Raw genomic sequence first — 121,572 nt, 5'->3', positions numbered from 1 at the left:
CTCAGTTGAATAAATTTCGACCATTTATTCACAAAGATACTTTGAATTATTGATATATGTGAGATCTACCTATATCTGAGGGATGCAAGCCCATAACAAAAAGTTTCTCAGAGGACTTCACAGATTAACTATCGAGACAGTGCATGGATGATGCCTATGTAATTTCACTCAGCAGCTTACCACAGACTGTAATCATTACAAAACTGAAGTTTCTTGTCTTGATCAGATAAATTTTGCTGCTCCTATACTAGAAACATAGTAATGATGATGAAGGCATGGTGATGATAATCCTAAGCGCACAATGTGAGGCAACTTTTTTTGGCTCTTGAAAGACACCATAACGAGCTCGACGCATAAGTTCTCTAAGATAAATGAGTCCGAGATTACTGAGTCTAAGATAAATGAGTCCGAGATTACTGAGTCTTAGATTACTGAGTCTGAGTTTATTGAGTGTGGGGTTACTGAGTCCGAGATTACTGAGTCCGAGATTACTGAGACTGAAATTACTCAGTCCGAGATTACTAAGACTGACATTACAGAGTGTGGGATTGCCGAGTCTGCGATAACTGAGACTGAGATTACTGAAAATGGGATTGCTGAGTCTGAGATTACTGAGTCTGAGATTACTGCGTCTAAGATTACCGAGTGTGAGATCGGTGAATCTGATGCCTTACTCAAGTTCAGATTAATGAGTGTGGGATTGCTGAGTCTGAGATTAATGAGTCTGGGGTGTCATAATTTCTGTTGCTAAAATGTAAGTTTTATGCTTGAGACATATTTTAACATGATAAACTTCCTTCTTGAAATTTAATTCAATATTAAATGTAGATTTATTCTGTTGCTAGATGTAGTAATTTTTACAGATTTTTTTTTTTTTTGGGGGGGGGGGTGGGGAGATGTCTGACAAGCACCCTCACTAACCGTGTTAGGCTCTGCAGGACGACCTAACATCATCCTTAAATAACAATGATGCTTTGTTTTCACTTTAGAATTTATTGAGTAGAGAATGCGGTATCAACGTGAATGGGAAATGAATGGCGTCAACTCGTCCACGTACCAACGCGGGCCGCTCTCCTCTCCCTCCGCGCAACTCACCCGTGCAGATCGAGACACGGGATATATGCCGAGAGTCTGTAGGTCCTAAATCTAGAAAAGTCTCTAAGACAAAGTGACCATATCATCGTCTGTATTATTATTGAACTCATGCATGTATCTTATGGCACTTTGCTCACGAATATTGATCTCAATATAAAGTAGTTGTGAAGGTTGTATTTTATTCATGAACACGATAAATAAATCAATTAATGACATCTCATTTTCACCAAAGAAGGTCCTTTCGGTATTGTCGTAAATTTCGTCTGGATGATTACATTCTTTTTACATTAGTAAATGAAAAAAAAAATAATATCATTGTTTTCCTTTTAGTAAAATGTTCAGGAGTCTAAAGGATGAAAAGAGGAATGTCGACAAAATCAACCCTTTTTAGTGTTCATGTTAAGTCGAAGGCAAATGCAGGCAGATGATTAGTAACCAACCAAAAGCCCTCCAGGTCCGTCACAACTGATTGACAAGCACCCCTCTTTAACTGTCTCCAAGAGAACTTTCAATCAAGGTTCTTGCGACCACCACCTCTGCCCACCTCCCTATAATCCCCGAAGTTTGAAGATGTTTTCTATCAACGCACCAAGGATTACAGTTAGAAAGTCGCAACAATTACCGTCACAGGGTGCTCACAACAAACAGGAACATTTCTCTTTCTCTCCTATAACTTCTGTTTCAACAGATTTCTTTCTGTCTCTTACCAGAAGGCCATTATTTTTGGCGTCTCCAAATCGTAAACACTTTAAAAACACCTACCCAAGTCTTCAAAAAACTAAGGATGACTGCATGCCAAATGGTGGCCTCCCCGGAGCGTCCCGCTAGACTGACCCCTCAACAGCTCCCGGACAAAGACGAGGCTACTAAGTCCGCCAGTCGTTTAATTTGAGGCCATTTAATGATAGATAATGACAGGCTTTATAATCTCACTGACAATATCAGCAAATCACAACAAGAAAGTGAAATGTTACGTCAGTTTAAGGAATAGGCACTATTAAAGGTAAAACCAAACCCAAATTGAATCCGAAAAACGTCTTCAAGTAAAACCGTGAACCTACTCGTGTTCCTCGTCACTAAGGAACTATGTTACTGCTGTAGGATTTCTTCGGCACATGCTTCTCTTTTATCTAGTGTGTTGTTTGTTTCCCTTGATTCGTTGTTTTAGTGGGATTTCTTTTCGGGTAAGTTTGTATTTGTTTAGTCTTGTTCTGTGGTTTGTGTAAAGATTCGTATATTACATTCGTTCGATCATTGTTCCATTAAGAAATATAGACAACAAAGTTTGTTTGTTTGTTTCTTTGTTAATTTGTTTGTTTGTTTAAAAAAGTCTCAATCTTATTGCAACAATCTTAGTGAGATAACACTGTGGAAAAATAAAAAGCCTCTGTATTCTGATATTCCTGAATCCGATATTTGATTTGATTTGATTTGATTTGATTTGATTTGATTTGATTTGATTTGATTTGATTTGATTTGACTTGATTTGATTTGATTTCTACATTCCTTTTTCACACAAGAATATAACGCAGAGTCAAATGAACTTGAAGTATATATTGAGTTGTATCTGAACAGAGGAAATTACAAGGAAACAGGTCTAGCTTTCTTCATAATACAAAACCAGTGTTCCGCTTTACTTCGGTTTACTAACAGTGTGTTTGAGTTATAGTAATGACATGTCTTTCTGAGAGCACAGTGCTTATGAATATCATTTCATGATAAATAAATGTTTTAAATGGGAAGAGAATATAGGATTTGAAAAATCAAAAGTGATATGCCCTGTTTCATAGTTTACACAAGTAACTACTCGCCAATGTTCTTTCCACTTTTGCCGATTGTTACATGACTTTTTGATACAGTTCCTGCGAAAACTTAATGTTATATCAAAAACAATTAGAGTCAATTTCTTCAGTCAATTTCTTCAGACAGTTTCGTAAGTTTGTGAGAGCTCTTTGAAACATGCCGTCAAGTTAAAAACTCGTCGAGAGGCATAGAGGAGACATGGCATGACAACACCTTATAGCATCAGAAGTCGATAGAGCCTTTAAACCCTCGCATTGGATGGTACTTGACGGAACATCACTGCCATTGGGCCGATACAAGGGCGTGCTCCTCCCCATAGATTACGGTAGCATCGGTGGCTATACGTCTTGGTTCTCAGTAGACCGCTTTGTCACCTTATACTATTACGGGGCGCCATACAATGATCGACTATTTAGCGTGACGGAGACTCGAAACGAGCTGGACCACCGGCGTAAAATGTGTCAAATTGAGGCTCTTTGTGGTGAATAAAGCGACCATTGCCTGTTTGACAAATGAGGGTACGTTGGAGTGTTATACTGCTGTAACCAAAAAATAAATAGATTTCTGCTTCCCCTCCCACTCCCCTTTTTGCAAGGTGGAGGGGCTGTCATCTGATGAGAGTACTTGGGGAGGTAAAAGTGTATCGAATATTTTCCCCGTTTTAAAGGTGTGATTCATGCGCGTCTTGGAAAATTAGATGGGCGGGGAAAAAAAGATAGCCTACTATTCTTTCTCATCTTAGGTTGCTTAAGTTTAGGGTTTTGTTATCTCATAAAGAATCAATTCAAATCAAATCAGTCAAAGGGCAATAATTCAACAATGTGTACTTCTATATCTTATTGTGTTTGCAGGATATATTGTATTAATCTCATGATTCCACCTTACATGGCAATATCGCAGTCTATTCACTCTGTCAACATAGACCGCCCTGTGAGTTATGGTCAGATTGCGTCTCCACAGGTAATATTTATGAAAATCTATAGTTTGATTGCCCGATATCAAGATTGTTCCAGTGTAAAGAGTGTCTTCTTCACAACTCTCGAATCTATGACGCAAGTCCAACTTTATTGACCAGAGCGCTGAACTTGAAGCCGATTCAACTAGATAACTCATAATAGACAGGGTCCAGAAGGCGTGATAACTAATTCTAGCAGGAAAAAAAGTGGACATAAAACTAAAAGTTACTATCATCGACTGATGACAATTATGACAGTGAAGATGATAATGATGACAGGAAATGACAAACGGGTCCACTTCCGTTATACCTACGCTCGATGTCGGAAATTTATCATTCTATTCTTTTTTATTTACTATCTTGAAAATATCAACAACACAGGATACATTGTCATGTGTCAGCAATCCGTTGTATTTGGCGATTATTCATGAACTAAAAATATGTTGCTGTGTCTTTAGTTGCAAGTTAAACAAAACTGACGATCATAGTCATTTTATCTTTATCTTCAATGCTCTTTAGACGTCATTCTTTTTTTTTGTCTGTGAATGACGTCTACGAGGTCGATTTGCTTCCACAATGTGGCCATGCATACCACACATCCATCTTACGCACACACAAAGTTCTTGCCATCCTTACTGAATGGTATATACACAAATCGCTGCCATTGCTGTGTTTTATAACTTACTTCATCCAGGTTTTGGATCTTTCGATCGAGATTTGGATGGCTCAGATCATTGCGTTCCACTGGCAGCCAGGTATTTTCTTAGAGCCTGATTCTGTTAACTAGACAGATTCTCTGTCTACTCCAATACTTTCAAACTTGACGGATACACCAGTGCCCCATTTCATAAAAGATGATAGGATGGCAACTCTTGGTGGAATGACAACTTCCAATAGTAACAGCCAATCAGGAAGCTGGATTCTTGTCGTTACTATGACAATTGTCATTCCAGCAAGAGTTGCTATCATATCAACTTTTTATGAAATGGGGCCCAGATCATACCAAAAGCTGTTCTGTAGCACGAAGTCGGACTTTACTTCAATATTTTAACAAGTTACAGTCGCTGAGCTGACAGTCATCCATGTGTCTGCAACATGACAAGGCATTCGACTGGGAAATTCCCATCACGTAGCTATTAGTAACATTTGGTACAAATTTTCGGCCGACGTAGCCACAAGCATGTATCGCTCCCACGTAGACTGCAGCTTGAGGTAACGATCATCCTCACGGGATTTGAACCCGTGATACTCTGAAGGGAATCAAAATCGTTCATGTTTCAGATTTAAGGCAAATCAACAGAAAAATTACACTTTGAAGATACATGTAATTTCATCCATTCCATTCAAAATGTACATTGAAAGAGGTGAACTGTCTTTTGCAAAGATTTGCTGGTACAGTATAGATCAGACGTGTACAACAACAACAGCAACAACGAAATATGAGTTTTATTATTGATTCTAGGTCGTTAATCGACATTAAAGAGCTTGACATATGAAGAGTTTTATTGCAAAATGAACTAAGCGCCATTTTTAAACATTTCAAAGTAAGTCCATTATCAGATAGAGCAAAATTAAACCTTTCCAGTAACCCCTCACTTGTGACATAACAAAGAATATTCTAGAAGTTACTCTTAAAAAATACCCTATATTAATTTTTTCTATTATTTTCTTTGTTTTTGATCAGTTTTAATCACAAATATCTCAACTTAACAAGTATGGAGTCTGCTCGTTCTGCGATAAAACTCTTCATATGTCTTCGTACTCAATAAAACAGCGCACATGAGTGTTCATACTAATATTTGCATGAGTAATTAACAGTCGAAGAAAACTGAGTATTATGTCTATTCGTATACCAAGAGTGAAAGGGAGTGAAAAAAAAAGATTTAAACAATCAGGAAATGAAACCATAGTGTACCTTTAACATTTCCCAGCCCAATCATTAAGGGTCAGTTGAGCCATCGACCTTGCAAGGGATTTGCTCACCTTTACAGATCACAGGTAGGAAGGGCCGTTAATGAGCCCGCCGTGTCGGCCCCATACAACAGGTGTTGTCTCGGATATTACCGAGTTAGCGCGCCCTCACATCTCTATGTGTTGAAGTCTGACATTGTTCGGTCTTCGCTATATATGTAAAGATACTTGGATACAGTTCTCTCTTAGCCTTCTTGTTGGAAAGAAAAAAAAAATCACGACAATACATTCCTGTTCTATGCAGAGATCAACTTTAAACTTTATCCCTCCTAGAGCATCGCACATTGGGTGATTAATGTCGGATTAGGCATCCCATTGATGTATACTACGATACATGATAACTTTACAATGTTATCGACAGAGCCAGTTGATAACTCATGTCAGATTATTGGTTTCGGTTAGAATTCAAACTGCAATTTGCTGTCTTCTGTAGATCAGATGAGACAGGGGTAGCCAGGTTTTGGTTGTTTGGTAAAGCTGAGAAAAAATGCAAACAATAAACTTGGCGGGAATCAACTTTAAACGCCTGTCAATGGAAGCTACACAACTATCTCTCTCCCTCTTTCTCAGACATACACGCACACACGCATACACACGCTCTCCCTCTCTCCCTCCCCTCCCCTCTCTCTCTATCTTTCTCTCTTTATCTATCTAGGCCCTATATGTCTGTCTGTCCGTCTGTGGTATGTCTGTCTGTTTGACTATCTATCTATCTATCTATCTATCTATCTATCTAACTACCCATATATCTAGCTATCTATCTATCTAACTAACTACCCATATATCTATCTATCTATCTATCTATCTATCTATCTATCTATCTATCTATCTAACTACCCATCTCCTTGTCTTTCTGTCTTCGGTTGTCATCTGACACTTAGGCGTTTGAATACTTTTATGACGTGAAATCAAGCCTTTGCTATCCTTTGTGTATTCATATTGTGCAATACGAATGATTATTTAGGGGCAATTTTATCATTTTCTACAGAATATAAGGTTAGAATAAACCTTGATACCCTCCAAGTGTACCTGCACTGATAAATCAACGATGACATTTATACCTCATGAGCAAGAGAGAGGTTTGCGGTATATGCAAATCCAAACAGTAGAGGGCGTTTGCTTTTCATATTCCTCCACCAAAAAAATATTGCCGGAGGATCGTTTCAGACAAGTTGAATCAGTCTGTGAGTCGTGGATGGTCGCTGTTACACTGTGTTGACGTAACTCTTTCAACCACGGGCTTATGGCAAGGAGCGGCAATCTTATATCCATCGACTTGGATTGAACAAAAAGGTATAATACAAGGTTGTAACAAAAGATTACTCTACTCATACTAAGGCAATGAGTAATAAATTACAAGCTATCATACGTTTTGTCTCGAACGTGTTCCAAATGAGTGTTAACTCAGCAAATTTAATGGGGAACATTTATCCAGAAATCACTCTTTTGGTGATAAAACTGTAATTACTGAAATGTAACTATAGCTAATAAAATGAGGCCAATATATAGGCAATAAATGGTTTGAGAAGGTTATAGGACAATACGCGACCGTCTTATGATTAATGGTACCACTGACACGTCAAATTCCTTTTATTGACTTCCCTATAAAACGAACCTTCTCGGAAGTGTCTCAACAACGCTCGAAATTGGCAACATTAAAAACAGATGACATCCTAATGCACCAATAAAATTTGATGCTGTTTGTGACAATTTCAACAATGTTCATATAGAAAAGGTGGGAAGGACTGCCTCCTGTTGTAAATTCGCCGCCGTTGGGTGCAAACCCGTCAAACCTCTAGAGAAGTTCGTCCAAGGAAAAATTCTTGATGTATTTTTTTTTTGCGATTTTTCTCATTACTCATGGCAAATCTAGACAAAACAAGATCGTTGGCGTAGTTTTACGACAACTTCTCAGAAAGTTAAACCAAAAGACGGATATATTAGGACAGAATCCATCGCTCTCAAATCCCCATTGTCACGAATCTGCTGTGTTGTTGGATATCAGGGTGCAGGGATATTCCATGGCATTAGAACCTGACTGAGTCGTTCTTCGTTATATGCAGTAAATCTATCTATCTATCTTTATCTATCTATATATCTATCAATCTATTTATCTATCTATCTATCTATCTATCTATCTATCTATTTATCTATCTATATGTTTACCTATTTTGTAATATGTTATACAACGCTTAAAATGCCACCCATACACAATGACAAAATGTTCAGGTTTGTACCCAGTATAATCGATTAGGGATGATTTTCGTCAAGCACACAAAAAGGGGAAAGTATGTATAATGCGTTGGATCGCAATCATGCATATATTGTGAACAAAGTCAATAAGCTGACTTGTACTAAACGTGTCAGGGCAACTTTTATTACAAAAGGGATATAAGAATCCATTTCTTCACTCCCATCGATGTGTGAGGGAAGAGGAAAAAACAGATGGGAAACAAAAGATACTCGGGACAAAGTTGCCGAGGTGCACGGAACGATCTGAAAAAGATTCAAACACATTTTCAGCCATCACGCAGTCATCTGGACTTCTTCTCTCCTTGTTCTTGGTCTTTCCCTTTTCTTGTTTCTGTCCTTTAATATTCTTGTCTTCTTTCTTGTTCTTATTTTCTGCCCTTGTTGATGTCCTTCATCCAGTCTTTGTTCTTGTTCTTGTGCTTGTCTTTGACCTTGTGCTTGTTTCGTGCCCTTGTTCTTGTCCATTGTCTTTGACCTTGTGCATGTTTCGTGTCCTTGTTCTTGTCCATTGTCTTTGACCTTGTGCATGTTTCGTGTCCTTGTTCTTGTCCATTGTCTTTGACCTTGTGCATGTTTCGTGTCCTTGTTCTTGTCCATTGTCTTTGACCTTGTGCATGTTTCGTGTCCTTGTTCTTGTCCATTGTCTTTGATCTTGTGCATGTTTCGTGTCCTTGTTCTTGTCCATTGTCTTTGACCTTGTGCATGTTTCGTGTCCTTGTTCTTGTCCATTGTCTTTGACCTTGTGCATGTTTCGTGTCCTTGTTCTTGTCCTTTTCCATGTTCCTGACCTTGTCCTTGAAGTAGCTTTTCAACATGGCGATTATACTGCAGGAAAACCATGTTTGCCTCAACGAATGTGTGATCTCCTTACTCAACGCGGGGGCCTAGCAAAATTTGTGCTTCACTCTACTCAAAAATATGCTTAAATGTATATTTTCTAAAATCAAATTTGTTTTTAGGCATTCATGTGGAGCATAGTTTATTATAATCATGATATATAATGCTGAATTTTTCTCTTTGAATTTGTTTTTCAGATGTTGCAGATCTCGAAATGGAGTTGGCCCCTTATGCTGTTTGCCCCCTATTTGACAGAAAGTTTGAAAACAAGAACGATAAAAATTCACAGTATTCAAGTGATTTGTACAAATCATGGAACCTTTGTCTAATAACTAAATCATGTAAGATAATTAAGTGCTATTGCAATTTTACCTTTTGAATATCAAAATAATTTGCATGTGTATGTGTGTATGCGTGTAAAACACACATAAATGCACGTAATACGAATGCATCCATGAATGCAGAGCTCGACATTAGGGATGGGGCCGGTGGGCAAAAAATAGATGCCGGGCCACCACTTTTTAAAGAAAAGATATGTGATGGTGGCCCGCTCGGGCCACCAAATTTCATGGTCAGGCCACCAAAAAGTAAAAAAGTTAAGGGTCAAGCCTTGTGCATATGTATTTTTTTTTTTTTCATTTGGATACAGAAAATAAATGGAATGAAAATCAAAAAGAAATGATCAGCGTTTTTTCATGGGTGACCCTTTCGTGGTGTTGTTTGCGCGTTAGAATTGCACATTAAAATACACAAACAGGGCACCAGTTTGTTCTGGATTTGGCAAAAACTTTCCCTATTACTCTTAAATTAATTCGGTGTATTTCTTTGTAATACGTGGTGATGAAGCACAGACTTGAGCAGGACTGTGCGATTACCTTTAACTGACAGGAAAGTAACAATAAGAATGTCAGACTTCATACGAAATGTTCAAGGTTGTTTTGTCTTTTTACGAAATATTATCTACCAAGGTTGAGAGAACACGGTGTTTCCATTCACCTCATCGTGCTGTGTAGCGTAAAAGGCGCTCAGGCTTTCAAATTGGGCTGGTATCGGTGAATGAATACACAAATATGTCGGCGATTCGTCAGGGACAATGACATCTTTCGTGTACCCGCCATCTCTCTGAGGCTTTCCAGAATTTGATGGACACATTTATTATTAATGGTTTGCAGAAAAGATGAGCTACCCAGCCAGGCGGAAGACGCCACTGTATCTCAATTCATCAGTGTAACCGAATTTTGAAGGAATTCACTGTGCGGAAAATTAAATCGAGTACTACAATTGTATGGATGAGACACAATAAGAGGGACCCTGATAGTCCAGAAAGTGCAAACCTGGGACCCGACTGAGGAACTAGACTCGTGACAAACGGCTTCGGAAAGAATGGCGCAGAGGATTACGAAGATGACACAAGGCAGTTACAACATGATACATTTTCAGCGCAACATGAATATTTGGGAGTAACAAATGAGACTCTCTAGCACAAGAGAAATAAACCCATGACAAAATTAGGGACACCATGATGACATACCGGAGTGCAAAATACAACTGCAAACTCCGACAACACACGAACAAGCTGACTTTGATGACTCAGGAAATTCAACTTGATAACAGAAAGAGAGTACAAGACGATACTGGGGGACTATAAAATGACCCCTGGGAAGAACAAGTTTGACACTGTGGATTGCAAGATGACACAAGGGACTACACGATGACACTGGGGTTGCAAGATGATACTTTCGTGTGACTTAAGATGACACTGAGGAATAAAATATGGCACTCGGTACTACAAGATGACCCTGGAGACTACAAGAACACACTGGGGGACTACAAGGTGACACAGGGGGACTCCAAGATGGACACTGAGGACTAGAAAATGACACTGGAGACTACAAGATGGACACTGAGGACTACAAGGTGGACACTGGGGGAATACAAAATGACACTGGGGGACTACAAGATGACACTTGAGACTACAAGATGACACTAAGGACTACAGGATGACACTGGGGACCTACAAAATGACACTGAAGACTACTATATGTCACAGGGGACTACAAGATGACACTGGGAACGGCAAGATGGACACTGAGGATTATAAGATGACACTGGGGAATACAAGATGACCCTGAGACTACAAGATGACACTGGAGACGACAAGATGAGACTGGAGGACTACTATATGTCACAGGGGGGACTACAAGATGACACTGAGGACTACAAGACGACACTGGCGACTATGAGATGACACTGGAGACTACAAGATGACACTGGGGAATACAAGATGACACTGGGGACTACAAGATGACACTGGGGACTACAAGATGACACTGGAGACTACATGATGACACTGGAGACTACAAAAACGACACTGGAGACTATAAGATGACACTGGAGACTACAAGATGACACTGGGGACTAGAAGATGAGACTTGAGATTACAAGATGACACTGAGGGACTACAAGGGTGACACTGCGGATTACAAGATAAACCCTGGGGACCACAAAAACGTCATTGGAGACTGTAAGATGACACTGGGGACTACAAGATGACGCTGAGGATTACAAGATGACACTGGGGAACAAAAGATGACTCTGAGGACAAGATGACACTGGGGACTACAAGACGACACTGGAGACTATAAGATTACACTCGGTACTAACAAGCTACAAGATGACACTGGGGGACTACAAGATGACACTGAGGACTACAAGATGACACTGGGAACTACAAGCAGACACTGGGAACTACAAGCAGACACTGGAGACTTCAAGATGACACTGGAGACTACATGATGACACTGGGGGACTACAAAATTACACTGGGGACTACAAGATGACACTGGAGACTACTACATGTCACAGGGTACTACAAGATTACACTGGGGACTGCAAGATGACACTAGGGGGACTATAAGATGACAGTGGAGACTACAAGATGACACTGGGGACTACATGATGACACTTGGGGGACTACAAGATTACACTGGGGACTACAATATGACACTGGAGACTACTATCTGTCACAGGGTACTACAAGATGACACTGAGGGACTACAGGATGACACTGGGGACTACAAGATGACACTGGAGACTACTATATGTCACAGGGGACTACAAGATGACACTGGGAACGGCAAGATGACACTGAGGATTATAAGATGACACTGGGGAAATACAAGATGACCCTGGGGACAAGATGACACTGGGGACTTCTAGACGACACTGGAGACTATAAGATGACACTGGAGACCACAAGATGACACTGGGGACTAGAAGATGAGACTTGAGATTACAAGATGACGCTGAGGACTACAAGATGACACTGGGGATTACAAGATGACCCCTGAGGACAAGATAACACTGGGGAATACAAGACGACACTGGAGACTATAAGATGACACTGGGGACTAGAAGATGACAGTTGAGACTACAAGATGACACTGAGGTCTACAAAATGACACTGGGAATTACAAGATGACACTGGTGACCACAAGATGACACTGGCGACTACAAGGTGACTCTGCGGACTACAAAATGACATCGGGGTTCTCTTGACTACTCAAGATGACACTAGAGACTACAAGATGACACTGGAGACTGCAAGTTGACACTTGGGACTTCAAGCTTATGATATAATTCCTGATTTACTGTGTGTTATGTTTTGTTGTAAGAAAAATAAGAATGAAAATGAATGAAGTGAAAAAGAAAAAGGAAAAAAAAAAGAATGGCACCGGGGGATACAAGATGATACCAGAGAATACAAGATGACATCGGGGACTACAAGATGACAATGGGGACTAAAGGATGACAAAGGAGAGTACAACATAGCATGTATTGATAGAAATACATTTGATGGCTTTTAAACGAGCAACTTTCGAGCTGTTTTCATTGTATTTACACTAATGACAGCAGAACAAGGCAGAATGATAATTGTAAAAACATTGATAAACCGTATTAAGTACTCTGTGTTGTTCTTTTTTATCAAGGTTTGTGATCAAAGCGTTTATAATAAACTGAAAAAATCATAAGGACATATTATGACATATGATGTTACAATGATTGTAATTGTTCATATTGTGAAGAGATAAAAGAAAGTGACTAGAAAAGAAGAAGAACAAAAATGAAGACTTAATATACGTAGAATAGGACTGGGGAAATGGATTAATTCAGGCTGAGAATAAATGTTAGATATTTGATTCTAGGGAACTTTCTATAAATTCTAATCTTGTCGGCTGTAAGCCTATATTGATACAGGAAATCTAACTTAACCCCTACTTATTGTTGCTGGAGTAGATGGTATTATTTTCTGATTTCACTGGGACAAGGTAAGAAGGTACAGCGGGGATACTTCCATCATGATGATCAATGATAGAGGCAATATAGCACCCATGAGTCTTTGAGCGTGAACCCAATATTATGTTCAAATGGAAAGAGGGAGCTACTAATAATGATTGACAGATCAGGCCAGGAAGCACTGCTGCTCAGACTGACAGGAAATATGAGCTTGGACAAGAACAAAAACTTTTCTCCCACTAGTTAATACGAATAGCTTCTACGGTATGAATAGGGGGAATTACAATTGTATCAGGGCATGTTGATCAAAATTATTTCGTTGATTGCAGTAGAATTGAAAAAAAAACCCACTACTAACAACGAAGCTTTCTCATCAAGTATACCAGAATAATTATGTTATCTCCTAACCATTAAAACCAAAACTTAATCATGCATGTTATACAGATTCGTCTTCCTTTCTTGAAATTTGGTTTTGTGGAAACGTATAAGTAGGAACAATATGTAGAACAAAACTATATCTGAGCCTATCAAAAAAAAGTGAGTCAATGAACGGTTTTGCTGTTTTGTTTTGTTTTGTTTTTGTAATCCCAAGGGTAACAAACACAGGAGGAGTGGTATTCATACGTGAGGTTAATCAGCTTGATGAGTTGGTGAGCTACAAGCTGCACAAAGCTCCGTGTTAGCTATCAATGTCATGTGATTATGACACGTACTTTGAGCCATGTCTGCCTCTCTGGTTCTACCGAACCTCTGGCTGTACTTTTCTTGCTCCTAATGACCCCATCTAGCATTCCATCGCAGGTTCAACGACTCCAGTTGCGTCACATCATGTCACGTGACACAAACCTTCTCACAAACAAAAGGGTCACGTGAGTGGAACGTATTCAGCCCCTTTTCACCACCTTTCACAACCTACTTTTTCTTCATTCATTCCCCGGCTAACCCTTATATTTCATGCATTTCTTGTAGCAGAAGTTCGAGATTCTGTTATTGAGGGGTTGCTAACATGACAGCCGGTGTTTTGACTTGTGTCTGGACTTTTTCCCCGTTCCTTTTCTCTCTGCTCATTCTTAATTCGCTCTCTTTTTCGCCCCTCCCTATTCAAGCCGAAACACCTGCATTAGAAGATCGCTGTCGCCACCAGAGCCTTTCTCAGTCCGCCCGCTTATCACTCAGGCGCACGGATCACGGAGCACGGCTATTGAGTGTGTTTCATTATCACGCTTGTTCACGCCATAAAAGAACCGCCCTCACCTCTTCTATCGTTTTAAATCGGGCTTCCAAGCCAGAAGAAAAAGGGACAAATGCTCTTTTATTTATGGCATCCACATCCACTGAAAAGGGAGCCAAATAATGAATAACTTGCCTTAAAATGTCCTTTATCATCGAGCCAAGCTCAACATCAGGTGAGCATATTTCGTCCCAACACTTCTCGAAGTTTTGTGAGGGAATAATTGAGCTTAGACAACGGTGCGGAGGATGAAGCTTTGTCAAAGATACAAAGAGGAGAGAAAGAAAGAGCGCAAAAGGAGAAAAAAGTTTTCAAAAAGTGTTATACTTAACAAACTGTAGGGGGTAATTTCACGCCAAATGAAAAACGATAAAAGATGCAAATGAGATCTACTAATGTGACCGCTAGCGTTACTTCTGTCGTGTTTTTCGTTATTTTTTTCTTAATTCACAAGATTATAATCTTATCTCAAAACACAGCTCAAAGGAATCGCTGCTAGAAAAAAAAAATCTACCTAATTCTAGTTCGCGTGTATTGGACCAGAAGTTTATTTTCCTTTTTTAATACTCCATATTTTTCATAATTCACTTCACCCTTTCTTTCCCTCTCAGCTGACAAACTAATTCAGTTTGACTTAAATTCACACTGTTGCATTTGGTATCAAGCATGAAAAAACAAGTTTTCCTTACCGCATTATTTATCCCCCATCCCTCCTAGTTCGCTGTACTTTTTGGCCGAAAAGAGACGAGTCGTAATTCATCAGCCATACGCACGGTGCTTTGGTGGATCGCATAGCCGAGACCCCGCCGGCGGTTCTCCCTTGCACTCGCACTCGGCAATAGGACAATAACTTGGTATACATGGACAGATGTAAGGGCCCACAAGTGTGCACACTCCGCGCAGAGTGAGAAAGTCAAGCGATCTTAGCTGGATACTTTTGCGACAAACAATAATTTCGACAAGAGAAGATTGCAGGGATAGGCGCTGAAGCTTGCTTGATAATTAACGCTGTAAACAGTTGGGGAGGATTCATTAGTCGTAAGTAGATTGACTTAGCTTCGTGCAACAAGAGAATTGGATATAGATAAAAGGGTTCCATGCATGTATGACAGTTGGAATAGACTTAATTTTCTTTCGACGTCGCGCAATCGAAGAAAAACACGTAGTGATAATGATAACACTAATCGCGTTAGTGGATCTGTAAGGTTGCTCTCCATTCATTTTGCAGTACACGGCATAAAATCAATTCACGCAGTTAAATTAGAATTGAGACTTCAAAAAATTGCTAAAAGTTTAAGGGGAGAAAGTCCATTTTGATGAACAAATTTAGATGACTTACACTGCTTCAAAAAAAAAACGATTATGATTTTGACTATCTACGGTAGATTTAAACCTCGTGTAAGCAATCGGCTGATGACAGACTTTTGCTGCATCCTCAAGGGAGTAGAAAAAGAAAAAGATTTTGATAGAGTTTCTTATAGCCTATAGTTTATATAGGTTTACATTATATACATTATATAGAGGGTAAAAGATTTATTATATGTGGAAAGCGCCAGACAGCAATCGCGATAAGCTTGAATGAGTTCAGAAAATGAACAAAAAAATACAAATCTACGAAATAATATGTATGTTCTTTTATAAGTGGTTGCAGTGTCTGTGATTACGAAAAGTTGTTGTTGTTGTTTTAAAGAAAAAAGAAAAAAATTGGGGCCCTATACAATAATTTGCCCCAGACAATACTAACAAAATATGTTTTTTTCTCTATTTGATGATGACTATAATACTTAAAAAATGAAAATAGCGTTTATCTGTTTTTGCATAATAAAGTCTTCGCATACAACAATACACGCTGAGGGACATCTATTTATCTTGATGGAGAGGGCTCTTTGTCTCATCTTCTATTAGTTTGAGCGCCTTTGGCCTTTCAAAATTTGTCTACACACACGAGAATTGTCCTTTAACAATGCAATAGCGGTCTTTTCATACAATCGGTCAAAATGTATTGTTCCAACTATAATGTGACACTGGAACGTTTATGGTTTGTTGCGTATAATGAGCTGATGATCAATGACAAAGTTTATAGGCTCATCTTGGTAATTATACTTCGTGCTGTCCTTTGGACTCAAGCATTTGCTTAAATATAATTCACCTCAAGTTTTGTGTATGATATCTTCATTTAACTTGAGTGAATTGACAGGTTTGTGGTTGCTTTTTTTAAGATAACCGATGTTTTCTTGGATATAAACTAGAATTTGATTTAAAATGATAAGCATGGCTCCATTTTTTAAACTCCGTTTTCTTTCCTCTTTTGCTGACGCACTCATGGATTTGTTCGCTGTCTCCTTCTTTCTTTCTTTTTTTGTCATCAGAAAGAAGACAAAGAAGGCATTCCTGTCGCACCTGCGGAGGAGAATAAAAGTGAATTCTAACGAGTCTATAAAATAGAAGCACTTAGTAAGAGAAAGTGATGTTGGGAGTCTATAATGTTGTTTGCTCGTCGGTGGCATTCACTAACCAGTCAAAATTCAATCAAAATCCCTAATTTAATGTTGACAAGTAATTAGAGAGTAAAAAGTGTACCTGCCAAACTCCAACATTTCCTGCAACATCATACACATAGCTTTAAGCTGGCATGTACTTTTCTAGCCTTCTATAACCCTAGGCGTGCTAAGGGCAAAACATTGATTCAGGAATTCATGAGACTAAAGAACAAGGGAAATTGTAAGGTATGAATTCTCCAGAAGAACATGGTGTGAGGGGATAGAAGAGAGAGGGGAAAGCGGTGTTGGCCATTAAAAAAAAATGAATACTGCCGACAGCATTTTGCTAAGAGTTGATGTTGAGACATGTGAGGTTGCCGCCACGGGTTGACTTTCTGCGCGATGAGCTCATTTTCCGCACCGCTAGTTGCGGTCTCCGAGCTACTCACTCGTGCCTTAAAACCTCGCCGACATGTTGCGCGCTTGTACTCCAACACAGCAGTTCGCGTTTTCACCGACTTCGGGCGATAGAGGACGAAAATTGTTCAAAAAAGGGAGAGAATATTACTTGTCATAGAGACAAGTCAGATCAAAATATCAATGTAATTATTCGTCTCCAGGGCGATTCTCGGAGAAACTGAATGCCTTGTTCGAGCTGTGGCTGTTAGCAATGATCTGTTGCGCAGGCCGTAAAATATTCCCGCCTTCTGGCCACCTCTTTCTTTATCTTCCGTGGGTTCCACGATCCTTAGATGCTTTCTAGCTCCAGGTGAGGCGAGGCGAATTAATAGGAGGGGATGCATGAAATCAAATTTGTGTGTTCGCCGTGCTTAATCGTACGGGCGCGAATGAGGCAGTTACGGCGGGGACTTTGATTTTTCTCTTTCCCCATCGTTGCGAAGGAGTATAGGCGTCGGAGGCGGGCCCCGTCCGTTTGACGCAACCCGCCGCCTCCTCCATCAAGCCACACTGACTTGTTCATCATATCTCGCACTCGTTGAGGCGGGGGATGTTGCCCGTGGAAAGGGGAGAGCTCTCGGGCGGCATGCCGAGAGAACGCTGGAGCTACGTGTAAGCTTGAAGGAAATTTAGGTTAAATGGGTCCGGAAAATGAAGTGGGTAAACAGTCCAGAAGAGATAGAGAGAGAGAGAGAGAGAGAGAGAAAGAGAAAAAAACGAGGAGAAGATTTGGAGAGAAGGGGAAAGAGGAAGGTGAGAAACAAAATTACATTTATTATTAATGGTTGAGAAACACTAACAGCATCAGCGGCAAACTTAAAGTTTGTCAATGCCCGACGGTGCTTTGATGAGAATCATTTAACGAGGAAAAAAACCAAGGCGCATCACTCTGGCACACATTGGTAGACAGAGATATGGAAAAAGAGATAGAGACAGACAGAGAGAGAGATAAGCAGAGAAGTGGTCTACTGCAATATGTGATCAGAGAGATATATCGCAAATCTTGAAACGTTCCTTTTGGAATTCTATGTGTTTAATACTCTGGCAGTTTCCTCAGTTAAGTTAAACAGTGACACCTTGTCTTTGTTTCCTGCTGTCACTGACAAACGAGAAATGGGTGGAGAAAAACGAGACAAATCTAATAAAGAATTGACGCACAAGTAAAAGATCTAATATGCATGTGACAATGGCGGTTGCCTGGGATGAAATAACAAAATGCGGTATAATCACTTTCTGCACCGTGTGTTCCATGAAATAAGAAAAAGAAACGAAAAGAAACGATGTCGCCTGACACTTGTCGCATAATTGATGCGCATGTCAAACATACACCTAGTGGTTGACAGCAATTAAGTCGCGCCGAAACAAAAACAAAAAAGAAAAAATTCACCTCTCTACAATAAATGTAGCAAAACTGTGTGCTGTCACAATATTCACGGAAAATTTTCGACGCAGTGATCATGGCGGGGAAGAAATACTGTCAAATAAACCGATGGTTGTATTTCAGGCAATCGATGACAGCCACTTCATCATGTATTGGATCTAACAGAGAGGGGAAAATACATCCAAAGTGAGCAATATTTATGAAACAAATATGCAGTATTATAACAAAGAGCTTGTGAAACAAAAGAGAGAGCAAGATGAATGCATGGATGTTGGTGAAGAGGTCGCTCGACCTGAGAAGAGGCAGTCTACTATGGTTACTGTGATATTTACAAGTATCAATTATCTCAGTGACATTACTTGAATGCCTTGTCAATGGAGTTGTGATTGTCATTGCAACAATACGTTTATATAGTGAATAGCTCTGAAGCCCAGCATCAGACATTACTTAGTATATGCTTCTGTCTACATTAGACTTTAAAGGCATAATTTACCATTTACAGACGAAACAAAAACCCAGCATTAGTGCTTTAGAATAGTTCCAAAACATGAGTTAGGGATAGAAACAACCACAGTAAAAAAAAAAAAAATGAATCGGTAAAATCGATGTTAAGTATACATAGGGCCTATTGTTAATATACAAAATATGAACAATAGCTATAATAAAAATGTTTCCAGATTAAACCGTCTACAGTTACGGTTTAATGAGAAAAATACTGATATCTCCATATATTTTAGGTTTTATCGCTTAAATTATATATGATAGGATGTTTTGTGGTACAACAGACCTACACATATTTAAGTTGATATTTTATGTGGTATGGCTTTAAAAATCATATGCTCGGAGTTCACACACACAACCTAAATGGGTCAATTCCTGGCCTGACTAGCATTAAACTAGTCGAGCACGGTTAGTAAAACTTGCTGTACGAACATGATGATAGTAAAATGCGGCAATGCAGCTAGTAATGCTCTGCTGGATTAAATCAGGCCATGGTTTACTAACCCAAAGCTAGTCAATCAAGTCTGACTAGCATAAAATTGTATGCTGTACTAGTTTGCAGTGTATACGCCAAGAATTAGTCAAAGTGGAGGAACTAGTGTAAAGCTAGTCGAAGTGGAGAAACTATCATAAACTCGTTGATCTTACGAAAACAGCGCATGTTAGTAAAACTGAAGGAACTACCGTGAACTAGTAAGTCAAGTTGGTAGAACTAGGGTGAATTCCAGTGAATACATATTTGAATGCATTTGGTTAGGCCAATAGAAATTGAGAATTTCCCTGTCATGTGTTTACTTTAAGCCAATCACCAGCCGCAATTTCCCCTGGTTTGGGCGCGGGAAGGTTTACCTGAGCGACGCGTCGCCTGTACGTGGACGTACTGTGTGCATGTGTATACGATGTGCTGTGCGTGTATTTATGTATGCATAGGATTTACGTGCGTGTGCAATCGTGAGAATCAGCGCCTGGATGTAATGGACGTGAGAAAATGTCTGTCTTCAAATGGAGTGGGGCGGAGATATTATTCACATTTTTGAAGGTAAGCAAACCATAGATCGATCTAATTATAACCCACTTGTTGAGTTTTTCCAGTATTATGGGCTAGTCTACCTCTCCATAAACGACCATCTAAGTTACGTTTCGAATAACCCCGGGCCCGGGACGCTCCTTGTAACGTTAGTGTACACAGTTAGCTATGGGGCTGGTCGCAGTTACCTTACGATCTAACACCTAACAGCTAGAATCCGAGGCCGAAACTCAACTGTTAGGTGTTAGGATCTAATACTACAGTAATAATACTTTGAGTCTTTGTGCATGTTGGGATGGGGCTCGTCCTATTCGCGGACTATAAAGTCTTTAACTTTTTAACGTTAGAAACGCATTTTTCAAACAAAATAGAGTCTAGACCAGGTTATGATTTCCAAAATTAACAAAAATGAGTGACGAATGTAACCGTCATTGACATTGTACATCTGACATTGTAACTGTGTTAGGGGGCTACTTGTACTTTTGTAGGCACCTATAGAGCGATACATCGATCATCAATAGATCAATAGAGTTCTAAAAGTTCTAACGTTAACATTATATGCGTTTCAGAAAATATTGGGACACACTAAACTCTGAGTCTAAATTCTCCAGAACGTTAGTCGTAGGCCTAACGTTAACTACTAACACTAACAGTGTAATGTTAGATCTTAGAGAAACTAATAGAACTAGACACGGTCTAGTCTACATAGTACTTGTACATGTACTTAAGTTGGGGTTCTACCGAGGTAGGGCTTACTCTAGTTCTATATAACTGTAAAAGTCTAACCGTTAGTCTAAACAAGTCTCACAACCGTTGGCGTTAATTGTAGGCTCTACTCATTTATTCTATTCCAACTAGAACAGCATTAACGCGAAATAGGCCTACTATTACTAACGGGTTAGGCCCAACTAGTATTAGTAGGTAGTCTAGAACTCCGGTTAGGTCCCCACTGACCCTTCACCGCTATAGCTGGGGACTTCTTTCAACCTCCATAGACTTTGCGCATTAGTGGAGACACACACGCAGAATGAGAGGGGACCGTTATCACGATTTAGCCCTAGAACGTAGTAGAAGCAGAACCTAGACCACTGTTAAACATCTAGGGCCTACATTGAACGGTTTTCCAGGATAAGCTATATCCTAGGGCCTAGGTCCGGTTCTCATTGCGGTATTATAGACCTAACGTTAGGCCTACAGTGCAGTGGTATGAACTCTACATGGACTACAAGCATAGCATCATGCACACAGAGATGATCACTGTAAAGTATGTAGAGGGAGACGTCTAGTCGAGTTTAGACCACGGTTAGAGATCGACGTATATAAAGCTGTGCTATAATTAACCCTATTTTAACTGGGGGGGGGGGTTCAAATTGACCCCCTTCTCGACATTTCACGCCGCGATTCCGCAATGCGCAAAGATTTTGCCGCATCATTTCATGACTTTTTTCATTGAAGTCTCCCGCATATTTTGAGACCAAATTTGCGACGTCCGGGTACACCGTTTTGAAGTTACGCAATGTTTTGCTTATGCATGTCAACCTGAAAACAGCTCAAATTCATGATTTCTGTGCAAATCCTATGCAAATTGTGGTTTTTTGTTTTTTTTTTGTTTAATTGATATAAATTAGATTATTTCAACTTTTAACCATTGAAATTAATCAATTCTAATGTAGATAAGCTTGAAAAAGTGCCTGCAACAAATTTTGGAAAAAAAACCAAACAAACAATGGAAAACAAAAGATCGAAAAAACAGTAAAATACATGAAAAATTAACAAAACAATAAAAAACAAAAGAAACTGATTTCGACTGCGCTATTTTTTAAAAGAAAATTGTTTGATGTGTCTTGAGGAACTCTGACACAAAAATTTAGCAATCCTTCAGTCTTTTTGTTGGAGTTATATGTAAAAATATAATTTCATGCATAAATTTGCATAATTAATTTATTCGAAAATATAAAATCAACATTTTTTCTATTGTATGACCATGTAATCTTGTAGTTGACATCCGGCTCTATTTTCAGGCAACATTTTGCGGCGATCACGTGATCGGCGGCCGAGATCTGAAGGGGGGGGGTCAAATTGACCCCCCCCCCCCCGTAAAACTTGGTCTCCAATAGCCCAGTTGAAATAGGGTTAATGCAATAGACTAGAAGCGTCTAGAAACTCTACATTGCTGTTGAGTCGACAGCCGAATCACTGACACTGTGTTGCCAGAAGGTGATTTCGATTGATACGGTAATAAAAAAAAAATGGTGAAATTTGGTGATTTATATAATTGTGATGACCTATGTAGTAAAAAGGACTTTTATTTGCCACCACATTCGAGCATCCACACAGCTGGGAGAATACCATAGTGCTATTGCACTCCCACGTCATGTGTGGCAATCATCTAAGTAAGAAATACGATGCATGCACTGTTAAGTGTTAGTCCACTGTGACATCACACTTCTAGCTGAAGATCAACGTGCTCACACATCATGGAGATCGATCCCCCTTTTAGCAGACGACAACGGGTACTATATTTGAACATTGGTTTTTATGAAAGTTACAGGTGACCTTAGGCATTGAAATTTGGCAGAGATCATCTTTGGGTCTTTCTAAATATGCTGATCGATGTAGCTAAAAAGTAATTACTAGCTTTTCTATTGATGCACACTTAGTATTTGTGTGGACAAAACGGAACTGCATATTGTCTTGTGGAGATGAGTTCTAAATCTATTTCTGAACATTGTGTTTTCATGCTTTCCTCCAGATAAAAAGACGTAACATGACAGTTCTTCGGGAGTGATGGTGATTTAAAGGAACTCGGTATAGGGGTCATCATTTGGAGAACGAAGACAGATTGATAGCTGTACAGTCTCTGTCACACCACGAGGGTGCAGATCACCAGATTGAAGAAGTACATGTAACAGATGTGGCCAACGACTAGCCATTGAATGCAGGGTTGACGAATGCTGGAAACACCGGGCCAACATCAGCGAAGGAGCCTCTGAGATATGGACTTCCATTGCACTAACCCTGCTGTAAGCTATTCTGTTGTTTTCCACGATGATTTATTTTACATTCTAGAGTCTCAGTAATTACATAAGAGGCTACATTAAGACACTGAAAGCTTTGTTGGTTTTGTTTTGTTTGAAGAAATGATTTTCAAGTATTAATTATTCTTCATGGAGCAGTTTTGGAGCTGTCCTTCTCTCTGAAAATGAAAGCCTTGAGAGGTTAATACTCGTATTTAAGAAAAATGTGTACTTGCTGTATCGACAGAAGTGAAAACCATGTTATGGTCAGTCTTGAGTTGTGTAAGTAGAGCTGAACGTTGCTTATGGCAAATATGTATATTAAATGATTTTGCACTTCAAGTTTATAATGTAAACTGGAGGGACCTATTATCCTCATGCCATAATTTGTATGATTTGTAAAACCTTTAAATTTTACTTATTTGCCCAGGAATTCAACACACACATCACTCCAAGGGGGAGGAGATACTTCAATAGCTGATGGAAGGAGTTCTGACTGCTCCAAGGAGACACCTGCTTATCCAGATCATCGTAGCATATTTCTTGTTGATAATGGAAGCAGAAAACTGTACAGCGTAAGTTCAATTGTTTGAATACTGGTCTGGAAAACCAGTTTCCCATTGTCATGTCTTGTACTATACATTTCCATGCAATATAGCACCATTTAATTTGCCTGTTCACTTTTGTTTTTGTCTTCTCAAATATAGAGAATAACAGACTAAAATGTGCCCCCCCCCCAAAAAAAAAAAAAATTAAAAAAAAAAATAAAAAATGAAGGGACCGGTAAGTATAGCGTGGTATAAAATGAAGTGATGGTTATAGATTTAAAAATAAAGACTGATATACTTGTATGAAACATGTAAACAGAGTGTACCTACAAGACTCCGCGCTGACTTATTTTCTTGGTAGCCCCATTGGGCCACATGTAAATGATAATAGTCCTAATACTTATGATATAATTATAATAATGATGAATAAAAAAGTGGAAATTGATTTGCCATAAAGTTCGATGGATAATCACATCTTGTATTTTTCTACTAACTGTGCACATCCACACTTAACCGATCTGCATGAAATTTTCATTTGTATTAACTGATATTTGGTGTAAGAAGCACATGAATAAATGTACTTGAAACAGCGGTACTGAATAGCAATAGAAATTAATGCCAAGAAAAAAAACATGAAAATAGTTCAGCCCCTTAAAAGATTGAAATGAGGGTCAATTTTATGATGTTATGCTTCGTAGAATATGATTAACATTCTTCTTGCTTCCTTTTTAAATTCAGATACCCAAGTAGTGAGCAAAAGACGCGTTGAAGCCAAGGCAGTTACGATGCAGTACCCCACTTTGTGAGACACCACACAAGGTGCACAAGGATATGTAAGTTTATACTCATAAGTTTATGTGATCTACAACTTTTTAGCCCTCTTTAGCAGAAAGCTTAAGTGACATACATGGTATATTGTATCTTATTCATCTAGCTTGCAAAAACTTGAACATTTTCAACTTTTCTCCAGAGATAGTGGACAGAATTCAACCATACTAGGAGTTGATCATCCTTGTTTAGTTAGGGGGCAAGGACCCAAAGTGGTTCAGGATATGGTCATGAGCCCCCCCCCCCCCCCCCCCAAAAAAAAAAAAGGGCCTTTACAGGGAAATTAATTGCATCTATGTCTTAATTAAATCATTGGGCAAATATACAGGCAATGTGGGGGCTTTTGATAATCTTTGATGTACATGTTCATAGATGTCTAATAAATTTTGTGTGCAGATTGGTCTGATTCCATGACTTAGGTTGGATGTACGTAAACTCCAACGTAACGTAATGTAACATAAGCTCCAACATGCCAGTTGCGCCGTTCATTTATTATAAACCTATTCTCGTTTTCTTCCATAAGAATGCCACTACATGTATTTCTACTGCTATCAGATCTTCATCAGTTATAGTCAACTCTGTGCCAAAGTGAAATTTGTTGAGACTCGAGAAAAAGCTTTGACCTACAATGCATTCTTATATTTCAGGAGTACCTGTATGACGAGGATCTCGGGATTCATTGAGTATCGTTTGGAGACCTTGAGGAGCTATGACACCACTCATCAACTCAGGCAGAGAGAGAGTAGTTGCAGCTCCCACCAAGCCCCTGACTGAACACAATTCCAACGTTAGATTAGAAGCCCAACGAGAAGAGACAGCTACCATCGGTGTATAGGCCTACGTACATATCCTTGCTTTTTCCTCTTTTGAGATACATTAAATGCTCCTCTGAAGTTGGAACTTACATTCTTGTTGAAGAGTCAGCCTCATCAGGCTCATCTGTAGTTGAACATGAAGCTGTTACCAGGACGTACTGCAGCACTTCAACACTAAAAGTAGAACAGGGTTCGTCGATGAAAAGAGTTTGTTTTGAAACTTCAAGCTGCCCTGAAAACAACCTTATTATAGGGAAGATTTTATTTTCCCAAACAACTGGCAGTATTCACCAAATATTGTGATGACACATAACGATCCAAATTCTGTATGTTCATCCATGCTTCCTTCCATGTGTCCATCTGTTACAGTTTCAGTAACTTTTTTGAACTTCAATCATAACCAAACTTGGATAATAGGTGCACTATGGTAACTTTCCCCTTATGACACACTTTGAAGTCACATGACAGGGTCAAAGCCTCAAAAGTCAAAAAACAAGGTCATTTGAGGTATAATTGTTAGTTTATTTTGGTTAACTGTTTCAAATTGCTCCCATTTGAAGAAGTTTTTTGTCAATTAGTGCTAGTTGATATTTAATTTGAATATTAGATGATCAAATATCAGTAACACAATAAACTGCCTTTAGTCAGAAACTGGCTTTCTGGTGAAAAAAAAAAAATTGATCTATTTTTAGGACAGAGACTGGTCGATCCCTGTACTGTTTTCAAAATGTGGTCTTAACAACTGCTAGTGAAGTGGGTAATGTTCATTGTGTCTATTTTAAACTCAACTGAGCCAAAGGCTTGAGTGAGCTATTGCGATCGATCGCTTTTTGTTCGTCATGCGTCGTGCATAGACTTTTACATTTTCATCTTCTTCTCAAGAACTGGTGGGCGGATATCAACCAAACTTGGTGGGGATCATTCTTAGGGGGTAGGGACCAAAAGTTGTTCATGTGGAGCATGTGGCCCAGGGGGACGGCCCCAAAGGGAAAAAGGGGGTAATCTTTTAAAATCTTCTTCTCCAGACCCAAAACAATGCAGTTAATATGTTATTTGTAGATCTATACATTTACCTATAAAGAATATAGTTTGTTCATGGAAAGACCCAAGTTTCGGTGGTGGGGGCCAAGGGGAAAAAACACATGTCCATCTTCTTCAAACCGGAGTCCAGATTTCAGTCAAACTTGGTTGGGATCATCCTTAGTGGGTAGGGTCCCAAGGTTGTTCATGTTGAGCATGTGGTCGAGGGGGGGGGGGGGGGGGGGGGGGCAAGGGAAGATGGGAGAAACTTTTGTGCTCCAGATCCACAAGCATTATAGGCAAGATATGGTGTATGTGGATATCTTTATAGGTGAAGAATATACGTTCATGACAATGCCTCAATACCTATGATAACCTCCTTAGAGCTCGGGGGGGGGGGGGGGGGGGGGGGGCAGAGGATAGGGCCCCCAAGAGAGGAAAAAAATCTTGCTCTCCAGACCCGAAAGCATTACAGTCAAGATACGTTTTAAGTAGATACCTTAAAGATAAAGAATATTCATGAAATGTTGTTCATGACAATACCTCGGAAAACCCCTTTGGACAGACTGTTTTGTGTAGTAACATCGGTCTTGTACTAGTCTGATTTCATACCTTGATACCACCTTCAGAAATGCATCCTTTCTGTACAAAATGGCATGATATAAAAAGAAAGTCAAAATCTGAAATCTTTAGAAAATTTGTTCCGTTTGTTGTATTTTTAGATCAGATTAATACATCACATGTACCTACATTTGTATTGGATGTTACATCACTGCAAGCCTCATTACATCTTATTCTTATGGACAGTAATGTGTTTGTGTGTGAAAGTTTATGAAATATACTCTGTGATAACGAAATTGTATAGGAACCACACACATTATCTCAATGAGTTATTACTATATGCCTATGTTATAATCATTTGTAAGAAAGCAACCAGAGTCAGATTTCTCTACTTAAATTCCAAAATACATGTACTGTACATTTAGTACACAATCCTTGGGAATGAATTTCTGCTTTAGTTTCAGACTTTGCCTTGCGGCTACTCCTTGACACAGATTTCGAGTTGTATAGCCACATATAATTTATAGTTCTTAATACACTGTACAATAAAACATGCGTTATGAAGCTGAAATAATGAGAAGGATGAGAAAGACTCAAATCAAGTTTGTAGCCCATATTATACCAAAATTATGAATTATAATAAATTTGCTCTCATAGTGTTAAGTTGACTTGGTCATATGATTAAAGCTTTTGTGACTTGATTTGAGATAATTATCATTGAGAAATTTATAATGCATTTGGAGTTGGATTATTATACCTGTCCTAGCTGTAAGATAAAACCAAAATCAACTGCCTAGTTCCTAGTATAGCAAAGTTATTCACATAATTAAAAAACAATCGCTCCCATAGACTTTATGTGTACTGTTTCTCTCCCCTCTCCCCCTCACCTCCCCCACACCTTCATGGTTTTTTTGTTCTATCACTTGCCGTGTCACAATTTCATGTGCTTAATGAGCTCATATAACAATGAATCATAACATAATTTTGTTCTTTTTGGTCCACCCTTTTGGGTTGCAAGTTCACAACACATGGCCATTTACGGGTTCAATTTTATATAAATGTTGTATATAAGGAGATATGCAGTTGTAGAGCTTGACTCTTGATTTATTTCATGCTTCCCATTGTGCATTGAGTGTTTTTATGTAACCCTGTATATTCATTTGTTTATTCAATGCTGCAATTCAATTTCTTTTCAATTATGTAAGATTCATTTGTGATATTCATGATGTCTACATTAATTTGCTGCATTCGTTGGATGAATAAAATTTGAGATTTTTAACCTGATATTATTGCTTTTGTTTTAATGTATTTTCGTCACAGTTACATTATCTGCATACATGTAATTTCATTTCAGATTCATCTCCGAGACCTTGACTAGCTTTCGCTTGTCACGCATGCTGCACTAGGTTTGGTGAAAGCTAGTCAAAAGGGCCAGACCAGCAATAAGCTAGTCTAGCTGTTTGTACTAGCTCTATGTTAGTGTAACTTGACACCATCTACACTAGTTTAAAGCTAGTCGTTTTCTAGTCAAGCAGCAATGACTAGCCTTACTCAGCATAGTCCAGCATCCATTACAAGTCTCATGCTAGTCCAGCAGTCATGACTAGCACGGAAATCCAAAGCTAGTAACTTAGTTCAGCAGACATGACTAGCTTTGTGCTAGTCCAGCACTCTTTGACTATCTTTTGCCTAACTAGTCCAGCAATCACTACTAACATGATGAGTAGTTTTATGCTCATTACTAGCTTGATTTCCCTAGTCCAGCAGTGTTAACTAACATCATGACTAGCATTATGCAAGTCCAGAAGTCATTACTTGCCTTGGCTTACCAAGTCCAGTAGTCATTACTAACTTCACGGTAGTCCAATAAGCAAGTCAAGCTAGCATTACAAGAATAACACTAGTCCAGGGTGACACCATCTGGACTAGCTTCTTATTAGTCCTGCCTACCAATTTAGGTTGTGTGTGCATTAAGATGGCTTGTTCAAGTTGTTCTCTCTAAGTTTGGTCACAGTGAATGTTAGAATACTATAAATTTTTTTTTTACTAATCTTGTTTGTACTAATAAACATCGCAACATAATGTTTTACCAACGTTTCTTTGCTTGAGGCCACCTCACATTTTGCCACAAAATTACGCAAGCGCGTTGTCATTTTAATCAGCCTTATCAAGACATCTAACAACTTTTTTCAACTAAAACAGGGTTATATCATTGAAAATAAAATGTACCGTTGAGCACTGCGAATATCAATGGCAATTTGATGCGATGTTTCAATGAGATGTCAGGTATATTGTCAATTGTTCCGCACACTGAATCAATGAATTGACAGTTTGTCAAGTGAACGTGGTCACAGTTTATTCCTACACATATTATGGACCATTTCTGCACACATTGTTCAGACTGTTCTGCTTCTTTTGCTTCTTACTCTTGTTTTCTCTCTCCCCTCCTCTCTGTCTCTCTCCCTCTCTCCACGCACACATACAAATAAACACACACACACACACACACACACTCATATATAGGCCTATTATATACATATAATGTATATAGTAATAATAATGTCACAATAGAGGAATGCATTAAATGCCAATTGCCTTAAAGATTTTTATTCAAAATCAAGGCAATTGGCATTTAATGCATTCATATATTGTGACATCATTATTATTATTTCTAGTACTGCCAATACGCGGAGCAAATACAATGTTTATAATATATATAGCGATATATAAGATACATACATACATTATCACCCTTCGCTTGTCTTTGTGTATACACTGCAAAAAGTCCGGTGTTAAATAGTGAACACCGAGCTGGTGTTAAATTTTTGGTGCTCATTTATGGTGTTAAATTAACACCTCCGGGTGTCATTTCCAAATTTTAAACTGTTTTTTGAAGAGTTTCTTAGTAACTGCACTTCTTGTTGATTTTTAATTTAAACAAGACGATCAAGAATTTTACATTAAAATACTAGATTTTTGAAAAAATGTGAAAATAAATTTACACCAAAGTAACACCAGCTGGTGTGGTCTCTTATTGAAGCTGGACGGGTGTTAAGCCATTGATATTAACACCAACAAATATCAAATCAACACCATGTGGTGTCATTTTTGAATTAACACCAGTACAGTGTCAAAATAACACCAGGTACAGTGTCAAATTAACACCACGAAGTGTCAGGTGAACACTTTTCAACACCATCACAGTGCATTTTTAACACCTGTGGGTGTGGTCCTTTATTGAAGTTTGATCGGTGTTAGATTTTACCCGTGGTGTTAAATCTAACACCGATGTTTTTACAGTGTAGAAACAGTGTCACACAAAGGAAAGACGAGAAATAAGACAGTGAAGAGAAAGAAAGAAAGAGAGAGAGAGAGGGGGGAGGGAGAGGGAAAGACGGAGGCAGAGAGACTGATGGGGGCGGTGCTAGAGGTATTCAACCATGTCGGTCTGGAGCAGTAATATTCACCGTCCAGGAATATCACTCAAGATTTGTCTATTTTCAACTTCAGAAGGGTTGACTGTCCAGATCTATAGTGCTACTCGGACTCTTTCTTAACATCCTGTCTACATCTTTGATGAAAACTCTACAACCTATAAATGATGCAGAGAACTGATGTATTGGGTTTGATATATTCCCCTCATCATGTCAACTCTACATCAAGGCAGTCATTAGTGGCACAGAGTGAGTTGCACCTTCTAGCTATTTTCAATTATTACATCATTTTCCAGTCTTCAATCATAATTAAATTCATTTCCTATAGATTCTCATCCCCGTCGCCTGATAACGTCTTCTTCTTCTTCTTCTTCTTCTTCTTCTTCTTCTTCTTCTTCTTTTTCTTCTTCTTCTTCTTCTTCTTCTTCTTCTCTTCTTCTTCTTCTTCTTCTTCCTTTTCTCCTTGTCCTTCTTTTCATTTCCGGTGGCGCCCTAATTCTTCGTCTCGAAAGTCTGCATCCAAGCTTGACTATCGCTTCACCTCTACTTCGGTATTATAGAACGCCACACGCGGCAAACTGTTTCTCAGAACAATTTCTTTTCATCATTAACACCGATTGATTTCTGCCCCTTTTTTTCCAGGCATTCATTCAATTTGATAAACACATGAGTCTGAGATTTGCAAGGCCCAATTCACACCCTCCCCTTCCATTCTATCATTCGCTTTCGTCTCTTTCATTTACATTCTCGGTCAGATGCCAAGGGGGGAAATGTAGTATATATAGGCGGCAATCCCAAACAAACATTTCTTGGCCAAGCCGCCACAGCCAACTAATCACGCCATTGCGACACAGCCGGGCCCCCTGCCTCGCCGCATACACAGCGTTCGCCTAATTGGAAGGCCTATTTGTATGTGCAGTCAAGGAGACACAAAAGTTCCATTTCACAATCATGTCAAGGCATGACACTTCCCTAGTTTATTCCAGCTAGCAGTTTTTTCCCCCAATTTCATTCAGGCGCATGTCCAGTGTATCTATAAAAGACAAAGTGCTTTGGGCCTCCGACTCAGACAGATTATGATGTACACTTCAAGAATATTATGATTTTTCATATTATCAAAACGTTGACAAATGGGTACCATTTGTGATTGTCTTTTTTTTTCCGTAATGATTATCCCATCGTACGGAGATACATGAAGGCTAACGATTATGATGACGATCAAAGTATCGATTATACTTCTGTCACAATTCATAATGGACAACAACTTTAATGTAGTCTGCATAAATCTTAACGTGACTACTTCAGTCCGTACCACTTGGTTTTTTTTAAAGATCCAATGCCTTTATTTTCTTCAAGAAAAAAAAAACCAAGCATAGCAAGTTAACGAGGTGTTAACTTCAAGAACTTAAAGAAGAGAAACTTAGTGTTGAGACTATAGCTCTGTATTCGAAGTTCAGGGATACATGGAAGGCTCCTTCATCATTTCGCTTCTATATAGGCAAGTGTCCTGCGACGTGGCCCTATGTGAGGTGTATTGTAAGAAGAATCGTGATTACCATATACCGGGCTGGAAATGAAGTTTATCTTCTTCATACAAAGACAAGTTTTGTGGGTCATACAGTCATGTGGATGTGACGTCATTCTGCCCTCATTTCTCCGTCTTTTCGTCCCCTCCTTGAGATGTGAGAGGAAAAAGAAAAAATGTGTTTCCATCGCCTTGACTCTGTGGTCTTTTCCAGTTGATTAGAAACGCGCGTCAAGGTTACCGCCTAGGCTTTCGTCTTATGAGTTTGTCTTCCGACTGCGCAGCGATAAAAAATAAGCTATCATAACGCTATTTCGCACTAATTTCATCTAAGGAATTGACTTTCTTCGAGAACAACCCCCCCCCCCCCGCACTCTTAACATTTCCATCACTACTTCGTTAGTTTCTGTTGGTAAACCAATTATCTGATTTGCTTCACTTGCTACGGCAGGTGCCTTCGTGGAGCGTCCTGCTTTTCGATCAGGAAAAAAAAAATGACGAACTTGATCAAATCAGTAATTGGTATTCAAGAAATAATAAGAAAATCAGAACGCAAAGCTGTGAAATCTACGTCATAACATCATATAGAATAACATAGGAAGAAAACTTTATCGCTTTTGTTGAGAAAGTAATGTACATTATTGTACATGTGTGTGTCCTCTCAGTCCTTGCATATTGTGGAAAGTGATAGAAAACAAACAGGGACAGATCTAATCACGTATATAGAATTAAATGAGACCTCCCAATGATTTTCAGATTTTTACATTTGAACAACTATAAGTTAGTTATACTGGGGACAGAGTTTCAAAATCTATGAAAATTAGGACGAAGAATAAGAATATTTTTGAAATTTATAACAAATTGCAATGAACAAGGATGATGACATGGCAGTGTCACCATAAGAATGCATGAGTTGGGGCTCAAGGAAGCAGTACAAAAGAAGACGGCGTGCATAGATTATACAAAGGTGAACTCGCAAGCAAGTGGTATTGTAATGGAATCACACTGCTACATTTCTGAAATATGTGAGCCTCCTATGTCATCATCCTTGTTCAGTGTAATTTGTTTATGGTTTTTCAAAGTATTGTTTCTTTGCTCAAGAACCACAATAAATTCCACAAATCTATACATGAAGCTGTTAGTTTATGTACTACATGGTGTGAAATTATGAAAATCATCTGGAATGCCCCTTTAATGAATCGAATCCTCAGGCTTCGCTATGAAGGCAGAGATTTTTACCGCTGCCTCACAGAGTAGCCGCCCATCTCAACCTGCCGTTAAAATACTATTTCCGTCACTTGGTTTATTGTTCAAATGCTCAAATGCCAATTGAATATATTACCTACATCATGTCGAGAAATCTGACAGTTTGCGAAGATTTTCTCTCGACTGTGTTGTGATGTCATACAGTGAATCGAACAACAAGGATGAGAATTAACCGAACCACACCCGCGCCCATACACGAATACCCGCATCTATATAAACACGAGCACCTATTTGAAATACATGTAGCTATTTGCAAACAGTGCTACCCCCATCAGTTTCACATATTGCATTAATCACGATAACTCAAACTCATCACGTATATCACAAGCACTCGAGTTCTACTTTTTCCTGTCACTGAGGACCGAATTGCATATTATTCTGAGACAACTATTGTTGTCAATAAAGAATTTGGATCTGGCAAAATATACTGGGTTTAGACTTGAGCGTGGTGTAAACAGGAAAAATGCGGTCTACGTGTGCACACAGCTGTCAACAATTGGTGGGACAGCAATTCATCAAACGCCTTCAGAGAACTTTTCGAGCAAACAGGAATTTTACCTTCCCTTATGAGTGTAATAATGAGAGCGTTTCTATTCACACTCCAACAAAAAACTGTAACAATTTTGTGCGCCCTTTGTCCGAAAACCACTTGATTGTGACCCGCTTGAGCCCGTCGACAAATTGCGATATTTCGTCTACCTTGTTTTCTTAGCCGGCCACTTCAAAGACAAGTGGCTACCAAACGGGCTTTCATATCATCGTTCATTTTCTGGCGTTACCATCACTGTGTTGTTATTTAATAATATCAAGTGGAACGTCGAAATCCGGAAATAATTACCTTGATATTCAAAAGCACTTGTACTCTTTCATCTTGAATTTGCTCTCTCTCTCTCTCTCTCTCTCTCCCTCTTTTTTTCTATTACGTTTTTCTTTCTCTAACCTTCGCTCTGCACTTTTCTAGGATTATCCTGTCTTCAGAATATCAACGCTACGCGATGTTTAATGCCTTCTTTGTGACAACCCAAATATAAGCCACTTGTCGGGTATGTATAGCAGGACTATCTTCCTCAGAAACCACAAGAAATTAGTCAAAGAATTTGATGAATTTTATTGATACAATTGTACCTGCTACGCTATTAATTAGCCGCCTTCTAAACATCAAAGCGAAGTTTGCCATCCCCCCAAAACACTCGGGATCTTGTGGTATTGATCCGTTGTCAGCGAGTATTTTTTTTATCCGTGTAGCATGGTGAGGTGTAATACCACAACGCGAGTCGCATTTGCTTACAACAACGGGAAAACAAGATCATTATCTTGCACGTGCACGCTGGCTTTGTATGGGTGCAAGGGGGCCTTTTTCCTATTCCCATTTCACTCCCCTGTACTTTGACAGTGAATAATACCCTCGTATATTATCTAATCCATATGATATTCATCAAAATTAGCCGAACCGAGGGAGAAAAGGGCCTTTGATGGGTATATAGGCATAGTACTTTATGTTTCCTCCGTGATTTTGACTTGTGGATATGGTCTTGATTTGTATTAGCCCTCTTTCAATATATAGTGCTGGATGCGCGGTTTTCTGGGCACGCTTTATCAAAGGGTAAACATCTGTTCCGGTGGTTCGCTCTTCACATTTCTCTGAAGATGCGTGATTGAACATAATAGCCTACATATAATAATCATTTACTTCGTTGTCCGTGTGCATGAGTGAAAATCCTATATATTTTTGAGCTAAAAAATGACTCTTTTACGGGGGTGTTGTAGACGCTTTGATCTCTCAACTGACCAGCGCTACCCATAACCTTTATCCTTCGCTATTGAAAAAAGGAGCTCAGACACTTCGAAGAAGAGGAACATGAATGGTGGCAATGAAATTCAACACGAGTCTTGTAGCAGGTGTAGGGCCACAAATGTGAACGTAGGGAGAAAATCGTTAGAACAACAGTGATGTATGATAATCATAACAAATTAGATAAGACTATTATGATGTTATTACTTCTACAGTTGCCAAGTAATACTTTCTATCATTATCCTCATCAACATGATGATATCATCATCGTCATTGTACCTCTGTATTTGATTGCATTTGCTTTATTTTGTTATACGTTATGAATCTTTGAGCGAAAAAGACCCAGTGTGGTGTCAAAAAATGTACCTTTATATACAACCATTTGCACGTATTCAAGCGCTTTATTAATCTAAAACGTACGCAAATTATGAATATAATAAGCACCACAAACAATCTATACTTAAAGATATAGATAACCTGCGTTACATAACACTAGTGGGGCAAAAAAAATGATTTAAGAAGACAAAATGCAACGTGTGCAGTTGAAGTGAGACTGAGCAAAAAATAATTTTCAGAAATGTTTTGAAACAAACTGGAGTAAAAGGAGGCACGGATGTATGTATGGTGATTTGAAACACGTCGTCACCATTGCAATAACCACGTTGCCTTCAAATCTGAACTTATTACCTATATTTTGTTTATGTTGTGTGTGTTTTTTTCAAACAACTTAAGTAATAATTTGTGACATAAAAAATATTGTGGCAGCCTGGGGTCTTTAAATATTCCACAGATAAATCTCGCTATGAAATGCTGTTCATCATTATGACCACCACCACCACCACTGCCACCACCACCACCATCACCATCACCATCATCATCATCATCAGCAGCAGCAGCACCATCATCATTATCATCTTCACCATCATCATCATAACGAGTGTAGGGCGTGGCACTTTAGATATCTGGCGATGAACGGTATGATACTACAAATTAAAATATTGCCTGATGTAGAAACGAAGACAGACTCCTCTTCGGAGATCGATGAGGCTCGCTGATTCTGTGTCCAAGCGAGGTCGGAGAGACGAGCAGAAGTGACCGACTCAAGACCATTTGATATATGATCACTATCCTTCACACCTTTCGCTTCTACGACCCATTAAATCAAAGCTAAGGCCGATGCCATAACACGTCCGAATCGCACATCAAAGCATTAATGTATTCAACATGTTGCCAATCTGATAAGTTGATGTATGTGTATAACTGTTTTATGACTTAGTCCCTCGACTCAGGTAATAAACATACGGCAAATGGGAGGTCTGCCTCAAGAACTTTAGGGCCTGTAGAACTATCACCTACACTCGATCTCTCCCTCCCTTCCTCTCCCCTCCCTCTCGCTCTCCTTCTTTCTCATTTGCATTAAAGCTGTAGAAAATACGCACACATACGCACACACACGCACACCCTTTCTTTCTTCTCTTTTCACTGCCAAGCCGATCCGTCAAACATTGTGAGTAGCTCCTTGGTTGAGAAGTCATTTTCTCCCACCACTCTCTACATGTGCAGAGCAGTCACTGCCTTGTATTGAAGGCAATGAAAACACCGGACAATGAGTAGATTGATAATTCTCTTTTACAGAGTTCTTACTGAGTTTTTATGTTCCATGGTTACCAATAGATCATCTTGGATTGTCAGGAAATGCTATGGTTTAGCCTTCTGTCATGATGGTTTAGCCTTCTGTCTTGTACATTGACCTTGCGATTCTTCGGCATTACACACTGAACCAAAAAAGGACTTCATACATACAGGAGATTGCTGGTTCTAAAAATATATATATATATATATATCTTTTCAGGATGAAGCTACTCATTTACTCTTCTTATTCATTTATTTTCATTTTGTTTGTTGCATTCATTAACCTTTATCTATCTGTGCATTTATTCATTTACATATCTGACGTTTTTCTCGCAAATCTAGTGTGCACATTTGAGTCACTTATCTGCCAAATTTGTAAACGAATGATTGCAGCCATGAAAACTCCTTCCGTCATGGAAATATCGAGCCAAACTAAACAAAAAAAAAATCCCAAAAGTGTAATTATACCATTGATATTTACGATGATAACTCTTGGTATAAAGCAAATTAATGACGGTTAACCCTCACGTCTTACAGGATGTTGGTGAGAAGTGCATTGGTACGACAGTCACTGAGGGTAATGAGAGTAATGTATAGAATTTTGAATTGTATCGATATTGTATATTGTATTGGATATTTAAAAAAAGATGGATCACATGTCATTTTATTTCCTTTGTCATTGAATGTTGTCAAGATGGGTTGCTTATGTGATGTCGAAGTATGCCATGCGAACTGTGAAAAAGAGAATGCTTCTGTTCTGATCAATGAAATAGAGATATACAATAACAACAAAATAATGAGATAGAATTAAGCAGCATTGTCAGTCGAAAGAAAACGATCAGACAAAATTAGAAAAATGAGAGTGATCAGAAAATAAAAATATATAAAAGACTACTGACACGGGATCATAATGATTCTGGAGATTAACATAACAGCATGTCAAGGTTTTGTATATCAATATACAGCTTCCTACACATAGAGAATAACCACACAAGCATAAACCCAATGTCTCGTCAATGCAACTTATCTGTATCATCTTGAGTTTCCCGTGGATGACAAACATTATAAAAAAGAATAAACAGATCAATTTGTTCACCATTCCTTTTAGATGAATTTCTCCTTTAGAGAAATATATCTGAAAACTATACATCAAGAATATTAGTATTCTTGTACTTTCAAAGGAAATTAGGAGACACATTGCAGGATTGTAAGAAGACCCTAAACTTGAGAAATATTGTGTTGACTATCAGGGTGGCGGGAAAGAAAAGATATCGATTTGCTTCCGTGAATATCGCATGTAAAAGCAAGGTCACGTCGCATCAATAACGCACGGGTTATATAGACATCGGTTTAATACACTTGCTCCTGAATGACAATTCTGTCCTCAGATAAATGTGTTTAGATTTCTCACGTGGAATAGTGTGAAAACCACATGACTAATCACATGATCATTACGAAGAAGTGTGTGAATCCCTTTCACTCTACGAAGAAACAGATGGTGTCGATTCATACTCTGGGCTAACGACAGTATTTTGCCCTGGCCTTTTTTTTTCAAATAGGGGATACTCAAATTAGTGTCACTAATCTGCCTCTGCAATCAGCTTTCGTCTCACTTAATAGGCGTAAGTCGAGGAGTCGGTGAAGCCAGAATTGCCTGCTTCAAGGAGCGATCAGCCGCCTGACGTGTGGGTTCCGCGCCCCCTGGTGGCTGCCGTTTTATGATCGCATAAAAATGTTCACAATTCCGCCTCTTCGACAATCAAGTCCAGTTAACGACGTCGTTAAGCTTTCGTGATAATGTGAGTTCTTCTTATCCCGAAGAGGCTATCCTTCAGAAGGTGTAGCTATAACCTAACTGATGGCTACCTGACATTTTTAGGTTATTTTCTTTGAAACGATTAAATATTTTGGAGACCGTTAACGCATAACATGGCATTGTCAGTGTCTGTCATGTGTCTGAAAGCAAGCCAACATAATATACATCATGACGTCCATCAGAGAGTTGAAAATAAGTAGAATCACGAGAAGTTTTATTCTGAATGAATTGATTAATCTTAGGGCAAGCCTCTGAATACTCCAATACACATGGAAATAATTATGAAAATAAAGCCATTGGCAATCAACATTGCTAGACTCGTATGACCAAAGAATAATGTCACTAAATCTGAGATTTCGCCAAAGAGGGCGACATTTTAAAATAGTAGTGAGTGCGCGATCTGTATCACCCAAACTCCTGCCCATATTTCCCAAGGACAGTGAGAGTTCGATTCTTTGCAAATTATAATAACGGTAATAATGGAATACGAATAGAATAACAGTTCCATGGATTAAAAGAATTGTTTAATACGCTGCAAATTGGATGCAAAGACAAATCCGTTGGTTTGACTTCAAATCTACCTTAGATGGGAAATTCTTTTTTCTATTGAAACTCGGTGCAAAGGACCAAGTAAGACAGATTATTTTTCACTTCCGTAAAAGTTAATTGCTGATTGTTTGTGTTTTTATGAATCTATGCCGAGACAGTGTACAAAAGCCGAATTAATGTATCCAGATTAGCAATCTCTCCTGCCTCTTTTATCACCGTGTGAATGAATCTGAATCAAACCGCTCTCTGTGGGGAATATTTCAAATATATGCCGTGTATGGGGTTCAGGGGGTCGTTTGCACTTAAAGTATAAGATCAATATGCAATTCATATTTCATAGGGCTTTTTACACTTGTGTTTCTTAACCCCGGACTTTCTCTGACCCAGGACTATCGATAGTCCCGTACCAATTTTTTCAGCTTTTTACACTCGCCAATTAGTCCCGTACTATCTCTTGTCCGCCAAACCACATGAATATTCATAATTACGCTGTGTACTGTACACGTACACGCACGCACCGGCAGCACTTGATTGCCTCGTTTCTGATTGGTCAGTGAGGGTCGGACTTCGTCTCCGTCGCTTAGCCCAGGATTATTTTTTCGTTCTGTTTACACTCACTTGCTTGGCACCGCAATTGCGGTGCTAACCCCTGCTATTTTGCAGGGCCAGATAGTACCGTACTATCGGTGGGGCTAGCCCACTTTGGCAAAAACGAGTGTAAACAGAAAGTGGGCTAAGGATAGTCCCGTACCAACGGTGGGGCTAAGGCCCCCCCTTAGCCCCACCGTTGGTCCGGGGCTAAGCAAAATTTTACAAGTGTAAAAAGCCCTTTAGTGAAAGGCTAAAAGATGGCACACTATGTTTCATGTATACCTAATGTCTCTCTTTTTTATATTACTCCTAAGCTTTGACAACTTCAAACAAACGGGAAACCAAACATAATGAACAGTACACACAGAGTGAAACTAAAGGTAATACAGCGCCAGGACTGATATTGATAGGATAGAGCATAGGAACATAGTCATCTTTATATCAATGGCGTTTTTAATTTTTTTTTTGTTTCTACAAGACAACTGTGGATTATTTTGTCATTAATCACTTTTCATTAAATTTCTCAGAAGAAATAGACAAGCATTACCAGAGTAAAAACAAAATAAATGGGAATGGTACGTTCTATGAGTGTGTTTCTGTCCTTTACTGAACAGGTGTGTTCTACAGCTAGTTGCAGACGACAGTTTGTAGAAAGTGAACAAAAAAAAGATGATATGATTGACGTCAAACATAGCCTTATAGCACAGGAAGCAAAGTACAAGATAAAATGCGATCAGACCCAGACCGGCTACAGTCCCTGCCTCAGGCACTCTGGAACACATCGATCTGACAAGACATTTTGTGCGTGTGTTTGTGTTTGTGTGTGTACGTGGGGGGGGGGGGGGGGGGTAAATCTGAAAGGAAAAGGAAATGAAAAACAAGTTCTCGGTCACATATGGGAAACAATATATATCAGTGTCTTTATCGTTCACCTGCAATATCCTTGTTTATTTTCTTTGAGATGGAGCAAAGCGATCTGATTTATCAACTGCAGAAATGAAAGCCTCGGGCAGCAGAAAAATCGAGATTTTTCCATTTTTCAGACTTACCTTGGTGGCTGAACAGACTCGGTTTTTTGAAGGAAAGTGGAAGAGATGAATCGGTGACAGACGGGAGTGGAACATTTTGATTCCAAGACATTGGGATAGTTGCCTACAATTCATCAATTAAGTCTCTGCAGCGGTATAGTACAACACTAAGACAAAAGGTCAACGGTTACAACAAACGGCATGTTTCTCTTCAGGCCACTATAATTCATCAAGCTTGCTCTATATTGTAGTGTCCATCCCAATGCATCAAAGCATGTTTAGTTACCAAAAAAAAAGGAGATTTCATAGCACTATTCCAGTTAAATCAAGACAGTCAAAAGCCAAAACAAGAAAACACTTAGCGCCAATAAAACCCTTCTTTTTGGTGAGTGTGTGTGTTTGTTTGTTTGTTTGTGTGTGTGTGTGTGTGTGTGTGTGTGTGTGTGTGTGTGTGTGTGTGTGTGTGTGTGTGTGTGTGTGTGGGAGGGGGGTAATCATGATGGGTCTAAGTACTAATACATATCGTGAGCAAACAATTATACATCATGTCATTTCATTTGCAACAATCTGATTGCTGCCTTGCTCTAAATAATGGCTGGGCTGTGTTACTTGTGAATCAACAGCCAGGAGATAAAGATTGACAAGTAGTATGGAAAACGGTTTCCCGACCCGGCGAGAAATATACAATGATTGACGTGTAGCGACACATTTTGATAACATGAACAGGTCTGTTCCAAATATGGCTGGAAATTATTTATTTTCTTTCGGTGTTTTTTGGGATCACCATCCCTGGATTTGTGACGGACTGCAGGCGATAAAAATGATGACTATAATAATTTTTGGATTGGTCTCCCGACACTCCCTGACGGCAGGTGTGGCGCTGCGCAAGAATTCGACGTGCTGCTAAACCAAACACGCCGTGTTGATTCCCATCGGTACCAGAAGCTCCTGGCCCGCTCGATCCTTCAGACTTCCACTCAATTTCCTTCTTTCCTTCCTGTTCTTTTTTATTTTTTTAACACTGCATCGCAGTTTATTACAAATCATATCTTAATTCCCTTTATACGCTTTATACGTCTTGCTGTTCTTTCGAGCGCCTCTCTTTTAGATTCTTTCCTGGGCCCATTGTTTCCTTTAGGCCCTACCTAGTTGCCTAGTTTGTTTGTTTTTTAGTGTATAACGATGATGATTACCACATTTACAGTCATTATTATTGTCATTACTGTATCATTGATTTTATTCTTATCATTAAAGCTATGAAGGTTCGAGTATTTTAATCACACTATAGCGTCTCTATAATGTTGCTTTCGAATCAATTTAATTTGTCTGTGTGAATGTTTCAGTAACATCGTGAATGCACAGAAAAGCACCACACACACACACAAACAAGCAAACGCACAACTTAAAAAAAAACACCAACAACAAACACTCACACACACACAATGAAACTCAAAGGAAGATCCCTACACAGTGTTTGGTTGGAACTGAAAATAAACTATAGGCCTGTACTATATAATATATGAGTACAATTTCGCTGAACCTTGAGAATGCATCGTCGTTTATTACCATCGCCAAATGCACCCACGCCTCCTTCCTTCCCCTGATCTTGTTTTTTATATTTGTACACTCTCTCCCTGGCTCCTTCCAACCCCCCCCCCCCCCCCCCCCCGTGACATTAATACTCCTGGTTATTGAAGACTTTGGACTGGTATCATAAAAAAGAACGAAAAACATCAGCGCTAAATGACCAGTACACTCTGCACTTTTCTATCCTCATGTGCTTCGCGGATCCTTCATTCTGTCACGTGACGCTCGTCAACTTGGCCGTACTTTGTTGGTTGCTAGGAAACCGATGATGATATTGAGTTATTGAGGAAGAAAAGGAAAAACTGCAACAGATTTGGTTTCTTCACTCCGGAGCCTGACCAGACCCCCCATCGGAGCGGCCAAGTTGGTATTTATTTATCATTTTGGCATAATTCGTGCGGGGTGCTGGGCACCTCAAGAGACTAATATGAGTGCCTGTCGAGTGTGATCATCCAATGTACGAAGGCATACGGGTACTTTTATGCTATACTCTAGCCTTAGTTCAGATGTTTCATTTATATGGCGAGCTTGCAGGAAGAAGGGATCTGTGCTCGTGGCGCACCACAGCCGCCAGTGTCTAGCCAGCCTCGAGAAATTGGGGGGGGGGGGGGGGGGGACCGGTAAAATTTAGGTATGGGGGGGGGGGGGAGATACTAGGCATACACAGTATCAACCTGATCGACAAAAACATAAAACATTTGTAAGATTTACTCAAAAGTCTATCGAAGTTGTTTGGGATAGATAACCCCAGTTGTCATATTATGCAGTGGCGGGTCCAGGCGGGGTGCACAGGGTGCGCGCCCCCTCTTTTTTTTTGTTAAAACAAAAGAAAAAATATTAAAGATATGATTAATTTTGTATAAAGGCGCCTCCCCTTTACGGAATTCCTGGATCCGCCCCTGTTATGATAACACGCAATTATCTGGTTGTTTTGTTTTTCTTCATATACTTTTTTAAAGGAAAAATCTGATCCGAGAAAACCTAGAGAATTAATCGTTGGGTTCATCTTATGAAAGCAAACGGTCAAGACATGCAACTAAATGTTACATACAGTAATGACTCTCGTAACTCTAGACAAAGGGCACAGCTTAATACGTATCCAAAGTTTACATCAGCTGTTTATTCTGGACTTGCAGCTAGGGACCTTTTGTATGTTTGGTATATTGAGTAGATCTCAATCTAAGCCGATGGAAGGACAGAGCATAATTATGAATAGAGATATTGGTAGTATTTTTTTGAGCATTATATGCTCATGGAGTTTATACGAAGAAAATCTTCATCATGATGATGGTCATGGTGGCGGTGATAATAAAATGGATGTCGGTAATTCTGGCTTTAAATAAATAAATAAATGGATGAATTGATAGATGAATAAATAAATAAATGAATAAATAAATGAATAAATAGATAAATATATACATAAATACATAAATAAAGAAACAATACACACACACACACACACACAACTGAACTTCACTGTCTGCGGACTGCCCCCTCGCCCCCCCCCCCCCCCGACTGATGGCATTTATTGGAAAGTTGATAATGGAGCTTGACATGGTACCTTTCCAGCGGAGAGCTGGCGGAGCGATGAGGGTTTGAGGAGGACTCGGGATGGTGATACTAATTTGGGTTTGCCCAAGTGATCTCTGAGGATTTTGTCAGCTTGAATGTGGAGAGTCAGCAGCACCACCCAGCGAGGGGTCGGGTGAGCAAGGGGTAGCGCGCCCTCCATGGAGGGGAGCATGTGGTGTGAGATGGTGCGGAAGGGGTTCGCTCAAGACTAAAAAGTTTATGAAGAAGACTCGGGAGGGGGTGATGCTTTCATCCTGGTAGTACGAATCATGGTAGTCATCGGCTTTGGGGACGAAGAGGAGTTTTTGACGGCAACCTTCCATAGTTTGCTCGTGGTGTTATAGACCCGTACCCATGCATGACCCTGAACATTTAGCAAGAAATTGTCATCACGGATACCAGAACATATAAAACATCTTGTGAATAATTAACTACTGTACAAAAATAGGGTCAAGTCGTGACCCAGATGACAAGACTTTGGTGCTGCTCTACAATGTGGCAAGCAATCACTTCAGAAAATTCATTTTGTAGATTATATCGCAATTAGTACTTTTTTACCATCTACTGTGCTTTACTACAAAGCTTTAGATATTCAATATGTCACTTCAATCTAAATTTTCCTTGGAGACGTGCCCTTTCTAAGAACTGTCTACACAACGGCCAATAAAAGAGAGTTCTCAATTTGTTTCTTCATATTTAGAGGAAAGTACAGAGACTGGACGCACATGTCAGTTCTAATCTCACGTTTTACAGGTGTCTCCTCTATGGGTCTTGACAGGTCTGTGGCAGTAATGCCAGTACGCTATCAGGGGATAAATGCGGCCATTTTATTCGCGGTGGGGGGAGTGAGGCTCGGGTTCAGCACTGCGCAGCGAGCGTGACTACCCTTTTCACATCCAAGATCTAAATCTTTATTAGATGACAACACCTATATGGGAAGATGAGATTGTGCGGGATTCACATCAGCCTTTTGCCATTTTCATGCGTGCTCGATTTTTAATCAAAAGGAGGTCGAACTCTGAATAGTATTTGTCTTCTTTAATTCCCCCTCCAAAACACTGATTCTCGATGTATTTATTCTCATCTGAGTGGGTGAAGGGGGAAGGGTACAGTTCCATTTGAACGAACAGCATTCCCTTTAACGTATGACTAAAACGATGAAACATAATGGAAAGTCTATAGTCGAAATTCAGTATTTTGCATGTATTATACTCAATGTTCTGATTCATGTCAACGACTTGGCAACAAAACTATCTATTGTAATAATCCAATTCTCATGATCTGTCGAAGGCTAGAGAAAGAGAGAAAAAAACCTACCTAATTCACCCATAAACTTGAAAAAAAAAGTCGCTATTCATATCAAATATTGGTATAACGAAATACTGGATGACAACGATCACCAACATTACTCATCAAGTGAAATCACGTGCGTGTGACAGATTGGGACATTACTCTGAACAAGGATTACCAGTTTTAAAGAGACTTTGATTAGTTATATCGGTTTCGCGTATTGGGTGTGATTTGGGCTGTCTTTGCTCTTTGCTAGGCATACTGGTTCGGATATGAGGCGATTTGACCATGTTGACAGTAATTTAGCGTCTGAAATGAAGTGTAGCGAGCCATGCCCACTCAGCCCAAGATGGTAACTGGACATCGTAATCCCTGCAGTGAGCTTGAAAAGGGGTTGATATCATTTCCGCGGGAACATCTTGTCATCTGAATTATTTTCCCGCGGCGTGAACGACGGGACTTTGCAGAAAAGCAGACAATCATTGAGTTAGAACAGACACTCCAGTGACCACTAACTTTTAGTCTTTTCTTTGGAAAAGGACAAAATTGATCAACCAGGATGCCAGGTTACATGTCAGTTAGTCTTTGCATTAGTTTCATAGTTTGGTATGTCCAATTAAGTTAGCGAGTTCGCTGGACTAAACAAGAGACCCGCGGGTCTAGCGCTCACCTGAGTATCGCAAGTTCACCTTTCACGCAGTCACTAATCTAAATTATTTACAGCTCCACCAAAATTTGACCAGGCATTCTCAAGTAGAAGATGAAAATGTACAATAAAGGCCCAATTTTTTTAAGATTCCTTAATTTGGGGGGATTGGGGCCCCCTGGGGCCCTCTGGGTGGGGCATGGTGCCCATTTTGATAAATTGAGATCCTGACCCCCTAGGGATGCTACGTGCCAAGTTTGACAAAAATCCATCATGAGGTTTTCAGGAAGAAGATGAAAATGTACAATTCAGGCCCCCATTTGGACCCTTCCAACCACCCCCCCCCCCCCACCCAAGAGGGGCACCCCTGGATCTCCTATGAACAAACTTGAAACTACAGTCATTAATGTACTCACTCATAGTATTATCTCAGCTCTATAACTTCTGATTCTAGAGAAGATTTATAAAGATTCCTTCATTTGGGGGGTTTGGGACCCCTGGGGGCCCCCTGGGTGGGGCATGGTGCCCATTTTAACAAATTGAGATCCTAACCCCCTAGGGATGCTACCTGCCAAGTTTGGTGAAAATGGGTCATGGGGTTCTCAAGACGACGATAAAAATGTACAATTTAGGCCCCATTAGGACCCCTCCTCACCCCCTCCCCTGGGTCCCAAGGGGGGCACCCCTGATTCTGCCATGAACAAACTTGAAACTACAGTCATCAATGTACTAACTCATAGTATTAACTAAGCACTATCACTTCTGGTTCTAGAGAAGAAGATTTTTGCAGAATCCTTAATTTTGGGGGGCTTGGGCCCCCTGAGGGCCCCCTGGGTGGGGCATGGTGCCCATTTTAACAAATTGAGTTCCTAACCCCCTAGGGATGCTACCTGCCAAGTTTGGTGAAAATGGGTCATGGGGTTCTCAAGAAGAAGATGAAAATGTACAATTTAGGCCCCATTAGAACCCTTCCCCACCCCCCTCCCCTGGGTCCCAAGGGGGGCACCCCTGATTCTGCCATGAACAAACTTGAAACTACAGTCATCAATGTACTAACTCATAGTATTAACTTAGCTCTATCACTTCTGGTTCTAGAGAAGAAGATTTTTACAGATTCCTTAATTTTGGGGGGTTTGGGCCCCCCTGGGGGCCCCCTGGGCGGGGCATGGTGCCCATTTTAACAAATTGAGTTCCTAACCCCCTAGGGATGCTACCTGCCAAGTTTGATGAAAATCGGTCTTGGGGTTTTCAAGAAGAAGATGAAAATGTAAAAAGTTTACGCACGACGCACGACGGACGACGGACGACGGACGACGGACGACGGACGACGGACGACGCACGACGCACGACGCACGACGGACGCCGGACGAAGGGCGATCGCAATAGCTCACTTGAGCCTTTGGCTCAGGTGAGCTAAAAAACGAACATATAAACAATATAATGAAAAAAAAAAGAAAAATCCCGTCATTTCCCTATATGTATTATGAGGTTTTTAGAAAGGCCCTATAACACCTGATTTATCACGTGTAAGTATATTGTATAATCAAATTCGAGACCCAATTCAGTCAGCAACCTGTAATTTCTTTATCATGGTTATTTCAGTGGTGTTTGATGGTTTGACATCCTGTCCATTTCGAGTTTAGATGGAATTTATGCATTTAAAAACGATGTGAAGGGGTAATCTAGATTGCGCGTCTGCTGAGTTTTGCAAAGTGACATCATGGAAAGCAAAATTATTTGGTGCGCATTAACATGACAGGATGGGTTGGAAAGTTATAATCATACTTAAAAAAAACAATTAGATCTTTCCAAATCCCATTGAATCGAACTTTTAATTGAGTGATTGGGATTTGTTAAAAACTTTTCACCAGCTGCAACAGAACCTCTCTCTCCGGCGATTGAAGAGGTGTGGGGCCTGATCAGGAGGATGAGAACGTCATAATATTTGACGAACATCAACGTTTCCTCTTCCTAGAGACTATTACAGAGAAAAGAAGCTTGGTCGCAGAGACACAACGGCATTCATTTACATCATGTCATGCTAATTTTCACTTGAATGCCATATTAAGGTACTGTCAAAACGTAGAATTCTAGATGAAAACGAACAAAGAAAGATGCAATGCAAATATGGATTTATAGCTTCTTTCAAACTGCAAGTCAGCTTAAAGGTTGTACTCTTTCACACATCACATATCTTTTGATCCTATAGTCACTTTGAGGACGTGTCTGATAAGAGTTCATCAGCCAACCTCCATCTTGTACAGGAGATGACTCGTTTACATCAATATTTCATCATGTTTTAAAGCTTTTCTTCTCGAAGAACAACATAAACATGAGTTTGGCAAACACGTCATTAAAAAGACGGAATATGTCAGTGAGCGCGAAAAGGCATGACGGGCAGTAATCACGACTACTCGTTGGATCGGCCGATACGGAAGAGAGAAACTCGGCAGCTGAAAGATGCGTATCGCGGTGATTGAAAGAGACGGAAATGAAATGAAATCAAAATATTGCGCGACGTGACAGCGTTGGGTACAGTCAAGTGTAACAGGACACGGATGATAATGTGTGGAACCGTGAAAACAAACCCTTGGGTATTCATGATAGACATCGAGATTGATGATTACCAGCGTGACTTGAAGCTACTGAAAAGCGCCAAGCAGGGCATGTGAAACGAAGCGCAATAGGCCAGTCGGACTGAGATATAACGGTCATTTGATATATCTCATTTAATTAGTCCACCTGGAAGGCATACCTATATCAAAATATGATTGACAAAATCAATATAGCTAGGTCTTCATAATAGCCTCATTTTCATAAGAGAAGTGTATTCCACATTTAATGAAAAGACCTGAAAGTACAATCAAGTACAGTGTATTCCGTTCAGTTGGTGTTTAGTTGTCTACTACATCTTCTTGCGTAGAGGTCGCACTTCACGATTATAGTTGGTACATCCCGGTCAGTCGGCACCGGGATGCCATGCAGTAGACCGATCGAGCGATACCTTTAATAGTAGTGGTGTATGTATACCAGTAGTTCAATCTGTATCTGGTATCCTCAAAATACAACACACTTGTGAGCACTGCAGATGCGTGAATTCAATGAGCAAATTTATGAAGTGGAGATACGACCATATCGTTGGCTGATATGGTGCAAATCTATGAAGTGGAGATAGTGGAGATATGACCATATCGTTGGCTGAAAACCAGAAGGGGGTTATCACAGTTTTGGGGCTATTGAGTTATTGGTATCACATTGTGGAGTTCGATCTCCTCTACATTATGGTATCAATTTCAGATTATTTCTCTTTTCAGTAAAATGTTAAAAATAAAAACCACAAGGGTGCTACTTCACTTGATATTTGGAGCAATGCTTATAAATCTACCCACTTTTGATTAAGTGAACTTTTTATTTCATAAAAATATTGTTTGCTTCATCTTTATCTATGCTAAAATCTTAAAACGAGATAACACCCCCCCCCCCCCCCTGGCTCTCAGCTGACTATATCTCAACAGGACTAGCACCAATTAATATTTTCCCTCATATTCTTCTGTATTACCATTCTCATTGCTGTGTCATGATCACAGATATACTGTAGATACGATGGTTATCATAAATCCAAGCACTGCATAGGTCCTACATGCATGTTCATACTCATACACACATGCACACGCTTTTGTGTGTATTTGTGTTAAAGCACGCTGACACTTACTTCAGCAAATTGTATGAAATCATTTAGAGTTACGACCAACCCATGGGCACACACACATACACACACATGCAGACAATTAATAGAAATACATTACACAAAATGTCTCTACATCATTTCCCAGCACATACAAACACATACACGATGTACTTGGTATGAGAGTACACACAAAGACACATACATACAATTTTAGAGCTCCAAGCATACAACTTTCTATCTGGCCACTGTGATATGATCACACTATACAGAAAGAAATGCAGTAAACAAAATATCTTGTATAAAATATTTTGTATTGTACACATAATGGTACATGTCCATTAAAATCATATGCAGTTATGTATATACAATGGGAATATACAGTGCCTATTTATGGCTATTGAGTGACATAAATAGGGGTCTACTCTTTAGATATTATGATGCACCTTACAGAAGTTTGTTCAATTAAAAATTAATGCAAAGTTAAGCAATAAAAATTACCCAAGTAAATAGCAGGTTAAAATGTCATTAAAAAATATGCTTTTTTGTTAAAACGTTTCTGCAGACATTTGGACACATACTACGTGTAAGACATCACTGATTGAAACAATTGTTTTGTATGTGTGTCTGTCTGTCTGTCATTGTGTGAAAGATGCCATATGAAACTTGCGTCCCCCCGGGTCAGCATGATACAGCTTATAAGTATCTATTTACATTTATACATTCCATTGTTTAATACTGTTTGGGTCATTTTTTTTTTTTCAATCACCATTTTCATCTCAAAAGATGCAATTCCAACAGTTACTGAATGCCCATTGAGTATCAATTAGATATGCTAATTTCTAGAACTGCTGGATCCCAGTCTCACAGTCTTGGATGTGTTTTGAGATTACCAGATGGACTTTGCTGGAATATCCTATCTACATGAGCATCTAGTCAAAGACCAAACAGAAACACCTCAACAAATTTTGATTGAGATGAGTGAACAGAAAACAGGAATAACAAATAACAGCATTGCATGGACTTGGTTTCTACAAATGTCTGATGACTCGACTTGTCCTCAGTCTTAGTTCTCTGTCATTTCTGAGAGATATGAGCAAGTTTCCACCCTTGTGCGAGAGAGGATATAAACCCTTAACTACAAGACAACTTATTTCACTATTGGAAACACAGAGAAAAAATGCGCATTACAAACAACACTGGTGCCATATTTACAGGAATGAAAATGGAAAAAAAAAATCAAAGATTAAAACCAAGCCACATTCATCTGGGCTACTCAACATCATTCATATTTTGTTTGCACTGCAGAAGACACAACAGCACTGAAACCACCAATGACCTCTTCATATATCTTTTATCTCTTCCATATCCAATTCATGTAAATAATGGAAGTTCTGTGCCCAAAGTAGAAACCCCAACGAACAAAAGAGTGCTTGTGACCAATCTGTCATATACTTAACATGAAAAGCTACTCTGGATCAATTTTACTACATTTTACTAGTCTATACACCATGAGGCACATAATCATACTGCAGCAATTTCAGGACTTTCTACTGCATCAAAATAGCCTTTTTGACACACTGTAATCAAGTCAAATATCAACTCTCACAGCACAAAATTGTCTTGTTGATGAGTCCATAAATCCGGTCATAAATCAACATAGTAGCAACATTTTAGCAGCTGTTGGTCACTAAATGGGTCACATTATATCGTCTTACAGTGAGTGATTAGTTATCAACTCACCCATCTTCTATAAGCCATAGCGCTTCCACAAAGAGTGGCATCTGAATGCACATGAACAATTAAGGTTAATTATCCCTCTTTTAGGGTGTTTCCCTTCATGAGAGGTTCACTGGGTGCCACCTCAGCTTCTTCTACTGACTTACACTACACTGACAGGACCACAAGGCTCCAACTACATTGGCCCGAATTCATGAAGGTGGTTTGAATTTAGGCCACGGTTTAAATTTAGATCATAGTGTGAAATAGGTGTGCCTTTGACATGTGTGTATCAGCATGCGTTACTGGACCTCTGTTAGTGTATGCAATCCATCAATCATATTTACGCAGAAGAAATCTGCATAAACCATGGTCTAAATTTAAACCCCCATTGAGAATGTGGACCAACAGAGTCTGACCAAAGAGGTATGTGTGTTATTGACTTGCATTTATGTCTTATCATCATTCACCACTTAACCTTTCCCTGGTATATACTTGGATTAATTTGAAACTTGCTCTTGTTGGATTACAGACAGTGTGACAACTTTTGTAGACCGATTTATGCCCCAAAATAGAGAGATTTTTTTCAGAAAACAAATGTTTAAGAGTACGTTTGATGATGAAACGCACTGCAAATCACCATTTGAGACTACCAGTCTACTTGCAAGCACCAATATCTTCTCCTACTCCCTTCTTTCCCTCAATCTTATCTGCATGAGGCAGTAACACACACAACTAAAGGTTCATCTGCATTGCTTTCTATTTGTAACTACACATTATTTTCCTCAAGATACAAGTATCACTCACATACTCTTTAGCTTTTTAAGTAAATCAATACTGCTATAAGATATATGACATATAAGAAAATTGAATGAGAAAATGAATAAACAGGAAAATACTTGTGAGAAAACACTAACATTCAGAGAACAAGACCATAAAAATTAATAAAAAGCATCATCACCAGGAAATAAATACTGCTTATAATTCAACACTAAAATTGTTTGCACAACTTAACTCAGTGCAAGTATACATTTTTCTTTTCAATGCCTATTCAGTAATAAGTCTGTTTCATATGATTTGAATCAATGCTTACCTTGTACATCATAACTGTTTGATATTTCAAGTTCTTATAAAAATATCATATAATTCTTTCATTATACTCTCATTTGTACAGTCAGAAAGCCTCCTTCAATAATGGGCCCAAAACAAACTGTATATCATCTCTCTCTCTTCACCAAATCTTTCACAACAACAAAGAAGTATCTGAATATCAATGCTACAAATGTACATATATGTGTTCTAATCTTTGTTTCTTTGTGCTGTATTAGCTACTGAGCATGAGGAGGAAGAGTGTGGTGATATATCATATCTTTATCTGGAACCAACCAATCCTGGGGACCAGTGAAATTGTTATAATGTGTGATGTAAGTAGAACCTTGCATCTATTCTTTGACTACGGACACCAGCATGTGACTGATGACCACTCTAAACAGGAACACATCTAACATATTGTTTTCTTTCACTTCATATGGCTATCTGCAAATGTCCTGCATTCAAAGTTTTAGTAAACCTCTGGTGCCAATGCTTGTAGAGGGTGTGATCACTGTTGTATCCATAACCACACAGCACTGTCAGGCAAGACATGACATGTTCCTTGCCTTACAGTACTACGGTAAGAAATGTTTAGCCAGGTTGAGGACTAATCAAATCAGTTAACTGTATACAGCAAATCAAAAGATTAAACTACACACACTAGTAGGTTTTCCATTCAATGAGCTGTTCTCTCTTCTATGTCTTCTTTTAGTGATACAATTCAAGTTGTTATCTGCTGGGATGTGGACTGTTTGATGCCTACAATGGAGTGGCTTTCTTCTTCATCTTTGCTTGATTTGGTTTCTAAAATATGCAGTAAAAACTGCCTCTTGGCTGAACAGTCACACTGCTAACTTACCAACATTTTTGTTGTCACCTCAGTGCCTCTTTCACGTTGAAAAATTTTCAGAAAAATGAAGGATACTATACAGATTGCATTTTTACAAGTAACCATAGAATGTGCAGATTTTAAAGACAGTTTGTAGGATGTGACTATCCAGATTTGTGGTTTGTAGAGAAATTGTGCTCACCCTGGCCAAGCATAGTCAACTTTTACGGCCACATGGCGTAACATGGGACCAGAAATGGACATGCGTATACGTAAAGCAAAGAGTGACGTATATATTTATATACATTGTGTGTATGGAGTGACTGGAAGAAAGATTTTGGATTGCATTCTGTCAATACCACACACATCATGTCCTATAAACTCCCTTTCCTGGTCTTACACAACATCTACATAATACTTTCTCAGAACACTGGGATTTCAATTACCGGTATGTTCCTCCAAAGGACAGAGCTCCTCCTTACAAAATACACAGTGGGTGTACCTATACCAATCCATATTTCAAAGCTTGATATATCTCCAGTACTGAAACATAGGCACTTGAATGAAGAAGAAGAAGAAGAAGAAAAAACGAGTAGCAAGTGGCTCTTAATGTAATGAGTCGTACAAGCACACGCTGTGGTAGTGTATAGTAAGCTGGACTCACTGCATTCCTGTACTAGGAAAAGGTAGGACAGGTGCACATCAGTGATTAGTCTACAGAGCTGGCTGCTACATGGGAGGGACAGGGTTTTACTGGCCACACAGATGGGGAAGAAACTTGCTTGTCATACATGAATAGCAGCTATGAATGATACATGGAGCATAAGGGGGGGGGGGGGGGGGGGGGGGGGGGAGGGGTAAATGTAAATTAATGTCTCTTTGTTCACTTGATGGTGAATATTGGCTCTTATAGCAACATAATGCTGATAGCTTGAAGTACTTGGTAATGCTGGCGTCACACTGTCTTGAAATTGGCACAAGATGGACACACAAATATGGAATTTTTATCTCTGCGCAAAGTTGGCCTCGAACTTGCTCAACATCCAATCAACAGCCGAAGCAAGTATGGTGTCTACTGGAAGAAGGTCTCACGTTGTTACCAAGACCGCAGACAAAGGTACACAATGATGTGAATTTTCATTAAGAAGTTTATCTGAAGGACACACAAAGGCCACACGATGGCTACACGACAGTCTTATTAAGGGCAGATGGCCTTACGAAAGGCAACATGGACACAAGAATTCAACACGAATATGTGACTTTGCAAAGGTTTTCAGGCAACTTGTTGGCATGCCAGAGACTTTGCCACTGCTCAAGAAGTTGCTGCTGAAGCCTGAGAAAGTCCATCAGTGTGTGTTATATGCTATGAACAGCCCGATTTTCATACAATCAGAGCTGAATTTGAACATTTTCTTTATCGTGTGACCATCTTTGCTCAATTTGGGGAGGGTATGGCACCTGCATCAGTGATTCCACACACATGACATGGAGGGGGTGAACTACATGTACTCACTGTTCATCAGATGACACTCATATAATATATCTGCATTAGACCATTCAGGACACCTGTACTTATGCAGTTCTTGACAGCCACACATACATGGTACAGGACAAATTACAGTTATCAACATATTATGTGGAACTCTTAATTCTAATGACAATTTGAGATCATATCATCACTAAAAGTAATAAACGTATATGTAGCATCATCTCTGATGTATAAAAAACTGCAAACAATGAAGTTTAATTTTGACATTCAACAAAGTGATACCACACAGTTATCACAGAATACCATGTCTGCCTATTGAAGTGTCAGTCTTATAACTCACAGTGGTCTATTTTCTATTTGAAATAATTTGTTTGTCAGTAAAATAATAAGCATTAAACGTATTGGCTCTCTGAACTCCTGGGCCATTAACTTATGACTGAGATAGCTCTATTAGGAATGTAACATAGAAATGTATCAGGTAGGTACTGTTCAGGGTGGGGTCAACACTGCGTCTCTATGATATAACAAATTATAAGAAAATATGAATTGAAACACCAAAAACCAAATCTCACTGTAAATCAGCCAAGTAATACATTCTGTAAATATGACTACCATAAACTAGTGTTTAACAGCTTTGAGATCATGTCCAAAGTCACAGCTGTCATTCTATTCACCAATGTATTACCTACATGGGTTGACAAAATTCCATGCATCTTTTTCCATCGACACTGCTGCACTTCATGCTTATCATAACAAACCCTCAACACCAGAACTTGTTAATATCATCAGATATCACTCTACTTAACACACATGCACCTAAATGCTCATGTATTCATTTATAAACAGAACATATCTACATTTGCAGAGGTTTTCAAGATTGACAGCCAATGAATCATCATAGTCCCCTGCCTTCTTTAATTACAGACAGAGCACTTTGGTAATTTGAAACACAGCTCGACCAACCAAATGTCATTTGAAGATATATACCCATGCAAAGTGATACCTCCACAACTGCAATTTTTCTTTCTTTCCAAAAATAATGTTGAGAAAAAAGGAACTTCACTTTGCATACCAACACTTTTTTTTGGTTGTTTCTTTGATATAAGAGTTTATTCCTGCTTTACTGATTACCTTCCTGAGGAAACCTAATAGCACAGCATAGTGACAATTACAGTGGGTTTTCGTACTACATCAACAGGATAGCTGGGCTTCAAACTCTATTGGTCAACAATTAATTTTGACCACAAGGCTTTTGATCCTGCCTCGCACAATCATGTTTTGAAACCTTAAAAAGTAACAGAACTCGACATAAGTTTCCTGCCAAGCAATACATTTGTCATTCATTATGTAAAACTCTTTCATAGAGAACATAACAAAAACAGCACTGAACTAGGAGTGATAAAGCGTACAAATCAACGTCATCAGAATCGTGAATAGTTTAAAAGATGTAACACGGGTGGCAGAACAATGGAAAAGCACCATAAGAAAACACAATGCACTGTCATCTCTATATAGAGTGAAACAATACGACAAAGTCTCGAGTCTGTGGACGTTACACCGTTCTCAATGATGATGAGGAACGAGGAGGAGGTCTGAGCAACAAAAAAAAAAAGGACGTGGCTGTGCTCTGGTTATCTGCCCGAGGTAGAGTTGCTGTTGAGAATGGCCTGGGAGCGTCGGCTGGACGCCTGCCTCTGTCTGGCCAGGAAGGACTGACCACTGCTGCTAGTGGACAACCTGTCTTCAGCTGCCTTGCGATGGAGCTGCATACCCTGTAGGACAAATAAAGCAACGGTCAAGCAAGTCTTTACATCAGACTAGGTGATCTATATATTGTTAAAGTCCAGTGGCCTTTGATAGAGGTACATTACAATGAATTTTCAGCTAAGAAGACAGAAAATCATTGGGGAAAAGTAAAGAAGCAGTGTGAGATGCTCCAGCAATAAACACTGATGTACAATGTATCATCTGTCATAAACTAAGTGATCACTACACACAACTTGAATACTCAAGTTTTTCAGTATCAAATATCACATAGAAGGCCAGCTCAATTTAACCTACTCAACAATCACAGGGATACCTCAGCATCACTACAGTTCTACAAATCAATAATTAACCATGACACTGATTCAACAGCTAGGCAGGTGGCTTCATACAAGGTTATAAAGAAAAGCTGATCATCAGGGTAAATGTCTAAGAGTAGAGGTGGAACTCTGAACAAGACTTCATATGTGATGGATCCATTAGCACACTTACTCTCATTACAATGACTTAATGTTTGTCGTTTCACCTTCAACACTGAAATCTTGCAAACATTAATCTGGTTCCCTTGCTGAGTTTGTGAGTCTCCAAATTCTACCAATTGCCAGGTTAAATTTGGAGGGTGAACGTATGAACTGTAAACCTTTCTATCACTATTTCCTAATATGACTCCTTCGACGTTTTCTAAAAGATTGGTCGAAATCTTGCATAGAGATGATCAGACCACAGTAACAACTACTACTAGTGATAACCATACGTAAAATATCCACCATAACCCATCTGCATCCGTGTTGGATCTCACTCAATCGGTGTACAGCTGGTAAGATACCAGGTTTGAAGCAATATTGGCTTCATTGCACCATTGTGCCGTATATGCGGACTACGTCACAGTATTCTTATTTTCGCAAATTTTGCAAGTCGACCGACATTTGCCAAATTAGCAGCTCACTACATTGCCTACCATAACATAAATGTGCTGTATTGTTGTCTCCAGGGTGGGAAATCATTTGGTTTTCTCTTGAACAGGCATATAATATTCATTTCTCATTCTGTTGCAGTGGTTCTTCATCGTGATTTCAACGAACTGCAAAATGGTGTTACCAGTCACGAATTCATGAAATATAAGGCGTATACTGTAGTACGTATACTGGTACCACTGGCCTCATTTCTTTAGAGGTCACACAGCATTGATGCCACATTTAAACTACTGTAAAAGTGGAAATTTTCGCGGTGTTGAAATTTTCGCGCATTTCGCGCAACCAGAAACTAGCGCGAAAATAAAAGCACGCGAATATTTTGTTTGCCATATGTTCCTGTGCGTGATGTCTTGATTCCGCAGAATTAAAAACATGCGAAACTCTTCTTACCCGGCCAAGCGCAAAAAATTAGTCGCACGAAAATATCCAATTTTACAGTACTGGAGAATTCTCACCAGATTACATCAGAGTGATAGAAAGAACTCATTAAGATATTGGGTCACATCAGGGCCCCATTTCATAAAGAGTTGATTTGATGCAACTCTTTGCTGGAATGACAATTGTCATGGTAACGACAAAAATCCAGCTTCCTGATTGGCTGTTTGCTGTGGGAAGTTGTTCATTCCAGCAAGAGTTGTCATCCTAACATCTTTTATGAAATGGGGCCCTGTTCATATATTGATGATTGTTCTCTCAGTTAGAATCAGTAGATTGAGACTACACAAATTCATGGAGCAGAGAGTGTGATTTCTTACCAGGTTATACCAGGCTGATACAACAAGCTTCTCTTCCATGTCTCTTGTTGCCTTGGATTTCTCTCGTTCATGCTGCAACAGAGTGAAGAAATGAACATACAATATAAAACACAGCATGATGCAGACAATCAGGTAATCCCAAACTTTAAAGAAAAAATTTCAAATTCACAAAATCCTTCAGGCAAAAACTTCAAAGCAGGATCATCCTTTGCAACTTCAAATCTGTCTGATAATTTCATATGCACATATATTATCAGAAAATGAATTCCTTAAAATAGTGATTTTTATAAACACACATCACAGAGTGCATGACATGTATCTGCTGGTGATTTCATGAATAGGAAGGCATACAGAAACAAATGAAATATCAGATATCATTGCAGAATTCACATAGATAGTTAAGACAACAGTCCCTTGTAATATAGTTTTATATTCACAGAGAAGCATGAAAAGCACAGGTAGAAACTTTTTATATCGTCACAACTTCCCACCTTCCATTACATTATTTCATACTCGTGACTACATCCTCAATCTAAGTAAGGTCACTGACCTCTAGATGCTCTATGAGCTTCTGCTTCTCCTGCAGCTGGTTCCTCAGCAGCTGAATCTCCGAGGACGACGCCCCCGTGCTGTGCTTGGGGTCCAGGGTGCGGATGACGGACTTGGCCTTCTCCAGGTACTTGCGATACCTCTCCTCCATCGACCGCATCTCGTCGTCCTTTTTCTGCAGCACGTCCTGGAGTTTGTGCACCTGTTCAGCTGGTATCCAGGAGGACAAAGATACGAACGAGGAGGAAGAATGTTCTTACAGACCATTCACTTGACTGTCATATAAGAAGCTGGTGTAATAAGCCAGGATTTGAACAGGCCATGGTGGGGGGAGGAAAGTCTGATGTACAGTCTGTACAGCTTACTGTACTCTCCCTTCTGCAATATTTTTATATTTATGACATGAATCATGTGGATGGGAAAATGTTCTGGACTGGTACAAAAACCTGATGTGACGTTTATAGATATTCATCATTATCAATAAGCCTGTTTTAACTGTCAGATTCAAATTATACTGTGCCAAATTATTTCGTTCAATTGACTTTTATTTCATTAATGGATGAAAAAGAAATTCAGAAATCAAATCAAATCAAATCAAATCAAATCAAACTGGTGTTTAATCCTATACATAGGTACTTTGTTGTTCAGGGAAAGCTGGAAATTTAAGTTGGAGGTTGGACTAACACAAATACCCACCAACTGTCCTTTTGGCACATCAAAATTTATTAATTCAACTTTTACCACTGAGATCCATGAATGGAACATAAAGCATTTTATATGCAATTGCATTCTCCTCATACTCATCTGTTCTTGAACTCACTTGCTGTTGTATATTTTGGCTCTAAGTCGTCAATAACGGCCCTCTTGCGCTGAAGCTCTGTATCACTCTCCTGAAGCTTCTCCCTGTAGTAATGAAGGGGTGAGAGCATCAGTCATAGCTTGTACTACTCACACAGCAAAGTTTGACAATTTTCAGCTGGTAGAAGAAATTATTGCTACCACACAAACACAATATAGGTACTTACAGTGCTCTTACAACCAGTAAACATGTTATCACATCGCTTCACAAAATTATGATATCTAACTGACAATAAGGGGGTAGAAAAAAAAAACAGATGAAAAAAAAAGCCCTGCAAAGTACACATAAATGATCGATCAGTTATTAAAAAGGAAATTCTTCAAGGATTTTTGGAACACTGCTGGAGGTGGTGATTCCCTGACACTTTGAGGCATGGGACAGCAGCCAAGAGGGATCTGTCTCCTGTCCAAGTAAGAGTCCTGGGGATAGATAGCCAGGTTGGGTCTTGGCCAGACTGCATTCCTTGTCTTTCAGACAAGTAGCATGAAATTAGTTTCTGAAGGTAAATTTGGAGCATAATTCTGGAGACATTTGTAGGTGACTGACAAGATTTTGTATGTGATTTGCTTTTGCACAGGGAGCCAGGGCATTTGTCAAAGAGGGGCGTGGTCACGCTTCTTGGCTTAAAAAAAACCCAACAACAAACAAACAAACAAACCAAACGACAACAGCTTTGCTGATCGGTTTTGAGCATGTTGAAGACACTGGATATTACATCTGAAATATTAACCTCAAACACAAGACATCGAAAAGCATGTGAGCAGTAATATACATACATATTTTTTAGTTTTAACACGTAGCGTTGTCTTACACAGACAAGAGACCCGCGGGTCTAGCGCTCACCTGAGTATCGCAAGTTCACCTTTCACGCAGTCACTAATCTAAATCATTCACAGCTCTACCAAAATTTGACCAGGCATTCTCAAGTAGAAGATGAAAATGTACAATAAGGGCCCAAGTTTTTTAAGATTCCTTAATTTGGGGAGATTGGGGCCCCCTGGGGCCCTCTGGGTGGGGCATCGTGCCCATTTTCATAAATTGAGATCCTGAGCCCCTAGGGATGCTACCTGCCAAGTCTGACGAAAATACATCATGAGGTTTTCAGGAAGAAGATGAAAATGTACAATTCAGGCCCCCATTTTGACCTTCCCAACCCCCCCCCCCCCTGCCCCCAAGAGGGGCACCCCTGGATCTCCTATGAACAAACTTGAAGTATTATCTTAGCTCTATAACTTCTGATTCTAGAGAAGATTTTTAAAGATTCCTTCATTTTGAAGGTTTGGGCCCCCCTTGAGGCCCCCTGGGTGGGGCATGGTGCCCATTTGAACAAATTGAGATCCTAACCCCCTAGGGATGCTACCTGCCAAGTTTGGTGAAAATGGGTCATGGGGTTCTCAAGAAGAAGATAAAAATGTACAATTTAGGCCCTATTAGGACCCCACCTCACCCCCTCCCCTGGGTCCCAAGGGAGGCACCCCTGATTCTGCCATGAACAAACTTGAAACTGCAGTCATCAATGTACAAACTCATAGTATTAACTTAGCTCTATCACTTCTGGTTCTAGAGAAGAAAATTTTGACAGATTCCTTAATTTTGGGGCGTTTGGGCCCCCTGGGGGCCCCCTGGGTGGGGCATGGTGCCCATTTGAACAAATTGAGATCCTAACCCCCTAGGGATGCTACCTGCCAAGTTTGGTGAAAATGGGTCATGGGGTTCTCAAGAAGAAGATAAAAATGTACAATTTAGGCCCTATTAGGACCCCACCTCACCCCCTCCCCTGGGTCCCAAGGGAGGCACCCCTGATTCTGCCATGAACAAACTTGAAACTGCAGTCATCAATGTACAAACTCATAGTATTAACTTAGCTCTATCACTTCTGGTTCTAGAGAAGAAAATTTTGACAGATTCCTTAATTTTGGGGCGTTTGGGCCCCCTGGGGGCCCCCTGGGTGGGGCATGGTGCCCATTTTAACAAATTGAGTTCCTAACCCCCTAGGGATGCTACCTGCCAAGTTTGGTGAAAATGGGTCATGGGATTCTCAAGAAGAAGATGAAAATGTACAATTTAGGCCCCTTTAGAACCCCTCCCCACCACCCTCCCCTGGGTCCAAAGGGGGGCACCCTTGATTCTGCCATGAACAAACTTGAAACTACAATCATCAATGTACTAACCCATAGTACTAACTTAGCTCTATCACTACTGGTTCTAGAGAAGAAGATTTTGACAGATTCCTTAATTTTGGGGGGTTTGGGCCCCCCTGGGGGCCCCCTGGGTTGGGCATGGTGCCCATTTTAACAAATTGAGTTCCTAACCCCCTAGGGATGCTACCTGCCAAGTTTGATGAAAATCAGTCTTGGGGTTTTCAAGAAGAAGATGAAAATGTAAAAAGTTTACGCACGACGCACGACGGACGACGGACGACGGACGACGGACGACGGACGACGGACGACGCACGACGGACGCCGGACGAAGGGCGATCGCAATAGCTCACTTGAGCCTTTGGCTCAGGTGAGCTAATAACAGATACAATACTCACTTGTGCTTTTGCAGTTTTTTCCGTAGTTCTTGGTTCTGAAGTTAAGAAGAACATACATATATAAAACAAAGATAAGTACATTACACAATATATGAGATTCAACACATTCATGAATACACATATTCTTGTAGAAAGCATGTGGTGTACCATTACAATAGATGTTAGCATCAACACTTAATGTTAAAGAGGTTTGCCAACACAAAGATCCTGGTACAACAATATTTGGTTTTTCTACCATTCTACAAGCCACTGAGTATTCTCCAACAACTATGCCGTATGAACACTGTCAACTATCTCATGTTTCTTGGGTTTCACTTTACTTTCACTTTTCCTTTACACGAATTCATCCATTTGCAAGATATTGATCACAATCTCAAATGTAGGAAGTGAACACGGTCAAACACAGAGCTAACGCAATACAGCTTATCGAGCATGATCTCAAAAAGACAGGTTTTTCATTTGAAGAGATGTATATGTATTTATATGCTCCCTAAGTACTTTGACACTAGATGATAGATTACTGCTATATAATACACTTTTGCTATCTAAGAGCAAAATAGCCACAAAGAAAAATATTGCTCAACAGTTCAGGAAGAATGTGTTGTAATTTTGACCAAAAAACAAAAACAAAAAACAAAACAAAATTAAAATAAATACAATAAAAGTTTGCTTAACAGGTCAGGAAGAGTGTGTTGTAATTTTGACTAAAGAACAAATCCAATATTAAAGTAAATACAATACAGAACCACAGCGTGAGTGTCTGTGCAGAATTGAAAGGATGCTGCAGTAAGGGACTTTTTTTTTTTTTTTTAATGAGATCATCTATGATTCATTGGTGTTAGTACAGTTTAAAATATTGTACACTTAAAGGCTGGTGGTAGCTGAAAATATTGAGTACAAAGCCATCATGACTGATGAGGTCAAAACACTTACTTGTTTGTGTCGACTCTCTACAGCAATATGCAAATCATAATTTTGTTTAATTGCGTTGAATAGCATATTTATGAGTAAACTACAGAAGATGAAACTGTCTCTCTTACAAAGGATGGCTTATCCTGGTATATGTGACCATTTGAAATACATGCCATGGGAACAATGAGATCATTCATATAGCACACATACAATTTTAGAGTCATCCAGGCCTTAGATAATGCAGCAATCCATCCCAGATGACTAGTCCACTTACCAGGAGGGATATGAGAATACTTGCTGAAAGCATGAGTAAAGTATTCTAATCACTGCATTTTGTCTCATAATTAACATCAAAGCACTCTGCTCTTCATGAATTTATTATAACATGGAAATATAATGCATGATAATTTCTACTAGATTATATTTGAATAGGGTATAAGCACTTCTTTATCTTACGTTTCTGTTTTGCAACAAAGTCACATCAACTTATGTTTTGGTTTGTGTGTGTTTTGCAAAAACTAAAAAATTGCAATCTATATTTGATTGAGAGCAAACTAAACACCACTCAAGGATATATTCTAGCATTGGAAAATGAAGTGAAATGCAGCTGGAAATGTGCCATAAAAAGAGAGAGAGAGAGAGAGAGAGAAAAGAAAAATGTGGTGTATTGTAACAGGAAGCAGGATGTAACGGACACTACTCTAATGTGCAGCTTTCTCAATCTTCCAGACCTTGGTTTCTATTTTAAAGGCAGACAACTAGATCACACAGTCAAGCCTACAATATTGTCATTTTATACAGTATCACATACTTTTAGTGAGAAAAATTAGTGACAAAAAAAAGCACACAAATGCTTTTTAAGATTTGCATACTTCAACATAAATCTAAGAGAATGTTCATGTCTGCAATTTCAGATATGCTGCTGTAAAAAACAGCATTTGTAAAAACATATTCCATTACAGTTATCAATTTATACCTATGTGCCTCAATCTATTCATATTCACCGCATCCAGGTCGTTCACTTTCTTTTAGTACACAGAAAAGTGATTGGTGCAATATATTGCCATTGAACAAAGCTCTCTATTCATACATTGTACCTCAGCTGAGTGAAATGAACACTGTATGATAATTAGCTATGATCAAACTTTCTCCAATACGGTTTGAGTTTTACAGTACAACTATTGTAACACCTCAATTTCAATGAGTATCCGTGAAAACCAAGTGATGATTGTATGCCACAGTGCAATATCTGTATTAAAATGTCCTTGTTGGAGAGTTTAATGCAAAGAGTCAAATACCATTTATATATCAAGGTGACAGGCAAGGTTTGAGGAAATGCCTGCAATATGCACAATGGATCACTTGTAACCCATTACCCTCCAATAATGCTGACATGCATAGACACAAATGTCATATGACCTCAGCTTACCCACTGATTTTGAATGCACAATTATAGCCGGAAATCCCTCGTAGAGGAAAAAAAAATCTATATTTTCTCATGAAATGTTAAGTTTTCAAAAAACAAAATCAGAGCAACAAAGTTGTAAACTAAAAATCAACAACCCAGCTTTGTGTGGTGATTCATAAAAGTTTGTGATACATTACACGGAATACATAACTTTGAACGTAGTGGGTAACAAGAAAAATAAAACATTTCCTGCAAGGAAAGTACTCAGCATATTGTATAGGCCATATATTTAGTGAGACAAATTTTTTGGTAATCAAGACTTCCAGACAATTTTGCAAGTGATTAAAATTTGCAATCATGGAGTACAGCAATGGATGGAGAAAATGTGTGCATACACATCACCTTCACATCTGGATTTGAGTTAATATTTTCATATGTCGTTAAATTCGCAAAAAGCGCCCGACTCACAAAATTCGCAAACATTAAAACCCAGCAAAATATATGACGTATACGGTATATCAAGAGTAGCTCTGAGTCAAAGCGTGGGACATCAGAGACAAGAGAAAATAGTTGGCTGTCTAAGGTGGGGCAACGTCAACGGAGCTGAAGAGATCATACAACATGAATTGTATAGACATTGTGGCATGTCTACAGACATACAGACAAACAGCATGCATGGCAGGCAAGCAGTCTTTAGGATGTAACCACTGGTGGTGAATAAGTGAGAGAATCTTTGACAGACACACAAATGCTGACGTGTACCATGCTGTAAGATTAAAGAAGCATTCAAGATTCAGCAAAGTCAAACAACTACTCACAGTTGTGTGGCCACTTACACGACATTACACATTCACAAACTTGCACATAGTTGGGTTTTCATCTCCAGTTCCACATTATACGACTACTATTCAATGTAAAGGGCACAATGCATATCACATTCAGTTTTGACAGGCATAGTCAAGAAGGACCACAAGTCACAGATTGGTAAAAGAGTGAATGTGAAGACACATCAAATGAGAATGACAGATAAACAAACAGACGGACCGACAGTCGGGAGGACAGACGTGTTTAGCAGGCAAGAACGATTCTGCACTCACTTCAAGCAGGAAACATGTGAGACACAAACTACAGTTTTCTGACAAGCGTAACAGAGAGGGTATTTACCACAAGTCACTGAGAGGGAGACAGATAGATGAGGACTTTACACGTAAAAAGACACTTGACTGCATCTAACACAAGCTTGTACGATGACACAGGAGAGAAAAACAGGTACAGTGTAGATCACTGATCACTGATCTCTGTATGAAGTATCTAGATATCTCATCGGCCCATTCACGCTGCACAAACAGTTGAAGCCATCGAGATGCCATGTTACCAAGCAAACTCTTTGGGGACTCACGTACATTTTCCAGCAGTGACTGTCACCTAGATCATGTGATGCTGTGAGCTCCATATAAAAACATATGGGTGATATGCGTGGCAAGATGGTGGTGCAGTGGCTTCAAAGGGAATGGCCAATGAGATATCCAGGTGCTTGCGATAGAGATCAGTGGTGTACACTGTGTAGGTATGCTTGACAAATGTCTACTGGGAAATAGTTAAGTCTCAATAGCAAAGAGTTATACTTTGACCCACACCACACAATTACTATGAGTGAAATGAACACATATATGTCCTGTTCACTACTAGTTTGTACATGAACATTAAGAGAAGGGGTGTACTGGAGAATTCTGATGAATATAACTGCCCTTGTCAGAGGCATCAATGCGTCGGGTGAATTTATGGCATCAGAAGTTTATGTACAATTGTCATTTTATAGTGAAAGAAGTTGCCTGCCTGTATATTATGTATTGTATATCAGAGCTTTAGATGGATGCCACAGCAGATGTTAATTTCACACTGAGCATGGCAACGCCTAGCAACACGCAGATTGAAGAATGACCTTTCACCCTGAAGCAAAAGCAATCTATGAAATAAATCTGAGTCATACTCACAAACTGTATGTTTGGTATGAATGGAGAGGAAGGGAGGTATATATAGCAGCATCACATTGGGAGAGGGAGGGGGAGAAGGGGAGAGGAAAATTGAAACAGGATTATCATAGGCTATATATATAAATATATATATAAATGGGGGTACAATGGGGATATAATGCAATTGGGTGAGAGAAATATGAACATTAGCATTAGTTAACCATGACAACATGCTACCGTTTCTGCTATATGCAGCCAACATGAAAATCATATCAATAGCAGTATCTAGTCATGATGGCTAACAATTTGTTTACAATTACTTTGGAAAATGATTTCTGTTCATGTGAATAAGAAATATTCTTCATATTTGATCTTCCTACTATACAGTGTTATCTTGTAACATTTAAAATACTACAATGTTTTACGATTGAATTTATGTGATATAAACTCATACAAGCAGCTCATCAAATAATCTGTGAACTCTTAATTACACCGTCAAGCTCACTAATCCTACGATGGAGCAGTGTCAATATTGCTACAATAAATCAAGGAACAAATCTTGCTTACAGGATCTTGGTGCAAGTTTCATCTCATGGAATCCTTGTCAAATAGGTATGCACATACAACACTACAAGCAAAATGAAGCACTTCAAAGATTTCAATCAGTATGTTCTAATAATAATGTTTCCTGTTGAATGAGTAAATAATCTTCTGTTGCTAAATAATGTTTCTACTGTATTGACACCTGGTGCATTTTCTGTACTTTAAAAGAAAATTAGAACTGAAATCTCTCTAAAAATGTTGTCCATAGTTATATTCAAACATGTCACTGTGTGGCAACTTGGCACTGTCAGGGGAAAATTTAAAGTGGCACTTGCTGGATTTTTTAACCTACATGTGACAATGTGCACAGTAACTGGACACACTGCAACAGGATATTCCCACAATGTATCACAGCAATGTGTGTGTAACTTCTGAAAGATCCCAAAACTAAAGATGTATGGCCACTCTGCTCAATGCTAGTATTTCGACCACAAGGCATGTAACATTGAACAAGAAAAGATTTGCCATGCAGTCCTAAGACCACAATGAAGTTATATGGCAATGGGGGGGGGGGGGGGAATCAAATGTGCTATTGGAGAAAGTTATTAGAAGGTTAATTACAGGAAATAAACATTCTGACCATTGGCGAGTAGCCTTCAAAGTCTATCAAAAATCAACACTGAATAACAAAAACAAAAGCACACTGTAAAAGATAAAATGTTTATATCAAATCATATAGAGCAGGTTCGGGAATCCATGGGAAACAGGAAGTCTGTGACTCAGACTAATATTCATATGAAATGACTTCTCTACCATCATAAAAGTGCACTGAACTGTTTCTATCCACTTATTTCCAATCTAACAACAGCATACGCAGTGTACAAGATTTAGTTTTGCTGATAAGCAACACAGTGCACAAAATTCAGTTTTGTTGATAAGCAATGCTACCACTGAAGAGCCCACACGGGTACATACAGCCATATTGCATATAAGCACATTTCCCGAACACACCCATCAGTGTAGACAACACCAAAAGATAGCTACCACTGACTCAACATTTCATAAATTCCAGATAATTCGAGAACCAAAGTTAAATCGACAAGTCTGCCTCTAACGAGAATCTGCTTTTTAAATCACAAATCATGACAGCACAGCCACACACTGGACTGAAATCTGAGTCGTGAAAAGACATTTAAGAAAATGGTGAGCAATTAGGTGAACTTTTCACATCAAATACACAACACACGTGGTTAACTTGAAGCATTTGATGTCATCCTGTCCCAGATGCAGAATTAATCCTTGATGCCCCAGCCAATGATTTCAATCACTCAAACCTGATTTCTTATCCTTCTTATCCCCCATGATCTACCATGATGCTTCACTCTCTGCATTGATCTGTATCATCTCTACAGGAGACTCACTTCAAATGTGACCTGACAGAAAATACATGTACAGTGTATATTAACTTTTTACAGACTTTTGTGTTTGCACCTTTTATGCACTACGTTAAGTCTGCAAATGTGCTCATTTCTCTCTCCAGAAAAGTTATGATGCAATGCAAAGCCACATACAGAAAACCAAAATCTCGGTAATGATTTGGAGAAACAAACATCAGAGGTTGAAAATCACACTAAATCTTCTTTCTTTTACAGAAGTTAACCAATTTTATTCCCTTAAAACATAGATTTTGCCTTTCTGGTCTAAATTTCAGATGTTTCCTTACATTTCACATCGCTCTCATCATTTCTATGTAAAAATGAATGATAGAAAAAAAAACCCACCAATAACAGCACCCCATCGCTAGGCTATCCAATCAGGTGATCACTAATCTTCTTACTTTCAAGTGCTAAATCTAGTGCAAGAAAACAAATCACTCTTTCTTTAACCATGAGATGAAAAATACTCACAGAAGTTTAGCTCATAATGTTTTGAGGGACCTCTTCACAAATCACAAGTGGTTGTGGGATTACCAACAGACTAAAATACATATCCTACAATACACATGATTCTCTTGTAATGTAAAATGAAATCCTTCCAGTCTGCTAGCTACATTTCAAACAAGGCCTGCTCCACTTCTATCACGGAATACTGCATTATAATCTTCCCCGCCGGTCACCTACAACCTCACTCTCTTCATCATATCATGTCAACTTCCTGTCAAATTCACACTGCCTAGCACATTCTATGAAACTGTAAGAGTAATTAATATAGAGCTACATTTCCAATGGAACACAAATCAAAATAGACAAGGGCGACAATGTTCGGTGGAAATTCGGGAGGAATTCACAAGTTGACATAACATCACATCTACTACACTTGTAATTTGAGGAATTGATAAGCAATAACACACATGCACATTCACAACAAACCGAATGCAATTATATTTTGTTAGTGGTCTGTCCTTCAGCATTTCTGTATTTATGCAGATGAAACCTAAAGATAATTTTTGTCTTCATTATTGCAGGAATCTTGTGGCATACGTTTTAATTTGTGAATAGGAAAAATCACGAACTAAATTCCTTGTACCATCTCATTAACAATATCAAATATACAGATTCATCAAAGTGAGTTATTCCTTCTGGTAATGAAAACAAGGTTTATAATGTTTGCACATCTCACCACAACAACATCGTGGAGGTTAAGTAACTACAACAAAAATAAAATGGCATTGTGCAATAATGTCAGGAATTGATTGCCAAGCAATTGGGCATGAATTCATAATGCTGTAAGTCCTCACATCCTATAAAAAGAAAAAAAGAAAACAACATCATCCATTGATGTTGTCATTTTTGCTGAGGCATGTTAACACTGGTGTAAATGTGATGAAAAGGTTATCTTGAAGTAGCTGTCTTACATGTGTGAATACAGCACTTGCGTTAGCATGTGAGAGTAACTCATAAACTCAAAACTTCAATGCAAACATTGAGGGGGGGGGGGAGGGGCGGTGGGTTAGTTGGACAACAGGCTGAATGCAGTCAAAGTGCAAAAAAAGAAAACGACCCTGCTCCGTGGAGCAGCGGGGTGAAACAATCTACCTCTCTGGAAAGTTCTGCATTCGACGATGAGGATGGAGATGATGCGGGCTTTCCGGGGGAAGACTGCTCCATGTGAGAGAGATTAGAACTGACATTAGTGATGCACTAGACCAGGCTGAGACACTCCAAGCTAGGTAGGTCCTCATGCAGCCAGACACACAGCACACCAATGTCCACTACGTTTGCTTAGTTTTTTCACTACCTCAGTCCTATTTCTATTGTGCATTTTATATTTTGACAAAGTTTGAGACCCGTGTGTATCTTAAAATTATCAGCATGTATTCTGTTATTGTACAGATTCAATATCCCAATTTATTCACTCAGAATGAATAATTATTTATATCAAAAAGAAAAAGACAAGGGGTATCTATAGGAAGTTTTGACATCAACCAGGAGAAGGGAATTACAATGGTTCAATAGATATTTGTGCATCCCAGAAATATGTACATGTATATAAGAAAAGTGATGATAACAATAATGATAATAAAACTAATGGCAGGATTCTTAGTAAGACTCAATGATAGCAAGAATATGCCAAACTTTTGTGACACAGTATTTCTTCAAGGATTTATTTTTAGTCTTTTAATTACATCAATGTCTATTTCTTTCTGAGTGTTGAACTTGGAACCATTTGACTTTGTGTTATTGTTTATCACCAAATACTATTCTATAGATTATAATGAGACACAGAAAGTGACTCCACTACACTGCTGACAATTACTGCAGACAGTGACATGCCTTTCAAAACACAAATTTCCTCATGATATACTTCATAGCATCGTTTGCTGGATCTGCTAGTAGCCCTTGCAAAATACTCGAGAAAATAATCAATAGGATGCTGATCCAATTTAGTCATTTTGAAGGGTCGAATTCAGGACGAATAACTTCTGAGGAAATTATATTAATTTGAAATAATATATGCATAGCCCCTGGTGTTCATAACCTGTTTTGATGCTGCATAAGAAATAGTACTAGTCATAAGGATCATAGGGGTACTAATGGTAAGAGGGATGTCTGGTGAATAAATACCAGCATAATATTAATTTTCCCTGGTTCCAATGCTTTGAGACAATTGGATATGTTTGCACCTTTATGCATTCAATTGTGCTATTTCGTTATTTTCATGAGATTAAACTTCCGAGTAAATATATTGGTGTTATGTACATTATATGATGTATTAGTGATGCATACGGCCCTCTATGAGAAGTTAGATTTCCTTTTTGTAAAATGATGTTTGCAACTATCTAAACAAATGAATTGACAACTACTTCAAAGCAAAGGAGAACAGTTTTGTTACTGAATACAGAAAATATACACAGAAGGTGGAAGAATGGATTATACAAATAATTCACGAGTAGAACATTCAGAGTAGAACAGTAACTTGCATCTATAGATACATAAATACATCACTGAGCAGATGCATTCCTGAAAGGAAAATATTATTCATACAACAGATGTACCACATAATTGCGACACATAAAAGAGATGATTTAACAAGAGTGGCACAACTGGACATTGATGCTGGTAGTGCACAAGTGCCAGAAATGCACTACTGGCGTGATGGATGTCTAGTAGCTTAAAAAGCTCTGTGCACACTCAAGAGAGATCAATGAACCAACATTGAAATGAGTGAATGGGACTGAGCAAACTCCTCACCTCTCCTACAACACTGGATGATACTCCTTCTTGCTGCTGTTGCTGCTTCAACTCCTCCACCTCCACTTCAAGGGCCAGGATTCGCTGGTTGCATATTCTGTCAAAATTAGATAGAAAAAAATAGCAACATTTTCAACTACATTGGTTGCATTTAATTGCAGTTAATACTTGTTAAATTCAAATTCATTTAAAAATCCAACAAACCCTTATTCATCTTTCTGTGTATCTTCACATCTCAGCATAATCACAAATACCATTTTTTTTGCTCAGGTGAAATATAATACTAAAAATGTAAAAATATGTTTCACTGAGCAAAGAAACACTCACGCCAGTGGCTACTATTATGTGACACTTACCATGAATTGGTGTATTGAAAAAAAAATGGCTGACAAAATCATAGAAGATCATAACACACACAAATAAACACAAAAATGATACTATAACACCACACACATTCACGACATGAAACTTTTGCACATTGGAGCCAATGGCCTTTTTCGCGGCATTAAAATTTCGCAAATTGCCACTGGCATTCAATGCATTACGAAGAAGAATAACTTTTGCATGAATTTTACTTTCATGAGTCTTGACACCGTTGCAAAATTCGCTAAAGCTTCACGCACACAAAAATTTCTGGTTTTACAGTATTATCCACACAGGCTGCAAAACAAAGGCAGCTTTCAAACCTGTTCTCTGACTCCAAGTCACTCTTCCTGGCGTTAGCATCCTCCAGTAGGCTCTGTAGGAGCTGGGTCTGTTCATCGGCTGTCTCTCCCTGTTTCATCTTCAGCATCTTGTTCTCATGCTGCAGTCTGATCAACTTCTCCCTGTGTACATCAAACCAGCAGCATTATAACACAACGTCCAGTGTACGATCATTTCTGTGGTGACACAACATTTGCTCCTGCAACAATTGCTCCAGTCTTATTTTCTCCAAGGACTTAGGGTTAGGGTTGTGATAGGGTTTTAGGTTTAGTTTGATGTGAGGATTAAGACTAGGGTTAAGTTATATTTGTGGGTAGAATTTATGTTTGGCTTAGCTCACAGACATTTCATGGAAGCAACTGTCGCTGGAGCAAATGTCATGGAACCATAACGGCTAGTGCTAGTACAAGTATGTTTATATGGATGGTTTGACACAAGTTTTATTGTATCAGTTTTTTTTTTTGTCCTTACCAAGATTTCTATGCAACAAACTTAATTTCTTCCTAACCTTGCCAAAATGGCAGTTTTCATAATATTTCTTTCTGAAATCAAATAGAATTGCATTATTGTTTTCATTTCAGTTCTCATTTCAATATTCCAATCAAGTTAACATTCTCAACTGAACTCATATTTTGTAATTAATAACTTCGTTACTTATATTCTCATTCAAATTTCATGTTATTTCTTTATCAATTATCAATCTTGTATTCTAATAATTTACACATAATAATTTCTGCCCTTGGGCTGCTAATCATGCAATATTTTTACATGAATCAAATCATTATGTAAACCTGAGCATGAACTTTGGTTGGGACATTAATCATCTGGCATGATTCCAAGTTAACTTTTTGTCACATGCTAACATAATTACAAGAAAACAAAACGTGAAATCAAAATACATCAAGTCTAAACACAACAAACCTCCACAACCTGTTTGCATCTGACACAGGTGACTAACCATAGGACAAACAAACAGACACACACACACACAGAAAATATCTATGCATTCTGACCTGATTTCTGGAGGGAGCATGGCTGTCAAGCCAGCAGTGCCCATGTCCGGACTATCCCCCAGTTCTCCCAGGGCATTGCCCTGTAGCTGGTTGAGTGTTAGCTCCTCATTCGTCTCCTTCAGTGTGTCCCTTTCCACTCTCAGTCTCTGTGACACACAGCAAGAGGTCATTAGGTCAAGTGTTGGATTGAGGGGGGGGGGGGGGAGGGAGGCAACAGACTTTTTTCCACCATGCTGAAATCAATCTACACACTGTCTCTGCACAGTCATAATCATGATGCGATTGTCAACATAATATTCCCTTTCATACTATCTTTGTGATACAACACAGAAAACTCTCATTTGGAATTCCTTCACAAAATGCCCAAGCATTTCAATAGAGCTGGCATCTTACATATCATATCAGATAACCATACTACACTGTAGATCTGAACTCACAGTACCAATAGGTATGTTATCAATGTCATTAAACTGACGTCTTGGCGCACAATGCTGTGCCATTGTCATATTCCTTTGTACATTTCAGGGTAGCTGACAGAATTGGGTTTAACAAAATACTCTAAACAGACACATTGTTCAACAAAATACTGCTGAACATGTTTTGACTGTGTTAATTACTGCATGTACACTGGTGTGAGTGAGATACATTTATTGTGAGACAGGTATGAAAGCAGGTAGAATCAATAAATCATATATTAATGCAAAATAATCAAAGTATATCTTTTAATCCTCTGACCACTGTTTCTGCTTCCAGCTGTGCCATCTTCTCCTGAGCCCTCTTGGCCTCAAATCCTGCCTTGTCGGCTCGCCTCGTCTCCTCAGACATCTTGGAATGGAGTTCATGCACCTGACGTTTGTAGGACTCCAGCTGACTCTTCAGTGCGTTGGCCTTCTTCAGCTCCTACATGTCACATGACAGACAAAGTGTCAAGATGATACAACAAGTCTTCATGTACAGCCATAACATAAAAGCATGCCTTTCAAAGTGATCATCTTCATTCTCAGTGAAAGTAAATATTCATTATGGAAGGGGAAGTGGCTCATCCAGCAGTTCTTTTCTATGAATCAATCTTAACTTCCTTCTATAATGTCAATGTGAGTGCAGACATACATTGTGCACTTCCTAAAATGCACTCTGAATACAAATACAGATTATAATGGATTCGCATCCTAAGATGCATTCTAAATTTCCTTGATAATTACAATACTGTAAAAGTGGATATTTTCGCGTGACTAATTTTTCGCCCTTCGCCGGGTGAGAAGACTTTCGCGTGTTTTTAATTCTGCGGAATCAAGACATCATGCGCAGGAACGTATGACAAGCAAAAATATTCACGCGTTTTTATTTTCACGCTAGTTTCTGATTGCGCGAAATGCGCGAAAATTTCAACACCGCGAAAATTTCAACTTTTACAGTTTACTGTACTACTGACACCCATCAGTTAAAGTCATTGAATTGAGAGTCATCACAAGCTGCCCATACTATAGGGCAAGTGTTGCTGTCTGGGAAGCGATATCAGGGATGGCTTTACTTGACATGACTGATGTCACAAGATGTACATTTTGGAACATTGCTGTAACTTTTAAATATTGATTTTCACTCCACAATGAATGCATATATTCCATTCATAGTGATCCCCTTTATCTTGTCATTCACAGAGTATGACAGTACATGCTTACTAGGATGAGTCAAGCTTAGCATTTGTGTACTCAATGCTTACAGCACTGCTAACTGTCACCTTGTCTTATTTTAAAAGAATGTCAATCAAAATATAAAGCAATGCCTTGCTCTATGAATATGTAAATTCAATAATTATTTCCTACATTACACATTTAAAATATCTGCCCCTTTTGCCTAATGGCTACTTTACGTCCACAGGCAAACCTAAAGCTTTAAATTCTTCAAAATAACTTATCAGTCTGCGGTCTGTTTGATGAAAGACTTAGAGAGACTTTTCGCTCATACGACACACTTATGAGAGACTTCATGAAATGAATTTGTGACCCGCTACAACAAAAAGGTCCTAAAGTCGCGCACAGTCAAAGCCGTGAAAATCGAGTTTGAAGTCAGAGCATTAAAATTGGTCAAAACTTATGATTTTCTGATTTTGATATATTATTGGAGTCTAACATGTCTTCTATCATCTGTCGAAATTTTGAAGCAAAATGATCAAAGGAAAGACCAAAAAATAGCGTTTTTTAGAGCCATGTTCTTTGGCGTTTCAACGAAGCAGAAACTGGTTGAAAATTTGGATTGAGCGCCACAGATAGGTTCCGCCCCTAACAACGACCAGAGTGATCTCATTGGTCAGTTTGCTGCTTGCTGCTAACCGAAGCGTGAAGCTCGCACACTGCCCAGTTGACTGGTGTGTGCGGGCGGGGTGCGCTATGCTCAGCTGCTTCTCACATCCTGGTCACTGATTGGTTGGTGAGGAGACCGCCGACGCTGATGTGCTTGAATGAACTCTTCGGGGGTTACTAGGCCTTACCTTCTATTGTCCAGAGGTGAAAACTGACTTGCGAGTCCCTTGATCGCCATTGCTTCGAAAGGAAGACTTTTAGGGCGCTTTTCTCGAAACAGTGATTTTCCAGACGTCTCGACATGCTCTCTTTTAAACATCGATATCTCCGCAGCCGATTATTTTTATAAAATGTGTTATATATCAATTTAAAGCAGAAAGATTAGGATATTATATCATGCACTTTTCAAATAATCGACCTCGCCCAACTTTAGGATCATTTTGTTGTAGCGGGTCACATTTCACTTCTCTTTGAAAGTCTCTCATGACTACTGTACATATGAGCGAATTTGGCCGTTCTGAGATTTATGTACAGACTTTCATGTGATGACTTCATGAAATGGACCCCTGGTTAAGAACTAAACCCATACAGTTTCATGTCATGAATATTCCCCTTGACGACATAGGTATTCTGCCAAGAGGAAACAAACACAAACCTCTTCTAGCTCCATGGTGTTTTGCATGTACATCGTATTCTTGTCCTCCAGAATTTTGACCTGTCTCTTGAGGTCACCGAGGTCCTCTAGTTTCTTCTTCAGGCTGTCGATGGTGCTCTCGTACTTGTTGACCTTGTCTGACGTGTGTCGCAGGATGTCCATCTCGTCTTTCAGTGACCTTGCCTCCTCCGCCAGACTTTGCAGCTCCTCATTCTACGGATAGATTCACAAGCAAACTGCATCAATGGCAAACATATTAATAGTCAGGACTCTTTGATTGCTTGTGGCAAGAAACAATCATAAAGATCACAAACAACACGATGTCGGAAATCATTTACATTTCTGTTCTAATATGGTATCGATAAAAAGCAAGTAAACAGAATGCCCTCATCTACGCATGATATGTAAAAACAAACTTTATCTAGATGTGCTATCAACCTTTTCTTCAAGCAGCAAGAGGCTATGATTAGGTATGAATTAATTTTTTTTTGCAACTCTTGACATTGTGTTGGGCATTGCATGCAATTATCCAAACAGACAAGATGTCCATCATAAAAACATATTGATTGCAAGTAAGGATTAGATAAACTCCCCAATGATGTTGATTACATACTTATAATCATGTAAGGTAAGGCTAAACAAATGGTCTTTGGCAGCAGGTTTATATACAGTTATAGATTTGATTCTAGCAGTATCTACACAATTCGAAATGGTATTACATTCTATATTCTTTTTAATAGAATGAATGAATGAATGAATGAATGAATGAATGAATGAATGAATGAATGAATGAATGAATGAATGAATGAATGAATGAATGAATGAATGAATGAATGAATGAATGAATGAATGAATGAATGAATGAATGAATGAATGAATGAATGAATGAATGAATGAATGAATGAATGAATGAATGAATGAATGAATGAATGAATGAATGAATGAATGAATGAATAAATAAATGGTTCAGAAGTTTGCTCCTTTTACAGGGTTGTTTACGTTCTGTCACAAAGACATGGCATGTGAAAAACCTGATGTGACGTGATGATTAAACCAGCATCCTTGCCCCCAGCACTGTGCCTTTTCTTCTCACCTAGCAGATGGCCACTTTATGGTTTATTAGGCAGGTGCAATAAATGAGGTAGGTTATGACCTGTACACAAACTTGAAGGCCTCTGAGACTGACATTTTGAGGATGATGAAACATGGTGCACCACAGCAAGACACTGATAATACACTCATCATATATTCTCAATCCAATCTGACTTACATAACACATACTAGCTTCCATGGGCAAACTGCACCATTGTTACCCTAACTTTTCATGTGCATGTGATATGAATTGACAGATTTGTATCAAGTTCAGAATTCCTCCAGTAGTGAAAGGGTTAAAATGTAGGCATGCCACAGAGGAGGAGGAAGAGGGAGGAGGAGAGAGATGAGGAAGATGTCTCACCTTGTGAACCAGTTCTTGGTTTTCTCTCTCCAGCATGTCCACCTTGATGCGGTAATCATCCCTCGTGCTCTCCATCCGAAACATTTCCTCCTGCTGCTGCTCCACGGTCAGCTGCAGCTGCTGGTACCGCCTCCCTGCAGGGGTGCTGATCAGAGGCAGGGGAACATACAGTCAGGACATGCTTTCATATTACACCATTATTTCATGATTGAACAATAGTCGGTATTAACAGCAAAACAAAAAATAAAAATAAAAATGAAAATAAAAATAAAAAACGGCTGAATCTTGCTGGTACTTTACTGCACAGCTCTTCCACATTATCCCACCATACTTGACACATCAGGATGGAGTATAAACGTACACTTGGCTAGAAACAACGGAAAATATATGTTGTTGAGCTGTGTACGAGTAGACAAAACAAGTGGCAAATTTATATTTTTTCTATGCTTTTAGGCACTAGACAACATTCATCGAGAGTACCGTAGGCTAACTCTGTCTTTAACACCATTTTAATGTCAATGAAAACACTATTCATTGATAACCTCTCATTTGCATGTAAAGCTTGAAGGACTTGCAGCATACAACATCTACAATTTCCTTCAATCTCTTCCTGCTACAATGTTATTGGGTAACTTGAGTTACTCTCATACCAAAGACCATTTACAGAAGCATTTTGGTGACAATGAGGATTTGCAAAAGAATGGAATGCATTTAATATCTTTACCTTGGATCACCAAAAGTGTCCCCTTGGTCTAGTTTGTGTGTGAGGTGTTCATTTTCAGCTTGTAGTGCATTCTTCTCCTCTAGAAGGGCAGCAACCTGTAAGTGGCAGTGACACAGATATTCAACACAGTCTTTGCAGACACAATAAATTGTTACACTTTTGCAAATCATATAATTTCCTTACACGGCCATACGGTGTCGATAAATTACAAATGATTGAGAATGCTGTTGTTTGAACTCTACTGACTAAAGACTGACGGTAAAGCACTCGGTAGAGCGTGCCGAGTTATGTACGTAAGGGCACTGCCTGCTTGTGCACATTCCACAATTCAATATTTCTCGTGTGTGGAGATATCAAAAGCTCTTCATCACTTATAAATATTGGAATGGTACCACTGATCGTGAGGTGTATTTCTATGATCATCTTTGCATGCATACCACAAGGTTTTGATAAACATATCATATATCCCAGTCCCCTTGTTTGCCAACATAAAACTAAAAATGTCTTGGTTTAAAATATTCTTCCCAACAGCTATACACTTTGTACAGAGTAAAAGAGACATGTTACGCACACCAGAAGTCAAGCCAGAGCAGAAATATGAGCACTATTGGCAGTTGGCAATCCAACATTTCACAATTTGCTTTCAACAAATGTGTATCCAGCTAGCCTTTGTTATTCCACTGTGCACAGTGAATTATTACGTTTGCTACAGTGATTTTCACAGCTTGTCTCATTAGAATCCAGAGTTGGCTACCTGCTGGTCCAACTCATGGCATCGCTGCAGGGCCTCATCCTTCTCAGCTTCTATCCTCTTCAGTTGACCTTCGACCTCTGCATATGCCTCTGTGGGTGGGGCATTGGTGGGGATCTCTTTGGTCATGAGTTCCTGGATGGCTCCCATGACGACGTGTTGGACGGACTCCTCCAGGCCCATGATAGTACTGATGTACTCTGGAGAAGGACAAAATGGAAAAATCTTTATGACTCTTGAATGTCTAAAATGTACAATGAGTTAAATAATCACATTAATCTCTGTTTACACTCTGTACCAAGCTGTTATGAAACATTGTCACAATTCCAGATGTTCCTATTTACACCAGGGAATACACTGTATGCACGATATACTTCACTGAGTTATCATTTTTGACAAATTTTGCGAGATTTGTGAAATTAATAACTCCCAAATATACTGCCTCTTGTATACTTGTGTACAGTGGAGTCTCTAAACAAGAAAATTGGTATCTCTTTTACTGAAAAGAAATAATTCTTTATCATTTTGTAAACTTGATTTTGGAGCACTAATTCACTCTGTCTTGAAATTCTCTTACAAGTCCTTACTTGCAAAATACTTGGCGACCTTTACAGCACACAAAATCTTTTGTATAAAGTCATTTCAAGACATGAATGCTGCTCATGCATATAAAACATATCTAAATCTAATCAGAGATGAATATGGCCTGTCAGAAGATTGGAAGTACATTTACCCTTATGTTTCATCTCTCTTTGATTCTATTTCAGCAAAATATTTATCTTTTTCATGGGGGGGGGGGGGGGGTATCTTCCTGTTTGCACATGGTAAGTTCATGTATCCTGAGACATTTATGCTGTGAACACTGAAAAAGGAAGCCAACTCAATGTTAATGACATCCTTGTGTTTACCCAAGCAAGACAAATGAGTTTGAGGTTCCAGTGAGGTACCATGTGAGATGGCTTACTGAGAGTCAAAATGTGACCATTAAAGGAATGGCAGAGTATTGGTGGAGATGAGGATTGGGCTTTTAATTTTTGCAAGATACCAAGAAACCATTTATGAAATAGTACAGAGCATGCCATTCTAAGAGGAATTCAAAGTGTATTTGATGAAAATCGGTTTTGAATGGCTGAGACATCCTAAAACAAAGTAAAACAAAACGATGGGATAAAACGTAGGTCCCACCTTTTATTAGGATTGCTCTGTTTTGGATATATCTCAGCCATTTCAAAACCAATTTTCATCAAATCAATGTTGCATTCCTCTTGGAATTACATGCTCTTTCACATTTCACAAGAGGTTTCGTATTATCTCGCCAAAAAGTGCTAGAAACCTGAAGTTAGGTCTTAACCAAAACTATACAATCCCTTTAATCTCATACATGTACAACTGAACTCAGCCTTTCACTGATGTGTTGCTTTGGTTTCAAAAATACCATTGAAACAAACTGTCCCCTTGACATGAAGCCCCCTCTCTAGACATTATTATTTCATTTCTAGATGGCACTGGAAGATATCAAGTATATTTGGCATAACTTTTTTCTATATTCTTTGATAAAACAGGATGTAAAAGTACCCGGTAGGTATTATACACTGTACACTCACAGACAGGTCAAAGTTCTGAGTGACTAGAACTGTAATGTACGACCCTGTAAGGAAAAAAAAAAAAAGGTATTTGCTTTGTATAGTCTCGACACTCTCACTTTCATATATATTATTGAGTGTCCCTATATATACCAAGCCGGATCCTTCCTATTACAGGCCTTTATCTCTCACATACAGTATGATATCATAGAATAATTTCTTTCCACAATAAAACATTGTACCCTCCCTGTATACTAAACTGTAGTATTATATTATCTGTATTTTACCCAGTCCTCATATTCAAAGACAGTGCAGATGCACAGATTGGTGATGTGGTTAAAATATAAAATTGAAAATAAGCTATCTTCTTCCTTGTATGGCACAACGTGCCTGATTGATACCGTTTACTGACTATTGCTAGAAACCTGGGTCGATATTTGGCTGTATAGTTATTGTGTAGGTACAGTGTATGTGGCAAGACCACTTCTTCCCTGAGTGAGCACCTTGCTCCTTGTGATGAATGAAAGAATGAAGTGGGATCTTTTACATGCATGAGTTGTCACTAACTCACACACAAGTCCTCTGGTTAATGTCCTATCTGAGGGACAGAGTGTTTTTGCCTCTTTATAAGAGGAGATGATATGACAACACATACAATGTTTGTAGCATTGCTCAGCCATACTTGGCGGGACTCGAACCTGAGCCATTTGACAGCATGGCAGACGCTCTACCCACAGAGCTACAATTGTATGTGTATCACTGCCCGATAAAGCTACAATGTATCATAACAAAAGGGTTATTAAGCTGAACTATTTGGACTCTGTCACATGAAATTCACATAAACTATTAGTTATCAATGGCGTGTGTACCCATAAAATCCTAAATGACGAATTCTGATTTGGTGATAATACAGTATGTAGTTGACTTTAACTTAAAGTTCTAAATATCACAGCTCATACAAAAGGTGTCTGAACATGTTTGCAGCAATATGAGATGGCAGACTGTATGTTACACATGAGATATTTGTACCTGCATTTGACAATTTGCCAATACACGTAGATTACATTACAGGTCTGCAGTTGAATTGAATAGCATTACACCCTGCATTACTTTAAAACACAAATATTCAAACCAGATTCTTGCTGAATGAACAGTTGCAAGACTCCTGATGAGTGAGTCTTATTGACTGACAGACAAAATGTTAATTATACAATCAGTTGAGCTTGATTTGCAGCTTTCTGTATGCATACAGCACAATCCATGTCTTTCATTTACACTGATCTTAATATGAATTTAGGATATACTGATTTATCAGGTGGCTTTCCTGTTTAAAATACATCCTTCCTCTCTATATATGCACGATGCTAATAGACCAAGCAGATCCCTTTCAATACTCCCCCCCCCCCCCCCCAACTTCTTCAATACCAAATCAAGAATGGAATTGGCCAGTGAAGCAAACTTTGGATCCGGATTTCACAACGACACAACTGATGCCTTAACTGATGTACCAGTCCATCCTTTTCCTCTTTGATGCATAACTTCCTGCATCATAGAATTCATGTATGGTTTAGAAAGTCTGCCACTACCATAAACACAACCATAAACACAACTAGTCTCTACATTCAGACTCCTACCATTATTCCCCACAAGTCTTAGCTATGACTTCAGCAGTATGGAGCCCTGCATATTCAGCTTTGAAGCTATCGTTTAGCCACTAGTTTGAAATATTAATACTTTGGAGTCAACATATACTATCTTGATACATATTGTAAACAAGCTTTAAAAAAAAAATAGAATCTTGAGTCAACATATCAGACAGAGCTCAAAATCAAAGGCTGATAGTCCAGTGTTAAACAATGTCAACATTATATTTTCACTGTTTATACAATGTATACAAAATAAGGTTTGGGCCCTTTGGCTTAGTATACATTAGTAAAAGGATATTTTGAATGATACACTGTATGCAAGGCTGCTGTTAACAAAAGAAAAAAAACCACCATGTGGAAATACACTAATTAACTGAGGACACAAAGGGAGGAAATGAAAGATAGTGGTACCTGTTTCAGTGTTATACATCGTGTAACAGATCACAGTGAGAGGTAAAACATAAGTTGTATGGTCCATTCTGGTTTTAAAGTTCATTCACTCCATTGAATGAATGCATCACAGCATTTCTAATAGACTCATGGTTGCAGAGAGGACAGCCCACTAAATAATGCTAACAGTTATCAAAGCATATAGTAAGGAAAACAACCATGTCTTATAAAAAATTAGATTCTTAAAAGTTAGTTGGTCTGAATTTAGTGGGGAAAAGTATTTGTAAAGAGGTTGTACACCTTTAACAGTATTGGATATCTTTGACATCAATATTAATAATTTGATCATTTACCATGTATACAGAAACATGGCATTAAATGAACTCTTTCCCTTCTTCATTCATTCATCCAGCAACTATCAATAATTTAGATTTGAAGATTATCTAGAAATTGTAATTTTCATTCACAAGAAAAATGCAATAATGCTGTCTTTGTCTAAATACAAATTTTCAGAATGTACTGTACAGCATGATGCCAACTCTTTGTATGATCTCATGCCTAATGAAATTCATAAAACTAGATAAAAGTAAAGATCATGAGTAAATAATAAAGTAAATTTTATGGCCCGAGTCAGTTTTAAAATTACCTGACCAGGAACGTAATCTGGCAGGGCATCACAAGTATGTGTTTTGTTTGACACAGCAGTTCACTGTACACACAGTCTATATTTAACCTGTGGGTTATCTTTTAAGCATCATTGTGTAACAGTCTGACAGAAACACTATAACCCAGTGTTTTCATTTTGAAGCACAGACTTGAAACAGGTACATTCAATCAACTAAGAGACAACTGCCTCTAAAATATACTGTGAACAAAAGGCGACTTATTAACCTGGTCTGGAGTAAACAATACCTCCATTTGGTATATCTACACAACACACATGAGCAGTGTGGTAATAAGGGAGTACATTGGCTACTTGCATATATTACAAAATGACTGAATGTTGATACCCTCTAAACCGTAAGCTAATGAGAGCAGATGGGTTTTTACAATGTGAAGAAAGATCATGTTTCAATCCATTTTATGGAAACAGCCACATAAAATGAACAAGAGTGGGAGTTACATTATCCCTACCATAAGATAGGATATATTGAGTGCACCATGCTTTGGACTGAAGCCATACAAATGTATGTGTACAAGGAGATTTCAGATGTTCTTTTGAACCAAGAATAGATTACATACTGTGCCCATGTCAAGCCATTTTTATTATTTCATTCATTAAATTTCAGTCATGATGAATGTGACATTCAAATCAGTAATTGCCCTCTTCTCCCCCCCCCCCCCCCAAAAAAAAAAGAAAAAAAAAAACTTAAAATGTCTTTTATGATCAATGTCAGGCCATTCAGTTGAAAAACAACAAATTTTCTGTTAACATTTGACCGTCACTATGGTTGTATCATGTATAATGTAAATGCAAGTCCAGCGTAACATGTATAGTGTACATTTGCAATAAAATTTTCATTTTGGCACGAATTCTAATAGACTGCTTGTTAGAAGCAATTTGGGGGGCAAAGTTATCTCTCAGTTAAGTGTTCTGAAAGATCATATTGTATTGAGGGCAATGCACAATGGAAAATAAAAATAACCCACCATCCCTGAAATGTCCCTTTTTACTGTGGAAATGCCCATATCTCTATTGATATAAAACATTGTGCCACACATATTTTGTAAGAAAGTGTCATTGCTACTTACATGTACAGTTCTCACAAGCAATCTAAACAAGGAAGGCATGGGAAGATAGCTAACCAGGCATAGACACTTGTTTGTCCAATTTTGCCAAGAAAGTACTTTAATCTACTTTAATACAACTGTAGAAATATCAAGGAAAATAGAAAAACAGTCATAAAGAAGATGTATTTTAACTAAAACCAGTTTATGCATAAGTGTCATAGTCAGTTGAGTGTGTCCCCCACCCCCAACCCCCAAACACACACTATTGTAAGCCTTCTAAAAATCCCTTCTGTACTGCAGGACTTGTACCCTACTTCAACCACTTACAAGGAATCCAGCTGCCCTCTGGTTATCAACACTCACAGACATCATCAAATCTTTAATAGCCACCTCCCCCTTTTACCTGCTACTTGGAAAACATGCTACAGTCACTGCGTTCACATTGTCCCCCGCGCCGCGGGGAAAGTCCCGAGCTGTGGGACTTTCTCCTCCAAAACCATAATGTGAACGCTCGCTGGGACTTGTCCCCTCGTCCCCGCGAATCAAGTCGGGTACGGGGACAAGATTTGGAGGGGAGAGTGACCTTGGGGCGAAATTGATAGCGTCCAGCTGTGGTCATCAAATGTGCGCATGCGCCATGCCTGGCAGAGCTCGCCCCAAGCCCCAATTGCCCCCACAGCTCGGGGACAGATGAGATACCAATGTGAACGGTCAGTCGTAAAAAAGATAAGATCTCTTGAGGCTGTCCCCGCGGCGCGGGGGACAATGTGAACGCGGGGAGAATGCTACAAGGACTACCTAGACCAGTGCCTGAGGCTTTAGTAGCCCAACTGTGTTTTCAGTAGCGAACTACTGCTTGTACGCCTTCCTGATTTTTATGATGCCTATCGAAGTTTGAATCCTGTACCTTCTTTGTGGTCACAGTTGACAGCACAGCCCAGGACCAGCTGTAGCAGCCTGCCCAACTCCACGGGGTCTCCATGCTCCCCCACCTTACCCACGTCGGGCAGCTGGAAGTCTCGGATCTGCTGACCAAGCTCCTGCATAGAGACACACACAGAAGACAAGAATTGCATACTGTAGAACATACCAGTACAACACATTTGCTGGTTATTTCTTGCTTGTCACCAAACACAGCTCATCAACAGGACATCTTGTATCTAGGCATTTTGGTTATGAACAAGAGAATGAAACAAAAGACAGTTTGATAACAGAATTAGGACAAAAAAAGATGCTGGTAAAAAGATGTATGAGCTCCAACTTGTGAGCACTATCACATGGTACTCATTCATTCTAAAACATTTGTTTACACAGGAGGCAATATCCAATACTGGTACATGAATACTGCAGGCCACACAAGGCCAGCATTGATCACATTTTCATTCTGTATAAAACATCTTGCAACACAACTGAAAAAAAGTGCCAATGTGATACATCCCACTGAGAACAGATAGTGGAGAATTGACCGACACAGTCTCTTACGCACTAAACATGATCATGTGTGTACAATGTAACTTGTAAGTTTTTACATTCAAGAACAAACATAAAAAAGAAAAGCACTCGGAGAGCACAGACCTCCGCCAAGCCAGCAGTTCATTTCCCAAAATAGAAGCCTTTTGTTTACGTCACTGCATGACGCCTTGCCCGAGCAGAGCACGCGCTTTAGTGCATGTATGTAAACCTCCAGTATGCGCAGCTTGAAACCCAAGTTTGTTGACCGTATATGCCAAAAGATGAAAAATCCTTCAAATATCATTACCAAAATTGAATGAGGTACTCCTTGTGTCAATATCGACTTTGTATGCAATTTTCATTTTAATCCATACACAACTTTTTGAGTTATTTTGCAAACAGACGAACCAACGCCGATGATCACTTAACCTCCTCCTTCCTTGGCGGAGGTAATGATATTTAATAATAGTCAAGGTATCCTATAGACCATGCATAGACTACACAATATCAATGCATAGATTCTTAAAAAATAAACCACACCAACAGCACTTTAATATGAAGCGCTTCAACAATAAGGAAGGAAATGGACTTTACACACTCAAGACCGTTAACTGGTACGTAGTTCAATACACTAGAACTCTGCTGTTGTGACATTGAGTCCAGAGCTATTAAAACCATACATAATTTGTAAGCTGTGCTGGTCCTTTTTAGTAGTCCAAATGCTTTATATTAGGTCTTTTAAGTGAATCACCAGACTGAATTCATTAGGAAAAATATAATTCATCTCGTAGAAAGTAAATAATTCCTTTGCTTCACATACTTTTGACATTACGATTACTTGCCTTATCTACAATTGTACTTACCTTCATTACCTTGAAGTATCCTTCAGTGATTGTCTTACTGTGTAATGTGTTTTGTATCTTCTATGAATTGAATTTATATGCCATTTTCTTTTATGGGGGGGGGGGGGGACCAACCTTTAAAAGGATGGTCTTAGCCTACAGATATTGACTCCACTGCTTTCTACATTGTAAATATCATTATTCACTGTAGTCTGTGTCTTGCATATTTCATACCTGCATGCTTGATATGGTTGTTTACCAGATTTGTGAAAATAAATTCAATTGAATTGAATTGAATTAAATGTAAATTGAGTATACCAATTATTTATGCCTTAATATCACTGCAGCCCATGATAACTGTAAAAAAGTAAAGATTAGAGAAATACAAAGAAAAAGCTATCAACATAAAGATTAACAAATTAGGAAAAATTATTTACATTTGTAGATCATTAATAATATTTCAGGAAATTCACAGCCATGGTACAGTTTACTCACTCGTAAAAACCTGCATAGTATCTAACGGAAGCATATGGTTAATAGAAGATTCATGGGGTTTCACGAAGTTAAATAGCTTCTTTTTATGGTGTGCAAGCACTTGTTAGAGCAATGTTGTGCATTCCTTCCTATCGTTTACATTCCACCACAGCTATATTGATACAATTCTACACCTTCTGTGTGCTGGTTGCATTTGGTATGTATACACAAACTCTTATTTGACCCTTTCCTCTAATGTACTTGTACAGTGTACATTTTCAACCTTTGACATTTTGCCTGCAATATAAAGTAGGGTCCCTCCTAAAAGGGAAATTATCTCAGTGACTCTGTGATTCTCAGACAAAAAAAAAAGAAAAAAGTTGGTCTTACTGAAAAGGGGGAAAAACAACAACCAATAAATACAATGTGTACAGACACACAATACAGTACATGGTACATAGTATAAATTGAATGCAAACTGGTAATCTCACGCTTTGTTATTCAATACATTTCTAGTATTCATATCTTTAGGAAAAAACAAATTAACTAAATACTTTTCAGATACTAGAAGTATTTTATGTTTCCCTTTAGAGCTACTTCAGTTTAAGAAAACTACAGCACTATTAATGTCATCATCACATTACCATGAACACTTAATTGACGTACTGTATGCTAATTACATTTTATTCATATAACTAACAATTAATCAGCATTTGGCGGTGATTTAAAGGTTCTTTTACGAGTAGTTTGAAAAATGGTCAACAGTTTATCAAAGGAATACACATTTTGCCAGCTTTTGTCCCTATATCTTATACAACAAAAATTGCTGTTATTTTCATCTTTATTGCATTCTGTTTCATTTATATTCATTCAAATACACATTAGCAGATAATCACTTTACATTGTAATCAACTCGATTCTCGGTACCTGTAAGTTATGAGCACACTCAATCTAGGTTCAGCCCTGGGCATCAGCAATCCAATGTATTGCAAACTACAATTTGTATTAAATGTATCATAATAATAATGAGTGCTATATACACACATTCTCAATGCACCAGTGAACAGCAGGCTAGCCTATAGGCCTATCAGTAGATATTATATCCACATCAGGTCTGCTGCTTTAGGTAAGGCATACAGCATACCTAATCAATATCAACATCACTCAAACCTCTGAGGCAGAAATTAGACTCTGATACACCATGTCCAGAGCAATGATCCATTGGCAGCGTTGATGATATGAGCACACATATAATCTTACATCACTAGCCTCAAGCTGTATAACCTATCTACTACATGGGATGTTTCAAGTGGCTTTTCACAGCAGTTGTTGGGCTGCGAGGTATACCTGTGATATGGCACAATGTACACATATCTTGCCTTGTGGTGTGTGTCCCATCCCTTTTGATAGTTTTTTTCTGCCTCACAACACTACCACTACACACTGGCATACATACACACAACCACACAGACAACACACACACACACAAGGTACACAGAATGATACAGAATTGCCAAATTCCTTACATGTACATTTATGTACGTGTGCGACACATCTTCTTATAACTTATAGAACCTGGCTTTGACCATGGAGCTATACATGTGGCGAGTGCTTTGTCAAGGGGTCTTTTAGCCAGCAGGTTGTTGTGCAGCAAACAAATAAACAGCGTAATAAAGTTTGAACAAACTGAATAAACAAATACTTGGTTGAAGGCATTATTTACAATTTGCAGATGAAACAAAAATTCAGCTATGGTGCTTCAAAATAGTTCTAAAATGTGAGTTATGGATAGAAACAACCACGCAAAAATTTTAATCAGTAGAGCCTATAATCAATGCTAAGTACATGTATTGTTAAATTTACAAGATGTGAACAATAGTTATAATCAAATTGTTTCTAGAATAAACCGTCTACAGTTATGGTTTGTTGAGAAAAATAGTGATATCTCTTAACATTTTAGGCTTTTTTTTGAAATATTTATATATGGTACAATGTTTTGTGATACAACTGAGCTACCCAATACGGTATATGCATCAAATGTGATAACTCAGAACATTTTTTAAATCACTGCTCCCAATGGTCCCTAGACATGCTAACAATATAAAAGAGACCAGTGCACTGTATCTGTTGAATTCCACAATCCTGATACTAATGTAGCAACTTTGTACCCAATTCATTGCATGTATTGATACGAAAAAAATGAAAGCAGGTAGATGGAAGTTTACAAGACACATCATGTACAAGTAATTCAGCAATATCTGTCAATCATCATCTAAATACTGTACTGGTATCAGTTCATGTGGTTGAGACCTTCCAGAATTAAATTGAAACACTACTGTCACTGTTTGTACATATTTGTACAAGATGAAACGTGCAGGCTCTACTAAGTGATGCTACAACGTCTTTCCTGAACACACATGACCAAAAAAAAAAAAGACCTTTGGCCTGCAGGATATCAACTGTAAGAAGAAAAAGCTTGTGAGGTTGACAATGCTGTCACATCTTTTCCTCGCTGGTTGCTTATTGTGGTACAGCTTATACTAAAGGAATAAGTACAAGTGGTTTTATCAAACCGTGCTGAAACACAATGCCATATTTCCTTCTCTCTCATCTCCTCAAGCTCCACTACAGAATGGATAGCAAAAACTGAAACTTGCCCATAATTGATGCTGTTTGTCTTCATATCACACTCACAATGCTATGATGTCACAGTGATTGACAACGATGAAGCCAGAAGGCCAAGAAGTGTTAAATACCAAAGGCAACCCTATACAACATGCCACACATGGTGTGCTAAAACCCTGGGTAATTTAAAAATGGAAAACCATTCTGTCACTTGAGGAAGATTCACAGGCATGAAGGTCAAACCACAATCCAGTTACAGGGTAAAAAGTGTGAAGAGTACATTATGTACCTGTACATACATGTACACATACTGTAAATGTACTTGGTGCTCTTACATGTACCAGGGAGGTGCATGTACTGCATTGATCTAAACCCTAAACAAAATGCTGCTCTGTAAAGCAAGAACTGTCAAACATAGAAAATGGTCTCAGATGTGTACAATAGGCAAGAGGCACTTTGTTTACATTGTAAATCACTTTAACCTGTACAGACTGTAGGTAGTGTGTACATACATTATATTCCTCAGCAATTGGTTAACTTTGCCATTTACAGTGTAATTCATGCACTGCATTTGAATGTAACAGTACTTGGTTTTACTTATTCCTAAAGCATACCTGGGCCCTGTTTTATGAAGAGTTACAGTATAATAAATTGACTATAGATATAGTTGATTTCTATCATAAGTCCATAGCAGCCTGTGTGTTAACGAAATTTTAAATCGATTAAATCTTTTGATAAAACATGGCCCACAAGCCTTTTACAATGTAAAACGTAGGTATTGTAATTGCAAAAAGTATTGAAACACTAAAGAGTCATGAATTTTGTGTACAAATTTGTATAAATTATTAAATGCTGTATCAAGGGATTTTCCAAAAATGTTTAAATATGTAGGCCTACAACATACTGTACATGTATACATGAACGTGTAAAATGCCTTTAGTCCAGGAGGTACTAGGTGAGTGGCTCGCCTAGTACCTCCTTGCTTTTAGTGCTAGCCTGCTAGCCTGCCACTCAGCACTAAACATTCACGGAGCCATCTGTTACAGACAGAAGTCTGTCAGATCATGTGTAAGCAATGAAGAGCTTCCTCTCACAAGGTACAATGCTTGGCACAACACCGATCCCCATGCGTCTGATGGGTACATACAGTACTGTATGCCATGACTGTTCACTTTATTACAGGTACACACACAGAGTCAGAAGTGACTGCCACAGGCACAAACATAAAATTACAGCAGTGACTACAAATTATACCCTGCCTTCCCAAAGCACACTATAATCACCTCACAGAGGTCCCACTACACTTTTCTTTGCAAAGAATACGTCAGGTGTACCGGTAAATGGATTTCAATGGACCAGCGCACACATTGGCAAACATATAAATGATCCTGACCCCTTGTGATTCACTCTAAAAAGTGACGAGTATAGTCATCCTACAGTATGAACCAAGCACATTGTACAGCATAAATGAAAGAATAAATTATTACAAATGAAAGAATATAAGTTACCGGTATTACACTGTACATATAAATCAACACAGTTACAGTGTATCCATGGACCAATATGGACACAATGGATATAAATCTGCTGATGTAACTTAAATGTGAAGCATTCTTGAAAGACCCTGGACAAAGATAGAACTACACTGTACATCTACAGATGTATTACACCCATCATTGTTCTAAAATAAAGGTAAAACCATGTGTGATAGATATACCATCCTAGCTTAGTGCTACTTTTTTGTAGATTGTTGATATCTTCGCTCAAGCTGCATGTCATGAACTTAGCGAGCTATTCGGAAACGACAATGCAGTGCTCCACATTGGCATTCATGCATGGTTGCTCCTCCACACCTACAGGATATATCATGTCCTTGAATTCTTTATTTAACTGAAAAATTGCAGGTTTGCATTCCAACTTTCCAAAAGAGTTTTTGTTTAGAATACTGTCACAATGCATTAGATTACAAAAAGTGCAGTGACATCCTCCATAGGAAACGAGCGTTTTTAAATGCACCGCGCAGAGTGCACAATCAGGTACAAGCTGTATAGGACTTTTAGAGTTTTGTAGAGTTTTGTGAAAATTTTACATCGGTACCTTTCGAGTTGAAAATTTGGTGTCATTTTCCACTCAAACGCAATCAGCTCTACGATAACACGCAATTTTACATTAGTTACGTTCAGACGGGAGCCCTTAACCTCGAAGTTAGGAAACTTCGAGGTTAGAGCTTGTAGTTAGGGACCGTGAAGACGCACTCGTAGTTAGCAAACCTCGAGGTTTGCTCGATGTTTCGAGCCACGAGAAATCTTATGGTTAGCGCTCTAACCACGAGCCGCGGGGGGTCCCCACTCGTAGTTAAGCACCGTGTGGACACAAAAAACAACGAACTCGAAGTTAAGAGTGACCTCGCCGTAAACTCCAGCCCCCACAATTTCCCTCTGCTTCCGGGTCAACCTCCCAAACGTACACCACAAATACACTACACGTGAAAAACCTATGACGCACGACACAACAACATCATCTTTTCTTCCCATGCGCTTGATCTCTGAAACTGAACACGTCAAACTCGCTACTGTATTCTATATTCTTCTCCGACGCTAAAAAAATGTTTTCGACGAATATCTTCATAAAGGCATAAAGTCATCAGTGCAGTGCTATCTCTGCAGTGTAAGTGAGTCCGACAGGGTTGGACTATAGAATAAATAGACGCCTTGTTAGCAGTGTGGGCTGAAACTTCCGCTTTTGTGGTTTTAACATCGAGTGGGACCCACTCGTAGTTACGGGGGGCAGAAGCTTAACCTCGAGGTTTCGTAACCTCGAGGTTAAGATTCGTCGTGTGGACACACGTCGTAGTTAGGGGGCAAGAGCTAAACCTCGAGGTTTCCTAACCTCGAGGTTAGGGCCTGCCGTCTGAACATAACTATTGACGGCGCGGTGTGCCAACTGTGAGCCTGACGGCCATTTTGGAAGGATTATTTTACTGCCATACATTGTACCTCTTGTTTTTGTACAATGCACCGGCCTAGTGAGTTGCAGCAAATACTCACGTGTATTTATACTGAGTTTGGAGGAATTTCGTGAAACTTCGCCATCGGTACCTTTTCAATATTCATAAACCATGTCAGTTTAGCCCCGAGTGAGTAACCCACCAATATGTTCATACACTAAAGCAATGGCGCGTCCCTGCGTGCTTCTCACTTGAATACACTACGCTGATTGGCTAAATGTCATTGGCCTTACGAGGTCATATCGGGTCAACGCGTGATCATGACGTAGCGCGTATGCAAAATCGTGACGTGACAATAGGTGCGCACGTCTTTATTACTATCTAGATTTCATTAATACATTAGCTCAACGTAGCATTTGCGGCGCATGATTGCGTCATTAATGTGTACAATTATTCTTTAACGGTCAACGCACTGTGATTGGTGGTATGCAAATAACGGATCTACGTCATAGCTCATTATCTGTTTGTCACCGTTCGCGTGTAGACTTTTTGTAATGGACATAATGGTTGCTGAATACCACAGCTAAATGAAAAAACTTCCATGTAAGTGATATATGCACAAATCCAACATATTCTACATATTTTACATGTACATGTACACACCTGTACAGTATACCATCACAAACAATAATGTTAAAAAAAAAACCAACTAACATATTACAGAAGATCAGCACAATTTACACAAGTAGGCCTACACTATGCGGTTTACACTTAAATGCTGATCAACTGACAAAACAGAAACAATTCTTTTATTGATAAGTACATGAGCAATGGATCACAAGACTTACAAAACTGTAGACCCTACTAAGTGAATGAAGTTGGATTGCACTTGTAATAGAGAAATATGTTTTATTACTTTCTCCACGTTTTAGTCCATTTTGGAATGATGGGGCACAAGAATTTAATGAGCATAATTCGAGCAGGTTTAAAGACTTACTATAGAAATCAAATGTCATATTGAGGAGCTGAATATTTAATGCCATGGAAAAATGGCCAATAAAACAAAAACGAAAAGACTCCAACTTTAAAAATGCTCGACCATGAAAGCACAGCACCATTTGCTCGTAATGCACCATCAAGTGCAAGCTTTCTTTCTGGACAAGTCTTATAGGCCGTATTCAACTTATTAAAGAGTTAATGGTTTTTGCATTGTGATGCAAAACTATGAATTATTCACCACCATTCACTAACACAAGTGTGTGGACGTACTGTGGCCAGTTGCATCGTGGGAATAAGAAACTTGAGACTCTCTTTAAATGCTGTTCACACATATCGCAATGTTCCAAAAAAGAAATCAAGTGCCATTGATTTAGCATTGCAATACAAAAAACAGTTTCAAAAAGAGTTACTTCAGGTTTGTGTGAATAGCATTATAGACGGTAAACTTTGCAAAGGCACTGTGGTGTATAAAAAGGTTGCACAATGTACCAACACTGAACAGCAAAAAAAAGAAAAATGAAATAAAAATATATTTACATATATATATATATATAAAACATAACAAAACAAAACAAACACTGAACAGAAAAAACACACACACACAAACAAAACCAAATGAAAAAATAACTATAAATCAACAAGGCATTTCATAAGTATAAGAGTGGAGCCATGTGCATAACAAACCTGCTCTCAATGTTTGTAAACAAAGAAGTAAACTGCAGTGTAGAAAGGAAGCCTTCATAATCACCCTGAGCCCAGTTCACTGTACGGCCAGTCTATAAATACCTGTCTACCATGTACATTTGTAGGCCTACAGTATGTCAGTATCTTGTCAAATCGCTCTCTAGGGTATTCAAGGTACATGTAGAGGGGGCTTTTTGACACAAGGCTGTAGCCTTTTCTTGTCTCCAGAAACACTAAATTATAAGTTAAACATTTAGAGCACACTTCTCTAAATATTCCACCAAAAGTTTCCTTGTACCACGTAATTTGATTTTTTTTTACAATTCTTGTCACTTGATACTAAAGAATAGGACATATTTTCTACAAGTACAGACCGTTTGGTAATTATCATCCAAGTCTTATAATTTTGTCATCTGTACACTGTCAACATGGCAAAGTCACAGGTCTGTTTTTGTTTGTTTCTTTCTTTTTAGGATTGAGACAGAATGAAACAAAGGTCTGCAACAGAGTGACTTACAATGGGCAAAGATACCATCACTGCGCTATGCTTTACCTGTAAACATACACGGCTACGTCTACAGTTTCTATCTCCTCTTCTTCTAGATAATAGCGACAAATGTATTCTGTTTTGCTTTGACTTTTTTTTCCCTGCTGCATAAGACACTGATTCTCACATAGGAGGACATTGAGAAACTTGACAACAGCGAATCCCTCAAGGAAACTGTTTGATGTTTTTACAAGGGTCATATACCGCTACTTGTACATGTAGATTGTAATACATGTGTACTGGAATGAAAAGTGAGCAATAGACCTTATTGGAAGTTGAAATACTCAACAATAGTGAGCAGCTAAAAACTATCAGAGGTGCATATAGTACCCATCCCACATAGCACATATCCTCAATGAATGAAAGTTCAAACTGCCTTGGGGAAAGAAACAGTGAAAACAGGAACTCTCGTAATCGGATGTATTAGGGAGCCACGTCACATAGGAGACTGGCTGACAAAATCTATTCTAAGTCAGAGTCTAAAAATAGGGCATCCTCTGTGATCTGGTAACAGCATGATAAGCGCCACATTCAGCTTGATGCCATGATATTGGTAGCGATTTGGGCTGCCTTTTAGGCTTACAAAGACTTCCACTTCATTCACCACACTTAATGCAAAGGATGAAAAATGTACCATGCATTACAACATAATTTCACTGAATTGAAAAGAATAATGTACAAAAGTATGACGAAAAAAATATATATTGCACTCTACTCTCTGATTTGGAAAAGTACAGTGTACATGCATGGTCATGATTCCCCTTAATCACCACTGCTATCACAGAAATACAGATCATCACATTAACTAGAGCAGACTCTCTCGACTGAGAATACAAGTGGCACTCCAATGCCAAGTTTGTTCACACACAATGCTTTGAGAAAAATTGTACATTCCATGGTCAGAATGATTGATTTAATACTATTCCCTTTTTTAAATTGATCAGTTAAAGTCATATGGACTGGCAATAGCAAAACAGAGTTACTTTAATGTATCTCTTCCTGAAGACATTGAGTGCAAGACAAAAACAGAAATGAAAAAAGACAAAACAGATGAAATAGAGATAATTCCATCTTTTTTTTTTAAATTTACAGCAAAGAAAAACATTAGAATTGGATTGACACAAATCTTGGTTTGAATGCAACTTTCCTATCTGAATTTCATTTGCACTCTGCATGTACATTGTAGTCACATTACCTCTTTTAAAGGGAAGCAATCCTGAGATTTTCACTGTACTGATAATTAAGAAGAGTAAAAAATATAACCTTTCACCAATTTATACGCGTGGACATCAAAAATTGTCTCCGTACGCAATTTTTTAAAAATAATTCCTGCAAGCGATCGTGTAAGAGCCTGCCAAAAGGTGCAACGTCATTGATGCCCTACTCTCAAGTTGACAGCCGTGCCTCAGAAAATCAATTTAAGCGTTCAAAATGATCATATCTGATTTTTCCATAAAATGTGACAATATGTGGTTTTATTATTTCAAACAAAATATTTCAAGCTTATTTATATATACAATTAATATAAAAATAAATAGTAAACATGTATTTATAAATAACTAGGGATGACGAGCAGAACACCGCTGGAAAGAGTTGTGCATCGATGACGTATGACTCTCCGCCAAGACTTGCTCATTTGCAGAGTCACACTTTTTTTAACCGAAATGTACGAGCTTATTTGGTGATTCAAAAGTTTGTTTTTGATGAAAGTAGTTCATTGGAGGTACCAACAACAACATATTTTTTTTTTTAATTTTGTGAGGACTGCGTCCCTTTAACATGCCAGGAAAGAGAACTTAGGCAGTTTTCTTTACTCAGTTACAATCCTATCTTACATAATATCCTTTGAAATATTGTACAGTGCCTACTTTTCATGGCCAAATGATACAAACACTTTCCCCTCAACTTATACAATGTACATGTACCTTAATAAAACTTTCTATCTGGTACATTCATCATACAGGAAATATTCACATTATTCTCAGTGAAACTTATTTCCAACTATTTATCACAGCATCCTGTCCTTCTTAAATTGAAAGTGTTCAGCGGTATGGAATACATATATCCTTCATCCTGAAAATCACCTTGTGATTAAATTAGGCACACGGCCAGACAAAACATGGGTTGAATAAATATCTCTGCCATTTCAAGTAGCTATAAAGTACTTGAGGCCTGTGAACATGTATGTTTTATACATTGTACATACAAAGAGCATCATCTTTTCACAAACTTTACTGAATGAATAAAGCTTTACAAGCATCAAGTATAGGAGCCTGCATTGTTCTTCATCCAAGTGTGAATCCAGTGGCCCCCCCCCCCCCATGGGGTACTGAAGAAACTCTTTCTACCATGAATGACTAAAAACAGGGTTTCTTGTATGCTAAAGACGATAGTACCTGTGTGATTGGTGTAGTCTTACTGGTACCATGGAGCTACTAGCTCCATGCTGGTACTGATACAGTGTACCATTTAGCAATCACCAGTTACTGCACTGGTTGTTGTTGTTGTTGCTGTTGTTTGTTTTGTTTTGTTTTGTTTTGTTTTGTTTTGTTTTTGTGCATCACCATCCATGGAAGAGAATGCTGAACACTTGACAGGGAGGCAAATTTTGAAATGTTATCATCAGTGTCATATTTTAGTAGCCATTACGCCCTTGAACAGGCAAAATGTTAGGTGGTGAAGGCATCGATCACTATTTTATCTTTGAGCCATGTGCAATATGATTGTACAGCTGAGAGAGTGGTTTCAATGCTTAGACACTGTTTGTGGCTAAAACTTCATTACAAAAGAGAAACTACTACTGTTTATCACCTATCATTAGACTATACCAGCACCACAATTAAGCCTTGTGCAGATCAGAGTGACAACAAACAAGAGTATTTTACTTCTAACTACATATGAAAGGTAAATTCCCTATCTCCTCCAAAACTGTAACTAATTTGTAGTGCATAATGTTCGTAGACAACACCTCCATCAGGGGTGTTGTACATTGTACTGTATATAACAGGGCGCAGTACTAAGTACATGTACAGTAACTGGACTGGACTCCTTTAATCTCATTGACTTACAGGTCTTCAATCAAACCTTTGTTCACGCCATACAATAAGACCCACTGTAAGCTGATTTGATAGTCTTAAGACAGTTACGGAAGCTTAGCTTAGTTCCAAGAGCATGCTCCAATTTCTTTACAGTGACTTGGCCTGAAACCATGTGATTCATTTGATCCCTGATACATTTCTCCACAAGGGAAAACACACTACTAACACTGCAGTATCTGTTATGACTGCTTTCAGTCTGAGGTGGTTTTGGATGCAATGATCATTGAAACATTGCATACTTTAACTTTCGATGAGACATTTATATGTGCTACTTATGGCTTCCTTCATGCTATGCAGTACATATTTGAGGTACAGGAAACCAAGAATCCGGGGGGGGGGGGGGGGGGGGGGGGGGGGGAATCCACTAGCACATGTAGTCCATGTGAAACTGGGAGGAATCTTTTCTTTCCATTGATAAGATTAGATTAGATTATGTGAATGATGGCTAAAAGATTCAGCATAATATAATTTGTACAGAACTTTCATTTGATCCGAATCACATTACCCTATAGTATTTTAGCAACCCATACATGACTTTATACAGTGTCTTGTCATTATTACTTCCGTCAAGGAAGGAGGTTACATTTTTGTTGGTGTTGGTTCGTCTGTATGAAAAAAACTTGAGAACGGATTTAGATGAAAAGTCAATAAAGACCCCAGGAACAGATGATTAAATATAGGTAGTGATTGAGGATTTTTTTATGAATTTTGAATCTTTTATATCTTACATCGTATATTGAGGAATATACAATCTACACTCTCCGAGTGCTATTTTAGTTATTAGATGAAAATGTTCTATCCTTCATCAGTACTTCATGGTTTGTTTCTTATTTCCTGCTCTTGTTTCTTCATGTAATTTATGATGACAGAGATACGAGATACCCCAACAGAGTTAAATGGACATTGTTTTAAGATACAGTGTATTCAAAGTCTCCAGTGAACAGTGACAAAGATACTGCAGCAGTTTTTCTCACTGTAATGGCTGCACTTACCTCATCATAGAAGTCTAGAATGCCTTCCAAGACCTTTTTCAAGTTGCTGACTCGAATCCTCCAACTTTCCCCAGCATCTTTCTTCAAACGGCCGAACCACGAAGGAGTGAAAAACGACGGTCCACTAAGATAAAAAGCAAACATAATTACATTTTTATAGATTTGTTTGTTGTTGTTGTAATAGTTATGCACAACGTATGTGGGCCTGTGTACAGATGAATCAAACTTTTTAATGAGAGTACATTTAAGTTTGACCGATTAGCATGAATGTACCTGTATGTATGATTCTTAAATTTCTGAAGCAGCTTTTTGATTGCAGTGCCATAGGTCAAGAAATCAAGAATGCAACTCACAGCTGCATGTAATGAAGTATGAACAAATACACGGAATAAAAATCAGATGGTTGTCATTATTAGGCACTGGCAGTGTGACTCCAAGCTAGTATGAAAGGACATGATCTAGGATCCTGTAAGATGACGACAAGGATTTGTATTTTCCATGAAATGTTACAAACAAAGATAGTGCATAACATACTGGTACAGTACTTACATTTGGCAAAGAATCTCTCCCAGCGCAACCCCATCTATAAGTTCAGCTACAGTTTCACATGGAGCAGAAGTGTGGAATGTTTGAACCTAAGAAGAGCAAGAGGAATTCAGGAGATCAAAAGTTGGGACTAACTCAGCATGTGTTACAGCATGTGTTACAGCATATCAAAACAAACATCCCAGGCATTCATTCATAAAAAACAGAGGCAGGTTCACATCATTCCTGTTGTTATTTGCTAAGTATAAATGGAAAAGATCTATTAAAATATGACATAGAGATTAACCAATATGACTTGCACATGAAATTTGTTTTGTTTTGTGTTTAAATTTGATTATTTACCGGTACATTTTTATTGGGGTGGCAATGTCAACTGCTTTTGTTGCACTTGTACATCTGTGCTTCTACGCATTACAATTATCAATGAATGGTAGCTGAATAAAGTTCAAGAATCTTGAACATTAGTTACAGATAAGTTGATGATTGCAGTAAGTACTCCTACTTATAGCAGAGATAACACAAGGGGGGGGGGATAGGCCATCTGTTGGTCTTTACCCTAATACTTATTGACTGACACACTCAGACTCAACAAAATCAAAAGGCAATCTGTTCACTTGAATGAGAGATTGGCAAGTTTTTTGGCACAGAAGTGAATTTCCATAATGCCCTCAAGACAAACAGAAAAAAGTAACACCCCAAAAGTACCATTTAGTAATCAAATGAAAAGTAACTCAAATCAGAGAGGTGTGACTCCCACCTCCCTGCTCATATTAAACCACATCTACAAGCTGTGTACACACAAGAGAAATTTTTAATATTCTGTGATGGTAGGCACGCAGCATTTCTTACTTGCTACAAGCTGTATGGTAGTATAAGTAAAATGCATGCAGACTGGGTTCATCAGTGACAGCATAGGAAGACAATACTTACAATGTACCTACACAGTTATATGTAAAGTAGGTACTGAATACACAATGTCAGCCACAGCTCAAAATGGTGTACCTTCCGGTACATGTACACGTGGTTGAACTCAAATCCATGGCATAAATTCAGCCCACGGACTAAAACTAAAACCCATAATACGTCATATGAAGGCTACATCTCACAAATGTACAGTACGTGTTCACTATAAATAGATGTTAACATGTATACAGCGTATTGGATATGTGCCAAACTAATCTACATGATCGAAAGTCAATGGACTAGATTTAAACTACATTATGTACATAATTGTGCATTTCTATTTCCAGCCCTTAAAGTGCTCACCCCAGTTGACCTCAACACTGGGAGATGTGAGGAAGCAAATGACAAGAAGTACAGTGTATCATTCAAATTATTCTTGTACATAAGAACAGTCTATTGAAGAGCCAGGGATTACCACAACAAGAGAGTTCCTTCCATCAATGCATTTAAAGTAAGCTTTCTATATCATTACAAAAGCATGTCAAACGACTAGAGCAAATAACTAGAAGGCACTGGTAAGGTTCATGTCAACAATCAACTACCAGCATAGATGTGAGCACAATTGTAAAGTGATATGTACAGTTGGATGTAGCAGCATGCACAATGTAATGGTGTGTAAGAAAAGACAGTAAGCTGATGCCCACTATGGTGTCTTTGTGTTGTGTCCTCATGGTATTTTTCTTTTCTACTTTTTATACCCAAACAAAGAGAAAACTAATTCCCATGACAGTGACTTTATTTAACAATGGACTAGTGACTTCACGCCTACCATGATCACTCTTAACTGTCGTTCAAACAAGAAAGGGAAAATGATCTACACGTACATTACCCTTCAGACTTTGCATTGGGGATATGTGACCAAACATTTATGATGGATAGGTCTATATGTACATGATTGTAAACTTGAACTTCAGCAGTTTGCATTTGTAGACAAGTCAGCTATAGATATTCTTGCTTACAGCTAAGAAGTGCAACTAGTAAGAAACAGCAAGCTGTAATCAGCAAGGAAAAGGGGGCTGTTTATTATTTAAAAGAGTAACACCTTGGATATCACATACTTTGTAATGTTATGAGTGATTGATAAACACTTAAATTTAAAGAAGTGTTTTTTGTTTGTTTGTTTGTTTGTTTGTTCTTTTTTACAATCCGGACATGCCATTTGAAATAAATTTGAATAGAATCAGTACAACACAAATTCTATTTTAGAAATCATTTCCAAGCTGCTTGAACTTTATAGTTTTATTGTCAGAACACCATGTGAATTCCTCTGTGTGTGGAGTAGAAATCTGAATACAGTGACCATCATTCCAGCCAACACACTTTCTCCCACTGAAATTCATAGTACTGTACTCATACATTTATGTATTATGTGTAAATCTTATTTCATTTGACCTCAATTTTGAAACAGCATAAGCACTGTACACAACAGCTTGCTGGACGGTCATGAACAATGAAGGTAACAAATTATCAATGTGCCATAAACTGCCATGAAATACATCATGTGTCGTGAGGCAAAGTAGGTTTACATTACTCGAAGACACGACCTATAAAAGGTTAAATGGCACCCCCATGACAAGTGCATCAAGCGGCTCTATAAGTCGTGAATTGAGCGGATACAAAAATGGCCCAGAATGTGTAGTGCAAACTTGAATGACAAGAGACTGACTTTGATAAAAGCGATTTTGTGCATGCGCAGAACAGGGTGGGGTTTTTTTTTCCCCTCTGAATGTCCGCATTGCAAAAATCTAAATTTTGTAGGCCCTGCTGTTACTTAAATGCTGAGTAAGTTCAAGTATTAGATTAATTCATATACAGTGTATTTTGTAGGCCTTCCTAGATCTACACTGTAGAACTTGTCGACCTATATTGTGTGACTGTAGATATAGTGTATATACTCTATATTCTACTGGGAGATCTAGGATGCAGAACTCTACATTCTGTCATTTGTTGTATGTAAATAGTATTGAATGCTGTACTTTAATCCCCGTACCTTATCCATACTAAATCATACACTTGCTCCTAACTCAGAGTCGAACCTAGCCCTACCAGACGCCGTGCATGACACTTGTGTACGACACTCGTGTACAGCGACAGGGCTGTGTATGGTACAAAGTCGAACCCTATCTATTCTCAATCTCCTCGTAGAACAGTGGTTCTTTTTAGACTAACCTTACATCAGAGTACTAAGTCTATTATTATCTAGACCTCTAGTAACTGTGACCAGCCCTAACGCAAAGCGTTCCGGCTGCAGACAACAGGATTTTGGGTCTCGTATGGGCTAGTTTCGTGCCTAAATTCCAACTTGAATGCTAAAAATTGCTTCAATTTGAATACATACAGATGTAGTCCAATTATTGACAACAGAATACAGTATGTTGAACATTTGGTTCCTCCAATACGATAGACTAGTCCATTTCTGTCCAAACTGATGACATTTAATTTAAATGATTCGGTCAAGAGGAATCTGAGTGTGAGAACAACAAGTGCTCCAAAAGACGGATTTGAAACCTGTGTACGAGTGCCAGCCAGAAGCAATGTAGCCTTTTGACCAGGCACTCTCACTGCGCGACATCATCATGTGGCGCCCAATCCCTCTCAGTAGAAATATCGACTGGCCGCGTTTCACTTGAACCTTTTCGCCTTGTCCAAAGGCTAAACACATGGCGACTTTCATGCATTTATCATATCGTCGATACGCAAAGTGCCACACAAAGGCCGATTCGAAAAACAAGGGAAGGAACAGGGGGTATAGACTATGGAGATGAACTCATATCAATTAGTATTAGAGTTGTAGAAAAACGTCTTTTCAAGACCATGAGATGATGAGATCAATGAGCAAGTGCACAACGGGTATGAATTCTATAGACTGTCTGCAGAATGTAGACCCCCTATGTAGGTCCCTATAATTTATAAAAGTTAGTCGACCGACCAAACGCCATGCAAAGCACCCCATGCGCTAGCGACACTTTGACTTGTGTACAGTGACAGCGTCAGGGCTGTGTTATTTAAAAGTGAGCCGCTTGCTGGTAAAATAGAACATTTTTTCTTTATTTATCGTACAGAGACACCACTCTGTTGACTCAGCTCAGGGCACTCCCACAGTAGACTAACGGGGCGTTACATGTATGGTAGGTGTTCAACACACCGACCGGGTCCATATCAACCGACCGCGCTCTATAATGGCATTGTGCGTACAGAAAGAAAATGTACGCATGGGACTACGCGCAACGGTGTTCGATTCTTCACTGGGCTCGCTACCGAGTAAAATGAGGCGAAAACAAATAAGTATTCCCTCTAAATTACCGAAATTTAGCAAAATCGAATAAGATTTATCGTGTAACTACATATAACGAGGCCTACCTTTGCTGACTCGTTAGATGTAGAGTATCCTTCCGTAATAAATTTGACGATTTTGACCGCAAAATTGTCATTATGCCGCTCTCTCAAACTCCGCCACTTGTACGATCGCGCACACATGTTACACATGTACATGACATATAATTATTTTGTCGCCCGCTACGACCGTACGAGTTGAAGCAGAAACGAGAAATGAATGTGAAAAAACAAACCGACTCATCTAATTTATTTCAATTACGATGAAAAGTTTCCTAATGAAAATCAATTCAAATTCATCAAACAGTCCTTCAAAAGTAATATCGAAGGATTAAAAATATATTCAAATATTATTGGAGAAAAATGACGGCTATAAAAAAACAGCAGCTTGTCGAAAAAACGCATTTAAGTGCGCTTTATTTGTATTGTCAGGGTGGTCGGTTGAAATGTACAGGGCAACTGAGTGCGGAAAAAATGACACCCCACGCGTTCGAAGCCGCCATCTAGAGCGCGTACCTCAGATCGCATTTTCAGTGCGCGCTTGTGAATCCGGAGTATTTTCTCCACACGTGAGTAAAATTTCAGGCAAATTGTTAGATTTTTCACGTTTCTATTGATAGAAAAACGTTAGGTGGTCAGTGTGATGAACACCCAACCATACATCATGTATAGACCTAGACCGGTCTAGACTGTGACACTGACTGCGTGAAGGAGCGCCCCGGGGTTCAAAAGACCTCTTTAGTTTAAGTACTGTAAAACATGATATATTCGCGGCATGAAATTTTCGCGAATTGGAGCCGACAGCCTTTTTCGTGGCATGAAATTTTCGCGAATTGGAGCCGACAGCCTTTTTCGTGGCATGAAATTTTCGCGAATAGCTACTGCTGGCATTCAATGCATGTAGATCTAGTGTAGACAAAAGCTTTCGCGTGCATTTTAATATCGCGAATTTCAGCGATCGCGAAATTCGCGAAATTAAAATGCACACGAAAATTCCTCGTTCTACAGTAACACTAGAGGTCTAGAGCCTATAAATTGAGGGTCGTAAAGTGCACATCACTAGATTGGTAGATAGGGCTCATCAAGCAGACATCTCGTATAATTCGTAAATTATACATTAGTGTCATTACCTCAACGTACACTCAGAATCAGACGACTGTAAAAATACAACAGCAAGTTTACATCAACGGCAGAACGCACAGTTCAGCAGATCTTAAATTTACTAAAACTAAGGCTAAGCTGTAGAAATTCTAAGTTATTTTTCTACTAACGTACAGCTCACAACTTGAGTAGATGTCTAGCTACCTGTCTACAGTAGTACAGACACAGTCACAGACTCACACTCTGCTAGGGTCTAGTCACAGTCACAGTGACAGTGTCTGGTTTACAGTGTTTGTCATCATCATGCTGACATCTGTGAAAAAATAGTCGGCCAAATAATAGTCAACGTGAATGACTGGATCATAATCATTATTCCAAAAAAAAAAAATGCTCGTACAGAAACACGGCTTTTTCATCACATACATACCCATATAAGCAAACTATCACATAACTCATCATCTGCCATTCTAGGCATTGGGAAAGATAGGGCAGCAGACTGAAGAGTAAATTGACGACGATCCGGTAGGCGTAACAACACCAGCTTCGAAATCTACGGTACAATTCGTTTAGTTGACTCCGACAAGTGATTCCTGTAGAATTGTACACGTTATTTATGTACCGGTATGATACATCGAGCGGCCGGTAAACCGGGATATTCCGCAAGCTTTGCAGACCCCAGCCCAGTCGGAAAGGTTAGGTAGAAACGAGTATGAGCAGCATACACTTGATTACAACGGCGGCGGTATACATGCATACGGTACGCTATACGGCCTTAGTGGCATCAAGAGCCGCAGTTAGTTGTAGTGTGTTTACGTGTACAGACTGTTGTGCGTGTGTTTGTGTGTATGATTTATGTGTCCTACACTACATGTACGCTTCAATAATACTACTAATACGTACGGCAGCAATAAACTGTACAAGGGAGACTACATACATACAGTACATCTGCCGTCTTGATAATGGAAAAGTAATTTCAGTCTATTTCATATATAGATCTATTCCATGTTTCTATCAATTTCATCAAAAAATATTTAAGTTTCACTCATTCCAAATTTTTAATATGGTTAGAACATGGGTACTTCAAACTTTAAACAGCAAGAGTAGGAAATTGCAATCCTTCTTGTCAAATTGGCTTCCAAACTTTACCGATACAGCCAAAAGATGGCGACATTCAAACCAAGGCGTCTCTGAACCATTGCGAACTAAAAGATATCTTTTAGTTCGGTGGCCGAGGCCCGTCTTCAAATAAACCCTTGGATAGAAAAACAATTTTACATGTCAAACTTGCGATTGTGATTTTATTGCTAATATCCATCTTGATATAAAGATCAAACTCAAATTGCGATTAGTTTGAATGGACTGTAATTCTTTTTTTTTGTGTTCTGCAAAACTGGTGTAAAATGTTGCACCTAACTTGGGTATTTTTGTAGTCCCAGTGACCTTGAAATCTACTTTCCTGGGAAGTGTTTCATGAAGAATCTATTGAAAAGTCAATCTTAAAAGTTAAAGTCGACTTAAAATCATGGTATGTTGTGTGCGTCTAAAATGAACGTTTTAAAGGGTTTTACATGACATACAAAATATAATGAGTGACAAGGAAAATTTTCTGTAAATCTTAATAACAATTTGAAGTGGATTCTAGAGTCTAATAAAACTGAATAGGGAAACCAATAGCATACTATTTGATTTTAAGTTGATCTTCAGGGGTGTATCCAGGATTTTTTCTGGGGGGGTCGTAACCAAAATTTTTGGACCTTTACCTTTGCGAGGGAGCGGAGCGACCGAGCGGGGGGAGGGTGTGGGAGGGGGGTGTCCCCCCTTCCACGGTAGGGAGTTTTTGAATTCTATATCTTAAAATGGGGCAATTTGGTGCATACAAAAGTGACTTTTTCGGCATGGCAGTGCAGCTTAGAAATAAGGTAAATTATGGCATACTAAAACTAAGTTACGAAATTTACGAGGTTTTTGACAATTTGCTGGAACACCACCTGGTCACTTTTTTTTTTCCTGTTGTAGGCCTATATAGAGTAAAAAGCCCTAAAAAAAAATGTCTTTTACAAAAAGTGGACCTCTTGAAAATTTGGGGGGGTCGTACGACCCTCCCGACCCCCCCTTGCATACACCCATGATCTTCACTTTAAGATCGACATAGATTCTTCATAAAACACCCCCTGGAAAAGAGTGATAGGATTTCCTCTCTCTAATGATACTCCATTTTTAATTATGATGTCAAAAATGTCTGATTAAGTGCAAATTCCATGGCAACCCAAAATTTGTGATTAATTTCTCATTTCTTGACATTTACTTATAGAATCAGTCGCAACAATTTACTGTTGATGGATTTGCAATCAATTTAGTTCAAAACTTGTAATTGTTATCAGGCGGTTTTGTTTTGTTTGTTTGTGTGTGTGTATTTTTATTTTTATCTTTATTAGGAATCAGTCACAAAGTTGCAATTGATTGGGGAAATTAATTCGAAGCAATCTCTCTCTTTATAAGACAGGGCCCTGATGTATTATGTAAAAATATGTCCGTTCAAATTCAGTGCCCTGAATCTTTACAAGTAGAACCGGAACTGAAAGATTGATGGTCCATTTCCTTTTAGTACTTAGTATATGATAATATTTCTCTCCACTCTTGTACTCCTTCACGTTATAATCGCCAGATTAGTGTACTTTCTGGTTAAAAGAACAAACAAACAAACAAACAAACAAACAAACAAACAAACAAACAAACAACAACAAAGAACCCATCTTTACGTAACTACATATCATAAACGTCCCAAAAGGGAAAAATGAAAAGACAGAATCTTCGGAAAATATTGGTGCCCTGATTTATTTCATTTTTTTATTTTTACAAATCCAACGAACCCCCATTCTGTGGCTCGCCCTGCATTGATAATTCCAAAAACAGAAGTTATTCTTATTAAGAGGACTCTTAACTCTGACATTGCTAGATTGTTAAATCTCAGTCAGACACGTGTTGTTCACACAAAAATGTCATATAGTATCAAACTTTTATGCCTTTTGATTGTTAGTAGCCTGCTTATAAAGCGTGTATCTGGTAAATCTACAGTTGCAAACATCCAATCAATACAATCGCTACAATCAGTCAATCAATCGATCGATCGATCGATCGATCGATCAATCAATCAATCAATCAATCAATCAATCGATCAATATATATATATATCATATTATATTATATCATGATATTGTATTGTATTGTATTATATTATATTATATTACATCATATCATATTATATTATGTTATATCATATTATATTATATCATATTATATTATATCATATCATATTACATTACATACATTTGTAAATGCAGGCAGAAGAGTCAGTGACAATTGCAAATTGAAAGAATTGAAAATTTAAGACAGTCCCCTGTAGCGGGAGTCGCAGTAGAGAACCTACCTTTTAAAAAACAATAAAAACAACACAAACAAAAACAACAGAAATGATTAAACTCAACAGATTGATTAAAACTTGAGAAAAAAGTTGTAGGATAACATATGTTGCTAAAAGATAAGAAATCATCTTAAGGTGTCTCATAATTATGGCTGAAGTCTAAATTACCCATAACTTTAAAGGACAAGTCCACCTTCATATACATAAGGATTGAGAGAATGCTGCCAGCAATATTAGTCGAACACATCAGTGAAAGCTTGAGGAAAATTGGACAATCCGTTAAAAAGTTACGAATATTTTAAGTATCTGCGCAGTCACTGCTGGAAGAGAAGACTACTACAGTGTGTGATGTCACATGCATATAACTATATAAGGAAAATAAGAAGAGAATTTCACAAAACTTTACTTTTTGAATAAAGTGCACAATTCTTCGACTTGCTACTGACGTATGGTAAGGGTAGTATTATTCCCCCTGCCTTCTGAAAGAGAGAAGTTGAGTGTTCTTTTGTTATGCGAGAAAAATGGAAATATGTTGAATTTTCTCTATTCTTTCTTTATATCGTTGTACTCATGTGACATCACAAGCTATAGTAGTCTTTTCATCCAGCCGTGACTGAGAAGAAACTTAAAAAAATTCATAACTTTTTAAAGGATTGTCCGATTTTGCTCAAACTCTCACTGATGTGTTCTACTAATATTGCTGCATTCACTCAACCCACATGTCTATGAAGGTGAACTTGTCCTTTAATGAGGCATTCTCGTAATAGATCCAGATGACCACACGATATACTAGTAATGCAGATATCAATGGCGGATCGGGGGAGGGGGGGGGGGGTGGGGGGCGCAACTGGCACACACCCCCCTTTATTTTTCGTTAAAAACAAAAGAAATAACAAGAAAAAATGAAATGAAACCCGGAAGTGGCACCAGAAATATTAGTTGCGCCCCCCCTCTTTTACAGAATTCCTGGATCCGCCCCTGGATATGGTACTTACTCCCCCTTTTAGATCAGGTATAGAAATACTATGATGTCTTTCATTATTCTCACAGAGCCAATTTTGAATTAGTTGAAAAGAAGTCTTGCAAGAAAATATGAAATCAATGACATTTTCTAAACAAGTGGGAATCACTTAATATGTTGATTTTCCAGCTCATGTGGCTTTTTGTTTCTGTTTATCCTTTTATCTTTTCTTCAAAGATACCTTGCTATATGATTGAACCCAAATCACACACACTCTCAAGCATTATGAATTTGCCATATGACATTAAGTTTGTTGAATAACTCTAAAATTTAAAAAAAAAAATGTTGTGATTTAATCATACACATTCATTGACAGCTTGTGACCTGAATCTGAAGAGTGCATAGTCATGAACATCACTGAGGAGTCCTGAACAGAAATAAACTTTGAGATGATAAACCTATATCAGACAACCAATCCCATAGCATTAACCTGTTCCATATGGGAATATGCTGGTCTGTGTATTAAGTCTGTGGGGGTTTCAGAATTTAGTATGGACGAACGGGTTAAATGTCTCTGTTGTTTTTGTGTGCAAGAAGGAATCAGGCACTTTCTTTCTTTGTTTCATCAGATATCTATGCACACAACCCTTCCACGTATCTATTTGAATCGAGTGCTTACAGTGGACAGAAGAGTTTGTTCAGCAACTTTATAAGAATCACAACCAGTTGTAATACATTTTCACTTAGCAGTGTTCTACAACCTAATTATATTCTTCTAAAAGATGTCCTCAAATTATTTTACAATAGTGAAGAGTTTAAATGAAAAACAGATAAACTACATTTTCATTCTTTTTTAATGTAAAGTCATCATCAGATAGAGAAATATTAAATCTTTTCAATGATACTGCACTCAATTCAAAAGAAATATTTTTGAAAACATATTTAAATCATCACATATATTTTGATCATTTTCTGTTTATCAGCAGCTACAGTCTCAATATCTCAATAAAAAAAAAAATGGACATATTTTCTCTTCCCATGTCTTTTGTAAAAATTTTAGTAAGTCATTCTGTAGAAGAAATGGCAGGTGATTTATAGAAAAAAAAAAACCTGTTAATCATAACAACCTCTTTGTAGAAAATTAAATGTTTTAGAGTTTCTTTAAAAAAGCTGTTGAAGAGTTTCATAACTGTAAAATGTCATAAGTACATGTATTTAGACATTGATGGGCTTGCTATTCATTTCACTACTGCACACACTTAGGATCCAACCGATCTATCACTGAAAGACTGTTAATTGCAATAAATACACAGATGCAGACAGAGGTAGAGGTGGACGGACATATTTATTAAAGCATAAATGGTTTGTGGGAACAAAGTCTTTTTCACATCGTTATGCAGAAATATATATTTCAACATGATTAGAGTTATGTTATTGATAAAGTATTGCTCTTCACAGTAATTATGAACAAATACATGTATATATCATTTGGTCACAATATCACATGCAGACAATGAATGTCCAGCAAGCATACTAAAGTGGCTTAGTAGGCAGTCCAAGTTCCTCTTGTCTTGCAAGTGTCAAAAACATTACTGCAATATGGACGGTTCGCTCATTTTTGTTCTAAGTAAGGGGATACATGTATATTGCTTTTGTTACATGATATCAAAAATGTTGCATCCCTTTCAGAAATTATCACAAGATATAGGACTTAGCGAAGAATTACTTCACTGTATTTGTATGACTAAGCAGCTTGACATGTCATACTTCTTCCAATATGAACACACATTATTATCACTACAATAAAATTTGCATACATATTCCTCCCTGTAAATTGCTATATGTCCAGGAGGATGTGCCCATGCTAGTTGATTTGAAATACCACAAAGGATGCTATGCTTGAACTGTGCAAAAGTAGTTTTATATTTTCCTATACTTTATCTTCCATCCCTGCATCCATTGATATCAGCCACAAATCACATCTGATTCAACGTGAAAGCCTTCATTACTTAAAAAGTAGTACTTTATCCATGGCTCGACACTAACTTTTTTGTTTGGTGGCCCGATGGGGCCACTAAAATCCTAAATTTCAAATTTTTGGTGGCCCGAGAGAAAAATTTGGTGTCCCGAAAAAGAAACAATAAAAAACATAAAAAGTCCTTTTTTTAAAAAGAATCAAATATTTAAGTTTTATGATAGTAAGAATTAGAAGTTGGACATATCTACTCATAAATAAACTTCAACAAACTTGCAACACTCACTCTCGGGCACTCATTCAGTCCTTTTCATCCATCCTTTAAACAAATTTAACTGCTAATTTCCGGCGCAAAAAGTTACGAATTTATTGACATACTTTTCAAAAAATTTTGGTGGCCCGAGGCGGGCCACCAAATTTGCCCTTTTTTGAAATTTGGTGGCCCGACTTTAATTTTTGGTGGCCCCGGGCCACCGGGCCACCGTTAGTGTCGAGCCCTGCTTTATCTCAATATCACACTTTGAAAAAACAAAAACATCAAATTTCACAGCCTGTTCACAAAATATTTGAGTCTCTAGTCTACTCTTTACCAAGTACCATTAGTTGCATAGTCAGTATAGACAAATCCACATCGTATCAGAGTTGCTTGGAAAAACACAGATGTCAAGTGGGAATTTCAGTGCAATTTGTAAAGGAGTTGAATGTGGAGACAGTGAGATAAATCCAGAAAAATCAACAAGTAAACCAGAGTGAGCTTGACTCTATCCAATTCTAAGCGTAGAGTGCACTGGAGGATATCTACATGCATACAAAATACCTGATGAATACAGAAAGCCTCATTGCAAGTGTTCATCTACTTGACACTGCCAGGACAATTTGGTTTATATTGTCAGCAATCACAGAAATCAAAGCATTGAAATTTACTTCTTTTTTAACCAAATTTCAAAGTGCATAAAGTAGAAAATGTTTCATGATGAGAGCTAAAAACATCATTACAATTAATGATGCTAATAACACAGAAGAGATGAAAGTTTAACAGTGAGTCTTAACACCCATGACTGAATATCAATATCTTTTGAGTCTATCAATTGCATGTGGTGAACTTTCATGGACTCTACGCAAAATGAAAAAAAACCCAAACAATTAATACTTCATTTCATGATCAAACAAACAGCACACATAAAAGATGCTATACACTACATGTACTGTAAACATCCTTTGATATTTAAATAAGCTGCATTAATCACAGTCTGGGAGAAAATTTTCTTACATGAGTGAGGTACCACTTAGAATGAAATAGCCATTCTGAAAGCTGGAAACATTTGCTGCCATTTGCTTTTGTGAAACCATCAGCACAGAACATATACCCGCAGGTCATGCATCTTCCGTTCCAGGACGTGAATACTGCTCTTGAATTGGCAAAATGGACATCATCCATGAATCACAAATTGAATGCACACAAGTTTAGTTTATGGAGTGTAAAAATACTATTACCTGGATAATTTCTGCATTTCCTAAAAATATACTGTATCTGTAAGTATGCATGTACAAAGAGATCTTTCTGATTGGATATAAATTTCTGACAAAAAAGAATATCAAAGCATACTCTAAATTCTCTTCTTCTGTACTCCTTAAAGCTTTATAAATGATCAAATACCACATAAAACCTACTATCTCTCTTTTAGTTTGTCGGCATCAAGCTACGGCTATATACATTGTACATTACTGTAAAAGTGGACATTTTTCGCACATTTGGTGCAATTACCAGAAGCCAGCATGAAAATAAAAGTAGCAAATATTTTTGCATGCCATATTCATGTTTTGATTCTGCAGAATCGAAAACATGAGAAATTCATCTCACCCAGCCAAACCTGAAAGATTACTTATGTGAAAATATCCACTTTTACAGTGCATATTACTCACAAGTACTATGATAATTATACCCACAGAGACTACCTTTTTTTTTGTCCAGTGAAAATGCTGGTCATATAAAGACAACAATATCCTACCTACAATACACACACCACTCAAAGCAAAATATGAAGAGTTTGTTTGCAAAAACCGATAAGTCCATATTTGCCAAATGGAGATATTTGCGATTAAAGGTCAAGAAAAATAAAGAGAATAGTAAGAAAATATTTGCTTCTTTTGACCATAACTTCAAAAATATACCTTTATATGTAGTGACCAATATATCATTTAAAAGGTATTATTTTGTACTTTATGACAGAGATCGTACTTCAAAATCTTTAAAAATGGACATCGGTTTTTGCAAACAAACCCTTCATATGTACAACAGAAAGAAAACAATGCATACAAGTATATAGATGAACATAAACACACCCTCAACCCCCCCCCCCCAAAAAAAAAAGAACAAAGAAAAAACAGAAAAAACAGAGCATTTATTTCTGTGAATGCTACAGTTCCTGGGTTGTACAAGACCTTTTTGATGACAGCCAAAAAAGATATGACCATCTTCAAGATATCACTTCACACAAAAGTTATACTTCTTCATACCATCAAAACTGCATATCTCTTCTTATGCATTCACTAGTTCAATAGAGTGCAAATTCAACAAATTTTCTGCACTGCAAAATATTCCATATAACAGCAGTATGTTTGCTACATTTTTTAAAACTTTGTCTTCAATGACTACTGCATCTTTCTCACTGGTCGACGACAGACACAAATTTTTTTTCATAAAATAACAAAAATGTAACGTGGACTGGCTGTTTATTTTTACTTATTTGGTAAATTTCACTTGTATCATGAACAAGATGGATTATATAACTTGATGAAGTGACTGAAGGTCAATGTACTATCAGCCTTAAAATGAGAACTATGAATAATGCAATACCCATGTTTGCTCTTTCTTATCCTTCCATACAGTACATGCTTATTAATATGATGCTAATGATGTAGACCAAAATGTGCTATGATACGCTTTGCCACGATACAAAAAGAGCCCGACCCTATTCTAATATTCAACTTAAAACTATGTACAACAAGAATTTCAGTCATGCAGTGAGTTAAACAAGAGTGAGGTGACTACTAAAGAATTGTAGAAGAGTTGCTGACTTTATCTATGCTTGCGGAGAAGTTCCAAGATGTTTGTTCTACTAAAGTTTAGAGTTGATTCTCTTTCATGCTTGAAAGTGCATTGAAATGCATTACTATAATCACCTACGAAATACCAGTATCATCTGACAGCCACTTGCACCATATCATACTGAAGGTATAGCAGTTGATGAACTACGCTACCAAGCTAGGATCATGACACATACCCTGCAATTTGTACAAAGACTTGTAGTGATTACAGTAGTGCTCAAAAGCAACATGATCATAATGACAAAAAGCGAAATAAATAAATAAGACATGTAACAGTAAACTTATCACATTATCTGTGAGAGTAAATCAGTCATTCTCTTCTAAAATAAAATCTGTTTATATATTAGATAAGATGATTCTGCATATGTGTACATATTTTTGACCAACAATATGCATGTATTAAACAGAAATATAATCTGCATACCTGAATTTAAATCAAATTATGTTGTGTGAATCTATCCTTTAGATTATTTCCACGTTTGCATAATATTACAGAGATATGGTATACACAGTAACTATCCAAGACCTTAAACAAAATTTAATGATTAGGGAAAAGAATGCTCACAATGTACTCTTGCAAATAAAATAATTATTTGGTTGGTTCTTTTGTGGTAAATGTTGACTCTTACGTCTACAATTCCTGATATATATGCATAGTAAATGCTTGGTGAATGGTGAGTGCTAAACTATACAACACCTTTACATTCTACGATGCATGATGAACATCTTGTCAATCAAAACAATTGCTTCCAGAAAAATGTGTATGTTTCTATAATTTGTCACACAAATTATATGAACTAATCATCTCAGCTTGAATCATTGTATGACTTAGACTGTGCTGAACCAATTGCTGTTCTGTCAGAGTGCTTGTTGATGTAGCAACAGCAGGAAAAATAAAATGAGAGCATTCTTCTCTTTTGTTATGTGTATAAATATGTATGACATGCATTCTTGTTCTGCCTACATGCCCATGGATAAGCAGTCAGGTATTAATCAATAAAACAAGTGAAGGTTCAAAGCAATGTGACTACCTTCCCACGCATTTTACCGAAGGAGTGATTTTGATTCATGCCATGTGTGTGTGTGTGTGTGTGTGTGTGTGTGTGTGTGTGTATGTGTGAGTGTGACATATCAAATTCTATGGCTACCAACTGTAACTAAAGCACTCTTGCATCGCCATAATAACAAATTTGTTAAGATTTAAACACAAACTTTCTTCTCTATGGTGTCATGTGAGACCAAAACAAAAAATGCAAAAATAAAAAGAATATAGAGAATAAAAGAATAAGAAGACTTTGGTATTCTCAGCAGCAATGAATAATTCTGTATACCATAGATATTAAAACACAAAGTGTAGTATATATCTTACTTCCCTATCAAGGACAGAAATAAAGTTACTCGTAATACACACCATACACCATTGCAACAGCGAAGAGACTGGTGTTTCTAAATTCATACGATGCCGATGTGTCATTGGAGGCGTCCCACAGACAGCGACTGCTGACCTTTAACCCCTGGTCTTGCAGCTGACCGATGTGAACGAGGACTATAATCTTGTAGCGAGGCAACATGAGATCCTTGACCTGAGCTTTCACATCCTGCCAAAAACAAAGATATGAATACAATTTATTTGTTCAAGTTGTCATCAGTACTCACACTGATTCCTGAGAAATGGAAAGATTACCTACTGCTTAACTGTGACTGTCATAGCAATTATGTTATATCTGTGTGTGCATGTGTGCATTTTATTATACAGTACACAGTCATAGCTTTTATGATGCATACAGAAGAGTTGGAACAGAGATTGATATGGTATATATGAATCTTCAGACCAGGTACTAAGTACTCCATTCATATCTCCTGATACTGACTACGTACTCCAAATTAAATACTATTAAGCATACTTACGTTATAGGCAAGACATACACACATATGAGTCTCAAAGTACCATGTATTTCACAAAGTTGATGCAGATGCTGCAAATCAGACAATCACAAGTTACCAAGTTGTAGTCAAATTTCATACCTGTCTTACCTATAGATGCAGGTCAAAAAGTACCCCTATTGGTATGTAACACTGTTCAAATAACATCTCTGGCATCAGAACCCCACTTACATGTACATGCTTTAAATCCTTCCTTCTGAGTGAGTACTTCTCTGAACATTTTGCTTTTTAATGCATCTCCATCTGCACCAGCTGCCAATATTATGCTTCACCCTTGATGACTACTATCACCACCTTTACCAACCAGGATAATCACTACCAGGGGCAAACAGCACATGGAACATACCCAATCAGGACAATTACCACCTATACAATTACAACCCAATCTACCACATCAGGAAGTTACCGGTACCATGGAAAATATTTTAATCTAAGCAGAGATTACTATCTGCATTCAGCATACCCCCCAAACCAGTATCCATGGTGTATTCTGGAATAAATCTAGCAAGTATACAGTGTACACCATACTTCTGTACACCAATGCTTGCTTGGTGTTGGTAGAATTCATTTCAGAATAAGTCAACTCAAACTGATTCAGAGTGCTATCATTTGTGGGATACATGTCAGTGCTGTTGTTATCTGAATGTGGTGATCCACGGGAGTAGATGTCCTGATAATACCATGAAACATGAGCATTCACTCTTTGTAATCATGTTTGTTTGGCTATTTGTTTGTTTCTTTCTTTCTAAAATTTTTTACGTACATCTGAGATGGTCTTGGTCATCTTCTTGCACAATTCTGGTTCATATTTCTTGTCCAACAAGTAGTTCTCAAGTGTCTCTTGTAGGATGCTCTTCACGGTCATGACAGGGAACTTCTTAACAGGACCAAGCTGGTAAGTGGGCTCGAGTCTGACAGGAGGACCAGGCCTTGTCCCATCGCCAGGCTCATCAATAAAGGACACAGTGCTCACAGACCTGAAAAGACAGCAGAGTTTAATTTATGGTGTACATACAAAATCATTAAATGTACCTTGAAAGTGTTGGCTAATTGATGGGACGTACATGAATATAAAAGATGGAAATTATAGATAACAAATGTAAACATTTTTGCTGTAGGTTTTAGCAGCTACACTGATAGGGTAAGTTGGGCCATCTCTCAACAACTAATATTATTTTCATTTTGTATCACTTACTTGATTCAAGAAAGGCAAGGTTAAATTCTGGTTTCAATGCAGTTACTTAAATTAAGGGGATATTTTTCCATTTATGAAAAGTGACGATAGATGAAAGGGCACTACTTCTGTAGAATGTTTTTTTTTTTTTCACACATGCATCACAAAGGTAAGGATACTATAAAAGACTAAAGATGAAATAAAGATTTCAAATAAAATATTCTCTCCATAAATTTATCGAAAAATTCTAAGCTAAACAAGACTTCATCTCTGTATCATGAGAAATGGTCCTCCACAGCTTATTTTTCCTCCAGGAAATACATGCATAAAATAATATATATTACATCTTATCTTCATGGATATTTCTTCATCTGATATTTCTGTATCTAGCATTACCATCTCAGTTCCACTTACTAAGTGATTATCTTTTGTTTCTTCCAACATCATGATATTCTAAATTACAACATCATCATTACAGCTGGTTACGCTAAATCAACGACTACAAGAAGACTTTGATAGAATAAGGTAGACCTACCCTGCTGGTTTGAATCTTCCTCCAAACTCACTCCCACTCAGCAAGGAGGAAGCGCTGCCATGTCTCTTCAGGAGCTTGGCTGCTTTAGTCCTGGCCACGTCCTGCTTATCTGAAGCCATCTCGGCAGATCTGCGAGCGGCAGACAGTCTGTTTCACCAGCTATTCTCAGGATGGTTACAGCTGCAACGACACCACCAAGTAACAATGCACATCAACATACACTTTTGTACGTTGCATATCCCAGTTTCCCACATAAAAAAAGAGAAAAAGATAGGCCATCACTTTACTTTTAAAAAATTCACTGCAAGACTTAATCTCATTTATTATGTAATAGATGTAGGTTCTATCTATTGTAGAACCTCTAGCTCTACTTGTAAAATATCAAAATGGAAGCACTTATAACTCATATCACCTTTTCTACAACAATATACTACATGCTTTTTCTTTCAGGCATATTATCAGCTAACCGCGTTGCGGGGCGCTGTTACACGTACATGTTGGGGTCGCTGTTGCGGTTAGTTATCAGCCAAAGCCGCAAAGGGACATGTTTGTGACACGAAGGATATTGACATAGTTATGATTTCAATTTCCACGAATGTGTGATCGACCCTCACTTTGTATGGTTGTATGGAGTCGGCCGATGATCGCATTCATTCACATCAGCGCCAGTGCCAATGAGCTAGCCGAGTGCAATGCACAGTAAAAACACTTCTTTAAAATTGTTTAGAAAGTAACTTCTATATTACAGTAGATCCACACTCACTCGCCGCATTGGCCGCACCACTCACCAGTAATAATCAATGACAATGTCGTTATCGGACGTCGTCGGTAACTTTATACGGGCTAGTGTCTACTCACTCAGCTTGTGTATGTGGGGATTCATCTAAAATTCTAATGTATGCCCCCTACGAATGAAACAAATGCTAATTTAATAGATTCTAAATTAGATCTAGTTCTAGTTTTCCGGCCTCCGGTCTGGTATCATTTTCATCAAGTACCAAGTCGAATGACAAAAACAAGAAACAGAAACAAAACAAAACGTACTACGCAGATCTATTACTACTACGATTCATATAATCTTCTCTCTTCTTCTGTTTATTCTGCCTTCTTCAATCCTGAATATTCTTGCAGATATGGTGTTCGTCATGACAGAGCCACTTTAGTATTTACTTACTCTTGGTATTGTAACACATCAGCCAGTAATATGTTTATGATCCTTGATCAGTCTGTCATCTATATCAGGCGTGCCTGTACGATAAAAGCCAGGATTTCAATTATCTTACAGACAAGAAATCCAACAGGTGCATCGCTGGCTAGCCGGCCGTCGTATCGCGATCGCTAGGAAACAGTACACAATAGGGATTACTTCCGTCTTCTCGTGAAATGGGTCACACGCTCCGCCCTCTGCCTACGCGTAGTCTCACTATCCAGGTTCTTTAAGGAGGAGGAACCCAAATAAAATAATCTGGGTTGAGTACACGCAGCAATATTTGAGCACATAGATGGAGTTTGAGGAAAATCGAACACGCATCCTTTCAAAAACTTTTTTTTTTTCTTAAGTTTTGGTGCCGCCCTCACTGGGAAAGCACACAACAGCTTGTGATGTCACTGCAGGACAACGATTAAAAAAAAAATAAAAGAGAAATCAGCACTTGATCACATTGCTAAAATACCGTAAGACATTCACTTGAGCTACCTTGTTAAAGAAGGGGGAATGTTTTATTACCTTTAATATATGTTAGTACAGTGTATAACAGTTGAGGGAATGTGCACCTTCATTCAAAAAATGTTATTTTGTGGAATTCTCTTTCTTCTTTATATGATTGTCCTGTGATGACATCACAATGGTTGTAGTCTCCTCATCCAGCAATTGAGGAACCAATATTTTAAAAATTCATAACTTTCGAACGTAATAGGTATATCTGATTTTCCTCAAACTTCCCTGAATGTATTCTACTAATAGTGCTGCATTCCCTCAGTCCACATGCAGGCCTATATTTGGGTTTCATTACCTTTTAGTATTCTTTCACCAAATAATATCACAACTAAAATGAATAACTGGTTTGGATTTATTGACTGGGGCCACTGAGTAAGCATTTTTTTTTTAAAGTAAGCCTTCTCATTGAGCCATACAGCTTTAATTGAGTTCCTTCTGAATGACTCGACATGACTGTGATGATGACTACATACAACTGACATTACCAATGAACTTAATGGGGGGGGGGGGAGGGGAGATCACTTAGAGTCCACCACCACTAGTCCACAAAAATGCAATTCATATAAACTGTTGATGTTCAAAGTTAGCCTATCAACATATAGTTTTTAAATGGAGCAAATAGGTGTGAATAGAAGATTCTCACGAAATCAGATATAAGATAATGAAAACAATGGAATTTCAAACTTTCACATGTGTCAAACAAACGAATGGAAGATGTGATTATGTCATTGGTTTGTATGTAAAAGGCCATCAAAAACATGAGTTATTTCTAGATGATGATTTAGCAATGATTTACTGAGCAATCTATATCCTCTTTCCCCTTAACTGTCATCATTCCTGTAAGTTATTCCTATATATTAAAGATTATTATTGGGACACATGGGAATTCCAGGAGGCTTAAAGTTCTCACTGATTTTATGTCGAAAAGAATAGTGAAGCAGGTGATAATGGGAGAACTGCATGCTACCGTGGTATGTGAGGTGATGACATTTCAGTTTGAGTTTGTGGTTGGGACTGATATCACTCATATTGTCAAAACATGGGAAAATTATAAGACACCCAAACTTCCATATAATACACCTGTAGGGTCTATGTCTGATTTTGATGAAACCAATAGGCCTATGTCATTAAGTTTTTCTGTTTTTTAGGGACTCCATAGTGGTGGAAACTTCCCATGATTGTGAAGAGGGCAGTTTTACTAACCCTATATATAAACGCAGAGCAACTGAAGATAGTGCCGATACCCGTCAGGTCTATCTGTAGGAATGGAAAGTTGTGCAAATATCATTAGTAGAAACAGCAGCAGCATTACTAAGCATAACAGAGCCTTTGATGTTGTTGTTGTTGTGATCATAATTGTTGATTTAATAATAATTTCTAACGTTTGTCGTTACATCTTTCAATGTTTCCCTTTGTTGGTGTCAGATTAAATTCAAGTAAAGTGATGATTGATGTTCTTATTCTTTTCATTATTATTATCATTATTATTACTACTACTTCTACTACTACTTCTACTACTACTACTACTACTACTATTACTACTATTATCATCATCATCATTTGATCATTATAATGATTATCATCATTATCATTATT

At 38.4% G+C, this 121,572-nt stretch overlaps 2 protein-coding genes and 1 long non-coding RNA gene across 3 annotated transcripts; 1 reads left to right on the top strand and 2 right to left on the bottom strand.

Annotated features, from left to right (window-relative positions):
- Positions 1-22,528: 22,528 nt before the first annotated feature.
- On the top strand, positions 22,529-26,464 carry LOC139717430 (uncharacterized). The gene is made up of 4 exons (XR_011709969.1): positions 22,529-23,312; positions 23,737-23,881; positions 24,593-24,687; positions 25,330-26,464. It is a non-coding gene; the product is annotated as an uncharacterized lncRNA (long non-coding RNA).
- Positions 26,465-54,934: 28,470 nt separating this feature from the next.
- Positions 54,935-105,918, bottom strand: LOC139717461 (protein Hook homolog 3-like). Its single transcript, XM_071628968.1, has 18 exons — positions 105,569-105,918; positions 99,748-99,833; positions 99,199-99,322; positions 85,446-85,578; positions 79,192-79,388; positions 78,438-78,532; positions 77,714-77,858; positions 76,258-76,470; positions 74,038-74,202; positions 73,303-73,448; positions 72,271-72,411; positions 71,585-71,681; positions 69,929-69,991; positions 62,058-62,092; positions 59,483-59,565; positions 58,664-58,872; positions 58,114-58,185; positions 54,935-56,392 (listed from the first exon to the last, which is right to left on the bottom strand). Exons 1-18 carry the CDS (start codon positions 105,614-105,616, stop codon positions 56,252-56,254), a joined length of 2,193 nt encoding a protein of 730 aa, XP_071485069.1. The 5' UTR covers positions 105,617-105,918; the 3' UTR covers positions 54,935-56,251.
- A 10,082-nt stretch (positions 105,919-116,000) lies between these two features.
- Positions 116,001-119,590, bottom strand: LOC139717429 (dynein light chain Tctex-type 5-B-like). The gene is made up of 4 exons (XM_071628929.1): positions 119,434-119,590; positions 118,260-118,439; positions 117,314-117,527; positions 116,001-116,204 (listed from the first exon to the last, which is right to left on the bottom strand). Exons 2-4 carry the CDS (start codon positions 118,376-118,378, stop codon positions 116,001-116,003), a joined length of 537 nt encoding a protein of 178 aa, XP_071485030.1. The 5' UTR covers positions 118,379-118,439; positions 119,434-119,590.
- Between the last annotated feature and the right edge of the window lie 1,982 nt (positions 119,591-121,572).

The sequence above is a fragment of the Diadema antillarum genome, unplaced genomic scaffold (assembly GCF_040938485.1).
Source record: "Diadema antillarum isolate AM-2024a unplaced genomic scaffold, OU_Dant_1.0 scf00000075, whole genome shotgun sequence".
NCBI lineage: Eukaryota > Metazoa > Echinodermata > Echinoidea > Diadematoida > Diadematidae > Diadema > Diadema antillarum.
This window is presented reverse-complemented; position numbering and strand designations above follow the sequence as displayed.

Excerpts from the sequence above, each read along its gene's own strand:
- LOC139717461 (XM_071628968.1), bottom strand. The coding sequence starts at position 105,616 with ATGCCTAGAATGGCAGATGATGAGTTATGTGATAGTTTGCTTATATGG. Across the intron at positions 78,533-79,191 it reads GCCATGAGTTGGACCAGCAG|GTTGCTGCCCTTCTAGAGGA; the intron begins GTAGCCAACTCT and ends TGCCACTTACAG. Across the intron at positions 62,093-69,928 it reads ATGCAGAACTTTCCAGAGAG|AACCAAGAACTACGGAAAAA; the intron begins GTAGATTGTTTC and ends TCTTAACTTCAG.
- LOC139717429 (XM_071628929.1), bottom strand. The coding sequence starts at position 118,378 with ATGGCTTCAGATAAGCAGGACGTGGCCAGGACTAAAGCAGCCAAGCTC. Across the intron at positions 117,528-118,259 it reads GGAAGATTCAAACCAGCAGG|GTCTGTGAGCACTGTGTCCT; the intron begins GTAGGTCTACCT and ends CTGTCTTTTCAG. Across the intron at positions 116,205-117,313 it reads TGACCAAGACCATCTCAGAT|GATGTGAAAGCTCAGGTCAA; the intron begins GTACGTAAAAAA and ends TGTTTTTGGCAG.